This window comes from Balaenoptera borealis (genome assembly GCF_965194805.1).
Source record: "Balaenoptera borealis genome assembly, chromosome: 2".
NCBI lineage: Eukaryota > Metazoa > Chordata > Mammalia > Artiodactyla > Balaenopteridae > Balaenoptera > Balaenoptera borealis.
This window is the reverse complement of record NC_138867.1, coordinates 40,063,162-40,207,340: the sequence shown is the minus strand read 5'-3', so window position 1 is coordinate 40,207,340 and position 144,179 is coordinate 40,063,162. Positions and strand designations below refer to the sequence as shown.

At 36.7% G+C, this 144,179-nt stretch overlaps 1 protein-coding gene, 1 long non-coding RNA gene and 1 pseudogene across 4 annotated transcripts; all 3 read left to right on the top strand.

Annotated features, from left to right (window-relative positions):
* The first annotated feature begins 33,709 nt into the window (after nucleotides 1-33,709).
* Nucleotides 33,710-39,728, top strand: LOC309624464. The gene is made up of 2 exons (XR_014241948.1): nucleotides 33,710-38,740; nucleotides 39,066-39,728. It is a non-coding gene; the product is annotated as an uncharacterized lncRNA (long non-coding RNA).
* Nucleotides 39,729-40,586: 858 nt separating this feature from the next.
* On the top strand, nucleotides 40,587-89,846 carry EMB (embigin). 2 transcript variants are annotated; one of them, XM_082382456.1, is made up of 9 exons: nucleotides 40,587-44,288; nucleotides 55,181-55,270; nucleotides 67,921-68,107; nucleotides 68,339-68,427; nucleotides 83,352-83,479; nucleotides 85,594-85,873; nucleotides 86,667-86,700; nucleotides 89,013-89,067; nucleotides 89,654-89,846. In XM_082382456.1, exons 1-9 carry the CDS (start codon nucleotides 44,249-44,251, stop codon nucleotides 89,669-89,671), a joined length of 921 nt encoding a protein of 306 aa, XP_082238582.1. In that variant the 5' UTR covers nucleotides 40,587-44,248; the 3' UTR covers nucleotides 89,672-89,846. The 2 variants fall into 2 exon arrangements, with proteins under 2 accessions (XP_082238582.1, XP_082238581.1); XM_082382455.1 differs by lacking the exon at nucleotides 40,587-44,288 and adding an exon at nucleotides 44,300-44,572.
* Nucleotides 89,847-96,108: 6,262 nt separating this feature from the next.
* Nucleotides 96,109-109,892, top strand: LOC309624345 (peroxiredoxin-4 pseudogene; annotated as a pseudogene). The gene has a single exon. The product of its transcript is annotated as a peroxiredoxin-4 pseudogene (transcript).
* The last annotated feature ends 34,287 nt before the right edge of the window (nucleotides 109,893-144,179 follow it).

Sequence of the window (144,179 nt, the reverse complement as noted above, 5' to 3'; positions counted from 1 at the left end):
CCGCGATGAGGAGTGGCCCCCGCTCGCCCCAACTGGAGAAGGCCCTTGCACAGAAACGAAGACCCAACGCAGCCAAAAAGAAATAAATAAATAAATAAATAAATAAATTTATTAAAAAAAAAAAAAGTGAATAAGAAGACAAACATCAATAAAAATGAACAAAAGATGTAAACAGACACTTTCCAAGAAGATAGGACATGGTAATAAGCACAGGAAAAGATGCTCAACATCATTGCTCAGCAGAGAAACGCAAATTAAAACTACCAGGAGATAACACTCCCCAATAAAATGGCTACAATTATAAAGATTAATAAGTGTTGGGAAAGATACAGAACAACTGGAACTCTTGCACATTGCTTGTGGTCCAACTGCTTTAGAAAATAATTAGGTAGTTTCTTCTAAAGTTAAACATGCACTTACCATATGATACAGAAATTCCACTACTAAATATTTACCCAAAATAAATGAAAATACATATCTACAGAAAAATTTGCACACAGATGCTCATAGCAGCTGGATTGGTAGTAGGCAAAAATTAGAAACAATGAAAAGGTCCAATCACATGTGGTGTATCAATATAATGGCATATTCCCTTGCTACAAAAAGAAACAAACTACCAGTAAACATAGCTATATGGATGAACCTCAAAAACATTATGCTGAGAGAAAGAACCTAGACATACATATAAACACAAATGTGTGTGCGTGATCAGTCTATTTATACGAAATTCTAGAATGAACAAAATTACTCTATGGTGACAAAGTGAAAGCCGATGAGACCAGTGGTTGCCCGGGGCTAAGAGTGGGAAAGTGTTGCCGAAAAAGGTCAGGAGAGAACTATTTGGGGTGATGCAAATATCCTAAATCTTGATTGTGATGATGGTAATATGGGTATAGATATTTGTCAGAACTCATTGAACTATATACTTTAAATGGGTACATTTTATTGTATATACATTATACCTCAATAAAGTTCATGAGAAAGAAAAAAAAGTGAATTAATTTTTGTTAATGTTCATTGTTATTGTTCATCAGATCTATTTTCCACAGTAAACTAATCATATGTTTCCTGTATTTCTTTAAAACATACTTTTTTATTTTTTATTTATTTATATTTATTTTTTTAGGGTGTTAGAAATATTTTAACATCTTTATTGGCATATAATTGCTTTACAGTGGTGTGTTATTTTCTGCTTTATAACAAAGTGAATCAGTCATACATACACATATGTCCCCATATCTCTTCCCTCTTGCATCTCCCTCCCTCCCACCCTCCCTATCCCACCCCTCTAGGTGGTCACAAAGCACCGAGCTAATCTCCCTGTTCTATACGGCTGCTTCCCACTAGCTATCTATTTTACGTTTGGTAGTGTATATATGTCCATGCCACTCTCTCACTTTGTCCCAGCTTACCCTTTCCCCTCCCTGTATCCTCAAGTCCATTCTCTAGTAGGTCTGTGTCTTTATTCCCATCTTGCCACTAGGTTCTTCATGACCTTTTTTTTTTTTTTTTTTTTTTAGATTCCATATATATGTGTTAGCATAGTGTATTTGTTTTTCTCTTTCTGACTTACTTCACTCTGTATGACAGACTCTAGGTCTATCCACCTCACTACAAATAGCTCAATTCTGTTTCTTTTTATGGCTGAGTAATATTCCACTGTATATATCTGCCACGTCTTCTTTATCCATTCATCTGTTGATGGACACTTAGGTTGCTTCCATGTCCTGGCTATTGTAAATAGAGCTGCAGTGAACATTTTGGTACATGACTCTTTTTGAATTCTGGTTTTCTCAGGGTATATGCACAGTAGTGGGATTGCTGGGTTGTATGGTAGTTCTATTTTTAGTTTTTTAAGGAACCTCCATACTGTTCTCCATAGTGGCTGTATCAATTTACATTCCCACCAACAGTGCAAGAGGGTTCCCTTTTCTCCACACCCTCGCCAGCATTTATTGTTTGTAGATTTTTTGATGATGGCCATTCTGACCAGTGTGAGATGATATCTCATTGTAGTTTTGATTTGCATTTCTCTAATGATTAATGATGTTGAGCATTCTTTCATGTGTTTGTTGACAATCTGTATACCTTCTTTGGAGAAATGTCTATTTAGGTCTTCTGCCCATTTTTGGATTGGGTTGTTTGTTTTTTTGATATTGAGCTGCATGAGCTGCTTGTAAATTTTGGAGATTAATCCTTTGTCAGTTGCTTCATTTGCAAATATTTTCTCCCATTCTGAGGGTTGTCTTTTCATCTTGTTTATGGTTTCCTTGGCTGTGCAAAAGATTTTAAGTTTCATTAGGTCCCATTTATTTTTGTTTTTATTTCCATTTCTCTAGTAGGTGGGTCAAAAAGGATCTTGCTGTGATTTATGTCACAGAGTGTTCTGCCTATGTTTTCCTCTAAGAGTTTGGTAGTGTCTGGCCTTACATTTAGGTCTTTAATCCATTTTGAGTTTATTTTAGTGTATGGTGTTAGGGAGTGTTCTAATTTCATTCTTTTACATGTAGCTGTCCAGCTTTCCCAGCACCACTTATTGAAGAGGCTTTCTTTTCTCCACTGTATATTCTTGCCTCCTTTATCAAAGATAAGGTGACCATATGTGCATGGGTTTATCTCTGGGCTTTCTATCCTGTTCCATTGATCTATATTTCTGTTTTTGTGCCAGTACCATATTGTCTTGATTACTGTAGTTTTGTAGTATAGTCTGAAGTCAGGGAGCCTGATTCCTCCAGCTCCATTTTTCTTTCTCAAGATTGCTTTGGCTATTCGGGGTCTTTTGTGTTTCCATACAAATTGTGAAATTTTTTGTTCTAGTTCTGTGAAACATGCCAGTGGTAGTTTGATAGGGATTGCACTGAATCTGTAGATTGCTTTGTGTAGTAGAGTCATTTTCACAATGTTGATTCTTCCAATCCAAGAACATGGTATATGTCTCCATCTATTTTTATCATCTTTAATTTCTTTTATCAGTGTCTTATAATTTTCTGCATACAGGTCTTTTGTCTCCTTAGGTAGGTTTATTCCTAGATATTTTATTCTTTTTGTTGCAATGGTAAATGGGAGTGTTTTCTTAATTTCACTTTCAGATTTTTCATCATTAGTGTATAGAAATGCAAGAGATTTCTGTGCATTAATTTTGTATCCTGCTACTTTACCAAATTCATTGATTAGCTCTAGTAGTAAAACATATTTTTTTATTATTTTATTATCCTTTACCAGTCCTGACTGAAGTTTAAAAAATGATTAGTATTTTACATCACATGGTACAGAGCTATAAGAAAAATAGGAAGTAGATTAATTTCCTGGTATTAAGGAGAACTTTGTCTTTTGTTTTTTGTTTTTTTTTTAAACTTGGTGTATTGTTGTTAAAGGCTGATAACTATGGATATTCAAGTGGAATTTTACAGAAAGATTTTTAATTATTATCATAGTATTTTAGATTTCTTACAGATTTAAGATTATATATGCCCCAAAGTTTGATATCTTAAAGCTCCCTGAAAAATAGAGACTACGTCCTAAGACTTTATGGGGAGGGTCAATGCCAGAGCAACAAGAGTGAGGGAAAAAGAGGTGAGTCAAGGAAGGAGGAAAGGTGGTTCACTGCCCAACAGCCACAGCTTCAGAAGGAAGCACAACATATTTCTCATAATCAGTACGGAAGTCTTTGAGGAAGGTTTTATGGAACCCTTGCTACTCAACAGTCTGAAAGAGAAGGAAAGGAGAGGAATTTATCTGCTGGCTCTTTCATTTTCCTGACTCTAATTGGCCTACGTTTGTCCATGGGGTGTTAAACCCCACACTTCTGTGTTGTGTTATCAGGTGCTGGCGGAGTCTTGTCCCAGGTCCCACTGCACAGTACTTTATCTGAGTCTGGCCATGATGGGAAGAACCAGAGCTACTGTGAGTCCTATCAAGTTGGGCCTGGGTGCGTGGGCCACTGCAGTTCCCCTTGTGGATGGTGTGTGAAGGCTGTGCTGGGCCAGCTGGCAGCTGGGAGGGCGGAAATACCGGCAGTGTGACAGATGAAGCACTGCTGGTGACAGCAGGGACATTCCAGTGAGCACCCTGTTGAAGCCTAGCAGGCAGATGTGAACGTGGGAACCTGGGCAGGCATGTGAAGTGGGTTCTATACTTGGGGTCAGAAGACTCTAGAAGCCAACTGACCATTTGTAACTGTAGGATAACTTGTCCTTTAAGTTTGGGGGAAATTTGGTGGTGGTGGTGAGGAAAGAAAGGAAAATTTTCCCTCTTGGACTGCTTTGGCAAGGGAGTTTACTACTTCAAACTAATAATGATATTTGGCAACTAACTGTGCTTTTAACCTAAAAAAAAATCAATATTTCTTATGAAGGTACAGATTAAATGTCTTTTGATGGTATTACTATATTTTATTTCCACCATGAGCCCATCTGCACTACTTTATTAAACTACAGTTATACATTTCAGAATATTCATTCATCTATAAGGTTCTGGTTTGGTCACATCTGCAACTTAACCCTTAATTAAAAATGAAACCAAACAAAATAAAAAGAATCACCATAATATCATCATTTTTATGTAGGCAAGATGTCAATTAATACACATTTTAATTCAAATAAAGCTGAACACCACCTTATGCAATAAATGTTCACCTTAAAATTTGAATTAAGATTTAATTTTTATAAATTACATATTTTAAATGTTAGGCTAAATCTATTTGAAAGTAAACAAATCCTATTTAATTTATAATTCTTGGCATATAAATTTTTTCATATAGAGTCATAAATATTTTATTTCTTTAAAATACAGTTGTGCTAGAATTGGATAAAGCCAATTTCGTTATACAAGAAAAACTGCATGGCCTTTGTTAAGTAGAAAAGTTCAGGCATTAGTAAATCATCCTATTTCTCCTCATTTTGGGGAAAGTACATCTGCATGTACTTCCTTTGTTCTGTTAGGTTGCAAGTAATCTAAGTTTTCTTTTTTTCCCCCCACCAAGAATGAACTAGAGGAACATCTTTTTTCATTTTTTGTAGTGCTAGGAAACTTTTTTGTATCTCAGGGGGAAATTCACTCATAAGTCATGGGTTGCCTAAGGAAAACTAATTCTACTAAATATAACAAATAAATATAATCAGTATGGATTATGTAATTATACATAGAATGCCAGATAATTTATACAAGTGAGAAAAAAAGGAAACAGAAAAATAATATCAGAGAAGTAAGGTCACAAAACTGGTCAGTGACCAAAGAAGGTCTAGAATTTTGAGAGCACAGAATCCTAACCACTAGACCACTGGGGACAGAATTTTGAAAAACTACGGCTAACTACGTTTTTGTTTTCCTAAAACCCATACTATTGCAAGACAATTTTTGTCTAGATCTGACCTTAAAATTCAATGGAAGGAGAAGAAATAGTCTCCTTAGCCTCATTCAGAGTTATCTCAACAGTGTTTATATCCAATATATAATTTCAATTCTGAGGTTGGCAAAGCAGGGGTTTCTAGGTCAGAGAATCAATCTCTTTGAGTCTCTTTAATCAATATTTTAGTTAGGTTCAGAGAAACTAAATATTCCTGTTTGATTACAGTTTGTGTTCTGTGCCTTGGATCAATTTCCATAATTAAAAATTATATCATAGACACTTTTCTCTGCGTACACATACATGAGCACACATACTTGTGCGCACACATGGAGCAGCATACACATTCACATGACATCACAAATCTTGATTATGAAAAATATAGTACATCTTCCTGGGATGAAATGTGGATGATGAAAACAGAGATTGAACTTGTGTCACCGTTATACTTATTCCAGGTAAGATGGCACGGGTCTCTCATTCCTAATTATTATTTCTGATTTTTTGTACATGTATAACTCTGCAAGTTATGATTTGAAATGGGATAGAAGTCCTTAATAACATTCATGACATATTATTAATTAAATATTGAAGAAATTAATTTCCACACTTAAAAATAGGAAAGACTAATGAGGATTTTTATGCACAAGATAATATTCTGTTGACTAATGCTTAAATCACAAAAATATTTGTGAAGCTACAAATGTTTAGTTGATGAATTTAAATTTTTAATTACTAAAATGTATTATGGAATATTTTATACATTCCAAAAGAACAAAATGTTAACAACAATCTATATGCTAATCGCCAGCTTAGAAAGAAAACATTCCGATATAGTTAAAGCTGATTATGAATCTCTTTTTAATAGCAACACATTTCCTTCAACTTCTGAGGTTACTTCTTTCATGAAATTGCTGTTTATTACCACCATGCATGGCAGATTATATATATATATATATATATATATATATATATATAATATGTATATATAAAGGGTTTAAAATTTTTATTTAAAAAGCATCATACTATATATATTTTCCGGCAATTTTTTTCAACATTAAATTTGTAAGGTTCGCCCATATGGATTTGGATAGCTTGGATTTATTCGTCCTCTCTGCTATGTAACATTTCATTTTATGGGTCTATCACAATTTATCTATTTTCCAATTAATGGACATTTCAGAATTTTTTTCTATTTTTTTTTCTATTATAAAAGTACTGTAATCAGTTATTTATTTATTTTTTTTAAACACTATTTTATTTATTTTATTTATTTATGGCTGTGCTGGGTCTTCGTTTCTGTGTGAGGGCTTTCTCTAGTTGTGGCAAGTGGGGGCCACTCTTCATCGCGGTGCGCAGGGCCTCTCATTATCGCGGCCTCTCTTGTTGCGGAGCACAGGCTCCAGACGCGCAGGCTCAGTAATTGTGGCTCACGGGCCTAGTTGCTCCGCGGCATGTGGGATCTTCCCAGACCAGGGTTCGAACCCGTGTCCCCTGCATTGGCAGGCATATTCTCAACCACTGCGCCACCAGGGAAGCCCTGTAATCAGTTATTTTAATTACTATCATAGGTGGATGACTGATCCTGTGACTTGAAAATTCAGGTGGCTTGTTGAAAAAAAGAGTTCTCCTTGCAGATGTTTTACCATGATCTGTCATATTTTAAACGTTTCAGTAGATTTCTTTCCTTTCAGTTTTATACATTCAAAATACGATTACTGTGTATAGATATTGCCTTGTATTCAATTTACACAGAGGAAAGAAATGGAATATTTTAAAACCAAATTAGAGAACAATTTTCTGGGAGCGGGGGAGAAGGAATTGTTTGGTTGGTTGGTTTAAAACAAACTGTGCCTAGAAAGTGCTTAATACATTTTGTTGAATAAATGAATAATAAATTTAGAAATATTGTTAATATTTTATAGCTTGGGAGTCCAATTTAAAATAGCCTCTGGTTTATTGTTTCCCAATTCCCCATTATAATATGTATAAAGACAAACACAAAGCCCACATTGCCATCAAACACCTAGGATGGCAGTAACCCTACTGCTAGAATCTGAGAGGAATATTTACTATCCATAGGTTGATACAACCAGTTAGAAAAATGCAGTGGACAACTTCCCTGGGAGAGTGCATCTCAGATGGTACAATACTGCCTTCTGAAGGTAGGTTGAGAGCAGTGTGCTGGAGCCGGCTCATAGTGGTTTGAGATAGTCAAGTGCTAAATTATCAGAAATTTTGCAAGCTGGTTGTTACACTGGAGCTTGAAATCAGCCATGGTGGGAATATTTACATCATAGAACTCATCAAAGGCTACAAATCAGCCTTTATCCCCCAAGCTGGTTATGAAACATTTATCAACTCATCACTCCTCCTACTGTACTCCCTTCCCTCTCATTACCCCAATCAGAATTCTAGATGGCTGTTATGCTACTATAGAGGTACTGCTTTGAAGGCAGCAGGGATATTTAAAAGTGCTTCATTTGCGTGTTTTGTTTTGTTTTTCGTGCAGTTGGACACTGTAAATTTCAGAAAACAAAGTGAGGAGAAGTAGGCAAGGGAATAGAATTTACAGAGGCAACAGGGTGCCAAGGGGATATGGGCATGGTAAAATCCCTACAATTAAAGTATAGCATTGCAGGTCAGACATGGTTTGGGGAGGGGAGTAGTGGACAAAGCAGACCCATCCAAAAACTAAGTTTCATTCCCAAATTATGCAGCCACTTATCGGGGAAGTGATGGGATGGATGTTGGACACTAAGCACACTGTTTACTTCAGCTTGGCTTCGCCTACTGAAATGGACTCATTCTATCTGGTCAACCTTATTCCTCATGGTATTGTAATATGCACAAAAACTAGGCTATTTTTACTAAATTTTTATCCTTCAAACAGTTTCCCCTAAATGGATCCTCCTTTCCCCCTGTCTAGACTGTCTGACCTCTCCCTCCCATAGACCTTCAGATTCAGGGTCTATGCATTAGTTGCGTCACCTGTCAACACAGCCATGTTTAAACCTCTGTGTGTTTAAAAAAGTTTTTTAGGCTGATATGTATTGTTTTTATACTCCCTTTTAGATTACCTTTCTGTAGCTCAAATTCTTGAGTCTCTCTAATCTTCCTATTGTGTCTGCTTAGTCTCTTTCATGGCAATTTCTGTGATTTCCATATGTGTTGTTAGTTTTTAATTGTCAGTTTATTCTAGCGGGGCTTTTGTCTTCCCTTTCTTGTGAGACTATATATGTGGCACAGCTTTAAGGAACAGCTTTGCATTAGCTGTACCAGGTGGCCTAATGGTAATCACTGTCTCAGGAACAATATGATGCATTAACAATATGTGTTAATTTTACCCTCAAGCCCACCATAGCCATAGGACTAGAATTTCACTTTATTTGGGGATATATATATATATATATTTTTTTTCCACATACAGTGGAGGAAAAGACAGGACAAGCTTTCTTATTATCTCCCCATGATATTGGGCAATTTAAAAAATTAAATCATCCACCAAACTTGTAGACATGTGAGGGTCCCAGCTCTGTTCAAATTTCTCAGTTCCAATTCCCTGTCCTGTGTAGGCTGGAGAGCACGCCCCTTGTTCCCCGTCTCACATGGGATGGACAGCTTGAGTCCCTAAAGTTCTGGGAGAAAAAGCACATCACAGGACAGTCTCAGGTTCCACTCACATGCTTATCATCTGGTTTTCGGTTTCCAGTTTATTTCTGGTATCGACCAATTTGCGTCTTTGCTGAAAACTTAGTTATGCATTTAAAATAAGTTTTGTTATATTTCACCTGCCATGTCTAGGTATTTACAGTGGTGGTAGGGTTTCTTAGTCAATTTTCCTGCTAGAAATAGGAGTTGCATTTTACAGAATTTTATAGTCAGGAAAAATTCTTTGAAAAGTGAACTTATCCTTTAGTAGGAATAACAATTGCTAGTAAGCACATTTTGGTAGAATTAGATGCTGCTTTCTATACTGCTAAAGTATAATATTTTTTTTTAATGGGCACTACATAAAATTTGCCACTACAAATACATGTGGGGGCTTTGAATTGGTAGAATTCTTCCTAAATTTAATAAATAAATAAAAAGCTCCCTCCAAATGTAAAATATTACAAAGAATATCAAGAAAATTGGGAAAATAAGGCATATCAGAAGAATATAGCTTTGTGGAATATGTGGGGAAGATACGAAACAAATTTTTCTCAACAAATGGGAGTTTATTCATACCCTAACTAAAAACTGAGCTGTAAAGGTAGTCGTAAAATTCAGACTGCAACAATGCTGATGTAATAATCACATTTCAATTTATTTCACAAGCATTTGCGATGCATGTAAAACGTGCTGTGCTCAGACCTGGGCAACCCAAAGACTGTAATTATTCTCAAGCATCTTACTGCCTAGTGTGAGAACAGCATGTAAAAAAAATTAAAACCCAGAATAATGGTGTGGTACTAACAGCACGTACAAGAGACAGAAGTAGTACAGGGAAGGAAGACTGAGGAGATAGCACCCTAGCAAGAATTTGAAAGATAAATAGAATTTGACGTGTAAACTAATAAGGGAAGGACATTCCAGGCACAAGGAAAATGTCTCACACGCTGATGTGCGGCTTAATGGAAATGATGCTTAGTTGGGATCATCTATGTTGAACAAGAGTATATTAATATTGATTCACAGAATTGGAGCCAGAGGACCTTGGAATATCTGAGTCCCCCCCTTGTGAGTTTGATTCAGTTACTAATCAAGAAGAAACACATTTGAGAACTGATGCGGATTTCCCACACACGAGAAGAACAACCAATTGGAAAATAGAATATAAATCCTAGAATTTGCTAGAATATCGCGCAGTCACGTGAGAAATGTGAGTTAACTTGGATGGGAGCCTGTTTTGTACCAATGCAGGTGCATGCTGTGTGTCAATGATGGTTGTGTGATCAGCACTCAGTCATAGGCTCCCTTTTGCTCTACACATTTTGTATGTGATGTGGTGGTTTTGAGCAGAAGCAGGAGTCGCCCTACTTAGGTTCAAATCCAAACTCCACAACTTGCAAGTTCCATGACTTTGGAGAAAGTACTTAACTTTTAAATGCCTCAGTTTACTCATTTGCGCGATCAGAATAATCTAGTAACTACCTAGGGTCCTTGTAAGGCTTCAGTGTGCTAATGTGGGCACAAGTATTTTAAAAAGCGACTGGAATTTAGGAGATATTAGCTATTTCTATGATTGCTATGTAGATTGTCTGCATTGGTTTTGTCCCTCATTCCTGCTATAAAATATTTGTTCAGAGTTCTCTTGTGGGAAAAAAAAATCCCACATATCCACAAATCAATATTATATGTATTATCTATGGGGTTATGTTCAAAGGGACCTTAATCTTATCTACAATATTTTAAAATTTTTACACAGAGAAAAAATGTATTACTTACATGTGATACAAATTTACGATCATTCCTACTCTCTGATTGTAATTTTAGTTTAATGCTGACTGAGATACAAGTTTTATCTTACCAAGGATATTTATTTTATCTTTTGAGCTTTTTTCAGATACAAATACAGATATAATCCGTATCTCCCTTCTCCCACCACGGGTGCATTTACCATTCATTCATTCGTCATTCATTCATTCATTCCTTTAATCTTCAGTTACTGAGTTCTGACTATGTACAGACATTGCTTCTAATTATTTAGATATGAATTATAGTTTGATGTGCACAATTAGCAGATGGGTAAAAGAGAACAAGAATATGGTGTATACACATTTGAAGCATCTCAGCAGCAAATCAGTATTTTGGGAAAAATTATAAGACTTGTAAGAAACACAAAATAATGATTATCATATACGCATAAAGAATAGTTAAAATGCTGATGATAGCACCACCTGGGCAATTTTAAATATAGCTTGCAATGGAGGAGGGGATGCTTTTCACATGTTGATATGTGATTTTTTTAAAGGAAAATAAACGTAAATACAGCCAATCAACTATGAAGCACAAATAGGATATTAGTTCCGTAATATATTGGGAAAAGATTTAAAATTTTTTTCTGCAACTTTGTAGGTGGAATAAATGATCCATAGGTGACTAAACTATGCACAAAGCAATGAGGAAGAAAATAAAACTTATATTAAGGTTTGTTTGTGGTTGTATTGTTTATGTTTTCTGCCACTAGGAAATAAAAAAGATACTCTGAGGCTGAACTACATTTTTTTTTGCTGATTTTTTTTAATTGAGGCAACATTGGCAACATTCGCTGATAACATTATATAAGTTTCATGTGCACAAATTATATTCCGATTTCTGTATACATTACAGCGTGCTCACCAGCAAAAGTTTAGTTTCCATCCATCACCGTACAGTTGACCCCCTTTATCCATTTTGCTCTCTCCCCACCCCCCTTCCCCTCTAATAACCACTAATCTTGAACTTAATTTTTGTAAGAAAATACTTGACTTAACCCAACAAAATGTTCTTTCCTTTTTTCCTTCCTTTCTTTCTTGCTTTCTCTTTTAAAAAGAAATCTAAACATCATACTTTTAGAAAGAATCTCCATTTCTGTACTCTGGTGGAAAATACATAAGGTTTGGCATTTTGGCCAGTTTCATTCTGAAGTATCTTGATTTTTATAAAAGTCTCATGATATATTTCCATGCCGCTTTAAAAAAAAATTTCCCCCTCCACTGAGTTTGAGAATCTTTATTAATATGCAGGGCCCTTGACACCACACTTCCCAACAGTCAAGTTGTTTCTCACACTCACCCGGCTTGTTTGTCCTTCCCCATTGCCGTTTCAGATGTGTTCCCTCCTGCAGGACAGCTCTATATTAAGCTTTATTAAGCACATTCCCTCCTAAACCCCACCTGGTATCTGCCATGACTACTCTAAGTCACCCCAGTGCTTGTACCATCTATTTAGATAAACTGTTAATTTGTACTTACTTGTTCCTCATATGTAGTGTGTTGGGCTAAAACAACAATAGCTAAATTCTTCTTACACCCACCTTATAAATCTTTTTTAAAACTCTTAAAGAGTAGAAACTATATTTATTTTGTGTTTTCTTTTCCATTCCCTGAATCTTTATGTAAGATAAAGAACAAGTATTTTATTTCTTCTCTAAATTTTAATAGATAAAGTGTCCAAAACCAAACAAAACAGAGAATTGGTCAGTATAAACTCTGCCTGTAAAAGCCAATTTTTCTTTGATTATTACTCTAAGGATGATGACAGAGTCTTTTAAATGACTGGATTTGCTCTGAATCTACAAGAACTATGTTTATTTTATTTGCTTGGGGAATTTCTTACCCTAGGAGAAATGTATTTGTGTATCAAACCAGAAACGAAACAGAGGAGGTCAAATGAATTAAATTCAAAGTTTGTTTTGAATGTGTACCTTAAAAATAAGTAGAAGTTTAATGATTTATTTTGTTTTCATTTTTAAATTCTCAGAATAGCCTTCTCTCTCAATCCTTTCTAGCTAAGGGCCTATTTTCCAATTTTCTGTGTATCTAGCAAAAGAGAAAAAAAAATCATATTATATATATGAACATTGTAAAGGTGTTTGTGAGATATATTTAGCAGTATTATAATGAAGGTCATTATCATGAGAACAGAGAGAACTGAAAAAAAAGTACTGTCAACATAGTAGAAGTACTTTCAACAATTACCTTTTTTCAAGTTGTTTGATCTGTTGAGTGTTCCACGAGATGATTTTAAATCTAGGAGAAAAACCTTCTTGTGAGAGTTTTTTCCCCTTAAATGTGGGGGACACCACAAGATAATGTAAGTCAAAAATGATAGTGAACATTTGGATAGCTTTAAAACTAAGCTGAATTTAAACTTAGAAATAGATAAAATATATCTTCCTAAATTTTTAAAGTGGGGATCTACCTTCTCTTTATCTCTATGTCTTTACTGTATATCTTACTACGTACATTTTCATAGATCACACATGTAAGTGTTTGTCATTTCTTCCTTTCAGAATGACTCCACTCATGTCAATTTTCCTTCATTCCTTTATTCTGTGATAACACTTAATGCCTGGATAAGCATAAAGCATTATTGCTGCCTCCTGACTTCCCAGGTGTCACTCTTGATCTCATAAACCAAGATCAAGCCTTCTAAAACACTGTTTTTATAGTAACATCCCTTGCTCAAGAATCATAAATTGTCCTCTGCTGCCGCTTCAATGGGAAAAGAGCACTGACGTAGGAATCAGATGGTAGCTCCAACATCCGTACAATAATAAGCCTTCTCTACTATAAAAATAAATAATGATAATATTTACCTCACAAAGTTGTTAAAAGTGGTTTTGTTTAAAGAACCAAAAAAGATAAGTATCTCAAAGCAGTTTTAAAATTGTAAAGCACTATACAGATAGAATAGTATATTATGTAAGTTCCAAGGTTTCTCATAAATGGACTACCACCTACCTGTCTAACCTTATTTCCCATCACTGATGTATAGGCATAGTCTGCTCTAAGTAAATTAAACTCTCTGTCCTAACATGTCATATCGATCCCTATCTTTATGCCTGCTTGTTCGTTCTATCTGCTCACTTCTCCCCCTTTAACCCTATCTGACTGCCCAGGAAAACTCTTCATTCTATCCTGACCTCCTGCTGCATGTATCTTCATGTCCTACTGCATGGATTAGATTTACAGTCAGATGACCAGACCCTGAAGGCAGTTTGTGAACACACAGTAGGTATGCAGTAAATAGTTGTCAATGGGTTGGTTTTTGTGACAACTCTCTCTCCTTCCTCTGAATGCTATGGCATTATTTGTTAGCTTGAGAAGACAAAGGAAACTAATTAAAGTCACTTATGATAGTTAATTTTATGTGGTAATTTGACTGGACCACAGGTATTTGGTGAAATATTATTTTGAATATTCTTGTGACAGTGTTTGGATGAGATTCATATTTGGATCAGTAGACTGAATAAAGCAGATTGCCCTCCCTAATGTGGACGGGCCTCATCCAATCAGTTGAAAGTCTAAATAGAACAAAGAGGCTGAGTAAGAGGAAACTCCTTTTGCCTGACTGGCTTTAAACTGAGATATCAGTTTTTCCTGTCTTCAAACTTGAACTGAAAGATAAACTCTTCCTGGGTCTGAAGCCCACTGGCCTAAGGACTGGAATTATGCTTTAGCTCTCCTGAGTCTCTAACTTGCTTACTCACCCTGCAGATCTTGCGCCTTTTCAGTCTCCATGACGGCATGAGCAAATTCCTTATAATAATAAATTCGTATATATATATATATATATATATATATATATATATATATATATGGGTCCCTTAGGATGCCTCTTGTCAGTGTCTTTTTCAAATACAAACTACTTACTCTTAAATCTCCATGCAAACAAAACAAGACAAAACAAAACAACAAACAACAACAAACCAAAACCAACCAAACAAAAAAGAATGAAAGAAAAATCAAATGGTTAAAAGACCTATAATTAAGCTATACTCTAGGGAGGATACATACAAGAACTTAAAAAAAAAAAACAAACCAGAAAATTAGCTCTAAGCATGAATAACAATATTCTATCTAATTTAAATTTGAGAGAAAGAAGTACTTTAGGACACTCATTCACAAAGCCCAAGGAATAAACATTTAGTTACGGTGGGCATATTAAGATATGAGTATGTACTAGCCTACTCTCTCTGAAGATACTTTGGGAGTATGTGCATAATGTATACATTCAACTTGTTTTTAAAAAATGAAATATCACTCACTAGAAATCTTAAAATACGATTATTTCCATCCCACTAACTTGAACAGTTTAATATACATTCCCATCTTGATCTCAAGTGTTGTTTTTCTAGTGGCATTCTTGTACTTTGATTGTAATAAAATTTGAAGCAGAGGTTTACTTTTTAAAGGGAACAGTAGATTATAGTATCATTATTACTATTTTACTTCATCTCTCTATTGCACCGAGCCCTTGATTTATATAGCTTCCAATGTGCTTTGCACTGTATTTTGCAGTTTTGCCTTAGGTCATTGGACTGAACACAGGCTCCATAAAGTCAGGGTCCTTTCTGGTTTTGCTTGCCTTATATTTTCAGCACTTAAAATAGTGCCCGGCCTATCGTAAAACATCAAAAAATTTTACGGGTGAATACATGGCAAAATAGTGTGCCAAAAGAATTCAGCAGAGTCTGTTCAGGCAGATTTCCATTAGAAGATAAGATCTGAGTAAAATCTTGATTTGTAAAATTTTGCTACACTACCTAAACTTTCCAGGTAATATTAAGAATAAGATAAAGATAAAGGTTTCTAAATACACCTAAAGCAATACATATATGTATATTTTTAATACATATATTTTTATCAGAAGAAAATTAATGGAATCAGTTACCTAAGTGAAACAGTTTTTTTTATAATATAGAATCTCATTAAGAACAGAACAACTCCTGTTAACTGTTAAATATAAAACATGTCATATTTAGCACTGATAATTTAAGAGAATTTCCAATAATTCCATTGTCATTTTTAAAAGAGAACTTATGCCCTTTTGTGGTAAAAACAACAACAATAAAAAGTTTCTGAAACTGTGTGATTCCGGAGCAGAAAGGAAGAAAGCAAACAAACTTTAGAAGTTCCTCATTGCCTATGTTTGATATAAATTTTCAGGGTTCATAGCATTTCTAACCTGGGTGGAAAATAATGAAGATTTTTCCTACTTCAAAATTATCAAACAAGTAAAATATGTAAAAATGTAAATGACTGAAAAATTCAATTAAAGTATAGAGAAGAAGTACAGGACTTTAAAAAAATTAAAGTAAAATCTGCATGAGTATGTCTGGTGGTTAGATTTTTAAGGTATGGTATTTCTTAATGGTTGTCTTGCTAAATCTTTTTTAATGTAGCTCCTGAAGAATAATGGAAAAATTCCAATTGTCCACTTCTTACCTATTTACATATTTTAACTTCTTGATTATCCAGTATCTTGGATGTTTCTATCTGCTTTCTTATTTCATAGAGTGAAATTCTCTTATTTTTGTTGTTTGCTTTTATTTTTTTCTAGACTCCCTCCCTCCCTTTCATTGTGTCTTGTACAAAAGAAATGTATATAGTTGTAATAATTATGTTGTATATTTTGATTTATACATTACCTTCTATCCTCTGGTACATTCATTGACTAAACCCTTGCATATAGTAAGATCTTAGCGTGGTGCTTTTTTATTCAACTAAAATAAAGATCTCCGTTTCCTCACTTGTAAGGTAAGGTGGAGTGGATCTTTAATCACAGAATACAGCTGCCCCATTCTTCCAACAAATCAGCTTTCCATATTTAACAAGCATGGAAGCACCGGTCACTGAACTACCCAGGCCCCAAATGGGAATTTCTACTTTGGTTTCTTCCCTTCTGTTTCCTATACCCTACAGCCAAGTAATCCCCAATCCCTATATATTCTGTTTCCTAAATAATTCTTGAATAAATCCATTTCTTTCCATTTCCTATCTTGTTTATTCCAATCCATTTTCCAACAAAAAAGCCATGTTAACCATAACTTGAAACTCCTGCATATTTCCCCTTCCTGTGTGATAAGGTATAAGCTCTAACATACCCTGAGAGGACATTTTAGACTCTGGCTCCAGTCTTCCTCCTTCATCTTGGATTTCCCCATCACTCTCTTCCCTGCCCCACAGCTCTACTCTCCAGCTATGTTGAATTTCTTTCAGCTCCTTGAACCTGCTCATTCACTTGTGCTGGCGGATTCTTTTTCTTACTTCCTGGCATTTGCTCTTCTCTGTGTCTGGAGCACTCTTTTCTCAATTCTTCCTAACTCCTGCTTATCCTTCAGGACTCATCTTAGATGTTATTCCCATGGGCAAATCTTAACTGACTCTCCAAGACAAGTTCTCTGAAGAACTCTGTTCTTGACCCCTTCATGGTCCTTACACACTATTTTTAAGTGGGTAGTCCACCATACTGCCATTTTTTTTAGAAGGAAATTTTTGTTCACTATTTTGTCTCCAATACCTAGCGTAGTACATTACTATGATAAGCACTAATAAAACATGTTTCAATCAGTGAGTTCATATATTTCCCTTTAGTTTTATTATTTTTACTAGATTGGGCACCTGCTTTTTGTGGGTATGGGACACTTCTTATTTTTTTCTGTTTCTTCCACTTCCTCTGTCAAAGATAAACGAAGCCAGACAGTAAAGTGGTAAGGACAGACTTTAATCAGTCATATACTATTGCACAGAGAAAAGAGTCTGATGTGAACTGAACTCAACTTCGATTTATACAGAAGTGACTGGTTTTAAAAGGAGCGCTTTACACAGCGTTTTAAAAGGAGAAGGAGTGAATAGGGAAGGAAGTGAATGAGGGCTCAGTAGAGTCAAGGAAGTGAAAAATTACAAAAAGCAGGTAGAAGGGTTGGTCCATGTGAAAGCCATCTGGGTTTGCTAATTGGCATTTATTACTTATTGAAGTTAATTAAGCTCCTATCCTCCAACAACGCTGGGAGACAGGGGCTCCCTCTTCAGGTGTTGGCTGGAACACAGTAAATTTTGGGGGCAGCTGTGAGTTTTCTCTGGTCTTGAGCTGTTAGAGAATATGCTACTGTTTAAGCCTTTAAAGGCCAAGGTTTAGCTTTAGTAGAGAGAAGGGCTTGGAGGAGCTTGGCTAGAGTTTGGTCAAGGAGACAACCTTTGTCTCTTGTTTGACTAATTTTTAAAATCTCCTTTTAATTTTATTTTGCTTTTGCTAACTCTTTCATCCAATGGAATTAAAATAAATTAAGTGTATTAAATAAATTTTAATATTTAATATAAATTTAACACAGCTATATTAGCTTACACTGATTATGCATGTAGAATTTGGAATTGAGAGAAAGTTGAAAAGAACTGGTACCAAAAATTGATTTCTAATACTGGTGCTGTTGCCCCAAAATACCGGCTTATGTATCTGGTTTATGTCTATTCCTGAAAAGCTCTTTCTGGCCATTCCTAAAGTGACGCTCATATTTCTTTTCTGAAGTGAGTAGTCAGTCTTTCCATTTTTTTCTGCTCTTATCTTTCTTACTCTACGTTAAGGATTACAATCTTACATCTTGCATTTCTGACATCTACATGTCTTCATTATTTCACTAACTCAGAAAGGGCAGGTAATAAAACTTTCTTTATAGTAAGCGTTTTTTCACTCCAAGCTCAAAGAAGGAAGTTTTAGGGAGCATGAAATAAATGTTACCAGTCAAACCGAACAGACTCATTAAGCCAGGAACTTCTTTCCTTCTCTTATATTTACTGTCCTATCCCGATCAAGGACAAAATAATCTATGAATAAATTAAGTAGCTCAAGATTGTTTTTGAATATTTGATCCACTCACTAAATCATGTAGTTTATTACTAGTATAGTTCTTCTTCAATTCTCCTTTCTGACTCCATTTTTTGGTTTATAAATAAAAATACAAGGGCGTTCAAATAACTCAATTAATTTCTTACAGTTTAATATAGCCCTCTTTATGATATGTCTATTTGCTAAAGCTGTATGGTCCAAGATGATATTTTAAAACTCTATATAAAGAGCTATGTTGTAAAATCACCTAAGATCTGTTCTTAAGAATGCCAGTTGGGGGGAGGTTATACCTGTGAGGGGCGTATGGGGAATGTCTGTAACTTTCTCTAAATCTTGCTGTGAACCTAAAACCACCTTAAAAAATTGTCTGTAAAAAAGAAAAAGAAAAGTGCCAGTTAGGTCTTTGCTATTATTTATATTCTGATAGTGCGGAAAGGGAAATAGGAAGGCAACTGGTCAGTTGTTGTTTATACCAATTGACAATAATCTCCTTCACCATAAAACAGTTAAGAATAATCTGTTTTAAAGAGTAGAATAGTGGTTGCAAGGGGCTGGGAAATGGGGGAGATGGGGAGATGTTGATCAAAGGGTAGAAGCTTCCAGTTACAGGATGAGTAAGTTCTAGGCATCTCATGTACAGCATAGTGACTATAGTCAACAATACTTTATTATATACTTGAAGGTTGCCAAGAGAGTAGATCTTAAATGTTCTCACCACACACACACAAATGGGAATTATGTGATGTGATGGAGATGTTAACTAACCTTATTATGGCAATCATTTCTTAATAAATATGTGTATCAAATCGCCCCATGTACACTTTACACTTACATGAAGTTATATCTCAATTATATCTCAATAAAGCTGGAAAAAAAGAATAATCTGCTTCATCTCTAAATTCAGAGTGAGTATAAGTAAAGGTTTTAATAAGGAAAGGAAGAAAAGGGAAGGAAGTTGACAGATTTTTTCAAGGCAACCAATAACTTCAAGTAAGTATTTTATCATTATTTGATTTAGCTTATGGATGCTACCATTTTATCTCTGGGACACTGTTACCTTTGTAGATAAATGCTTACTTTTCAGGAAACAGGGAAATAATACGTTTAATGTAAAAATGCCTTGTTACTCTTACAGGGCTTAAAATGGGGTGAGAGCTTATAGGGGAATGTCAGGTAAAGGAATAGTTTTGTTTTGTTTTGTTTTGTTTTGTTTGGCTGCACCATGCGGGTTTGTGGGATCTTAGTTCCTTGACTGGGGATTGAATGCAGGTCCTCGGCAGTGAGAACACAGAGTCTTAACCACTAAACTGCCAGGGAATTCCCAAAGGAAGAGTTCTTGTTTCTAGAGAAAGGTATTACTTTTAGACAAAGCTTTCCTAGAGAAATGAATCCAAAACGCATTGAAGAGAAAATTTATTTTGCAATACAATCCCCAAACTATTCCTTACCAAATCCATAAAAGATGGTTGCAAATTGCATGCAGTCATACATATATAAGATTGCACTTGAAATAATTTGGGTTTAATAAGATCAGGGAAACAAAGTAGGTTTATATTCAAGAAAAAGAATTTCATATAAAATCAAAGAACTCATATTTAAAATTACCACTAGAGGGCAGAAAACAGGGGGAAAAGGATAAATAACTGGGTTTCTAGAATCAAAATTTTTAAGCTCCTGGAATCTCTGAAAACAACTGTAATAATAACAACGGTTAACATTTATGAGGTGCCTACCATGTAATAGGCCCAATTTTAAGATATATATGTGAAATATGAATATATATATGAAATCAACTCATTTAATTTCACAACAACCCTATGAGATAGGTATCTGGTAGATGGGGGAAACTGAGGTTAAATTGAGTAGTGCAAGGTCATGTAGTAACTCAAAGGTATCACTGGATTCAAATCCAGGCAGTTTTACTTCCAAGACTGTACACATACTCACTACCTTTCCTCATGGGTCTCTTTTTGTGTGTGTGTACTTTATTACAGTCATCCTCTGAACTGTGAGAGCAAGTAGTTTTTTTCTAGCATGATAAGTTTCCTAACTTGCTTCTACTGCGTTATCTGGCAAGCCAGGAATTTTGTGGCTGGCCTCAAATATACACTTTAGAAGTCTAAAAATGTGTTTTATTAATGCTGCGAACTGCCAACACTATTAAGTTTTCTGGATAATCTGAACTAATAAGCAGGGCCTGTGATGGTAACATTGTCAGGGGGAGGCTGACCCCAGAATGGAAGAGTACCTGTATTAACCAAACACAGCAGAGTGATACAGGACAGTGCTGGAGCTCTCCTGGTAGACACTGAATGATACCAGGTATAGAAAGACCAGAGACCCCAGCTTGTCCTTAAGCCATATTGGTGCTGTGTGGAGAAGGGTGCAAATTAAAATAGAATGGTTGAGCCTTGATTGTTAAACCACAAGCTCTCTGTACTCATCCCATTTCTAAACTCACCAGCCAATTGCAAGTTAGGGCCTAAATTTCAAACCTGCCCTGAGAACATATGACTTGTCAAGGTAGCTGATTCTCCAATACCAATGCACAGGAAAAATTAGGAAATTGTCATACCGGTGTTATAAAAGAAAGGCAATAAACTAAAACCTAAAGTCAGTGGGATTAAGGGACCAGGCAAAATAAGGGTCTAAAATATGCATGGTCAATATTTTCAAGGAGATGCTATCCTATTTTCAATCAAAATTCAATCAGGCAGGTTTGGAGGAACTTAGCAATTATATTCAAAAATAAACATGGAAGAATAAAGGCCCATGAATAATTTAGTCATTTTTATCTAAAGAAAAGCAAAGAATGGGAACACATCCTGCTAGATACAAGACATAGTACAAAGCCATAATAATGATATGATAATAATAATAAAACCAGTGCGGAATTCATCACAGATAGAAAGACCACAGAACACAATGGCAAGCTCAGGAATATATATACACACATAAAGCACATATATGAATTTTCTATATGATAATGTTGAACTATGAGTGCAAAAATGATAGATTGTTTGGTAGATGGCATTAGGAAACGGATATAATTCAAGAAAATTAAGTTGGAGCCATATCTTATACCATAAATAAGCTACCCCAGGTGTGTTTAAACATTATAATGAAAAGTAAAATTTAAAAAGTAAGAAAAAATTCAGAAGAATATATATGTTGCCTTGGGGCAGTGGAAAATCATATTAATTAAAACTCTAGGGACTTCGCTGGTGGTCCAGTGGCTAAGGCTCCACGCTCCCAATGCAGGGGGCCTGGGTTCTATCCATGGTCAGGGAACTAGATCCCACATGCCTCAACTAAGAGTTCGCATGCTGCAATTAAAGTTCCCACATGCTGCAACTAAAAGATCCCTCATGCTGCAACAAAGATCCTGCATGCCGCAATGAAGATCCTGCGTGCTGCAACTAAGACCTGGTGAAGCCAAATAAATAAATAAATATTAAAAAAATAAATAAAAACAACTCAAGGAGGACAAACCACAAAGGAAAGAAAGAGAGTTTGAGAGAGAGAGAGAGAGAATATGGATTTGATTACATTAAATTAAAGAGCTATTTCAATGAGGAAAAAACAGAGACAAAGTTAATAAATGGTTAATAAACTAGAAGAAGAGTTGCAATGTGTGAAATAATCTAGGGATTGGCATCTAGAATATGCAAGAAATTCTTGAAAATCAACATGAAAAAGACAGGTATTCCAGTTTTTTAAAAATGGGCAAAGGAGAATAATAGACAATTTCCATCCAGAAAAAACTACACAGCTAAGAATTCTGTGGAGAGTTGCTCAACTTTCCCTGTAAACAAAGATGGGTAAAGTAAATCAACAACGAGATATGACTTCACCCATTAGTTTGGCAAAATGTTGAGAGCTGGATATCACCAAGTATTGGTAAAGCAATGGAAAAGGGAGTGTAAACTTGTGTAGCCATTGCAGAGACCAAACAGCGTGGAATTAAAACTGTATAATTTATGCCCTCGTAATCCTACTCCTGGGAGTTTCCCAGAGAACCTTCTACCCAGATCCATAAGGAGACATGTATGAAAACATGTGTTCATTACAACATTGTTTTGAAAGCAAGAAGTATGTTACAACCTTGCTGTTCTTACCAGGAGAATAAATTTAAAAAAATGATCAAAGCATACTAGGAAAAACAGTGTGGCAGAGAGAAGCACTGAGCTAGATGTATTTGAAGAGCATGGATAGATTTTTAAATAATGTTAACAGAAAAAAGTAAAAAACAGCCAGACCGGAACTCCCCTGGTGGTCCAGTGGTTGAGAATCTGTCTTGCAATGCAGGGCACGCCAGTTTGATCCCTGGTCAGGGAAATAAGATCCCACATGCTGTGAGGCAACTAAGCCTACGCGCCGTAACTAGAGAGAGGCCCAAGCACCATAATGAAGCGAAGAGCCCACACGCCGCAATGAAAGATCCTGCGTGCCACAACTAAGACCTGATGCAACCAAAAAATAAAATAAATAAATAAATATTTAAAAAAACCAACAGCCAGACCAATAGAATACAATCATTTAGTTAATAAATTCAAAACACCACACTCCCCAAATACAATACAGTTTTCAGAGTATAGGGGAGAAAAAACTATTTCCCCTCTACCCATCTTAGGTTCATTGGCTGGGCCCTATAAATTAGACTAACAAAATACAGATTAGCAAGAGAAAAGCAGAAGTTTATTAATGTATGCATTGTGCATACATATGGGAGCACTCAGTGATGAGTATCTTGGAGGAGGTGGTTAAAACTTGGGTTTATATAGCATCTTAACAAAAGAACGATACATTTTTAGAGAAATGACAAGAAAAAAGCAAAGGACTTTGAGCTTCTAGGGGCACGAATTGTGGGAAGGCAAATATTTTGGGACAAATAATGGTAGATAATGCCTCTTATGGCAAGGTTTGCTAAGTAGATTCTTCTGGTGCTGTCTTTAGGCTGATAAGGGTTTAGAGTTGTCTCCTGTGAGTAACTGCTTTTCTTCCTGGTACAGAGGGAGGGGGAGATGCGTTTATAAGTTTATGTCCCACTTTTAGGCAAATAAAGGGAAAGTAGAGAGCTTTTCTTATATTTGCTTCTTCTCAGTTACCTTTAGTTCAAAATAATCCTTATGCAAAGTGGCGCATTTTGGAGTGGCATATTCTGCTGCCCTTCAAGGGTAATTTAAGACCAGATATCCAGCAAAGTGCTTAGGTGGTGAGGTGGGAAAGGTGATGAAGGCAGGACCCAGAGCTAATAGGAAAAAGTGAATACAGACCAAGAGAAGGCCTTTTCTGTGCTGATAATACTTTTCAGAGTAAAATTAACTCAATTCCCTGCAACTGAGTTTTTTAAAAGTAAGAAAAATACAGCAGTTTGAAAGAGGGATATGGAAATCTCTAGAAAAAGAATTTCATTTTTATATGTAAGTAAATTCACATTGCTACGTTTATAAATCATAGAATATTACCAATACATTTTGAAACACTGTTACTGTTGAGGAAGTACTTTGAACAGGAAATTTTCTCATGTCTTTTAATAAAAATATTTATATTTGAGGTACTGGGCAGAAGGGGCCTTAGATTATGAGCCAAGAGCAAGATGGTCTGTATGCCTGTGAGAAGCCAGAGAGCACAGAAGACACCGTGGAAATGTTCTTTTCTGTAGTACAATTTCAAAGTCAGTAGATGATATCTGACTTACAAAAATTAATAAGAGGAAATCAAGGGTAGGAAAAAAGGGAAGGAACCAATTCATAAAAAAAAGACAAACATTTCAAATTCCTTGAGTTTTAAGAGAATAAATTGGTATTCTCACTGCATCAATAGTTCACTGTGATGCAAACATTGGCATTATATATATATATATATTTACATATATATAGAAATATTTATTTCTAAATAGGTGGCAATAAACATATATATATATACACACATACACACACATTTTATATATACATGCAAGGTACCTATATGCAAACCCATAAACATTCCTAAGTGACCACTATTTTGTATCCTCAGTATTTTTATCTGTGAAGTAGAATTAGTCACATTCAAATGAATGGTGACTTCTAAGCCACTGAAAGTAAATAAAAAATGAAGTCATGTTTTGGTCTATTATCTCATAGGGAACTAATAGACATTACTACCAGGGAAAATGGAAACCTTTACTTCCCTTCCACCTAGTTTTATAATTCAATAGACAATTTCAAGCTGCCCAAGAAAGTATAAAATATTTTTCATCATTGTACTATTTTTATGATTTTATTAAACTATAATTTCTCTAAGATCTGAGATTTTTAAGAATCTTTTATGGAGGTTGCTTATGTTTTTAAAGTTTCCTGTTATCCTACTTTTACAACCTTGTAATAACATAGGCTTATGAAGAGATCGTGTGCTTACTATACTGTGATACAATGGAATTATGGAATACATTTATAGTCCATTTCACTTTTTTAAAATCACTTTACATACATGTCAATATATACTGAGCATGGGAAATTAGAAGCATATGTGCACACACACACGCACACAATATTCCCTGCCTTTGTAGAACTTGCAGTCCAGATGGGGTTTTGACTTTAAATTGAACCAAAAATCTCAAAAAATCTACCTTCCTGTGACATTTTAACTGCTCAACCTCAGCAGCAAACCAATTAAACTTATTACCTCTTCTACATGAGAGCTCTTTAAAAATTTCAAGAATCACCAGAACCTTCCTTATACAATTATTATGAGTGCATCCTCAGATCACATTTCATTTCCACCAAGACCCTCTTAAAATGCAATACCCAGAATTGAATGTAGATACTGTCTACCCAAACAGTTAAATTATTAAGTATGAGAAAACAGATGGTATGCAGTATTTTAAAGCAGTTGGTATGTCAACAGCACGTCATTATTGTTCAGGTTTTGTAATGTGTCAATTTGGCTATGCAGAACTACATTTTCCATAATTCTCTTTCTTGTGTGCTAGGGTGAACCACAAGGGAGATACTTGGGAGACTGGAGGCGAAAGGGGAAGCAACAGCTCTTTTGTAGCTCACACATGTTTTTGATCTGCTGACTCACCTCCTTGGGGTGAAGTAGCAGCTGGGTGGGCCTGCAACTGCTCTAGCTTGCCCTGAATCGGAGGTCAGCTTCATTTACACCTGGGTCAGGTGTGTGTGTTAGCTCTGTGACAAAGGACCCGGGAAATTCGGCAGGACACCCTTGTCACCAAGGTCCCAGGCAACAAAAACTGACGTGACTTTCAGTCTGCCCTCTTGTGGTTCCATTCGTGCTTATGGGTTCCCACTTTCCCTTGATCTCCTCCACTTTACGTCCGTCTTCCCTTCCTGCCTACCAGCCTAGTGGACTTCATGCTCCAGCATTAGAATCAGCGACAACCACCTAAGACTGCTTAACCAGCTCCCACGTTTGCCCAACTCCCTGTAACAAGTTGTATATATTTATCTCCTAGTAGTTCTGCTTCTCTAGCTGAACAAATACAATTACTAAGTTTTTATTATTTTCTAATTTAATTTTGAAATAATTCACACACACAGATATATCCCACGTATGAAGCGAAACACTACTGATCCATCTGATGCTGGTGCCCTCATGCTTCCATTACTATTACACTTGCATGGCCTCACGGATGCCTCTTCTCTCTGAGTAACCACTGATCTGAACTTTATGCTTATCATTCCTTGCTTTTCTTAAAGTTTTCATGTATATAATATTTAATTTTGAATATTTTTTGAACTTTAAATCAATGGCTTAATTTTAGGCAGCCATATGACGGTGAGGACTTAAAAATTATTTACTTAAATCTGTACATCTTTTGTTAAAAAATATTTTCTGTATAGGTGTCTTCCACCCCATACTATATTTTTCCCTTATTAAATGTGATAACATTGATTTTGGACCCTCAACCTAGACTGTTGACATTAGCTTGGATCTTGGTTCAACTCTCTAGCATATCAGATTTCCCACCTGAAGCTTTGCTTTCCCTCAAGTCTTGCTAAGAATATTTTCTATGTTTTCATTCAAATGATAAAAATATTAAGAGGAGAGGTTGAAGGACATTGTACAGACATGTGCTACTATTAGCTTCACCTTCGCTTGCGCTTCTAATTCAATTTATATATTGCTTTGCTGCGTTACCAAAGTGTTCTCAGGCATCATCCTTATCACACATTGCTGTAATTGTTTATTTACTTATCACTCTCAACAGCCATACAGTAATATCCTTGGTGAAGGGATGAAGACTAATTCAATTTATATTTTCTGTGCAATCACAATTCTTGCATTAAAGAGGCATTCAGTAATTATTTACTGAATGTACAAGCTTCATTTAGAAGGATAAATAGGAATTCAAGAGATGAATAAGGTGGGAAAGGGTGTTTTAGGCAGTGGAAGCAATGAACAGGCAGGGCACATTGGGCAAAATTGAGGACAAGCTCAGTACTATTAAATTTCCTTTAAGGAATTAATATTATAGAAACGTAGGTAGGCAAATGAACCAACCATCAGATTAGGCCTACAGCTGAAGCATCGCCAGAAATTTCAAAAAATACTACAGGAAAATGATAGTAGGGACCACTGACTTTTGAAAGAAATGTTCATATTTTAAAAGGCATAAAATGGGGGCTGTCTTTCTGGTCTTACATCTGTTTTTGAACAGTTTGGTGTGATTTTAAATGGGCTGGATAAACCATCATATTTTTCACTTAAAAAAGAAACTCAGAGCTTGGATATTTGAATATTTGCTTTTGTTTTCTTTTTTTTTAAACAGTTAACTTTATTTATTTATTTATTTATTTATGGTTGTGTTGGGTCTTCGTTTCTGTGCGAGGGCTTTCTCTAGTTGTGGCAAGCGGGGGCCACTCTTCATCGCGGTGCGCGGGCATCTCACTGTCGCGGCCTCTCTTGTTGCGGAGCACAGGCTCCAGACGCGCAGGCTCAGTAATTGTGGCTCACGGGCCTAGTTGCTCCGCGGCACGTGTGATCCTCCCAGACCAGGGCTCGAACCCGTGTCCCCTGCATTGGCAGGCAGATTCTCAACCACTGCACCACCAGGGAAGCCCTTGCTTTTGTTTTCTTAAGCAAGGATTTCTTGATACTGACTTCTTCTTCGTTATTTCTTTGTTTCTCTCTTCCATCTTACATCAGTGATTTTTGTCCTTGTAGTATGGTTGAAGGGAGAAAGAGGGAGGGGAGGAAAGAGAAAGTTGGAGGAAGGAAGGGAGAGAGGGAAGGAGGGTAGGAAAAGGGTTATAGGTTTTTCTTCCCAAAGATTCTAATTCAGTAGATCTGAATTGGGTTGTACTGTGAAACTGTAGTTTCAGACATTTCCAGAATTGATGGTGATGTGCAACTCAGGTTGAGAACCATCATCTAAGGGGTATGACAATGAACTGATAGAAAAATGAGCACAACCACAAAAAAATCATCTATAATATGAGTCTAGTGTAAGATACTGATCCACCATTAGAATATTAGTGACACCTATAGTCAGGATTGCATCAACAAATAGCTGCCCTGGTTCTAGGTCACATTCTACTGCTCTCTCCCTGGATCACCTGTAAATCAAACACCAGTAAATTTTCTGACTTGATCCACATGCAAAAAACTGTCCGTTTCCTTAAAAAGATGTTGATATCTTATTTTCAGAATTTCTCAATACTTCATCTGCAATTAGGATAATTTTGAGGCATCAAGAGTTTTTCAATTATATTTCTATTGATCTATTTCTCTTCTGTATTAATTAGATTATAGGCTTATAAATTCGATAATACATATGAGAGAAATATAGCAATAAGGATTGCGTGTAAGAAAATACAAATTATAGAGACTGGGTGGGTATGGAGCGTTTACAGCAAGAAGGATCTCTCCAAAGGAAAAAAGGTGGCTCAAAATTGGACGCTCATCTCCATCAAGCTCATTCTCACATCAAGAATTACCTGGAATATTATTCCAAATTATTCCATAACAAATTTTGGGAGATAGGAAAAGCCCAAGAAAAACAACTACACAGAATCAGAAGCCATAATAAATTTCAAAGTCAAGCTGTCATGAATATAATATAGAAGTATTAAGGGAGAACATTATCTATTCAGAGTACAGATTTTTAAACCAAATTAACTACAATTGATTACAATGTTAAAACTGAACTTTGCTGCAGTAGTTATATTTTGAGACACCTTGATTTTCAGAGGTTTAAAGTTATTTTCTAGTAAAATATCTTTAAAAATCAACCAGTATCAGAGCTTCAGTGATGTGTAGTTTCCAAACTACAGTGCATTTCTGGTTTGTCTTTTTTTTACTACATAGTTTAATTTGAGAAAGATAGGGATTGAAGTAAGCTTAGGTTTGATCCTAGACTGAGAAAGTTGGAGTTTATATGGAACAGCCACTGCTATTTGACAGGATTATGTTGCTATTTTAATACCACTAATAAGTTCATATACAAAAAATTTCTGATTATTTATAAGTTGTATATATAGTTTCATATTTCAAAGGGTAATAAACATTAAATTTTGCTTTTTCATGGAATATTTAGACGTCAGTCAAATATTCTGACTTTAATCACATATTTTGGGGATACAGATTTATTAAACTGAAAAATTTTGTTATATAATGAATTTGATATAATATATATGAATGTATATATATATATATAAATCTATATAGTGGGGTGTGTGTGTGATTTGAACTGAATTTATGTATTTTAAGGCCATCTTGTTTGCTTCCATTCCCTGAGAGCACTACTTTTGTTATTTGAGAGTTTCTGAATATTCTTTTCTGCAGATAAAATAGAATTAAGGAAAATAATCTAGACAAAATATTTAACAAGTGTTTTAGATGATTAATTATAATAATTCAGGGCAATAAAGGATATTAAATAGATAACTATTTCTAGTCACGCTAAAAGTCTAATGGTATGTCTAATGGTATAAAATTTTTATAATATATGTATAATGTTGATGAAATTCCTCATTAGATGAGAATATAGAGAAAAATACCATTTTATAGTCCAAGTCCATTTATATGCAATGCAGAATGTAGCAGTAGAGCTATCTGATGAATATATGTAATATTTAAAGGTAAATATTATAATTTTCATAAAATATTTTTGCATTTACTCTCCTTGAAATTGGTAGTAGATATATAAGGTACAGATCCTACTTAACAGACAGTAATCAGTACCTCCATATACTACATACACGCATGCAAGCACACACACACACACACACACACACACACACACACACACACACACACCAATACATATTTAGGACCAGTCTCTATTTGGAACTTTGGGAAATATAAATTTTAGAGAAAAATTTGGCTATTGCTGTCAAATAAACAATAACTCCGAATGTAGGGATGCTAACCCAGTCAAGTACTAACTCTTAACGGAAATGTATGTAAAGTTGGTGGAATGGCTGAAGTTGTGGAAGAAAGCAAATTCACCCAAGGAGTTTCTTTAGTAACAGACTGACAAGAGTCCATCTTCTCTTCTGCCTTTCTCTTGATGTTACTTACCTGTCTCCCCATCTATAAACTTGAGTTGATTAGAGAAGTGAAACTGAAAGACAGATGTCTAGAATTTCAGTTCCTTGAGGAGCAATGATATCTGATCTCAAACTACTCCACTTCAAAGATAAATGGCTTTGTTAAAATAGGAAACATAGGTAGTATAAGGCCACTGATGGGTACGATCAGTTGTTTGAAAATACTCTAGAAATTGCAAAATACTGTAGCTTTTAAGATGAGATAGGGGAAAATTAAAAAAAAAAAGAACTTTGCTATGTATTTATAGTTATTTCTGATAATATTTTAAAGTAAAAATGATTATTTAACTTTAAATATAAAACACTTTCTTCATGGTTTCTGAAGTTTAATTGTATTATATTGATATAATCGTTTTTACTGAGGTATAGCTGATGTATAACAGACTCATCTATTCAGGAAAATAATTAAATATTGAAATGTAAGGTACATTTATTATTTGTATATTATAATCCTTTTAAGACTAATCTACCAAGTAATCTTCATTAATAAATGCTGATGTGTGGAAGAATGGATCACCTTTGAAATCAATACATGTAAACTATGAGCCCTCATCATACACTGAAAATGACATAGAAGGAAACAGGGCAAACCTTAGTTCCTTCATGTGTCAGTCCTTCCTTACTCATCAGTAAGTTGAAGGTAGAGAGTAGGTATAATATGCATGTGTCAAAAAGCAAAATAAAAACAGCTGAGTTACTTCTGAGCAGCATTTTCATTCACTTGGTAACAACCAAATATATACTTATATATAAGCTATGAAATATGAATTGTGTAATTTCAGAGGTCCTACAAATGAGTTAAATGCTCTTATATTTACATCTAATCTGGTATTGCATAATCTAACGACGAACGGTAAAATTCTTTCTAATAATTAAAAAAAATTTTTTTTCTTTACTTAGAACACCATCACATAGGAAATAAAAAAGACATGATTAGTCAAGGGAGAGACCACAGAAGAAAGTTAAAAACTTTATAGTTTAGTACTGGTAATGGAACTTCTTCCTGCTTTTTGAACAAGAGGCCCACATTTGCATTTTGCATTGGGTTCTGCAAATTACGGAGCTATTCATTGTCCAGTTTAACGAGGCCCTGGAGAGGATATCACAGTGGCACAGAGGTCAGTGATTCCGTCTCGCAGGTGCTGCAGCAGATTCTTTGACCATCCTTCCTGGCTCCACTATTGTGGCAAACCTCTCCAGATTCTCTTTGCAAGCTTTCTGGGGCCAACTCACTCAGACTCACACCACTGCCCTGGCCTGCCCTGTTAACTTGCTTTGCCAACCATGGGGCCAGCATTTCTAAAATGTTTTTTTCACAGCATTGCCAAGACAATAGAGCTCTTTTCCTTTGCCTAAGGAGCCTGGCTGAGCCACAAACAGACGGAGAATGTAATTCATCCCCTCAAAGGTCTGAAAGATACAAAGAACCTGCAGTACTTGCTCGGCACCTGGCTCCTCCATTGGACCCCGTGATCTGAATGAACCTGCTGGTTACTTTTCCGGCTGTCTCTGTGCCAATGACTTTGCTGATCGCTCTATCTGTCCTTTTTATTTCTAATCCATGCAGAAGCTCATTATAGAAGCCATGAAGTGAGATCTATGGTGTTTGGAGTCTAGAAAAGAAGGCTGAGAAATTGCAGTAGACTCTACTTTCTTACACAGACTTTTAAGACTAAGCCTAATCCATCTATATATTGTCTCAAATGCATCCCATCCCACTTTTTTTCAAGTGGAGGCTTTATCTTTTGTACTGATTTATTAGTATTCTTTTAATATTAAGGGTATTAATGCTTTGTAGATGATACACTGTACATATTTTCTCCCAATCTGTGTTTCATTTTTCATCATGTAAATGTTTTCTTTTAAATTTCATATAGTTAAAAATTTGTGACTTATTTTGATCTTATTGAATATTTTGGAATTCCTATAGTATTCTGCTGTTAAATATATATTTTTGTTGTTGCTAGACACCCATAATTATACAAAGAAAGTTTCCTTCTATTCCTTGCTTACTGAAAGTTTTTGGGTTGTTATTATTTTAATAGCAAAATGGATGTTGACTTCTTATCAAATACCTTTTGAGCATGTATAGAGATAACTGTATAATTTTCTCCATTAATATAAAATAATAAATTACATGAGTAGTTCCCTAAGGTTGAATTATTCTTTCAAAATATACCCCATTTGACCTTGTGGTGTTATTGCTAAACTGCTATTATGGTATTATTGGTGGTATTGATAAATATTCAGTGTTTACATTATTAGGCCTATATATTTCACAGCTGATAATTTTAGCGTATTAGGAATATTTTTGTTTATCCCCCTCTTTTTGTTTTTCTCGTGTGTGTGTGTGTGTGTGTGTGTGTGAGTGTGTGTGTGTGTGAGTGTGTGTGTGTGTGTGTATCTGTTGCTATTTCCCTCCACCACTTATCAGTAGTAGCCTCTAAATACAATTTCCAACAAGGTCAATCACATCAGGTGAACTCAGACATTTGAATTATTTTCCTGGAAACAACCCTCCTGGAGACCCTCTTTTTCCTGTCTGAGCTGGTTGTACTCTGGGTTTGAAGCACAACGGTCATAGTAGGACTCCCCTTTTCCCTCATACTTTGAATTCTTTGTCTTTTTCTGGCTTGGATCTATTGTTTATGGCTCCCATCTTCCTCTTACTTGATGTCTTGCAGAGGCAGGGGGATGAGAGCCCTCATCTACTCTAATCTGAGCTCATGGTGCTCTGTGCCGGTGCTCATTTATCATCCTGGGATCTCCCTTCAGTGTCATCCTGATGATTTCTGTTCCTGTATCTCCCCCTTTAATTTGATCTACTCTCTTGATTTTGAGGAGTACCTTCTTCAGTAGCTTGCTGAGAAAAAGTATGCATGGGAGATAAATTTTTTGAGACAGTTCATACTTTAACATGTGTGTATTTCATTCTCATATTTAATTGACTTTTCAACAGGGTACAGAATTCTAGGTTGTAAATGCTTTCCTTCAGAATTTTGGAGGTATTTCTCTTCTGTTAAGACCATCAAAACCATTCTATTTTCTGACCAGTTCCATATCCCTTCCCCCTTCTATGGAACCTATAGAATTTTCTCCTTTTCCACAGTGTTTTGAAATTTTACCATGATGTGCCTTGGTGTGGGTCTATTTTCATTCATTTGACAAGGAACGTGGTGGAATCCTTCAGCCTGCATTTCCTTCAGTTTTAATTTTTGAATTGTTTCATTGTTGACTTCCTCCCTTCTGTTTGCTCTGTTCTATCTTTCTGTTATTTGGATGTTGAGCCTCCTGAACTAATCATTTAATATTATCTTTCTTCTCTTCTTACAGCTCTCTTTGCCCTTCTGCTCCACTTCCTGTGGGATTTTTCTTAACTTTATTTTCCAAAACTTCTTTCATTTAGTCTATCACGTTTTAAAATCTGATCACCTTTTTCTTTCTTAAATGTTCATTTACATAATAACTTGTTCTTTTCTTCATAGATGTAAAATTGTCTCTTAATATGAGGGTTTTTATGATAGTTTTCTATTGAAATTTTTTCTCTGTGTATATTTTTTACTTATAAATGATGTTTCTTCTGTTTTGGTTTCTCTTTCCATATTAAATCTTTTCCTTGGGTGTTTGGAAATCTTTAGTTGTTTATTTTGTTTAAGACTGTGGGATTAGAATTTTATTTTAATCATTTTGAGTGTATTGGACTTTTTTGACTTTAAACTTCACTTGAAGATTATCTTAAATAATATGTTTTGAGGGATCCTTGGGCTGGTCATATACATTTGAAAATATTCTTTCAATCTCCTATCTGGAGAGTAAAGGTAATGGCCCATTAGTAAAGGCTTCTCAGTGTTCAGCATACACTACGTGTGTGGGCACTGACCCTCCTATCTTCAGTAAAGTACTATGTAGCCAATTATATGGGGGCAGAACCAAATTGTACAGTCACACTGAGCCCTGAGAAGAGCCCCGCACTTGATTTGTCCATTGTAATTATCTTGGAATTAGTAATTTTTCAATAATGAACCCAGCAAGTTATGTAACCAGTCCTGGGTATCCACACCCTCAAGTCTGCAGATCTAAGGCCAAAGACCGTCGGCTTTATCTTCTCCAGTTCTCTTTAAGGGTGGAAGAAGGGCATTTGCCCAGCAACGTATAATTCAAGTGGGCATCTAGGGATCTAACTGTTTCTAAATTGGACTTCACAGAATTCTCTAGCACTGCCTTTCACCCTCCTTCCCCCTCCCTCAAAAAGTAGCTGTGCCTAAATCTAGCTTTCCGGGCACCAAGGTCACAGACTGCTAGTAGCTGATTTTTCTCTGCCACTCCTATATGTGGCTAGCTACCCAAATCCAGAATGCCTGTTGATAAGTAATCTTTTATTCCTCCACCAAAAAGATTGCTCTTTATTAACAGTGGGGTAGGGTCCTTCCCGTGAATGCTAACCCTCCCTCTGTGTCCAGTAGAGCACCCTGGCCCTAGAATACTTCTCTGTGTGATAAGGGGACATATTGGAGGACCTGTGCATTTCTTTCTGGTGATCTCGCACTTCATGCTTTGCCAATAAAATCTGTTTCTTAACCCATTAGAGTGACTTGGTAGCGGCTTCAACAAAACACAGCTCCAAACGGATGCATTCGACACTGTGGGGGAGCAAAATTTGCCACCCCAAAATGTGTCTCTTTGGAATAAGGATTAATTTAGGCTGCTTATTTTTAAGAAACAGAGGACTCAGAAGTCTTTCTTTTTACCTCCCCCTTAACTGCAGAATGTATATAAAGGGCCTGTTCCCAGAACAGTGCTATCGCTAGAGATATCTGCAAAGAATATCGGCTAGGTGTGGTGGGCAGACTCAGCAAGGCCTGCAGATCAGAGTCCGCTCTGTTTCCCATTGTGTCTGTTTGGCTCAGAAACCATTTATTTACCAAACATTTGCTTTTTCATCTCCATGTCAGTTGCCTTCCTCCCCTTTGAAGTCCCAAACCAGTACCCCCAACACCTCTTTTGTCTTTAGCTAAGGATGGTATTAAAGATGAGGGTTTTGGCCATTTTGGCTAAGTTAGTTTAACCAAACTAAACTAGGAGAGACCTAGTTTTTCTGGGTCTCTCCCACATATAGATGTTCTTAAAATTTTGTTTGATTTTCTCCTGTTAATCTATCTATCTCATGTCAATTTCATTCTTAGACCAGCCAGAAAAACCTAGAGAGGTAGAGAAAAATGTTTTTTTCCTCCCTGACACCACAAAACTAGAAAAAAATATAACTTTTGTGAAATCTACAATAATAATAGTCACAACAACAAACATTCACATATTTTGTTTTATCATTTGCAATACTGCCAAAACTGTTATTTTCACCTTTACGACACTGGCAGATAACGTATTATTTTCCTATGTTATGGGAAAAGAAACTGAGGCTTGGAGTGGTTAAGTGATATTCCCAAATTTACAAAAAGATTAAGTGGTATTGCTCAGTCTCAAAACTGCTGCCTCCAAATATTTTCTTAATCAGTGTGAACATGCAAGGCTGTCTCATCCACAGGCTGAGTTTTCTCTTTTTTTATATGGCATCTCCATTTTTGCTAATTTTTTCATTGAGGAAAGCTAATCTTCCTGTCTTTCCCTCTTAGTCAAGAGCTCCTTAAATAATACCTAAGTTTATTAACTAAACACTTTCCTTAGCAACCATTAATCTTCCAGAATGACTACAAAGCTGCTTTGTATCAGAACGCAAATCAGGGTTACAAATGATAGATCGATTGATTGATTTCTTATGCCACATCTTCAAAAAGACATTTATAGAGCACCTAACAGGTTGTAAAAACTAAGAATATGTTTTCTTGGCAACAGTTTAATGAAAAAAAAGAGGACATCACTACAAATGGCCAAATATCTAGTTGTTGAGATCAATCAGTTTTATTTAACTTGCCAATCTTATTTTTAAAAAATTTTAACAAAACAGTTTAAATGTCATGGGAAATAATATATTGGCTCTATTTTGAGATAAAACTCTCTGCATGAAGTCAAACATTTGGATAAAAATTGAGAATTTGAAAGCAGTTATAATGGAAAATGTCCTTCCTCGCCATCCCCTCCTTCACCCCTCACTCCTATTGTAAAGGTTGAAATAAAATCTTATGGATCAGGCTTGACATCTTTGATTTTGCTTTCTGTAAACTGCTTTATCTCTAAAATGTGAACATGAATGGGATCTCTTGAGAATCAGTCCAGCTATGAAATCTTCACTTCCATCAGTCTAAATAATCAGATAACTGGGTATATTCAGGTTATTTAATTTTCCTTTCTCATTCATATGTTCGGTTAGCCCTCTTCCCCATAGTTTTAATTAGACATTGTCACTTCCTTGAGCTAGCATGAAATACGAGAAACAGTTAGGAATATTAAACAAATAATAAATGAATAATTCATTTAAATGAGTGCATTACTTTATTGGCCCAAACACAGAAGCAAAATGAAATTCTAAAATAAAAGATGACTGGATATGACAGGAAGATGAGTCATAACTGTTGTTTTTAAATGCATCAAAAAATCAAACATAAAAAGAGAAAGCAAAAAATACTAGAAGAAATCATAGATACTTTTGTATTTTTCTTAAAATAATGAAGGCTTTTTCTAGCTATGACAAAAGCAGAAGTCATTTTTCTTTTTTTCTAAAGACTGGTTAATCTGACTGCATAATACATAATTTTTGGTGATAATGTCAGAAGACAAAAGGCATACTGGCAAAAGTTACCACCAAAAGTGAAATAGACAGTGACAAGTGACCCAAGGAGGCTTGGTTTCTCCTGATGCCTCTTACCTTGACCTGTAGATGGCCACCTTCTCTCTGTGTCCTCACATGACCTTTTCTCTGTATGCACATCCTTGGTGTCTCTTCTATAATCTTGGATTATGTCCAAGATTAGTCATATTAGATTCTGAGCCCACCCATATGACCTCATTTAACCTTAATCACCCCTTTAAAGGCCTATCTCCAAGTACAGTCACATTCTAGGGTACTGGGGGGTTAGCACTTCAACATATGAATTTTGGGGGAACACAATTCAGACCATAACACTTTGTGCCAAGTGATCATAGGGTATCAGGCTTTGGTCTTCCACTCTTCACCTTTATGTTGGGATGCCCAGAATCTCCTCAGTCACAGTGCTGAGTGAGTCCCACAGCAAAAGGTCTGTATACCTTTAAGTCATTTCTAGACTAGGTGGCTAGCAATAACTTGTCTCTATACCAAAGGGACTGCAAAAAGCAAAATTATATTAGAATAAATCTCTACCAAGTATATCCTTAATTCAACTTCCTTTCAGCAGGACCCCCAAAACAGTCACAACATGCCATCTGAAATGTGGGAAAGTATGACGCAAGAGAAGTTGGAGTAGAAATAAATGGTCATATTAAGTGGTTCCAGTTAAAATAGCTTACTTCAGCAAATTTTACAAAAATTCATATGGAAAATGAACATATTACTAGTTCCTGTCCCAGAGCCTTAGAATGCATCTGTACAAGTCATGGATCTGACTTCCCCTTCTAACAAGACTTGCCTATTTCTGGGGTTGGATGGAGTGTCTACATTTGATATGAGTAGAAGGTATATTCAGTTGAAGGAGTATTTGCTTTTGTTTCAGAGAATAAGTATGAAGAAGCGTTGCCTGTCAACAGTGAATAGGACTGGAGAGAATATTTGACATATTCAGGACTTCTTATATTTTGAAAACGCTTCTGTATTTGGGGAAATTTTCACATTATGAATCCTTCCTCCGCCCACTGAGATCAGAACTCAAATACTAGCCTCTCTTGCAGCTAGCACTCAGGCATGTGCCCTAGCCCTTCACACACCCAGGTGAGTGAGACCAATTCAGGGATGAGCCTGGCGGCACTCTTGTTTATGCAGGGTAGCTCTCCTATTTGGCTGGTGTAGGTGGCAGCAGGAATTGCAAGAGCAAGTTCCTGACACACAGGCAGCATCAGTGATGGAGGCAGTAGTGGATGTGAGGTGCTGAGTCCCTGGCATTTCATGTTTGATGGAGGAGGCATCAGTGGTATCCATATCAGACCAGTATACTGCATGGTTCTTGGTGTTCCTGGAAGTTTATCCTTGAGTTTGTTTCTTCAACAATCCCAAGTAGGACCTAATAAACTTTAAGAGGTTATTTTTCTGGTTAAACTAGCCAGACTGGATTTTGTTGTTTACAATGTTTGTACATCACATTTTAACATATAAAAAATACTCATCCCGACTTACAACTTCTTATAAAGAAGTACAAATTAATTGTAAATACATGCTGTTTTTCAATTGTCAGATTGGCAAAGATCAAGGATTTGATTTCTTGGCATTAATATAGGGAAACAGGCCCTTTCATTGTTGGTGAGAATGTAAACTAATAATTTTGAAGAAAAACAATGGTACAGTATCTATCAAAGTTTAAAACACAAATATCTTTTGATGAGGAAATATTATTTCCATGATTATATTCTACATGTATACCCTTGTATGAACCACTAAAGAAATGTACAATGATATTAATTTTTTTTTTAACGCATTGTTTACTTTGTTTATTTATTTATTTATTTATTTGGCTGTGTTGGGTCTTCGTCTCTGTGCGAGGGCTTCCTCCAGTTGTGGCAAGCGGGGGCCACTCCTCATCGCGGTGCGCGGGCCTCTCACCATCGCGGCCTCTCTTGTTGCGGAACACAGGCTCCAGACGCGCAGGCTCAGCAATTGTGGCTCACGGGCCTAGCCGCTCCGTGGCATGTGGGATCTTCCCAGACCAGGGCTCGAACCCGTGTGCCTTGCATTGGCAGGCAGACTCTCAACCACTGCGCCACCAGGGAAGCCCTAATGATATTAATTTTTAAGCTACTTGTAAATGGAAGTATTTAAAACAATATAAATGCATTCAAGTGAGACCTGGTAAATACATAGTTGGACATTCACAGAAAGGAATGATATTTAGCTGTTGAAAGGGGAAAGCTCTATACAGAGGAAATAGATATATTGTCAAAGTAGAAAAGTTAGGCACGGAATGCCGCCATCCATGTGAAAAGGCATAGGCGTACAGAAACGTTTTGCATAGATTTGGAATATCCCTGAAGAAGGCAGCACAGATAACTATCATCTCTGGGGAGGGAGTCTGGGTGAGGGACATGCCAAGAGATGGTTACTTTTCAGAGAATATCTGTAGATTGAGTTTCATTCTTTAATTCATCTCTGTGACAACTGTGTGCTGCTTACTCTGGCACACGGGACATGAAGGTAAACCAGACACTGTTTCAGCATTTAGGGAGCTAAATGACATAACTACACAGATGATTATAGCATAATGCATTAAGAGCTGGGATAGGTGTGTACACAAGATGCTGTGGAAGCCAGAGAAGAAGCTCTTGAAGTGGCACAAAGAGAACTTTCTGGAGAAAAGGGCACGCAGAAATTGAAGTGAGAATTGGCAGTGGAGCTATAGGCAAAGCTATTCCAAGCATTAAAAAAAAAAAGAAAATAATCAGAGGTAAAGTCAGTGAGGCACACAAAACAGTCAACTTTGGGGGAATTCTAAGTATTTCAGGATGAGTATAGTTTGGGTGGGGGAAGATGTCGAAAAGTAGATTAAAGAATTATTTAAGGTCCTTAGATATTGGATATTATCCTCACAGAAAAGGTGAGTAACTAAAGCTAGGAGGTGGAAGGAGTATCCTGTGTGGAGACAGAATGGGAGTTCCAAGGCAAAGTGCAAGGCTTTTAATTTAAACTAAGGAAGTACTGGAACAGATAGGAATGTATTCAACTGCTATGAACCAAAAAGAGTGCTGTAACCAGTAGTTATTATTTGATACAGGTCTGGAGGGAGGCATCTCAGGGCTGGTGCAGTAACTCAGAGATGTACCAAGGACCCAGGTTTCTTTCTTCTCTGCTATACTTGGAAAAGTTGCCTGGTCACCACATCATTGCAAAGTTGCCACCACTGATACTGGTATCATGGTTATATTCGAGGCAGGAAGAAAGAGGCAAAGGGATGGGGCAAAAAGCCTTCTCTACTTAAAGCTTTTCTCTCTTTGATGAGGGAAGCCATTCACAGCAGACTTGCTCTTGTATTTCATCAGCTATGCTCCCCTTAGACACACCATTGTTAAGGGGAATGAGATTTTACTCATGGTTTTAGACCAATTATGATTTATCTCCTAGCATGTAGTAGAGGACTTCCACCCCTGAGATCAAAGGATCTCCATACATTGTTTAAATAATTTAGCAATTATTAAATATATATACATATGTGTATATATACATGCATATCTATACATGTAATACCCATGTATATATACACACATGTCACATGTGTGTGCATATATATATATATATATATATATATATATATATATATATCTACATATTCTTTTTCTTCCTTCCAGAGGAGGAGAGCAAATGACTGTCAGATGGTCAGAGGTCCCAATTTAGAAATGGTATAAACTTCTGAGTAGCTTGGGAACTTTTTCATCTAATTCTTAATATCCAGAGACAATTAAAGTGGTTTCTTTTTCCTTCCATATCCATTCCTGACCTTGTTCAAGTATAGGATCATTTTTTTACAATGTAACTAGAATCACATCTGATGGGCTGCCCTGTATTAGTTTATTACCACCAACTTAGTGATTTAACACAAATTTATGATCTCATAATTTCCATGGGTCAGAAGAGACAGGCACAGTTAATTGCATCCTCTGCTCAGGGTCTCACCAGGCTGCAAAGTGTTGAGGTGACTGGGGCTGTGATGTCATCTGAGGCTGGGGCTTCTTCCAAGCTCACTGGTTGTTGGCAGAACTCAGTTCCCTGGGGTTGTAGGACTGACATGCTCAGCTCCTGGAGGATGCCCCTCTCCATGGGCAGTTAGTTCACAATGTGGCTGTTTGCTTTTTCCAGACAAGCATGAGGGTATCTGCCTCACTAGGAATGTCTCCCTCCAGCCTGCTGAAATAGAGTCTTATCAAATGTAACCTAATCAAAATAGTGACTACCCCAAAATATTCACAAACCTGCCCACATTCCAGGATCACCCCATGTGACCAGGTGTCAAGAATCTTGGGGGCCACTGCAGAATTTTGCCTACCATTATCTCATGACTTGGATTTGTATTCTACTAATGGGCAGTAGCAAATTCCCACCTTTATTTTTAGTACTTTAAATATTACTGTCTGATATAATGCTTTTTTCTAATAAAATTTTAAAATTAAGTCTTATTTTCAGTAGGAACTAACCCACTCCACATTCCCATTCTCATTTTCACAGTTTCCCAGGATCTTGTCATACACTTTTCACTCAACAACAGCTTAAGGAAAAAAAAAAAAAAGAAAGATTTTATAGCATTATTTTACTATAGAAAAAGGGAAAACAGAGTTTTAGGAAAAACAGAAGAAGAAAAGAGATGTTTTGCCTATACTGAAAAGAGTTGTAATGTAGTCGGGAAAGAAGATATAATCACATAAGTTGAATACCAATAAAATATTTAAATGGGGGTTGAAACCAACAATGAAGGTCAAGTCACAAGGCTGTAAATTGTTAATTGTCAAATTAATCCTAGGGAGATTCAGAGGAGAGTGGTTGGGTAATTTATTGTGGTGACACAGCTACCCTTAACTTTAATGTCTTAAAACAATAGTGTTCTTATATCTCACAATTGTGTGGGCCAGGAGTACAGGCAGGGCTCAGCTGGGCAATTCTTCTGCTTCAAGGAGCATCACGTGGCACTCAATGGGCCTTGTCTGAGGCTCCAAGAAGGGTCCCTCACAAAACTAGCACACCTTACTGCCCCTCAGCCCCTCTTTCTACATGGCACCTCATCCTTCTAGGCCCCCCATGTAGTCTGGGCTTCTCACAGCACGGTGATCTCAAGGTAGTCATACTTCTTTCCTGGCAGCTGTCTTGTAAGAACAAGAAGGAAGGAAACGGACGCTCTTGTGGTCTGGATCTGGAAATTCACGCAGTGTTACTTCAGCGATATTCAATATGTCAACAGGAGTCACCCAGCTCAAGGGGAGGACATACAGGACCCTCTTTCTTCTTCAACATACCTCATGATGAGGACAGTGTCAAAGCAGATGTGGCCATATTTAATTCACCACGGAGGGAAAGGTCGATCTGGACCAGAAAGATCAGAAAATGCCATACATGGAAGGTAGTATATAAGTTGGTTTTAAAGGATATGGATCATTTGAAAAAAATGGACTGGGGATAAGGCTAAAAAATATTAAATATATAAATATAAACCAGTACTAATGGGGAAAACTTTCAAAATGCTTAGCAAAACAAGAATTACATTTCTTCCTCAATTTATTTCGCTCTAACAGCAAAAGAGAAGTGGAAACTAGCCTCAACCTGGCAAGTCACTGTTTCCTGTTCATAAACACGTTGAGCTGACTGGGAAGATAATTTTTCCTTAAATGAGGTCAGCTTATTTGAAGAAAGGTGAATTTGAGCTTAAGGATTTTATTGGAGTAACTGGGGAAGGTCAGTCAGAGTTCAGTCTGTTTTGAGAAGTGCTTAACTGGTAAAACTCTCCGAAGGCATAGGGAGATGCTTGTAGTTAGTCTTGAGACAGGATGCAGGGCAGCAAGACAGGGGTGTGACTTAGCGACCAGTGATCAGGCAGTTCGGGTTTAGCAAGTCCGCTCAAGGTCCTAAGAGTGTCGTGATGTAAAATGTTTAGTCCTTCAGGGTCTCTCAGAAGGCTTTGTTCAGAAAGGTTTAATCATTATAGCCGTAATTTTCTGACTGAGACGAGGCTTTCCTTAGATTTGTTCATAGATAAATAGCTCTCTAGATGTGTGTGTGTGTGTGTGTGTGTGTGTGTGTGTGTGTGCGCGCGCACGCGCGCGCTCCTTGCAGTACAAGAAATGAACACAGTGCCTGGCACTTGGTGGAAATTTAATATTGCTTAACGAACTGTATTATTCATGTTCTCTCGATACGAATTTAAATAATCTACATTTTCCCTCAAAGTTTTGCCTATGTAATATTAAACTGGAAACAGAGGAATGTTTTTAAAATACACACCAATTAAAAATTAATCATTCCTGTATGAGGTGAGCATAGCTCTTGTCTTGCACTTCAATTTTCAAAATTCGTATCTAACATTTTCTTTCAATCCTTTTTTTGACACATATAGTTTGAATTTATGACTATCAAACCTGACATTGCAAAGACAAAGGCAGAGGGAACAAACTCATGAGAAATACTTTTAAAATATATCTTTTAACGTGTTATAACAGCCTGGAGAATTATCACATCTTACTACTCCTTTATGTGGTAATTAGATTCCTCCTATCCTCTCCGATAAAGCAGTAGCTTTTAGCTGTTTTATTTTATTTGGTCGGTCGGGAGCACTGAAAAATTCCAAGCTACAGTAAGTAAGGGATAACATTATCTTAAACGGTGTTGGAGTTTGACAAAGGTCTGCAGGCTTGTGCATTTTACACAGTTATCTACTTCCCATAGTTTTGTTTCTTGAGCTCTACGTGGCTTCTCCGAAACTGCTAGGTTAAGCAAACAAAAGAAAAAGGAAAACAGACTGCGGGACTCTTGAGACTCTGAAACCTTAATCTAGAGCGAACCGGTTAAGCCTTCAGAGACTGGAGAGGAGGCTGTGTGCGATTGGTAGGCAGAGCAAAGCCAGATTACTCCAGGATGCAGGGCAGCTGGATACCGCGTTCCACCAGCGCACACATAAGCCTTCTTAACCCAGAATGGCGGGGGGAGCTGAAACGCGTTCCCAGCCTCTGTCCCACTAAAGTAAATAAGTGAACCTTGCTTCAGATGAACTGCAAAGGATAGTCTGCAGATATATCTATAGATATATAGATATTAGGAGTTTCGACCTCTCTCGCAGGAGATGGGCTAGGCGCCACCTGCCAGCGTCTTTAGCAATCTCCCTCCCTGACCTGCTGGGGCGGAGAGGAGGCGGGGGAGGATGCGGCGCGGGGGTGGCCACCGCACATCCGGGCGCTCCTGCGCCGGCCGCGGGCTGCATAATTGATGGAGGGCCGGGCGCAGTTCTGGGTGTCCTGCTGGCACGGTGAGAGTGTCTCAGGGGAGGAGGGCAGGGCGGCCGGCCCCTCCCACTCCGCCTTTTCTCGAGTGTCCTGCCCCCGGGCCTGGCAGCGGGCGCCAGGCCACCGGCGAGTGTGCGCAGCGACTCCGGGCACCGACGGCGGTGGGTGCGCGAGGACCGCGGCGGACCTGCTGGCGCCATGCGCTCCCTCCCCAGTCTGCGGGGGCCCCGGGCGCCGCCCCTGCCGCTGCTCCTCCTGTGCCTCCTCGCCCCTGTGCGCCGGAGCTCGGAGGACGGCCGTACCCCAGGTGTGATGGTTGCAGGGCCAAGGAGAGGGCGGAGAGCGCGCGGGGATCCTGGGGCAGAGGCGCGGGGATACTGGCGACCGCGGGTGGGGAACGGCGTCCGCCTCCGCCCCCGCCCCCGCCCCCGCCCGTTTGCCACGCTAGGGTTATCTAAACTGGCCGAGAGGCCGGTGCGGTTCGGGTTCCTCCGCTGGAACGAACAGCGCCCTACGAGACGGGGTCGTGGGTAGTAGGGCAGTGTCTGGGTGTTCCTAGGAAAAGGGCGTAAGGGTGCGGGCAGGAACAAGGCAGCGACTTGGCCTCTGCTAAAGTGGCAGGATCTCTGAAAGCCACATTTCCCAAGGCCCTTCACTTAAATCGATAGTGAGGCTTAAATATCCCCTCCTCCCTTCCTGGCAGGTGGGTTGGCTTTGATGATGTTTTTTAGAGCTGAGCTGAAATAACAACAACAACAAAACAAACAAAGCCCCACGACTTAAGGATAATGTGTGTATCTTCTTTTCTACCTTGGTCTTTGAAAACAAAGACCATGGGTTTTCTTTGTATTTGTGGTTGTATTATTAAGACACTGAAAGAGGGATTTTGGTGCAAAGCATCACGGAAACCAACACCAGATTTGCCATTTTAGCTTCACCTGTTTATAATTACTTTTTATGGTGAAAGTATTCCATCTAACGTACTTTCTAATGCAAGTTCCTGTGTTATAAATTTCAAAGTATTAGCGGCTAATTAGGATAACAGACCACCTCCAAGTTTGCAAATATTGCCCATCAGTAACTAAAATCAGGATATTATTCTACACAAGGTTTCGAACCTTTAATAGGAATTCATTTTTTATGCGCTTATAGCATGTAGATTTTTTTGTAACATACTTTGAAGATGGAAAGATAATCAAATAATAAGATTACTCATTTTTTAATAAATGTCCTTTTATAGGCCTAGCTGTTAACAACTTGGACAAAACATTTTGGGTTGCCTCAGTTTCTAAATTTCCTCACCCCGCTTTGCAGCCACCTTTCTCTTTTTCATTCACACCACTTATAAAGAATGGTCAAGGACATTTTCTACACCCTGCGTATCCCTGATTCACCTATCATTCACCTGAGAGTACTGCACTTCTGAGGACCAACGCATTCTAGGTGTGTCCTAGAACTTTGGTTCTCGACTTGGCTGTATGTTGGAATAACCAGCGAGCACTAAAAATGCTGATACGTGGATCCTGCCCTCAAAAATTCTGATTCAGTTGGCCTGGGATTCAGCCTACATGTGAGGAGTTTTAAAAGCTCCCGTGTGATTTTAATCATATGATCCTAAGCAGGTTGAAAACCACTGCTTTGAAATGATATGGCCTAGAGAGTGCACTGTTGGATAGGTATCCCATTGGTATGAGGGAGTCAGGTTTAAATTGACACTTAGAGCAGACTTCCAAAGAGAAAAGTAGGAAACAAATGAAGGTGGAGTAAATTAACAAAGTTTTAAATAAATAGAATGATGTATATATGTACGGCAGATGTCTGTGTGTGTATGTAGCACAAGTCCTGTCCTTTAAGCTCCACTTAAGCTAAAATTATGGAAGAATGTGACATATAAAAGGCATGAAGTTAACATTTCATTTCAAGGCAGAATTAAAAATTGTGAGGCAGCCTCATCTCACTTTATAGATACTGTATCGATCTCGGTGAGGTTCAGTTTCCTCCTTGCTAAAGACCATTGTGAAGTTTACTGGCTATTTTTTACCTAGATGCTTTTGAACTACTTGGAAGTAGGTGTTCTATAAACCTAAGATTTGGGGCCAAATTTTAAAAATAAAAATGTTTATCATTTTTTATCATAAAATGTATCATATTTACTATGTAACAACTGTGTGCCAGGCATTGCACCATATAGTTTATAGCTCTATGGGTTAGTTTTTATTATCCCTGACTTTCAGATGAGGAAATTGGAATTCAGAAAGGCTAGATAGTTGCCTAAGTACACATAATTAAGCAGCAGAGCAGGAAATTTAGCACTGTTCAGTCCGATTCCAAATACTGTGTTCTTAAACTCAGTTGTCTCTCTGAGATGAGTGGGTATGTCTATGAAAGTTTGGAATCATTGACAGAGAGCAGAGTGTGTGGATACAAATGCTAGATTTGGGCTGTAGGGCTTGCTGACTCAGTTTGAGTCCTGGAATAAAGTTGGCACAAGGACTCACCTTAACTCTTTTGGGCTGTTTTAATTAAATAAGAAATGTAAAATATCTTTATGAAGGAGAAACATTACATAAATGGGAATATTTTAAAATCATTATTATTACTCTTATGGGGGAACAAATCGAAGGAAAGGGTCATGCTTATCTTTTGAAAAATGTTTGCAGGGGAGTCATTTGAAATGATCATTTTTAACTTCTAGAGGATGTTGCTTATATGCTTCCTTGATCAATGCCGCCTTCCTTTCTAGAGACACACAGAGCAACTGCCCGGTAGTAAATATTTGTTGGAACAAATATTCGAGCACCTACACATGCCTTACATTGTTAGTCTATATCTAAGCAGAAAACTTTAGCAGTTTTTACCTTTCATGGCATTTAAACTTTAAAGGAACGGATTGGATATAAGCCTGTCTTTAATAGGGTTGTATCTGAGGCATCAAAATTTTGACCCTAAATTACCATCACATTTGAAATTACATTATATACACATTTGTTAAGAATTAGTTCAACTGGCTCTTCCTCGTCCTGGTCTTTTATCCCCACCTCTCATCCCCATCTCCTTCCCTCCCTTCTGGGAATGAGTCCTGTAGTCATTAGGTGGGGAAATGCGGAAGCGTCTCCCCTGTTGAAGGGACCCAAACGGTTTCAGATCAGGGAATTGAAGCTGAGCTCAGTCAGGATGGCATCCAGGTAGGAGAGCAGCCCCGTGCAGAGTGTTAGAGCCGAAGCACATGAGGTGGGCGTTCCTGCAGAAGGGTGGTCTGGCGAGAGGCCTCAGAGCTGAGCACTGACAAGGGCTTCTCCGCAGCTATGGCATGCAGGTCTGATCCTGATCACAGGATGGAGGTAAAGCACGCAGGAGCAGACAGTACAGGATGCTGGAGCCTAAGTGCGTGAGGAAGACACCTCTTTGGAGCCAATGGGAGATTAGTTATATATGGGGGGATTGATCAAATAAGTAAAGCTGGTGAGGATAACAGAATCTACGTCTTTCTCTAGAGAAGAAGGAAATAAACGGGGAAAACTAAAATGAACCTTGTGGTGTTGGACTGCAGTTGGCAGCATTAGTGTGAATTAATGACTTTAAATATCTGTCTCTATCCATGTCTTATGTCTATATATATCTATATAAATAGATGCATAAATATAAACGTGTATGTGTAAATATATGTATAATGCATATATGTGTCATATATATTTACAGGTGATCCCTGAACACAAAGGTTAATCTATGTATAATTTATAGTCAGCCTTCTGCATCAGTGCATCTGAGGATTGAACCAACCATGGACCATGTAGTCACGTAGTATTTACTCTTGAAAAAAATATGCATATAAGTGGACCCTTGAAGTTCAAACCCTCATTGTTCAAGGGCCAACTGTATATATGTATGTATATTATACCCATTATATATATGTGTGTGTGTGTGTATGAATATGTACACATGTATTCTTAGGTCTGCCCACTGCGATGGAGCAGTGATTTCCCAGCAGTGATGAACATACTTAGCACCCAAATCTTGATTCTAAATACATTTTTTTTTTTTTTTTTTACTAATAATAACTTGGACTTTTTGTAGAAATGGCTGATATCAGGACTGGAGTGGGGAAAGGATAGGATAAGCCTGGAACATCTTATGCCAGAAAGCAATGAAGTGTTCAAAGAATGATGGGTGATGTCAAAAGGATACAGAAGCCAAAGTGAAGGGGGTACGACTGGACAAACAGAGCATGAAAGTAAATAATAATACTAATGGACTAGTATCCATATGCACTGAATAATGTCCATTGAATTATATAGGTATTCATGAGTACGTACTGAACTTAATTAATTAAATGAGTCAATTGAAAGTTTGATGAGGCACAAAATATTATATAGTTTCAAAGTAACTTCCCACAAAATTGGCATTAATGAAAAGGGAGAAAGAATAACTTTTAAGTGGAGAAGCCTGGCAGACACCACTTTAATCAGATGATCAGAGTGTAAATCAGTAAAGAAAGAAAGAAAATTGTGTGTCATCTGACAGGGGGCAGTGAGAAGAACACAACATCTCCTCTGTGACTTTCCTGCCAAAGATGTCTACTCTGAATCTAATCATATTACAACTTAACTATCCTGGAACTTTCATAAGCATCAAGGTCATAAAAGTCAGGAGAGACTAAAGCTGTTTAGAGTGAAGAGAATAGAGGGACATGGCTCATGGCAGCTCATATGATCCTGAGCTGAAACCTTTGGCTAAAAAAGTACATTATAAAGACTTTTGTTGAAACTTAGATAAGATGTGGGATGAGATGATAGTGCATAAATGCTAATTTCCTGATTTTAACAGCAGTATTGGGGTGAAGTGGGCTATGTCCTTTGTAGGAAATGTTGTAATGTTGCTGAGGTCGAATGGGTTATCAGGTGACCAACTTGTTCCCCAGTGTTTCAGGGGAAACATTCTTTACTCTGTATGTAAAACTTTTCTGTTAGTTTGAGATTGCTTGAAAAGCAAAAAGAATTTCAACTCTGAGAAAGCTTGAATTAACAGACAAACCACAAGGATAGCTGAGAAATAGTCATCAGTTTATGTAATTAGGTACGATTTTCCAAAGGAGTATTTGCCCTCAAACAGAGACAGATTATAAGTGTTGAGGCTGTCTGTCCTAGATTGTAATCTTTTCAAGTTACTTTTGTATAGTTGGCCTCACATATTTCACAATATTAGGTGAACCTCGGAAATAAACAACTTAGGACACACACATTGACATAGAAGGAAAAAACCTCACAATGGTTTACTAAAAATAAACTCTCTACTCCTAATAAAACATAGTCACTATTCATGCACAACAAAATATCTCAAATAATATATTGTTAGTATAGAAATAATAGATGTTATCTTTAAAAATGCTGTTTCTCTTTTAATTGAAAATAATATTTTTCTGGTATTTTTAAAGTTATTGTGGTCATATCATTACTAGTGTATCCCTACTCTCAAGATAGAATCTTTTTTACTATTGCCTTATAATTATATAGTTCTGAGATCCTGAAAGGGAATTTAGATGTCTCATCTGATTGATCTTGAAGCCCAGAGTGCTTTTGTGATGTAGCTAAGAGCCTGGAGCTAGCTAACAGCTGTAACTGGTTTCCTAGTTTGCATTTTAAAACTCCATCCAGCACTTGGTACCTCTTTGGAAAAGGTCCTCAAGATAGGAAGGGCTGCAAGAAATGTTCATGCTTTAAAATATCTGCACCTAAACCATGTAAAACAGCACCTCAGGGCTAGAGGGCTATTTGAAGATTTTAAAAAATCATCACTTTGAGGAATGAGGGTTGAAGATGTACCTGTTTTGAAATCAGGATTTCTCAACTTTGGCATTATTGACATTTTGGGCTGGATAATTCTCTGCTATGGGGGGCTGTCCTGTAGAATGCTTAGCAGCCTCACTGGCCTCTACCTTTGTAGTGGGTGAGTTGTGTCACCCCCCAAAAGATGTTCAAGTCCTGACCCTTGGTATCTGTGAAAGTGACCTTATTTGAGAGTAGGGTCTTTGCAGATGTAATCAAGGTAAAATGAGGTCATGTTACATGAGGTCATGTTACATTAGGATAGACCCTTAACCCAATGACTGTGTCTTTATGAAAGAAGTGAGAGGGAGATTTGGATCTAGAGACACAGACACACAGGGGGAAGATGGATGTGTAAAAATGGAGCCAGAGATTGGAGTGATGCATCTACAAACCAGGGAATGCCAAGGATTGCTGGCAACCACCAGAAGCTAGGAAGAGGCAGGAACAATTCTTACTTAGCACCTTTAGAGGGAGCAAGGCCCTGAACCTTGATTTCAGGCTTCTAGCCTCTAGAACTCTGAGAGAATAAACTTCTGTTGTTTTAAGTCACCGTATTTGTGGTAATTTGGTATGGCAACACTACGAAACTAATATAACCTACCAGGTACAAGTAGTAACCTCCAAGTTGTGATAACCTGAATGTCTGCAGACATTGTTAAATATCCCCTGGGCAGGGTGTGGGGAAGAAGAGAATCACCTCTAGTTGAGAACCATTAAACAAAATCTAAGTCCTATCAAAGAATAACCTAGTGGGTGAAACATTTAAAAAACCCACAGTCTCTAGAAAGAGCAGAAATCCTAGTTTTATTTGGCATAAGTTTCACTGTTAAAATATCTTAATGACCCAGGTGGAGGTAGTTTGAAACATTAGTTTCCACACTGCCCTTCAAAATATATTTTATTGCAAAAATCATATTTTAAAGATAAGGTCAATTTATTTGCATTTCTATGTGACCAAGTTTTAAAAATAGTTTTACAAGGCTGTGTAAAAGTACACATTGCTTTTGTCATTAGGCTTTTTAATTGTTCTTTAATTTTTTTTTAAACTAATCTAAAAATGACCTTCTTGTCCAATAGTTCCCATGTATATAAAAAAATATGAGTTCCCTATCTAGACTGTTACCTGTCCCTGACTTAGAAAGTCTGACTTATAAATGTTCCCATCAGGAATTTATTTTCTTTCCAAAGCTTCTTTCCTCTTCTTTTCCTGACAAACTGTCTCTGGGGTATAGCGTCTAGCAATCAAGGTAGCCGTATTCCCCTTCTCTTCTTTTACTACTGCCGCTGGGGACAGGGGACAGGTATCCTATATTCCTAGAGCCCAGCGGTAGAACTCTAAATGTATTGTTTACAAGCAGTATTGGTAATTAGATATTTTAATGCTATAGTTCAGCTATATTATGGCTTAAATGGCTTTTACAATTTGGTATGGGATCTCATGGTTATGTATATTGATAGTGTTGCTTCCACGGGGAAATATATTATGAGTTTGAAACCTCTGTTTTATAAATAGTATATGTTATCCATTCCTAGGTTGTGTTTCTGTAATTGGGTTGCACATTTATATTGCTATTTATCAGAACGCTAAAACTAAGACTTATTAAAATAATTTTAATTATACATGTTGATAGCAATCAATACATTATGTGGATGAGAGAGAGAAAGACAGGGAATGGTATTTATCCTAATAGCTGTTTCTTATACCTTTCTTTAAATGATGTCCAGACCCTTCCAAGATTTTAAAATATAAGAGATTTGCGGGGGGGATGTTAGAGAAAATGCTTATTCTTAAATAGAGGTATAGTTGAACTGATTTTCTGACTTAAGTAAAAGCAAATCTTAAAACCCAATGCAGTTTTTTAGTGTTTATCTTTTTTTCTTCCCAATTTACTTCAATTAAATAGGGCCCCATTTAAACATGTGAAAATGTTACCTTAATATGAAATAGAAATTATAGCATGTTTATTTCATTTAAAATGTTAATAGCATAAATTATAAACCCTTCTAGCAATGTCTATTTTAAAATGTAATATGTTCAAGATATCTAAGTGGAGATCAATTTGCAATTTCCCATGAAACAATACAGGTGAAAACTAGAATGTTACACAGTTCTTTGATGCAACACCCTCATGCCCCATCGCCCAAGTAGAGGGAGAAAAATCTTTTAATCTCTGTGACAACTACTAAAAGCTACTCTTTTATGTTGGCATTTTGGCCACTACCTGTAAAAGAATGCCGAGTGGAAAATTTCCAGCAATGATTAATAGAGGAGTGAGTATGATAACTGAAGGAATGCGTGTTATGATCTTGGCACCATCACTCAATATTATCCAGCTTTTCTGATCCTCCCTTCTCTATGAAATGAAACCCCAAGTAACAAGTCAGTGGCAGAACTTGGACCAGGATACAAATCCCTGACTCTCCATTCTGTACTTCTTTTTGTGACTCAGCCTAATCCTTTCAGGGAAGTATTCAAACCACATCTGCCTGAATCTCCTGCCAATGTCCTTTAAACACTAACATCAGCTGCATCAGCCTCCTGCCAGCTGTCCTCCTACTGAAAGCAATAAGGTTTACATTCTCACTTTTTTGATTAAAAAATATCTTGGCTAAACGATGAACTTCTCACTTTAATATTCTAACACCTTCTGCAGACTGCCCTGCTCTTGTACTCAAGACTCTTAAAGGAACTTTTCCCAAGTCAAAAATCACAACAGTTATACATGCCCTTTTGTACTTGGGGCTTCTTCAGTGGAGTCCGGAGCCTGATCATGAATGCTTTAAAGGCAATAGGAAGTTAGGATACAGGTGGTGGCTGGTTTATAGATGTCTGTTTGTATTTTTAATATATGAGTTGGCAATTGGAAGTGGTCACAACAGTTAGTATATTCTGGAACTACCCAAATTTTCCTACTCTTGAAGCTTGATTTTTCCTTTTCCTCCTATTCCTTCAACTTCCATAAGCTTAATTTTGCCCAAGTCAAGCCTAGACCCCTTTTCTCTCCTTATTCTAATGTAGGTCCTAGGCGGACCCATCCATCCACATCCTGTTGATGCAAAATGGGAAGATAACCCCAGCCTCAGAGCTCATCTCCTTGGCATTATCTCCAGCTCTATTCTACCTCCAGAGTCCTTCAAAGATGTAGATCACACTTCATACTCTGTAGCTCAAATACCAACTTGTATACACCACATAGGCTAGTTACAGTCAATACTATAAATGGGTGCTACTCTGAAATTTTAATGACTCTCAATCACAAATTGTGGGCCTAAACCAACATTATTATGATCCATGTAGCCCTCCAGGAACCAAGTTTACTCAGCTTCATATTCCTTATTGGCATCAAGCATGTATACTGTATATGTTCACTTATTTAAGTGAAATGACAATGACAGCATTTTTTCAGCTTATGTCATCCTTACTGTTGCTGATACTGTGAATATGAATAATGATAATGATAATGATAATAATAAATGTCAGACCATCTCAAAAGGGTTATGAGCTTGTTTCAGGGATAAAAAGTGTGGTGAAGATCTTCATGATGGCATTCTGCTCTGCAGTAGGCTAGGCCAAGAAGAAAGGTCTCCTGAGCAAAGGAAGCAAAGATATCAAAGCTTCTGTTTGCAAGCTTCACAGAGCAGATGACAGAACAGTCCTTTCTTTCCCACCTGCTGTTCCCAGGTGCTGTTCCCTCCAGGCTTCCTGTCCAGAAGGGAACAGCATCTGCCTTGATCTTCCTGAGATATTTTCTCTTTAATGCAACCTGTAAGTGAGCTATGCCCAGTAATAGAAAAAAAGAATTTTCATATTGATAGGTGACTTTTTGGCAATGTGTGTGTGTGCTTGAGAGAGAGTGACAGAGAGAGAGAATAGGAATGAATGAATATTAGGTGTGGGTGGAGGAGAAGTTTTGTATTCCTGACAGCCTAGTGAGAAACTCAGGGCATATTTTCCTAAATAATCACCGTCAGAGGGTAGTATGATTTAGGTATGTTATTTGTGAAAGGATTATTTTATGGGAAAGTGCATCCCACCTTCCAAGACTGTATTAGAAGTGATCAAAGCTCTGGAACATGGCTAATTGGAGAGCTAGGTTCTGTGAGGTAGATTTTTTTATTAGGCAATATTGAAAAGCTGTGTGTAAGCTGAAGCAACAAAAATGATCTTTGATAACATTTTTCATACGTTTAAGAAATGTAAAGAACTAGAAATCTAATCTTGCACTAGGAATAACTTTCTGAGCAGAGTGTTAAAAATGTGGTGTAAAAAAGGCCCAGGTTTAATTTAAAGTGAATGAAGGGTCTTAGGAATGCAGCCAAGTTTACAATAATGAGCCTTTCTCCTCTGACTTGTTTGGTAAGGTTGGGGTAGTTTTCATGGGAGGTAAGGTCTGTGTCCTAAAGTCAAAGAAACAGTAGCTAGTGTTAAAAAAAAAAAAAAAAAAAAAATCTTTGAGGAGAGTGGGACAGGTGGAAACGGAAACATTGTTTGTTCGATGAAGGTTTTTGAAAGAAGAGATAAGTGACAGAGAAAAACGGAAAGTTGGTTTGGTAGAGGACACACTGGACCGTCACCGTAGCTGGAAAACAGAGCAGCATAGACTCTCCCTGTCCATCCATTTATGTTCTCTGTCCTCTAGCGCCCGGTGCACTCTCTCTTATTCCTTTTTTACGCCCTTTATTTTGGTCTCTCTGTCCCTTTTTGTGCTCTCATCTTCTCTCTGCCTTTCTATGTCCTTTTTTTTTCCTGGCACTCTAATCTAATTTCTCCATATCTTCATTTATGTTTTATAAAGAAACTACAAATTTTAGGATAAGGAAAGGTTTTTTTTTAAAGCCATTTGATGTAATCAATAGGGATTTTTCAGTAAGAAAAGAACGTAGAAAAATTGGAAATTTTGTTATATTTAATAGCTCAGTGTGTTTCTGAATGTCTGTGGAGCATGTAAGACCTAGTGAATCAGAGCTTCCTGAAAACATTATTTTTCATTAATAGTATACAATATACCATTTTAGCTGTTGTGAACTAGCTTTTAGACAGTCACTTAACCTTGATAATAATATGTAATCACATGTTCTTATTCTTACAGCTGCACCTTTCACAAGTCTACCTGTCCGGGAAGAAATGATGGCAAAATACTCTAACCTTTCCTTGGAGAGTCATAACATATCACTGACTGGTAAGTGTATTGTGTTTCAAATAATATAATGCCAGATAATTTTTCATTTTTAATTAAGCTACTGTATGAATTATGAAGTACTAAAGTCTGCTGCCAGTCTGGCGGGAGAGACACACCAGTACCTTTTACAGTCATAACACAGTGTGACGGGGTCCCGTGTGACCAGGCCGGCGTGCCCTGTGTGAGGGAGGAGGCAGCCTTTCCGGGCATGGGGGTTAAATGCTCTCTAGAAGGAGGGCGCCTGGGACAAGAGGAGGGCTCATTTTGACGTGCAGATGCTCTTCGGTTTTCATCACACCTTGCTGGTACATCTGTTCAAATCACTGTTCACTGAGAGGAGAATTCATGTATCTGCTGGAAGGCCTTTAGGCAAAAAAATTAAATATGTTATCTATGACTGCTATGGAAAATCAAGCGAAGAATCCTGACATAAAACTCAAGTCTGCTTTCTCTTTTCACAGTTTTGGATTCCAGTATTTTAAAAGTAATCTCAGAGTTCTTTAAGTGAGCAAGAGCAGTTATCTGTTTTAACAACAATATTAAAAGTATAATTAGAATTTTAATCCTATTTATTAAGTCACTAATAAGTTTCATCCAATTATATGTCCAGGCTTTAACTGTCCTCTAGTCTTAAGAACGGTTTCTCTATTTCTGTTTAATATGAATTAAAGGTGTGCCCCTCCCCCCAATCTGATACCAGTGGAATATTTGCAGTGAGTTTTCTGGTAGGAGAACATTTTTTTTTTTTTTTTAATTTTATTTATTTATTTATTTTTGTCTGTGTTGGGTCTTCGTTTCTGTGCTAGGGCTTTCTCTAGTTGCGGCGAGCGGGGGCCACTCTTCATTGCAGTGCGCGGGCCTCTCACTGTCGCGGCCTCTCTTGTTGTGGAGCACAGGCTCCAGACGCGCAGGCTCAGTAGTTGTAGCTCACGGGCCTAGTTGCTCCGCGGCATGTGGGATCCTCCCAGACCAGGGCTCGAACCCGTGTCCCCTGCATTGGCCAGCAGACTCTCAACCACTGCGCCACAAGGGAAGCCCGGGGGGGGGAGAAAATCTTTATGACTTGTGCAACCCCTGTTTGTTCCCAGATGTCCCCATCCTAGTATTTGGAGCTTATTCCTACTTGTAAAAAGTAATTACAACACTCCTGTGTTGCTACTTCTTCTTTTACTTTTTCCACATTCTAGTCGTTGGTTTCCTTTGTTAGGATGGAATGTTTCTTTAAGAGAGATTTATGTGAAAACAAAAGTTTGCAAATTCTTTGATTGGCCTGGTAGTGCTGGTAGCAGCACACCCCTCACTTATCCTGGGTAGCTGGAGCCCGGGAAAAAAAGGGTCAGGTGCCCAAAGGGAGAGCAAAAATTGGACTTTTTAGTTGATGTCTGGTTGGTTATTTACTTAACCCGTTTGGAGGCTTTCACTCCTAACCACTCTTTTTTTCTGGTACCAGTATTCCTACAGTATTCATGAAAGCAGGTGTTCACAACTGTCCGTCACTCACCTTCAGCTCTGGCCTGATCAAACTTTAGTCAGGCTTTTCTCTTCCTCCCAGACCCCTGAACTTGGCATGCCCCAAGTCTGAGCAAGCAGTAAATGCATGACCACAGCCCAATCGTGCTGTCTGCTTCTACCCACTGGTTGCCTCATTTCTTCCCAAAAGTTCCTGCTAGCCTGCTTACCCCTCCCTATAAAAGTCTTTTTCTGTTTGACAGTGAGATACTTGAAGATCCAAAGTTTGGAGCATTTTTCCCTATTGCAATAAACTTTTGGAATAAAGTCTCTCCTTATTTAAGTCTAGGTTTGTTTTTATTTGACAAAAGAAAAGATTTGACATTAATTTCAAAACACAGGATCTCTGAACTGTGACCCTTGTTGTTCTGTTTGCCTTCCCATCAAGAAGTTTGGTCTTAGGAACTGCCTTTATTGAAATATAGAATTTAAATCTGAAGACGTACTTATGCTTATTAGGAACCATAGGCTTTCTTCTTATTGTTAACACCAGGATTTTTAATCTACTTCATAAATAGAATGTTTTCATATTCTGTCATATCATTGTTTATTTGAATTGTGCTTAACATTTCTGTGTTGTTACTTATTTTCTCTTTCCCTCTGGCCATTTTAGAAGTTGATCTCTCTGTTGGGATAAAAATTTTTTTGTAGAGAGATACAAATGTAGTACATTAGTTGCAGATTTTGGATCAGCATGACAACTTTTGGCCCAGTTCATAGCACATTTACTCAAAGATGCTTGAGACTGGGAAACAGGTCCTGTGCCTTGGAAAGTGAAAAACATGACCTTTGATTCATGGAAACCTAATTGTTTACTTGTTTTATGTTTTTAAAATACTGCTAATCATTTACGTAACAGACATATGGTATTGACTATGTACCATGTATGTATTTCTACATATAACTTAGTTTAAACCTCGTAAGAACCCTAAGCAATGGGTACTATTACTATTTGCAATTTGCAGATGAGGAAAAAAGAGGCACAAAGAGATCAAGTGAACTGACCATGGTCACAGGTGGTAAGTTGGGAGTTTGATTTTGAACCCAGACTGTCTGGCACCAGGCGCCACGCTATTAACCATCATACTATGCAGTCTTTCTTAATGCCCAGTTACTCGTTTCTTTCCGCAGTGTTATTAATACAATTATACCTATTTTAAGGAAACTTAGATTCGCTATGAGACTCTGGAAAAAAGTTTCAAAAACAATGAAAGCAAAGGTATTTTGATTGCCCTTTGCTAAATAGGTTTGTCTTGGAAATTGCATTTGCTGAGATAATGGATATCTTTGTAAAAGTATAATTGACTTCACTAAGCATGAAGTGTTTTTTTTCCAGTTGTCTGATGTCACTGTGTTTCAAAAATTGATCTTTTAATAATGGACTATTTTAACATGACTGTGCTAGGTTTCCCAATGTCAATATTCAGAAGTCATTGTATTATAGCAATTAGAGTATTTCTTTATTGTTTTATTTTTTTCTGTCTCTGTGCATATTACAGTGTTTGGTGCCTCCATTAGTGTGTTATAGTTTAACCCAAGAGGTTAAAATCAAAGCGTCAGGTGGCAGTTTCTTGACTACCCTGGTAATGTTGGCATAGGCTCTCCCCACTGGCACATTTTATTTATCATTTTGAGATGTGAGCAGCTGGCCTGGCAAGGACCTCGTGAGACAGGGAGGTAGACAAAGCAGGCATTGGAGCTACAGATACGTATATTAAGGCATGGAGTAAAATTTGGGAAGATTAGTCAAGGTCAGGAAAGGCAGCCATGTCGCTTAGACCAGCTAGACAAGAAGTTGTGTTAGGACCATTCAGATTCCTGGTTCAAGTGCCTGGTCAATCAGATTGAAAAAAGAAAAGAAGAGAGAGTCCCTTACATTTGGCTGCTCAGACACTTTGTTGCCGGGAAGATCCCAGAATGACTCCAATGAGGTGCACATGTTTAGGATGTTTCTCAGAAGCAGACCGCCAGTTATCAAATCTTATGTAGACTGTAGATGTACAGAGGAAAAAAAATGTGAATCCTAATATACACAGAGAGTGAAAGAGAAGGTAGAAGAGGGATCGCCCATAGTAACACAATTGGTAGTGGCTGTTAGCAACTTTTGTTTTACACTAGGGTTTCTCATTAGCATAAATATTGACATTTTGGGTTGGATAACTCTTTGTTGCTGGAGTTGGGGGGAGCGTGTTCAGGGCATTGTAGGATGTTTAGCAGCATCCTTGGCCTCTACCCACTAGATCTGAGTTTGTTTAAATTTTTTCTATTGTAAACCATGAGCCATGAACACTTCTACATATCTCTTTCTGGGCATGGTTGTGTGTGTTCCTCTAGGATAATTGCCACAAGTAGAATTGCTGAGTTAGAAACTATGCACATTTTAATTTTAATACATACTTGCAAACTGCCCTCCAAAGTATCCTGACAATTTACCCCTTCCCCCTATCTGCATATTTGAGTATAATTTTCTCTAGATACTGACCAACCTTGACAGTATTAAACTCTTCGCTTTTCTGAGTGTGAAAAACTGTACTATTATTGTTTTAATTTGCATCCTGGAATTAGGCATACTTATATCTGTGTATGTTTATCTGTTAATACCCTTTATGCATTTTCCTATTGGGCTTATAAATTCTTCAGTTTATGTAAATGAGACAGCTATACATTTTGAGTACTAATCTGTACTTTTTATAAAAGTTGCAAATGTTCTTTCTTGTCTTTAAATTTTTACATGGTGTTTTTTATTGTGTAGAAATTTCATTTACACATTTCTCCTAATATTTTCATAGGAGTTCTTAATAGGAGTTTTTAACCTTCAGTTTTCAAACCATTTAAAATATGGTTTTACGTATTGTGTGTGATAGAGCACTAACTTTATTACTATTTTATATAGATAGCTAATGTCCCAACATCCTTTACTGAACAGTTCTTTTTCCTACTGCTGTGAAATAGCACACTAATCATATTCCAAATTTCCATATGCTATTCTGTCTCTACTGTTTCACTGTTTTTCAAACTCTTTATAGTGCTACACAAAGTAAGGAACAACTTACTTTGTAAACTGATGCACTACCATGCACGCACGCACACGTCAAGCAACACCCACACCTAACAGATGTGTTACACTTTGATAATTTCTCTTTTCTTACAACCCATTAAAAAACAAATCTGGTGGTAACTACTAAACTGATTTCCTGATGCACTAATAGTTTCCAACTTGCTTCTGAAAAATTCTTATTTATTCCATTAATTTTCTAGGTGTTTTCTAGCAGCACTAGCAAATTAATATTAATTTTTGAAACATTATACTTTTGTTCTTTTTTTAAAAAATAACTTTCCCTACTTCCTGGACTTTTACTCTTTCATGTGGGTTTTTTGTTTGTAATCAAGTTCCATAAAAAATACTCTTTGGAGTTTGACTGATTTTTCACTGAATCTGTAGATTAATTTGGGGGAGAATTAGTATTTTTATGATACTCTGTTGTCACCTGTGATGATTTAGATCTCATTTGACTTAGGGTATCTATTATAGTTAAATTTTTCCATACATATATATAATTTTTAATAAACATTGTATATAATTAAGATGTACAACATAACTATATGGATATATATATTACTACAGTCAAGCAAACTAATTAACATATCATCTTCTCACAGTTATCATTTTTTGTATGTGAAGAATGCACTTGAAATCTACTGTCTTAGCATATTTCCAGTGTTCAATACAGTATTAACATAACATACAGCAGGTGTTAATCATATTTATCATATTGTACATTACATCCCTAGTACTTATTTATCTTATAACTGGAAGTTTGTACCCTTTGGCCACCATCCAGTTTCCCTTCCCCTCCACGCCTGCCTCTGGTAACCACAGATCTGATCTCTTTTTCTATGAGTTTGTTTGTTTGTTTGTTTTTGAAGTATAATTGATTCCACAACACTATGTTAGTTCCTGGAGCACATTATAGTGATTAGATATTGCTATATATTTCAAAATGATCATCACTATAAGTATAGTTAAGTCTATACCATCTGTCACCAGACAAATATGTTACATTATTATTGGCTATATTCCCAACACTGTACGTTTCATATTTGTGACTTATTCATTTTATAACTATAAGTTTATACCTCCTAATCTCCCTCACCTATTTCTCTCAACCCTATACCCACCTCCCCTCTGGCAGCCACCTGTTTGTTCTCTGTATCTGTGACTCTGTTTCTGTTTGGTTATGTTTGTTCATTTGTTTTTTAGATTCCACATATAAGTGAAATCATACAGTAATTATCTTTCTCTGTCTGACTTATTTCAGTTTGCATAATACCCTCTAGGTCATTCATGTTGTTGCAAATGGCAAGATTTCATTCTTTTTTTATGGCTGAGTAATATTCCACTGTGTGTGTGTGTGTGTGTGTGTGTGTGTGTGTGTGTGTGTGTGTGTGTGTGTGTGTGTATACACCACATCTTCTTTATCCATTCATCTATTAATGGGCACTTAGGTTACTTCCATATCTTGGCAATTGTAAATAATGCTGCAGTGGACATAGGGGTGCATATATCTTTTTGAATTAGTGTTTTTGTTTTCTTTGGAGAGATACCCAGGAGTGGAATTGCTGGATCGTATGGTAATTCTATATATAATTTTTTGAGAAACTTCCATAGTGTTTTCTGTAAGGGGTGCACCAATTCACATTCCCACCAATAGTGCACAAGGGTTCCCTTTTCTCCACATCCTCACCAGTACTTGCTATTTGTTGTCTTTTTGGCAATAGCCATTCTGACAGGTGTGAGGTGGTATCTCATTGTGCTTTTGATTTGCATTTCCCTGATGATTAGTGATGTTGAGCATCTTTTCACATGCTTGTTGGCCATCTGTATGTCTCTTTGGAAAAATGTTTGTCAGGTCCTTTGCCCATTTTTTAATCAGGTTGTTTGTGGTTTGTTTTTTTTTTTTTATAATGAGATTTGTAACATCTCTATTATTTATTTTATTTTATTTTTGGCTGTGTTGGGTCTTCGTTTCTGTGCGAGGGCTTTCTCTAGTTGTGGCAAGCGGGGGCCACTCTTCATCGCGGTGTGCGGGCCTCTCACTGTCACGGCCTCTCTTGTTGCGGAGCACAGCCTCCAGACACGCAGGCTCAGTAGTTGTGGCTCACAGGCCTAGTTGCTCCGCGGCATGTGGGATCTTCCCAGACCAGGGCTCGAACCCGTGTCCCCTGCATTAGCAGGCAGATTCTCAACTACTGCGCCACCAGGGAAGCCCTGTTTGTGTTTTTGATGTTAAGAAAGGTCCATATACTTTTTTTTTTAAAACATCTTTATTGGAGTATAATTGCTTTACAATGGTGTGTTAGTTTCTGCTTTATAACAAAGTGAATCAGTTATACATATACATATATCCCCATATCTCTTCCCTCTTGCATCTCCCTCCCTCCCACCCTCCCTATCCCACCCCTCTAGGTGGTCACAAAGCACCGAGCTGATCTCCCTGTGCTATGCGGCTGCTTCCCACTAGCTATCTATCTTACATTTGGTAGTGTATATATGTCCATGCCACTCTCTCACTTTGTCCCAGCTTACCCTTAAATTTTTAAGAGAGTATTTAGACAGAGGTAAATTACTGTATGATTTAAAGAACATTCTTTTTAAAAGTATAGTTCAGAAACCGAGCAAATGGGTATGGTATTGTAAATGTAGATGTCATGGAAGTTTTTATAACACTCTAAAACAGCAGAAATGCATTGCAGTTGTGGAGTTTTGGGGAAGTTGAAACATTGTCCATTGAGTTAAATGGACACATTAGTTTTCTGGCTAACCAAAAAATATTTTAGTGTTAGGGATAAAACTTTCTACGTATTTTTGATGCTTGTGGTTTCCTGACAGGAAGGAAATCAGGCTGCAGAAGCACCAGCAAAGTATAAAAAACAGTGAGATAACAATTAGGGCTTGGAGGATGGCTTGGCAAGAAGAAAGGTTACATTGCAGTTCTAATAGAAGCATTTAGTTGAAAGTATGAATGTTTAAAATATGTTGATCAAGGAAAAAATATTTTTTATTTTTCATTTATTTTGTATCTATATGAAGTGATGGATGGTCCCTAAACTTACTGTGGTAATCATTTCATAAGGTATGTAAATCACAACATTATTCTGTACACCTTAAACTTATATAGTGCTGTATATCAATTATATCTCAATTAAACTGGAAGAGAAAAAATTTTTTAAATTAAAAAAACGTTGATCACATCATCTATCATCACACTGATAAATTATAAATTTGTTTCATCTTCTTTTAATGGTTTCTTTCATTTAAATTCTTGGTTCAGTAGTTTGAAAGCGATGAAGAAGTTAATTTCACTGTCATGAGCGTTTCATATCTTTGAGAGTTGGTTGTGAGAATCTGGACTCAGTCACACCTAAATTTGAGATTCTCTGCTGTTATTATCTTGATGCATGATTTTGGGCAAGATAGTCGACCTCTCTTTGCCTCAATTTTCTCATCTATGAAATAGTGATGAGAATAATGGTACTTACCCTGTAGAACTGCTGTGAAGATTAAATGATATAATCAATGTATAACTTTTAGCAACATAACATGATAACTTTTGTTATACTCCCCAGTGAGATAAATGGTGAGAGGGAGGAAGTGTATAATTATTCAGCAATTACTATATTACTAATACTTTTCTTATGATAGTTCATTTAATCCTTTCTACTATCTTATGAAATATGTATTGTCCCATTTTATAAATGGGGAAACTGAGGTGTCCAATATAAATATACTTTGTTTTGCCCTGTAAGTAACCTGAGGCACAGAGCCCCTGACATTGGGCTGCTCTCTTGTGAAATGGGGGAATAATTCATATTCTAACTTAGGAGGCTCCAGTGAACCACATCACCAAGAAGAGCATGGTGCCCTGTAATCACCTTCTGGAATGTAAATATCTCTATACTGTTTCCTGTGATAACGCAGCTACATCTCCCTGCCAGTTCTCCCCAGGAAAGTTTGTCATCAGCCTCACCCGGTGCCAAAGAAATAATGCAAGAGTCAAATAGCCTTTTCTGGGTGCTCCGACCGCCGGAGCCTCTTACAGCTCCATGCCCTGGAGCGAGGCCTGGGCCTCCTCGTTCTGAGCAGGGGAACCCTGCACGAGTTAGACTTGGGTTGAGCAGCATCCAGCAGCAATCAGCTCAGCTCAGACCTAGGGAGGAGACTCACAGACGTCTACAAAGATTTTATTCCTAAAGCAGAGTTTTGCCAGATGTGCAAGAGTCTTTTGTAGAGTTGAGTGATGGTCCATCTACCACGTGTCCTAGGCATTGTGACCTCCTGAGGCCTCTTCTTTCTTTATAAGCTAAGCTTTCCTTTCATACACGAGGCAGGGAGATAAACCAAACCAGTTCAGTCTTCAAAGGAGCCATGCAGTACCAAGAATGCCTGTAACTACTATGAGCAGAGACTGCAAAAATGCAGACCCCTCCACATGCGTGGAGTCGTGCAGTGTTTGTCCTTCTCTGGCTGCCTTATTTCATTGGGCCTGGTGTCCTTGGGGTTCATCCATGTTGTGGCATATTGACAAATGAATTTCCCCTTTTTAAAGGATGAGGGATGTTCCATTGTTTGTATATACCACATTGTTTTTGTCCGTTCATCCATTGACGTTTGGGTTGTTTCCACATCTTGGCCATTGTGACATGAAGTATCTAAAACAGTCAAATTCACAGAAGCAAAGAATAGAGTGGTGGTTGCCAGGGGTTGGGGAGGAGTGGGAAATGGGGAGGTATTAGTCAAATGTCTAAGTTTCAGTTAAGCAAGGTGAATAAGTTCTAGAGATCTACTGTACAACATTGTGCCTACAGATAAGAGGGTAGGTCTCGTGTTACTACCACGAATTAAAAAAAAAAAAGTATACTTTTTTTTGGCAAATGAAAGGTATCTAATCAGAGTAGAATAATAATCTGAGTTTTACTTTAGAAGGACAACTTTGGTGGTGTTAAATAAAAACATGTAGAGGAGGAGAAACTGTAGCCAAGAGAAGTTAGGAAGTCATTTTTCTCATCCTGGTGAAAGGTAATGAAGGTGTAGGGGAGGAAAAAGTTTTCCTTGACCCTCTTAGAGTCCCTAACTGGCTCTGAAAGTTAAACTGACAAACATAGTTTAACAGGATTAAAGCATACAAATTAATTTAAGTTTTATGTGACACAGCATCCTTCATAAGGAGAGGAAGACCCAAAGAAACAGTTAAATCTGAGTATTTTTATGCTAGGCTTGATGAAGAGTGGAGAGTCGTGGGAGAATATGATAGATCAGCGTATGAGATAAGTGTAATAAACTGGGGGAAATGTAGCAAGTCCTATTTGTTAGAATTCTTCTATGTGTCCCTTTGTCTTTGGAGATAAGGATGCTCCTTTCCCCCAGGTATAGGGAAGGCACCTCTCTCATGAAGGTTTTATGACCTGTTTCAGGGGAGAAGCGCAGGGGGAATGTCAGAGTGACCTTTCTGCTTCTGCTCTTTTCACAAACTCCTTCAGCTTAAGACATTTAGTATACCAAGGTGCCATATTCTGGGGGTAGTGTGTTCTCAACCCCATCAAAGCCCTACAGTAAGAAGAGTTGGAGACAACTGAGCAAATCTGATTGACGTTTCAGAGGTAAGAATCGACTGAATTCTACTGGATGTGATTTAGTCTTAGGGGTCAGGAGAAGAGAAGGCTAATGCGCCTCCCTCGGATATTCTGCGTTTGAAGAACCTTTGGGATATCTAGGTTTAGATGCTCAGTAGGCAACTGGAGCTGTGGGCCTGGGGATCAAGAAGGAAGTCTTGAATGGAGCCAAGAGTTTTACAAATAAAGGATATTAGAAATAACAGTTGAATCCAACATGGGAGTGTCAAACAGAAAAGTAAAGAGACCAGAGAGCAAAGTCCCAAGGGAGACCAACATTTAGGCGTAGTTGGAAGAATTGGTGTGGCTAGCGGAATGTTAGGATCATGAAATAGGAGCGAAGTAAAGGGAACTGCTAGGAGTAGGTAGTCTCTGGCAACATCTGATATTTCAGAGACATCAAACAAAACGTGAGCTCTGAAAAGAGGTCATCAGGTTAAATAGGCCATTTTTAACCCAAGAGAAAGCACTTTCTGTAATGTGGTAAGATACTAGAATATGCTGTACTGAAATGAGAACGTGGGTGAGGACAGAGACTGTGTGTAGAAAACTCTTAAGAAATTGGCTAACGAAGTAAGTTTCTTTGACAGACAGCAGACAGGACTGTTTTAAGGCTATCATAGAGCTAAAGATGAAGTGAGGAAAATTTATAGAAAACAGAAGCTCAGAACCAAATACAGCAGATCTTGAAACATTTTCTCCTATTACTAGTACCTAGTATAATTTCTGCACTTACATATGCTGAAATGTATAAATCCCTTCAGTTTTACTGACTCAATTTTTTTTCCCTGTATAATTGAATTTTGTTAAGGTCTTCCCATAGCTAGGGTTTTTGTTTTGTTTTGTTTTCCTTTTTGGGCATAAAATTCAATTCAGCAATTTTGGAATTACACGAGCAGTTATTTCAAGCATGTGCTCACAAAGCACTTCACACTAGTTGTACTCCACTGTTGGCAAAACTCTGCACGTAGTCATTGCTTAAGGAAGCATTTTTGTGAAGTTTTAAATGTAATTAAAAGTGATGTTATGCTATTTTAAGTTCTGGTTTTTTTCCTTCTACATTTTGGCTCTGCATTCTACTTTTAATGATACTATACTATAGAGCGTGAGCTGGAGAAATGTGTTTATATAATGCAGTGCCCTCTCCCAAACACAGCCCTTTCCTTCCCATTAAAAGTAAGCATCACTGTTCTGATTTTTGTATAGTCACTTCCTTGCTTTTTAAAATTGTTTTATTACATAGGTGTATATTCCTAGGGCGCAGTGGTTAAGAATCCGCCTGCCAATGCAGGGGACACGGGTTCGAGCCCTGGTCTGGGAAGATCTCACATGCCGCGGAGCAACTAAGCCCGTGTGCCACAACTACCGAGCCTGTGCTCTAGAGCCCGCGAGCCACAACTACCGAGCCCACGTGCCACAACTACTGAAGCCTGAGTGCCTAGAGCCCATGCTCTGCCCCCTTCCACTTTACTTTTTTTTTTTTTGGACAAGATTACTTCTTAGGTAGTGGGGTGTTCCTCTTCAGGAGACCCACAATTCTGTTTTTGATTGCAGTAGTTGATGCAAAATGACTGGATTCATGATTCACCAGGGTTTCCTGCATCATTGTACTGTATGTCTATGATTTCTTCATTTATTTGCTGGAATTCTATAAAGAGAAAGTTATCTTCCTTTATTATTTAGTTACCAGTGGTACATTTAGTATAGGAAGAGCAGTGTGCTTACTTGTTATTTTATTTACCACTGTTCAAAATTTTAAAAAGCTGGCTCTAAGTTGGATATATATATCAATATCTATATCTACATATTTATATATAGATATATCACCTAATGGCTTTGTACTGATATTTAAAATGCAGTGAAAATTCAGAACTGCAAGATGTTTATTTAAATTCTTCTGTCTCACGACTGTATCTTTATCCCATCCCTACAAATTCTTAAGGAGTAAGAAGACTGGGAATGATAGAATTAGTATATCACACAAACCTACATTACACACAAAACTTTCTTGTAGTAACTACCAATAACATGATTACTGAAAGGAGCTGAAACAGTCACTCCTTTCTCTCCTGACTAGTTTCTGTTAGTTTCTACGGTTGTACTGTTTCTACACTGTCAGAGCACATGGCACTTCTTTAAACAGTACTCTTCCCCCTATATCCTTGTCAGCTAGTGAGTTGAAGCAGATTAAGATCACAGCGTTAGGCTTCTGTGATTCCATTACTGTTGTAACAAAACTTTTCTTCAGCTGTGCCTATGAAAGAAAATAATAAAGGGAACTAAATATATGTTACAGGGGAATAATTCTTCAAAGGAATATTACATTAGGAAACTGCTGATATAGCACTGTTGTTACATTAGGAAACTGCTGATATAGCCCTATTGTTGATTATTTTTTATATCCTGGATTTCCCCTAAATGTAACTTTTACAACATCTTTTTGTTTGTTTGTTTTCTTTTGTGGTTAATAGAACATTCCAATATGCCAGTCGAAAAAAATATCACTTTAGAAAGACCTTCTAATATAGAACTCACATGCCAATTCACGACATCTGGAGATTTGAATTCAGTAAATGTGACTTGGAGAAAAGGTGATGAACTACTTGAGAATAATTATCTCATCAATGCAACAGGAAGCATCCTGTATACCCAATACATGTGAGTAAACAAAATTTTAACCTGTATGGCTAGATGAAATTAAATTCCAAATATTTTCCTGACTGAGCATTCTTTCCTTTGCTGTCACTTGAATGTTATGCTAATGTTCTAATTTGCACATTTACAAAATTTTTTCATCTCTAAATTTTGATTAACGGCTGAGTCTTTCATTTTCATTAAGGAGAGTTTTTTGAGAACTAAGCCTGTATTAATAACTTACATTATCTTTAGGTTCACCATCGTTAATAGCGAACAAATGGGAAGTTATTCTTGTTTCTTTGAGGAGAAAAAGGAACAAAGGGGCACATTTAATTTCAAAGGTCAGTACTAATAATTTGTAGAGTAATAACTTTAGCATTATATTCTTAGAATTCTAAATCCTCAAATTTGTTGGGAAGAAAATATCTAGTTTTTGTGCTGAAATAAATCTTTACCATTATGTAAAGGTCTTGGATTTTATGCCATCGTCTAAAATCCTGTTGTGTTCACAAAATAATTGTTGTGGTAAAAAATAAACAAATAAATCCTCAAATTTTAAAATTATTATTACAGTACTAAAAATACAGCTGAAAAAAGGCATCATGTGCTTTCTATTGAATCATAAGTGGTGACCTTGAAAATGGAGCTTCACTGTGTCTTCCCAGTGCTCCCTCCCCCAGTTTAAAACACAGGTTTTAGTTTGAAAGACCAGGCTGCCAGGTTATTTGTACCTCTCTTGTAGCAGTTTCTTGAATTTATTTATTTAGCCCTCCAAACTCAGACCTTTTATAATACTCCTCTAGGTGTCTGAGTTATTGCACTCCTAGACTGTGAGAATATGCTTTGGTGTTCTGTATCAGTGGCTCCAGGACTTGGGATTTAAGGAACCCATAAAATTTAAAAATAATTTGGAGATGCACAAAGGTTGCCTGCTTTTGATTTCATCAAGTAAGGACAAACCCCAGAATGTAATCCACAGTTCTCCCCCATAGGAAAAAATAAACTCAAAGTATTTTACTCTTACCATCATTAAACCAAAACTTTAAAGGTCTCAATCTCATAATAAAGACGTTGTTCAAGTTGGGTAATTATCTTCATAAAAAACCCATATTCTCTGATAGATAAGTGAATGTCACTGTCCCTGCTGGTATTTGGGAAATGCAGTCTGTTGCCATATTAACTATCTTGGGCTTTGCTTCACATTAATTTCCCAGCACACATGAGAAATTGTTTACTTTTTCCTAAAAATTGTGAAATCCAGCTAGCTGCTATGACAAAATACGAATTCTATCCCCACAGTCCCATCAATAGCAGAATGGCCTGATTTATCATTGCCGTGGTTTAAGATGGTCCCCTCCTTAATCCCTCCCTATAGTCCCTCTGCACTCAGACTCATTTCCTTCATGTGGTTTTATAAATATTCCTACTGGGTAAATATAATAAATCCTTGTATTTATGCACTTTGGTCTCTGCAGAGGCAGAAACTATTATCATCTTTTGATTATTTTGATCATGTACATTCTCTTTTAACCTTCTTTCCTCCATTTGCCAAATTTAACCTAGTGAAGGATAGATATATCATATTCATTTCCTTCCCTTATTCCTTTTCTTACCTTCCCTTTTCTTTTTCTTTCCTCAGTCTTTTTCTCTTGCCCCTGCCTTGCCATCCTAATGAACTAACAGATACTAAACACATGGACACACATACACACACACAAACACAATCCTAGTACACATTTTATGTGTCTCTTTTAAATGTGTAAAGAAGGCCTACAGGTCTTGAGGAAATACTCATCAAATCTTGAGGCTCAAAGTGCCTCCAAGAGATTCAACTTTAAAAATTGCTTTTTCCCCTCTTCTAAATAGCATTGTTTTCTAGAAATATGTACTAGTCATGCCTGTTCAAAGTTTAAATATCGAATATATTACACTTTTTCTTATTAGCACTGTTATGATAAATTACTTAAATTATTACTTGGAAGTGATCATTCTAGTCTAGTCTCTAATGTGAAGATTAACAGAAGCATTTTAGTTTTCAGTGTACTAATAAATTTAATGCCAAGTAGTCTTAAAGAAGGCCTCTTGATCTGTATCTATTTTGAGTAACTAGGTTGATGCTGGTTGGTGTCAGAAGCACCTACACAAGGTCTAGGTTTGAAATCAAGTGCTTGAGGAATGCAAAGAGCCACTGAATATTTACTTTTTTGCTTTTTATAGTTTTCTTAAAGCAGTTTAGTTCAGTTTATTTGTTTTAAATGCCCACTTAACAATGTAACTTTTAAGTATGTACTATATCTTAAAGATTTTTATACAATTAATAAGTTGGGCCCTCCCAGATTTTCTTTGGTAAAATAATAATTCTCTTTAATTTATCTAAGTTGAATATTGCTTGGAGGAATCATTTCATTTGAGTACAGTTTAAAGGCATCTGCAGAACAATTCATATTTATTATTTAATTAGATCTTGTAAGGCTTCTAGAATGGTGTATTTTTTTTTTTTTAACAAATATCCTATTTTACTCTTTCTCCACATGGATTGCTTATGGCTTTTCCTAAGAAGAGGATTATCTTTTCAATTGAGTGTGGATGAAAAGCCTGTTTTATCCTCCCTTTAAAATTGAGCCAAAAAAAAAATTCTGCTATTGATCACATGAGTCAACTAAAGTGCATGAGCCTGAGTCCTCAGAACAATTTATCAGCAAAGTCCCTCCTTCTGCCTTTATGGGAACTGGTTGATTTATTACTACAAGATTATAAAAGGGCCTCAACATCACTGATTAGTACAGTGTGGAAAAACCTGCTGACTTTGTGTGTTTGGCTGTTGATGACAGTACAGGGGAGAAAGCAAAAGTCACACTGGAAGCTTGCAACTGCTAATGTCACTGACGGCCTTTCACCAAGAAAGATGGGTGATGGTCTGCAATGTTTTTTAGTAGTAGGTCAAATATTTTGAGGTAGATGCTGAAAATTTCTATAATAACCATCAATGTTAAAATCTCTTAGTAAAAAGATGCAGAAACTTAGTTGGTTAAGCATAAGTAATAGGACATAGAACTTCTTGGAAGACATGGTGAGATTCTGATAGTACCAAGTGCTATGAAACCTGCCTTGGCCCAGCCATCTGTCCTCACTGGGAAGCATCCAAGGAGTCAAATGGAAGAGCAGAGTAATAGAATCAGTTTGAACTTAAGCTTCACACCCCAGTGCTAAAACCTAGTTAGCTGTCTTTGACTATATGGAAGAATCTTTTTCCTAATTTGATAACACCTAAACATCCTTGAGCCAAAAATGACACAGGCTAATGTTTTCTAGTCCATAAATATGCAAATATAAATCTCTAAGATTTACAACTCCATAGGGTTTCACTTTCACTGAGTAGTTCCTAGACACGCATCTTCCTAGACACTAGTCTGAATCAGCAATTTCACCATCTTTAAACTTGAATTCTTTCAACCCCAAGATTCTGTGTGTCCTACTTTATCCAAAGTTCCAAAAGGTCAAAAGGACACATTAGAATGCTCTATCACTGTCCTCCTATTCATAAATATTTCTAAACATAAGCAGAAGCCCAGAACCAACTGTTACCTCTGGAGAAGTTTGAACAAATTAATGTTCCACTGTTATCAGCCATATAAAGCATAATAGAGCAGTGTTTAATGTCATCTTGGCCATTAGTTTAGGGCATAGTCAAGGAAACAGAAGAGATGAAAAGAAAATAGAATGTGGGTTTTGTTTCCCTGTGGCATCCCTCAGTCACTGTCAGTTATCTGCAGTTTGTACCCAAATCTTAACAGTTAACTGGGATGGTTTAATAGCATACCCCCATGTGTTCCTCACCCAAACCTCAAAATACCCAAGATTTTCTTGAAAAGCACCCTTCAGCTACCTGTTATGCTTCCCAAGCCTGTGCCTCTTAGAGGCTTACTGCAGACCAATGTATCTTCTGGCATGTTTTCCCCCTCAAATGTTACCTTTCTTCTACTTTTGATTCTTAGCTTGTGGGTGGATTTCAATATTTTGATCATATTTCAACACACATTTCCCTGCTGAAGCATGATTTCCAGAAAAAAGCATGCTGAAATTGAGAAACAGCACAGATATCTGGGAGATCCATAAGCTGGGAAAGCAGAAACTGTGCCCTTAACTAGTGCTCAACAAAACCAGTTTTGCGGTCTGCCTTCAAAGCAGTGTTTGTTTTAAGGGGAGCCTAGCCTGGCTCTAGAAGTACTGCACCAGAGCCACACTATCAAAAAGCAGTGCCAAATATGTACATGTTGTACCTCTCTATGTGGAACTCAAGAAGGGTGGCTCTGCTCCATTGGAGGTTTGGAAGGAACCTTGTGGCTTCAGAAAAGAATCCCTATTTTAGCCAAGCTCAAATCTCTACTTAATCTGCAGGCCTTTAGTTGAGGCCTCTCCTAAAGTAGGGTTGATCTTTCCAAGTGGGACTTTATCCCTCAAGTGCTTGTGTGTTCTCATACTTCATTTAGTAATAAAACCACACCAGATGCTGGGAATATTGGAATGAAGTATGATTAGAAAGTGCTATTAAGCCAATAGTGTTTTGTCAGCAGACCCAAGAACAACTCCATTCTCACCTGGTCCAGTCATTCCTCTTCACAACAAATCTCAAATGTGGAAATATACACAAAACAGAGACACCAAAGAAAAGTAACATCTTATTATTGGCCAGCCTTGGCCACAAACCTCGCTGAAATCCTTAGATGGCTTCTTTTTTCTCAGTTAGGTCTTACTAACCTTAAACCAAAGCAGAGTCATCTATTCTTTCACAGTCCAAGCTCAATTTGGTACGTACTACTCTAGATAGGAGGATATACCCTCTGGAACCAGAAGACACATGGTGAGCATGAGGCTGAGTTATTTACATCTCCAAATTCCCAGCCCTAGAAAACAAGACCCAATCTGTGCCCTGGAATATGACCAATCCAGGACTAACTTCCTCTCTGGGACTGGAAAACTGGACGGTTGAATGAGAGGAGGGAATTTAAAACTGAGATCACCAAGGACTTCTGTCCAGACCACTGCCCAGACTTCTGCTGCCTTCGCTTCCAGTGTCTAGTGAGAAAACTAGCTTTACCATAAGAGAAATGAAACAAAATATGATGTTCCGTGGCTCAGCCTAATTTAGGCCTTTAACATTTTGACATTTAAACTTATTGTCTTGTTTTTCAGGAACTTAAAATATAGTTGTTATGTTAATATCTCAGTACGTATGGTCAACCTTTTCTCTTAGATCCTAGAGTTGCTTCCACTTTTCTTATATTGGTTCCTCCATTAGAGTGCTGTCTGGGTCTACAAATGGCCCTGAAGGGGTAGCCGCAGACTGAGGAAATTGAACCGAACTAATTTTTTTTTATTTTTTATTTATTTTTTTTATTTTTGGCTGCATTGGGTCTTCATTGTTGCGCTCGGGCTTTCTCTAGTTGTGGCGAGCGGGCGCTACTCTTGGTTGCCGTGCAAGGGCTTCTCATTGCGGTGGCTTCTCTTGTTGCAGAGCACGGGCTCTAAGCGTGTGGGCTTCAGTAGTTGTGGCCCATGGGCTTAGTTGCTCCGCAGCATGTGGGATCTTCCCGGACCAGGGCTCAAACCTGTGTCCCCTGCGTTAGCAGGCAGGTTCTTAACCACTGTGCCACCAGGGAAGCCCTGAACCGAACTAATTTTTATTATAAAAAACTTTTATTATAAAAACATGTGTATATTATTTTAAAATTTAGCTCATGGTGTGTCAAAGTATTACTTGCTTTATTCTTGCCTTTTCTTATTAAATCCAGTACGTGGTGAATGGGCTATTTCCTTTTTATTCTTAGGTTTTATAATAAAATGTAAAGTTACTATTGCATTTGTTCTTTCTGCTCCATATACTACATAGGTCTGGAAACAATAATTTCTTTTTAACCTTTAACCGATTTCATTTCTTTTTATGGTAAGGAGCGGTAATTAGGTCCCCTGATTGAAATTGTTCTAATTTATACTTAAATTGTAATCCTTATACAAACTCTTTTTTTTTTGCTCACAACTCACACACACACACTGTATTATATTTTTACAAAAGATAAATAAACTGACACCAAGCATTGTAAATGGATGACCTCAACAAAAGCAACAATGATTTCAATTACCACACACGAAACACACTCATACTGTCATAATATTGACATTCAGTCCAGTAATCCTCCACTGTAACAGCTCCTTTACTTTGCAGTGAAAATTGATTTGTATATTTTTTGCCTCTGAGTACTTGTGGGATTTTTTCTTTTTTTTTTATTCAAACAGAAAGTCACAAAAATTATAATCATCCTCATCAGTTCACTCAGTCCCATGTAATTAATTTTTTTTTTCATCTTGATCTTTTATTAGCACTTTTATGAATTCATCAGTTTTCCATTAGAGTTCTGAAAATGCTTATTCATTCAGTTCAGCAGTATAGTCAGTTACCAGAAACCTGTACTTGTCAGAGTCTTTTCCATGAATTCCTTGAATATGAAACCCTTTTATAGGAACATTTTTGAAAAGCATCAGAGTACACCCAGAACTGTCTGTAAATGACAAAAGACTTAAAAATGACCACGGTTAAAGATTTGATGAAAGTTCATAATAATTCAATTGACAAGGAAATTTAGTTATTTCTGAGATATACATTTTAAAGTAATAACTAGAATTATGACTTATAACATTATACCAGAACATATAAGATTTTTATAAATTTCATGTAATGTCTGAAACATTTATATTAACATATTTCCATACAAATAACCGAAAGAAAGTTTAATATTAGTTGTTTTTTTGTTTTTTGTTTGTTTTTTTATACTGCAGGTTCTTATTAGTCATCAATTTTATACACATCAGTGTATACACTCAATCCCAATCGCCCAATTCAACACACCACCATCCCCACCTCACCGCGGTTTTCCCCCCTTGGTGTCCATACGTCTGTTCTCTACATCTGTGTCTCAACTTCTGCCTGGCAAACTGGTTCATCTGTACATTTTTCTAGGTTCCACATATATGCGTTAATATACGATATTTGTTTTTCTCTTTCTGACTTACTTCACTCTGTATGACAGCCTCTAGATCCATCCACTTCTCAACAAATGACTCAATTTCGTTCCTTTTTATGGCTGAGTAATATTCCATTGTATATATGTACCACAACTTCTTTATCCATTCGTCTGTCGATGGGCATTTCAGTTGCTTCCATGACCTGGCTATTGTAAATAGTGCTGCAATGAACATTGGGGTGCATGTGTCTTTTTGAATTATGGTTTTCTCTGGGTATATGCCCAGTAGTGGGATTCCTGGACCATATGGTAATTCTATTTTTAGTTTTTTAAGGAACCTCCATACTGTTCTCCATAGTGGCTGTATCAATTTACATTCCCACCAACAGTGCAAGAGGGTTCCCTTTTCTCCACACCCTCTCCAGCATTTGTTGCTTGTAGATTTTCTGATGATGCCCATTCTAACTGGTGTGAGGTGATACCTCATAGTAGATTTGATTTGCATTTCTCTAATAATTAGTGATGTTGAGCAGCTTTTCATGTGATTCTTGGCCATCTGTATGTTTTTGGAGAAATGTCTATTTAGGTCTTCTGCCCATTTTTGGATTGGGTTGTTTGTTTCTTTAATATTGAGCTGCATGAGCTGTTTATATATTTTGGAGATTAATCCTTTGTCCATTGATTCCTTTGCAAATATTTTCTCCCATTCTGAGGGTTGTCTTTTCGTCTTGTTTATGGTTTCCTTTGCTGTGCAAAAGCTTTGAAGTTTCGTTAGGTCCCATTTGTTTATTTTCGTTTTTATTTCCATTACTCTAGGAAGTGGATCAAAAAAGATCTTGCTGTGATTTATGTCAAAGAGTGTTCTTCCTATGTTTTCCTCTAAGAGTTTTATAGTGTCTGGTCTTACATTTAGGTCTTGAATCCATTTTGAGTTTATTTTTGTGTATGGTGTTAGGGAGTGTTCTAATTTCATTCTTTTACATGTAGCTGTCCAGTTTTCCCAGCACCACTCATTGAAGAGACTGTCTTTTCTCCATTGTATATCTTTGCCTCCTTTGTCATAGATTAGTTGACCATAGGTGCGTGGGTTTATCTCTGGGCTTTCTGTCTTGTTCCATTGAACTATGTTTCTGTTTTTGTGCCAGCATCATATTGTCTTGATTACTGTAGCTTTGTAGTATAGTCTTAAGTCAGGGACTCTGATTCCTCCAGCTCCGTTTTTTCCTTCAAGACTGCTTTGGCTATTCGAGGTCTTTTGTGTCTCCATACAAATTTTAAGATGATTTGTTCTAGTTCTGTAAAAAATGCCATTGGTAATTTTATAGGGATTGCATTGAATCTGTAGATTGCTTTGGGTAGTATAGTCATTTTCACAATAATGATTCTTCCAATCCAAGAACATGGTATATCTCTCCATCTGTTGGTGTCATCTTTAATTTCTTTCATCAGTGTCTTATAGTTTTCTGCATACAGGTCTTTTGTCTCCCTCAGTAGGTCTATTCCTAGGTATTTTATTCTTTTTGTTGCAGTGGTAAATGGGAGTGTTTCCATAATTTCCCTTTCACATTCTTCATCATTAGTGTATAGGAATGCAAGAGATTTCTGTGCATTAATTTTGTATCCTGCAACTTTACCAAATTCATTGATTAGCTCTAGTAGTTTTCTGGTGGCATTTTTAGGATTCTCTATGTATAATATCATGTCATCTGCAAACAGTGACAGTTTTACTTCTTCTTTTCCAATTTGTATTCCTTTTATTTCTTTTTCTTCTCTAATTGCCATGTCTAGGACTTCCAAAACTATGTTGAATAATAGTGGTGAGAGTGGATATGCTTGCCTCGTTCCTGATCTTAGAGGAAATGCTTTCAGTTTTTCACCATTGAGAATGATGTTTGCTGTGGGTTTGTCATATATGGCCTTTATTATGTTGAGGTAGGTTCCCTCTATGCCCACTTTCTGGAGAGTTTTTATCAGAAATGGGTGTTCAATTTTGTCAAAAGCTTTTTCTGCATCTATTGAGATGATCATATGGTTTTTATTCTTCAATTTGTTAACATGGTGTATCACATTGATTGATTTGCGTATATTGAAGAATCCTTGCATCCCTGGGATAAATCCCACTTGATCGTGGTGTATGATCCTTTTAATGTGTTGTTGGATTCTGTTTGCTAGTATTTCGTTGAGGATTTTTGCATCTATATTCATCAGTGATATTGGTCTGTAATTTTCTTTTTTTGTAGTGTCTTTGTCTGGTTTTGGTATCAGGGTGATGGTGGCCTCATAGAATGAGTTTGGGAGTGTTCCTTCCTCTGCAATTTTTTGGAAGAGTTTGAGAAGTATAGGTGTTAGCTCTTCTCTAAATGTTTGATAGAATTCACCTGTGAAGCCATCTGGTCCTGGACTTTTGTTTCTTGGAAGATTTTTAATCACAGTTTCAATTTCATTACTTGTGATTGGTCTGTTCATATTTTCTGTTTCTTCCTGGTTCAGTCTTGGAAGGTTATACCTTTCTAAGAATTTGTCCATTTCTTCCAGGTTGTCCATTTTTTTGGCATAAAGTTGCTTGTAGTAGTCTCTTAGGATGCTTTGTATTTCTGTGGTGTCTGTTGTAACTTCTCCTTTTTCACTTCTAATTTTATTGATTTGAGTCCTCTGCCTCTTTGTCTTGATGAGTCTGGCTAATGGTTTATCAATTTTGTTTATCTTCTCAAAGAACCAGTTTTTAGTTTTATTGATCTTTGCTATTGTTTTCTTTGTTTCTCTTTCATTTATTTCTGCTCTGGTCTTTATGATTTCTTTCCTTCTGCAAACTTTGCGTTTTGTTTGTTCTTCTTTCTCTAGTTCCTTTAGGTGTAAGGTTAGATTGTTTACTTGAGATTTTTCTTGTTTCTTGAGGTAGGCTTGTATAGCTATAAACTTCCCTCTTAGAACTGCTTTTGCTGCATCCCATAGGTTTTGGATCGTCGTGTTTTCATTGTCATTTGTCTCTAGGTATTTTTTTATTTCCTCTTTGATTTTTTCAGGGATCTCTTGGTTATTTAGTAACGTATTGTTTAGCCTCCACCTGTTTGTGTTTTTTAAGTTTTTTTCCCTGTAATTCATTTCTAATCTCATAGTGTTGTGGTCAGAAAAGATGCTTGATATGATTTCAATTTTCTTAAATTTACTGAGGCTTGATTTGTGACCCAAGATGTGATCTATCCTGGAGAATGTTCCATGTGCACTTGAGAAGAAAGTGTAATCTGCTGTTTTTGGATGGAATGTCCTATAAATATCAATTAAATCTGTGTGGCCTATTGTGTCATTTAAAGCTTTTGTTTCCTTATTTATTTTCATTTTGGATGATCTGTCCATTGGTGTAAGTGAGGTGTTAAAGTCCCCCACTATTATTGTGTTACTGTCGATTTCCTCTTTTATAGCTGTTAGCAGTTGCCTTATGTATTGAGGTGCTCCTATGTTGGGCGCATATATATTTATAATTGTTATATCTTCTTCTTGGATTGATCCCTTGATCATTATGTAGTGTCCTTCCTTGTCTCTTGTAACATTCTTTATTTTAAAGTCTATTTTATCTGATATGAGTATTGCTACTCCAGCTTTCTTTTGATTTCCATTTGCATGGAATATCTTTTTCCATCCCCTCACTTTCAGTCTGTTTGTGTCCCTAGGTCTGAAGTGGGTCTCTTGTAGCCAGCATATATATGGGTCTTGTTTTTGTATCCATTCAGCAAGCCTGTGTCTTTTGGTTGGAGCATTTAATCCATTCACGTTTAAGGTAATTATCGATATGTATGTTCCTATGACCATTTTCTTAATTGTTTTGGTTTGTTTTCGTAGGTTCTTTTCTTCTCGTGTTTCCCACTTAGAGAAGTTCCTTTAGCATTTGTTGTAGAGCTGGTTTGGTGGTGCTGAATTCTCTTAGCTTTTGCTTGCCTGTAAAGCTTTTGATTTCTCCATCAAATCTGAATGAGATCCTTGCTGGGTAGAGTAATCTTAGTTGTAGGTTCTTCCCTTTCATCATTTTAAGTATATCATGCCACTCCCTTCTGGCTTGTAGAGTTTCTGCTGAGAAATCAGCTGTTAACCTTATGGGAGTTCCCTTGTATGTTATTTTTCATTTTTCCCTTGCAGCTTTCAATAATTTTTCTTTGTCTTTAATTTTTGCCAGTTTGATTACTATGTGTCTTGGCGTGTTTCTCCTTGGGTTTATCCTGTATGGGACTCTCTGCGCTTCCTGGACTTGGGTGGCTATTTCCTTTCCCATGTTAGGGAAGTTTTCGACTATATTCTCTTCAAATATTTCCTCTGGTCCTTTCTCTCTCTCTCTTCTCCTTCTGGGACCCCTATAATGTGAATGTTGTTGCATTTAATGTTGTCCCAGAGGTCTCTTAGGCTGTCTTCATTTCTTTTCATTCTTTTTTCTTTAGTCTGTTCTGCAGCAGTGAATTCCACCATTCTGTCTTCCAGGTCACTTATCCGTTCTTCTGCCTCAGTTATTCTGCTATTGATTCCTTCTAGTGTAGTTTTCATTTCAGTTATTATATTGTTCACCTGTGTTTTTCTGTTCTTTAATTCTTCTAGGTCTTTGTTAAACATTTCTTGCATCTTCTTGATCTTTGCCTCCATTCTTTTTCCGAGGTGTCCTGGATCATCTTCACTATCATTATTCTGAATTCTTTTTCTGGAAGGTTGCCTATCTCCACTTCATTTAGTTGTTTTTCTGGGGTTTTATCTTGTCCCTTCATCTGGTACATAGTTCTCTGCCTTTTCATCTTGTCTATCTTTCTGTGAATGTGGTTTTTGTTCCACAGGCTGCAGGATTGTAGTTCTTCTTGCTTCTGCTGTCTGCCCTCTGGTGGATGAGCCTATCTAAGTGGCTTGATGGGTGGGACTGGTGGTGGGTAGAGCTGACTGTTGCTCTAGTGGGCAGAGCTCAGTAAAACTTTAATCCACTTGACTATTGATGGGTGGGGGCTGGGTTCCCTCCCTGTTGGTTGCTTGGCCTGAGGCAACCCAACACTGGAGCCTACCTGGGCTCTTTGGTGGGGCTAATGACAGACTCTGGGAGGGCTCATGCCAAGGAGTACTTCCCAGAACTTATGCTGCCAGTGTCCTTGTCCCCACGGTGAGCCATAGCCCACCCCCCACCTCTGCAGGAGACCCTCCAACACTAGCAGGTAGGTCTGGTTCAGTCTCCCCTGGGGTCACTGCTCCTTCCCCTGGGTCCCAGTGCGCACACTACTTTGTGTGTGCCCTCCAAGAGTGGAGTCTCTGTTTCCCCCAGTCCTGTCGAAGTCATGCAATCAATTCCCACTAGGCTTCGAAGTCTGATTCTCTAGGAATTCCTCCTCCCGTTGCTGGACCCCCAGGTTGGGAAGCCTGACGTGGGGCTCAGAACCTTCACTCCAGTGGGTGGACGTCCGTGGTATAAGTGTTCTCCAGTCTGTGAGTCACCCACCCACCAGTTATGGGATTTGATTTTACTGTGATTGCGCCCCTCCTACCATCTCATTGTGGCTTCTCCTTTGTCTTTGGATGTGGGGTATCTTTTTTGGTGAGTTCCAGTGTCTTCCTGTCGATGACTGTCGAGCAGCTAGTTGTAATTCTGGTGTTCTCGCAAGAGGGAGTGAGAGCACGTCCTTCTACTCTGCCATATTGGTTCCTCTCCACAAACTCTTATTCATCTGCTTTAGCCAAGGACTTGCATAAGTGTTTCAAGCAGCAGAATTTGTTTTACAGCTTCACTGAAAAGTTTTTTAATATATGTTATTAAAGGATGGATTGGTGCCACCTCCAGCATCTCAAAGCTACTGTTTCTTCATTCTTCTGGGCCTTGTCTCCTGTGAATTCATCTTTTATTTTTCATCATTTTAATCTCTTTTAATGGCCTTTCTCAGATGGGCTGGGTGTTCTGTAAATGGCTCAGTTTGGACCCTTTTCCACATTTGGGGGTGTTTTTTATACATTCCTATGGTTGTGAGATGAATTTAGGTGAATTGCCAGTTCTTTTATTCTGTGTCTTATTTCTTTTCTGCTCCACATGGCCAACTGGCCTAGAAATCATTCTTGCACATGACAATAATCCATGCCATTAAGCTGGCTAATGTAGGAAGGCCGTGGGCATTACAAATTGTACGAAAACTCAATTAAGAAAAGCAACACCAGTACATGATGACAACAAAAGTTTGAATTTTGTGGTGTTTACTCTACACCAAGCCCTTTATATATTGTGTTCCTGTACTTAATTCTTTACAGTAACATTGTAGAAGGGTATGACTAACCTATGTCCTCAACACTAGTAACACTGAAGCTATAATTCTAATTCAAATATTTCCTGGACCCAAATCTTATATGTTTGTCACATCATTGTCTCATTGTGCTAACTACTTCAAACGCTATTGACCTTTGAAATGGACACATATTAACCACATTTCCCTTAGTGTCCCTCAGCCTAATGGTGACCAATAAGGAGTGTGGGACGCTAGTAGCCATTCAAAAGGAGTGTTCAGAATATCCTCTGGCAAGGTCAGCTCACCAATTTCTTCTGGCTGGGATGACTTCAGTCATGCCAGTCACATGTGTTCACTTCTCTCCTACCTCAGGAGTACCCTAGTGGTACCTTACTAGGTGCTCGTAAACTATTAGTGGGATGATTATAAATTCTGATGGGCAGTTCACATCTTTGGGTAATGTAAAATTGTAGATCATTCAATTTTATCAAAACATATTTCCTTGGTTATGAAAAGTATGAGAACCGTTGACTTATAGATTGCTCTGTCATCTTATGATTTACACTTTCAGTGGTGATATACCTTCCTTATTTGCATCTCTTTATTATTAGCAGTGCCTCATTCAACACTCTGCTGGTCAGCATTGCTGATGAAGGAGGGGGTGATATGTGCAATTGTATTTAGGGCCACATTAAACCATAAGGAAAACTGAAGACTTCCGACACTCATCACTGTAACATTAATCACCTAAAGACAGAACCTGTGAAGAAATCCAACCCTATTTTTACCCCTATACAAGTGATTATAGAAGTCAGAATTTCTTTTCCAGTTATTACCAATTATTTCTCCCTTCCTCATCTTTACAATTCATACATCCAGCAAATGCCCAATATTCTTCTGGTAGTAGAAAGCCAAGAGCGTTTAGAAAATGTATTTAATCTGGAAACCTAATTTTAGCAATTAAAATTGATCTTTCCATTTTCCACCCTGACCCTCCCCAAAATAAAATCTAAAAACAGGATAACAAGTGAATAGCAAACAGTATCTATAAAATTTGTCAACACAGTATTAAAAATTTAGACATTGTCTCTCTGCTGGCAAACCAAAAAAACAAAAAGGAAAAACAAAACACAAAACCTGCTAAAATTAGTAAAAGAAAAAAAAAATCAACAAAAGTCATCTTTGTTGATAAGTCTGTCTCCCATAAAAGTGTACATTTTATAATACATCCTTTGAGGTCAATCAGAAGGAACTGATTTCACCATGGAAGCTGCTAGTTGGCTTTTTATTGCTTTGCTTATGTTCTTATGCTTTAATTTTCTTTACCAAGTTATTCATAGCCTTAAAACTTAATTTTTCTAAATTCAGTGCTCATTTTTATTTTTACTAATGGCATCTGCTTCAAACTTTAAGAAATTTATCACAATGAATATTAGTTTTTGTTTTTTTCCTACAAAACCACATGAAAGTGTTTTTTATCTCATTTTCTTTCCTATTCTTTTCTCTTTCTCTTAAATTTCCTTTGCTCCTTTCTCATCTTCCCATCTTCTCCAACTCTTTTCATAAATCTGTGTCAAATAAAAATTTTAAATCCTGAAAATTTTGTCTCCTCACTAGAGTGCCATTTAAGGGTAAACTTTGAAAAAATATTTGCTGTGACGTAACTTAGTAGGTGGGAAGAAAGAATAGTCTTGAAAACATGAAGTTTCTTTCTTATCCAAAGCATGTAACAGTCTATTACAATACTTGTAATTGTTATTGGCTCAATAATAGAAGACCTTCCTTCTGTTTCTATATTACTGACAATTATATTGAACCATCTACCTACTACAACTATACGTCCTAACTAACTATAGTTAACTATACTGTAAATTAGTTCATTTTATATAGAACTAAAACTACAGAAATAAAATCATATATTAGTGAAAACATGAAAAGAGAAATTATATTCAACTTGAATACATTCCCCCTATTCAAACTCTTTCAGTAACATACATTTCTCTTCATTTTTCTTAGTCCCTGAACTTCATGAAAAAAAGAAACCGTTGATCACTTATGTAGGGGATTCAGTTGTCTTGATGTGTAAATGTCAAGGCTGTTTTCCTTTAAATTGGACCTGGTACAGTAGTAATGGGAGTGTACAGGTAAGATCATATTTCTTTGACTTGAAGAAAACAAAATAAAAACTTTTATTTAATAATAAGATTATAATACACTCACAGTTCTTAGGAATGTTTATACTTCTGTTGTTCCTTAATATGTGTTCATGAAGAAAGAACAGTGATGAATGGAGCTGTCATTTGGTGTTTTTAGCATATTACATTATACATCTGAAGATACTCTTAATGTTTCATTAGGTGGTACTTTGTTTTTTAGATTTAGCAATTTATTAAAATTCTATGAAAGGAAGTTACAATTCATTTTTAGTTGACAAGTTTAGATATAACCCCAACAAAAAAGATTCTTTTTTTTCTTATCATTTCATGAGAGTAACTAGAAAAAAGAAAGGGAGTTTTCTTTTCCTGCTTCTGTCTCTGGAAACATTTGTGATAGAATGCAATACACTGGCAGCATCTGAGAAAAGAATGAAAATTTGGTAACTTAAACTCAGGTTTTAGGTTCTTTTAGTGTCACTGACCTCTTTTGGACTTCCAGAGACCTAAGGGAAGCCAAATACTTGAAATTCCTGGTAAAGAATTAATGGCTTTTCAAAGAGCTGATATTAAGAAAAACATGAGTACTTAAGAAATCATTTCTGGTTTTCTTCCTCCCAAATAGCCTCTAATAGCAGGGAAATTTAGGACATTGTCCTTTAGGGGACACCCTTTTATTGCCCTGGTGCTAATGAGCATTGAATGAAGTCTTGTAAAGGCAATTCTAGAAGGAACGGTATGAAACAGTGTAGATCTTAGTGAAATATTAAATTCCTTCTTAGACAATATTGATGCTATTGTAGACTGTTGACGATGACAGAGGGAAGGACTTAAAAGGGTGAGTTACTGATTCTGTGATTGGTTTGAGTTTTCAAAGAGATAGCTCCAAATCACTTAAACTATTAATATTTGTACTTATCTTGTTATTGATGATTAGGAAAGGCAATCATTTTGTGTATGGAAATATTTTTAAAGAGCATGTAAATTTGTAAAAACAAGTAACAGACAGTTTTTGAATTACATAGCCTAATTTATTTATGCATATGTGATACTAGACAAAAAAAGCTTGTCTAATTATATTAAACTTTTAGAATATAGTCTGTACTTCTCTCCATTTGCTATACTAAGTTTCTCTCAATTTGGCCCTAAGCATGGGTTATATTAGGATATAAGAAAAGTGCAGGGAAGAGGGTGCAAGTCAAAACTTTAGGTCAAGTGTTTTTTCAAAAAGTAGGCGAACCATCTGCATCAGACTCACCTGGGGCACCTATTAAACATGCAGTACTTTGATTTATCAGCTCTGAGTTAGTCATGAGCCAGTGAACTTCCTTTACAGGAATGATCAGATATAATAGCTTCATTAATTTAATAGTTGATTTAATGAATGTATGCCTGCACTTGTGAAGGAGGAAGTATTTTGAACTAGTCAGGGATTATAACATGAAACCCGGATGGCTGGAATTTTTCTGTATTTCTAATTCTCATAGAATATTTACCCACGATGACTTGCACACTGTAGTTTCAAATATTCAGTGCTAAGTAGTTAAAGCAAAGTGTACTTTTCCTTTGTTTGCTACCTTTGAAAGATCAAACTATGGTAAGACTTGAGCTCTGTATGTATAACTTCTCACATACTTTAATGTGCCCCCTTTAAAATATTTATTTATTTATTTTTGGCTGCATTGGATCTTCGTTGCTGCGCGCGTGGTTTCTCTAGTTGCGGCAAGCGGGGTCTACTCTGCGTTGCGGTGCGTGGGCTTCGCATTGCGGTGGCTCCTCTTGTGGAGCACGGGCTCTAGGTGCACGGGCTTCAGTAGTCGTGGCACGCAGGCTCAGTAGGTGTGGCTAGCGGGCCCTAGAGCACAGGCTCAGTAGTTGTGGCATACAGGCTTAGTTGCCCTGGCCCAGGGCTCGAACCCCTGTCCCCTGCATTGGCAGGCGGATTCTTAACCACTGTGCCACCAGGGAAGTCCCTAATATGCCCTTTTTCTGGTAAGCAGTTTTCTTGGTACTATCTTGTAGCTTTCACTCAAAACTAGATCATTCAGGACATGTATCTTTTATGCAATATGATAGGAATGGATTTTAATGTCTCCTTCTATTAGGTTCCTGTTGGTGTTCCAATGAACAATAAGTATGTGATCAATGGAAAAAATGCTAATGAAACAAGGCTCAAGATAATGCAACTTTCAGAGGAAGATCAGGGATCTTACTGGTGCCATGCAATATTCCAATTAGGGGAGAGTGAAGAACACATTGAAATTGTCGTGCTGAGTTATTGGGTGCCCCTCAAAGCATTTCTTGCAATAGCTGCTGAGGTTGTTCTTTTAGTGGCTATTATTCTGCTTTGTGAAATGTACACCCAAAAGAAAAAGAAGCACTCAGGTAGGATTTCTATTTTTTAGATAATTCTCATGTTATGACTTAATCCATTAATGGTGGCTTTAGAGAAAAATCTAACTTTTGTTTTTTGTAGTGGTATTTATGTTAATAACAGCGGTGACAGTGAGCTATGAGCTTATACTGATGGTCTTCCTGTGTCAACTTCCTAAAAAATTTTAATGTTAAAATATACCTTTTTTCCCTTTTATTTGGTGTTACTGGGACCAGCACACCAATTAAGTGATATGTGCATTGGTACTGGAATATTAGAAAATTCTGCATTAGCTTAATATAAAAGATCTCAAAGACAAACAATTATTCTTTCATTTAGATAACTCATTTTTAAAAATGTTTTATCAAACATTCTGAAATTCTCATAAAAGACATTGCCTGCCAGCTTTCTGTTTTCATAGCCTGTGCCTGATGGATAACAGACTGAGAAACCAATGGTCCCCTAAGAAAATTTATCTTACATTCTGTATTTTTTCCTGATTTTGTACTAAATTTTTCATAACTTAAATAATTACAAATCAGTCAGTTCTGTTTTTGATGATCCCAGGCACCAGACTATGCCTGATCAAAACTGCAGGCGATTTCGCAAGTCGGGAGAGCAGGGAAGGAGTGGACATGATGGAGGGGCAGCTGTCTGATGGGGCCCATCTCTCTCATTCCACAGCGGGAAAACAGCACAGGCAGTCAGGGGATGTTGAATTCAGGGGAAAGTAGAATTGAGCATATATGCTTTGTAAGAGTAATAAACCAATCTTAACAGTTAAATTCTTCTTTTGTTACACAGATGATGGGAAGGAATTTGAACAAATTGAACAGCTGTAAGTATTATTTTTTATAGATTAATTTTCACTTGCGTAAAATACAGATAAATATGAAATTAAATAAGATGTTTGCAGTTAGAGGAAAAAAGTACAAGAGTATATAACGTGTGTGTTATTTTCTGTACATGTCCATGTTGTGGTGAAAAATGGCATTTGGCATTTACCTGCATGCAACAGAATCCCCCTCCACCACTTACTTTCACCTCTCTGTGCTTCAGTTTTCTCTTCAACAAAATGGGTTTAATGATATTACTTACCACATAAGGTTTGTGGATTAAATGACTTTCTATGTGTAAAAATCCTTAGCATAGGCTTTGATGCACAGGAGGCACTCAAGAACCATAAGGAAGTATTATTTGTGTAAAGCAATGATTCTCAACCCTGGCTATATTTTTGATCACTTAGGATGCTCCTTAAAATTACAGTTACTCAGACCTAACTGGATATCTCGGATCAGAACCTCTGGAATTGGTGCCTGGGCATCTGTATTTCTTTAAAGTGCCTATCACTGATTCTGATTCTCAGAATTTAGTGTTGAAAATCACTGGGCTAGAATTGTGTGTCATTATGTTTGAAGGAACACAAATTGTGCCATATTTCTGTTACAGTCTCCTTTGTTTAGAGTTGAGCTGAGCATGAGGAGAACTAGGAAGAAAATTACCAGGGATATCATTTGGTTTGGTGAACGTGGGAGTTACTGGATCCACCAAGCCAGAGAACTGACAGTGGAGCCCAGTGAGAGAGGTGCTTAAAGTCCAAGTAACACAGCCAAGGACTGGGGACCAAGAAAATGAGACCAGATTAAAGGAGCCGAAAGAAACCTAGGAAATGGGAGGGCTGAGCAGCTATTACCAACCCAAGATGACACCTGAAGTTTATCTTTTTCAGTCAACAGGGGCTCTGAGGTGTGAGTGCTATAGCCACGGTTAAAAAGCAGGAGTGGGGCGGACAGCTGTCATGCAGATATTAGTAGACGTTATTCAAATAGTTATTTTTTACTCAGTTCACACATGGCAGGTAACTTAAATCAACAGGATATGAACTTCTAAATTAAGAGCATAAAATAATTATATCAGGAGTTCCATAACCCCAGATAGGAAAAAAGTGTTGTCTTAGAATCAGAGACTCTCATGGTTGGAAGCAATTTGAACCTCTTTCCGGAGAACTTGGACATCTTGTTTGTATTGATTTGAACATTTTATCTTTCTGGTTCCCATGTATTGATTACCTTTCTTATACTCAGAGTCATATAAAAAACATGACCGTCATGCAGATATTTGAAACAATTACTCCCTTGCCTGGATTCTTTTGTTCTCCCAGCTCAGCCTCCCCAGTGTTTCTATCCAGTCCCTTGCAGTCACATTTCTCATCTTTAGGTTATTTCAGTATTTTTAGATTTAAATCAAGTATCAAGGGCACTTGTACTCATTTAGAGCAACTTTTTACCAATGATGTTTTTAGAATTTTTAGTTTAGGAGATAAATTTTTCTTTACAGAGAATATTGTTTATCAATACATTTTATATTTGATGCTTATATATGTGTTTAGATACCAGTGATTCATAGAATTTCTTGGTGAAAATGACTTTTAAAAATAGTACAGTACTAAATAAACATATAACATCAAAACAAGCTAGTCATTTCAAACAGCATTTATCTGATCCACCCAGATATTTAACCCACACAATTTCACACAATATTGAACCTACCTGCCCCATCCCCCAAATTTTGAGATAGCTGATTAGGTGGTTGAATTTATTATCTGGTGGTACTAGTTTAATGAGCTCAAGCCTGCCAATAACATCTAGAAGGGTATTTATTATACACCCTTGTAACCTAGTTTAGTCTTCCTTAAGAATCTGGAGCCCACATTGTGGTCTTACTCTGATACACATTGGGTAGATAAAGAAACATGTTTAACCTCTAATTCAATGTAATAAACATGTTGAATTATAGCACCTGTACTGCACATACTGGCTGAGCTCCTGATTGGCTATTATCTTGCACGTGTCAAAGCAACATATAAGTTAGGCTATATACCCAAGCCTCCACTCATGCCTGGGGAGAAGCAATTCTCCCTCTGCATGAAAGAAACAGGCCTTTGTCACTGTCATCTGTGGCAACAGTTCCACTCCAAGCAATGGCATACAAATAAAATCAACACTATGAGTAAAACATTTTTAGGAAGAATAAATTCTGTCTGTACTGACCTTTTAAATTTTAACCTGATGGCCATGATATAGATGGTGTACTGACTTAGTTTTATGCAATGTAAACATCTAGTAATTTTCTTTCTTGTTTTCTCTACAGGAAATCAGATGATAGCAATGGTATAGAAAATAATGCCCCCAGGCACAGAAAAAATGTAAGTTGCTTCCAAATGATATTCCAAATAAAAGCTAAAATTCAATATGCATAGGCTATTAATCCATCTACATTTTTTAGTTTTAAAAAGACCTAGTCATTCACTATGTGCTTGGATATGCTTTTTTAAACAATATTATAGGAGAATATACATAGTTACACAAAAATAATCATCTTTTTTCCACCAGAGAACATGTAACAACCAATCTAAAAGTGAATCTATTACACTGCAGATATATATTTTTTCTTTTGTCACCACAGGCTAGTTTCTTTTACAACTTTTTATGTGGTCTTATTTTTTTTCTCTCTCAGATTTTCTGGATTCTCTTATTTTATTCTCACATATTCCCATATACTTGGTGCTATGAATGAATCAATATTAGCTTATTTTCTTCACTGATTAGAATCAAAATTTTCATATTTCATAAACATTTTTTTCCTTGAGTATTTAGAATAGGAACTGTTGGTTTTGGCAGTAGTTTGGATCACCTCTTCCCAGACATTTTTGCTTTGCTAAAGTGATAATAAGTTATTATAGAATAACCAGGTTATGCTAATTATGTTTCATTATGCTTTATGTAACTCAGGAATCTGTGGGCCAGTGAATGAGAAACATCATGTCAAGAGTCACAGGAAGATGTCAGAGAGTTTGGATCTCAGCTTTGTTTCTGCTTCCTGTTAAGAACACGTGAATTTTTATTTTTAAAAGGATGAAAAGTTTATGCAAGATGCTCAGCAGTAGCTTTGTAAATAATATATGCTATTTCAGATCTAAAGATATATTTTCATTCTATTATTATTTTACATTAAAGCAAGGTAAATTGTATTAAGTATGTTCTATGAGCTGTAACCCAGGACAATTAATTTCATTCTAGTCCTCAAGGGACACACAGAACAGACACCAGCAAAACCAAATGGTACACAGAGTGAATGTCACTCAAGACCTGTTTATAACCAAAGAATTCATTAAAGACAAACCCTTTTCCATTTGTCTTAAAAAGGTTTTTTCCCCAATCATGTTTACTAGGTGTAGAAGTATTTGTAATAATTTTCATGTAAAGTTCATCCTTCAGTCATGTTGAAAAAAAGTGTCCTCAAGGGGAAATTAGTACTTTCTACCTTTGTTAATGATGGTTACTCTACAATCTCCATAAGAAAAACATACTTTTCCTACAAAAATATTGGTTTAAGGCAAGAAAATAAAACTATACACTTGCCCCAAATCTCCATCACCACAAAAGCAGATTTCCCAATCTCATTCCACTCATCGCCACTGTTTTCCCACACCAGGCTAAAGTGATTTTTAGTCTTTCTGGAGAACATTTTTGTAAAGCTGTGGGTTTTGGATTTCTTAAGTGACAGCTGGTGTTGATGTTGTAGGGTACAGGTTCACACAGACGGGATGTAGCACTGCTACTGGCATGCTTCCGAGCTTCATGGTTTCCTGGTATCCATGGCTGGCTAAATATCTAAAAATGCATTATTAGTGGTTTATAATACTAATGCCTTTGTCTGAAATCAAGAAGTACTAAAGTAGTTCTGTGTTGCTGCCAGTAACTTAGACTTTTCTTTAAAAATAGAATACTTTGTTTCTATTGCATATATAACTCGACTATTTTATAAAAATCACTATAAGTCCAATGAAATCTGAACAGACATGGAAAGTTGTTAATGGTTTTGAATGTACCATTAACATCATATGGCAGGACACTAGGTGAGGTTGAAGACAGTGATGTGAAACCTGGTGGGGGTCCTTGGTGCTGATGAGTCCACTGTCCCCCTGCTCACAGCGCAGCAGCGTTCAGAACAATCACAGGCAAAGAGGGAAGGGTTTGGGATGGGGGCAAAGAACCCATGATCTTGGTGACTAGGGGATTAAAGCTTGAAAAGAGGAGTTCAATTGTTTGAAAAAAATACTTTTTAGACATTTACATGATGTTCTGGCTGAGAAAATTATAATAAAATTCAGGTAGTGAAAAATTATACTTTATATGGCATTTTAACTAATGTTAAAAATATTACTAGTATAAATAATACACATAAAGTGGCACTTGGAAGCTACTCATTTTGTTGCAGCAGTGTTTTGTGTAAAGCATGTTAACTATTGACACAAGTTTTGCTGAACAGACTACATCATTTAAGTAATAGCAGGTTTCACTTTATTGTTTTAGAGCAATAAGCCAGGCATTTGTTTTGGTTTAATTAATTATTAATTTGATAAAATGATCTTGGGTGGTATCTATATGATGGCAGACAACCAAGCAGTTCACTTAATTAATCTAAACAGTTTGAATTCAGTGAAAAATTATTCAGACCTGCTATTTGACTAAGTCCAATTCAAAACAATGTATCTGTGACTGGACATATACAAATCCCCAATTTATAGCTCATATGCAGTATGCATTCTTCTCTTTTGCCACCACAAAATGGTTCTCAAGCAAGAAAAATTGCTTTCCCAATGTAAAATAATCTGAAATATTTATGTAGTAAATTGAATTTTTAACTGTTAATGCTTGCTATTTTTCCTAGCAAAGACAATTCAATTCAGTAACTTTAAGCAGAAAAGGTACTCAGAAAATTAAAGTTGAATTTTGCCTTTTCAGAGTCTCTCCGGAGAACTTCCAGAAAGTTATTCTACCACTGTTAGGTTAAAAATGGAATGCTTCCATTAACTAACCTCACGGAGATGAATGGATTAACTAAAAATGACCAACTGTAAATTGAAATGACCAACTGAAAATACTAAGCAAGCAGAAAAGCTGAAGTAGGAAAACTACTCCACGTTTATATATTAGACACCTTGGGAAATTCTATCAGTCTTTCTAGCTAACAGAGTTTTGCAGCATAATAAGTAGATTTAATGATGTCTTAAAATTCCCAGATATTTTCATATTCAGTTTATGCTCTAATGTAAATCTTCTCTTTGCAGTCTTTCCCTTTTTTCTCAGCCTCTAGTTACCCAGGCCAAAACCTAGAGCTCATTGTGCTCTTTTCTTCTCTATTAACTAATGTTTATAAGTCATGAATCTCTATTCCTTTGGCCTTTTTAATAGCTCATTAATCCTCCCACTGCTTCCCCTACCCCACGCTCGCCAGCTGCAACAGCTAAGGTCTTGATTTTCCTACCTCAGTCTCATCTTCGGTTAATCATTTTTTGCATTGCTGCTGGGCCATATTTCTGAAACACAAATCTCACTATGTAGCTTAATGTGGCAGCTTCCATGACAAAGCTCTACAGGCTCACCTTTGCCATATCTTAATATTGCAGTTTTCCAAATTGCAATCCTTTCCCACTGTCTTGATTTAGCCTTGACATAGAGAGAGTCTGTCCAGAATGCTGCCCCCTGTGCTCCTCCCTTTTGATGAACTCAAGTTTAGCTTTCAAGACTTTAATCTGATGTTACTTCCTGGCAGATCCCTCACACCCAGCTGAGTATGTGCCATCTTATGAGCTCAAATAACTCCATGTTTCTTTGTGCTTACTACCCTGTATTATAAATATGTACTTATATGCCTCCTTCCTGGATTCTGCTTTTATTTCTGTATCCCATACCTCCCACAGAGAGGGTACATTGGAGATGCCATGAAGTGTGTGGTGCATGGATAAATGTACAGGTAAACATCAAATTTCATAAATTTACACTTATTTTTAGAAGAACAATCTAAATTGTGACATCAGAATTGAAACAGATTAATCTCCAAGATTTACAAGCAGCTCATGCATCTCAATAACAAAAAAAACATACAACCCAATCCAAAAATGGGCAGAAGACCTGCCAACAAACACATGAAAGGATGCTCAGCATCACTAATCATTAGAGAAATGCAAATCAAAACTACAATGAGATATCATCTCACACTGGTCAGAATGGCCATCATCAAAAAATCTAGGAACAATAAATGCTGGAGAGGGTGTGGTGAAAAGGGAACCCTCTTGCACTGTTGGTGGGAATGTAAATTGATACAGCCACTATGGGGAACAGTATGGAGGCTCCTTAAAAAACTAAAAATAGAACTACCATATGACCCAGCAATCCCACTACTGGGCATAGACCCTGAGAAAACCATAATTCAAAAAGAGTCATGTACCAAAATGTTCATTGCAGCTCTATTTACAATAGCCAGGACATGGAAGAAACCTAAGTGTCCATCATCGGATGAATGGATAAAGATGATGTGGCACATATATACAATGGAATATTACTCAGCCATAAAAAGAAACGAAATTGAGTTATTTGTAGTGAGGTGGATGGACCTAGAGTCTGTCATACAGACAGAAGTAAGTCAGAAAGAGAAAAACAAATACCATATGCTAACACACATATATGGAATCTAAGGGGGAAAAAAAAAAAGGTCATGAAGAACCTAGTGGCAAGATGGGAATAAAGACACAGACCTACTAGAGAATGGACTTGAGGATATGGGGAGGGGGAAGGGTAAGATGTGACAAAGTGAGAGAGTGGCATGGACATATATACACTACCAAACGTAAAATAGATAGCTAGTGGGAAGCAACCGCATAGCACAGGGAGATCAGCTCTGTGCTTTGTGACCACCTAGAGGGGTGGGATAGGGAGGGTGGGACGGAGGGAGATGCAAGAGGGAAGAGATATGGGAACATATGTATATGTATAACTGAATCACTTTGTTATAAAGCAGAAACTAACACACCATTGTAAAGCAATTACACTCCAATAAAGATGTTTAAAAAAAAAAAGAATTGAAACAAAATATTTTAACAGAGATAAACAAGCCTTTAAAACTTCACTGTTTGCTTCTACTTCTTTGAAAAACAGTAGTAATAGAATAAAAAGTCCTGTCAGATTTTAATAATGTGTAATAATCTAATGAGCAAAGGGAGTTCTGATTCCTAAACTATTATACAGGGTATGTTGCTTTCAACTTATCTAAATTCCTATTGGGACTTCCCTGGCGGTCCAGTGGTTAAGACTTCGCCTTCCAATGCAGGGGGTGCGGGTTTGATCCCTGGTCAGGAAGCTAAGATCCCATATGCCTCCCAGCCAAAAAACCAAAACATAAAACAGAAGCAATATTGTAACAAATTCAATAAAGACTTTAAAAATGGTCCACATCAAAAAAACTTCAAAAAAAATGTTCCTATTGTCCTTTATTTTTCATAGGCAGTGCAAATGTTAACCTTATCTTTATCCTTTATTTTAATAAGATAGTGTATTGACTTTATATACATAAAGAATTTTAGTAATTGTAGTTCTTTGCATGGTACTGTAGATATTAGTGTCCACTTCCCTAACTTTCTCTTTCCTCCTCCCTGCCAATACCTCAAGATTACCTCAGAATATCTCAGAATCCAATTCAAAATTTGTATTAAATATATTTTTTAGAAAGCTTTCGTTGGTTAGTTTTGGTCACTGAAAGTTTGTAATTAATTAAATTCATCAAAAGAAAAAAATGTCAGTTCTGCTCACTTATTCCCTGGGTTTTCATCTTTGAGGCATTTAAATAGATTTATGCAAATTATTTACTCAATATCTACTTCTTTATAGAAAATGAATCTTCTCTAACTGAACAAGTTATGCAGTGAATTAGGGACTTGCTTCCTGTTAGCATGTTTAGGTGGCAGCAAGTTCAAGTGTGTGTTCCAGTATTAATTAAAAAGCACACTGACCTATTATAGCTTTCTCTGAATTTATATTTATTGAATGACTGAAAAATAGATGAACGACTCAATTATTTTGGAATCTTAAATTATACATATTTATGTAATATCTACTTTGATTTTGATTAATTAACTGTGAACTTATCTTCTCTAGCATAGATAAAAAGAAAACTGGAACTATCTATATGCATTTCTTTCACGTGATATTTAGGAATGTATTTGCAGTATACCTGAAAGGTCAGTTACATGCTCAGTTTATCAGCTGAGTTCTTTATTGAGGGTATATCATATTATTAAATAGTAATAAACACATTTGTTGAGTGCTTAGCATGTGACAGGTACTGTGCTAAATACTTTGAAATGTGTTATCTCATTTAATTTACACATCATCTTATGCTACAGAAACTATTAACTACTTTTTTATAGATGAGGAAACTAAAGCTTGAGAGATTAGGTATTTGGATCTGGGATTGAAATCCAAGGAGTCCTCCTCAAGAGTCTAGGTTTAACTACGTTGAACAGCTTTGGCCTGCTACTTAGGTGCTTCTTAGAAAAATGAGGCTATTATCTATTAACTGTCTTTTTTAAAAAAAAATTTCACTCCTTTCGATGGTCAGTTAAATCATAAGTTCCATAATTTTATTCTTAAGGCTTATAGAACCTATTCTGTGGCATACTTGTGTCCCTGCAGTGGTCCTGGGGAATCAATATACTTCTGTTTGTTTTGAGAGTCTTCATTGTTTTCTCAATAACTAGTGTGACCATAAAATTTATCATCCAAACACTGAGAATGAAATAAAGTGCTATTTGTAATTTTACCAGGACAAACAGAAAACAGACTGTCAAGTCACATTTTTAGCCTGTAGGTAGGAGCTAAGTACTTTATGGATGATCTAGCCTAGGCACAGCAGTAATATCTGCAATTTTGAGTAATAAACACTTTGAAATTTACCTCCAAGGAACGACCTATCTTTAGCAAATGCCAGGTGAGTCTCACTATAGAGATGTGCCTATAATGAGACAATTTAGTAAGCTTAAAGATTTATTACTTTTCAAAAGTAGTATGATTAAAGTGTATCAGCATTTGAAAATGTGATTCACAAGTTGTAAGAGAAGCTGGGAAAGAAAGTCCTGTTTTTGATAGCCTGTGAAATGAACTAGACAATTCTTTGGACTTGCTTACCTTCATGATTAATGTGTCATAATGATAATATCTATGTAATTCTCAATAAGTCAGGAATGCCTGATTATGCCCTTATAATAAAATTTACTTATGAAATCAGTGAACACCACTCATGACTAACATTGTCAAAATTACTTTTAATCACATGATTAACCTGTAACATTTATATTTCATTATTTCTCATGTCCCAAATGGGAGAATGCTAGTGAAACTTGTTTAGGGTATTGGTTAAAGTCTATATATTATTTTGGTGTGTTATCTATTAAGAACTTTTGCTTATAAAAATTGATTTTGCTATTTAATTTGTAATTTACTTCAGAAAATAATTAGCACAAATTCTTATTTTTCTAAAGTTTATTTGATAAACAAATGAAAATATTAGACTTATTACATATATAATTAACTATAATGCTATGTAATCGTTTAAAAATATCACAAAATATGATGACATGAACTGCTTTTGTGTCTCTTAAGATAGAAATTTGACCATAAACTTTACTTTTTTTTTTTTTTTTTAAGTCAAGGACCATGGATTTATTAGGACATATTTCCTAGTAGTTGTAATTTTTTTTAGCATGTGTGTCTAAATTCTCATTAATGCCTTTCTGTATTATGTAACCAGTACAGAAAATGTTTGTACTAGAATGTTTAAAAATGTTTTTGTTGCATTAACTCAAAGGATATGCCTAATATGTATTTAAATTCAATAAAATGTACTCTGAATTAAAAATAAGTATTATAAAATGTATTTTAAATTTTTAATTTTTAATAATCACTTAAATGTGAATTTAAAGGTACTAGATAATAGAAAACACTGACTTTTTTATTTTTTATTTTTGATTATACACACAGGAAATTCAAGTTTTGAAAACAATTCATGCTTCTCAAGTCCAGCAAAAAAAACTGCCTACAGCTGGGATTCTGTATTTTGACACATCAAATAGGAAGTTAGAAAGGAATTTTCAAAACATACCAAGATATGTTTAGAAAATTTAAAAGACAACTGTGGCCTTGACAAAAATGGACATTTAAAATGAAATTAATGTATAGAACATATTTGCTTGTTGTCCTGGGTGATATTTTTTCCCCAGCATTGCAGTGTCATTTTCAATTGGTTTAGCAAAAAGTTACAAAATATTTCAAAATTTGTATTCTATACAAATGTCTACTGCCACAAAAGAGAATCAATATTCCAAACAGAGCGTTTTAATGATCCTGCCAGTCAGTCAAGGTAAAAAGAAAAACACATTAGGGAGAATAGCATATTTCACTATGTATTATACTTGACTCTTACTTTAATTGAAATAATTAAATATATATATTAAAATGATGAATGGCTAATAAAGAAGTGTTTGTGTTGTAAAGCATACGAGGCCAATTTAAAAGGAGTAATTGTATTTGGGCAGTGACTAGATTAAAAAAAAAAGAAATGATTGGGGAGATCCATGTCTGGAAAGATGTAGTTGACATATTTTCCTCTATTCCTCCATCCAAGTATAGCTAACAATCTTGTGCCTTATTAAATAAGTAAATATTTAATATTTACAGTAAAATATTCTGAAAAGTGAGGACAAGAATGCAGATCAACTAGGAACTTTGGGAAACAAGTTATGACACACCAATGAGATTCCTGATTCTAGGTGCTAGAGAAACCAACAGCCTGGAAAGACCAATGGGTTCAGGTACAGAAAGCTCTCCTCTCTTTGGCCAAAGAACCAGGAAAGGAAAAATCTAGCAAGGCAGAAAGACATTTAGATAATAACTATTCTTCTCCAGCCAAACACCACCACTGTGGCTCCCCCATGCACAACCAGCAGCAAAAGTTGAGTGGGGAGCTGAGACTTTTAACCCACCTGGTGGTAATGAGGCACCTCTCCCACTCCTAGTGGAAGGCTGAATTCCCACTTCCATCCTAGAGGGACAAGGTACCCCTCCTTCCCTGGATGTCAATGTGGAGGCAAAAGAACTTGGATTTCCAAGTCTACCTGACAATAACCAGGTGAAGTACCCCTTTTCCCACCAAAGTGTCTCACAATACCTAAAGTATCCAGGTTTCGATAGAAACCTCACTCGTTTTACCATAAATCATGAAAATGTTTCTCTGAATAAGAAAAAACAATCAACAGATGCCAATGCCATGATGAAAACAGAATTATCTGATGATGATTTTAAAACAGCCATCATCAAAATGCTTCAGTGAGCATTTATGAACAAATGGGAAAAAAAGCAAATAAATAGAAAGTATCAGAAAATAAATAGAAGATGTAAGGAAGACCCAAATAGAAATTTTAGAACTGAAAAATACAATAACTGAAATTTTTTAAAAAACTCAGTAGATAAGCTCAACAGCAGGATGGAGTATGATAGAAGAATAAATCAGTCATACTGAAGACAACAATAGAAATTGCCCAATCTACAACATAGATCATCTAGACTAAAAAACATGACAGAGCCTTAGGGACCTGTGGGATAACAACAAAAGATAAATATTTGTGTTACTGGAGTCCCAGAAGGAGAAGGGAAATGGCAGCACTGAAGAAGTACTCTGAGAAATAAATAATGGCTGAAACTTTCCCCAAATTTGGCAAGTGACATAAACCTACAGATTCAAGAAGCTGTGCAAATAACAAACCATAAACCCAAAGAAATCTATGCCAAGACCCACTGTAATCCATGTTGTGAAAACTAAAAATAAATAACCTTGAAAGCAATACAGAAACACCTTATCTGTTGGGACAAAAACAAACTGAATGACAGTGGATTTCTTATCAAAAACCATGAAGGACAGAAAGAAGAGTCACAGCATTTTTCAAATGCTCAAAGTACTGTAAATCCAAAGTTCTATATCTGGTGAAATGATCCTTCAATAATGAAGCAGAAATCAAGACATTCTCAATGAGGGACAACTAAAAAACTTTGTCACCATCAGACCTACCCTAAAAGAATGGCTAAAGAAAGTTCTCTGCAGGGGTTGAGCAGGTGGGGCTCACACCTACGTGGCCGGGTGGGGAGCCCGGGGGACGGGGGAATGAGGAGGCAAGGCAGGTCTTGCAACGCCGCGCTTCGGCTCGCATGGGCATTGGGTGCATGGTTGTAGCTGCCTGGTGGCGGGAGAAGTGGCGCTCGAGCCAAAGGACATGCAACTGCCCTCGCGTGGTCATGGAGGCGCCGCAGTGGCTACTGGCAACCACTTCGGCCCCTAGCTGGAGCCGAAAGCTACTGCTGCTGCGGCTGCTGCTGTTCCTGCTGCCGGCCAAAGCTCTGTGGGGCTTGGAGGTGGAGGAGAGGCCCCCAACCCACGAAGAGGAGTGCCACTTCTATGCATGTACACAAGTGTACCTGGTGGGGAGGCGTCCCAGGTTTCGGTTGCCAACCACTCCCTGCACCTCAGCAAAGCCAAGATTTCCAAGCCAGCACCTTATTGGGAAGGAACAGCTGTGATAAATGGAGAATTTAAGCAGCTGGAAGTTAACTGATTATTGTGGGAAATACCTGGTTTTTTTCTTCTACCCACTTGATATCACTTTTGTGTGTCCAACTGAAATCAGTTATTCTTTGGTAATAGAACTGAGGAATTCAGATCCATAAACACTTAAGTGGTAGCATGCTCTGTCGATTCACAGTTTACCCATTTGGCCTGGATTAATACCCCTCGAAGACAAGGAGGACTTGGGCCAATAAGGATTCCACTTCTTTCAGATTTGAACCATCAGATCTCAAAGGACTATAGCGTGTATCTGGAAGACTCGGGCCACACTCTTAGAGGTCTCTTCATTACTGATGACAAAGGAATCCTAAGACAGATTACTCTGAATGACCTTCCTGGGAGTAGATTTGTGGATGAGACACTGCGTTTGGTTCAAGCATTCCTGTACACCGATAAACATGGAGAAGTCTGCCCTGGTGGTTGGAAACCTGGTGGTGAAACAGTAATCCCAGATCCAGCTAGAAAACTGAAGTATTTTGATAAACTGAACTAAAAATTACTCCCTCAGGTCTTGATGCTTGAAACTTCTCAATAAAGTTCACTGTTTTATTATCAAAAAAAAAAAAGTTCTCTGAAGAGAAAGCAATTATAAAAGAAGAAATTTTGGAACATCATGAAGAGAGAAATAACAATGGAAAAGAATAAAAATATCAATGAATACAATAGACTTTCTTCTCTTGATTTTCTCTATTATTTTTGACTGTTAAAGCAAAAATTACAAAATTGTCTGATCTGGTTGTCAATATAATGTAAATGTAAAGGAAATATTTAATATACTTACATAATAAATGGGAGTGTAAAGGGACATAAAAGAAGATAAAGTTTCTACACTCAAACTGGTAAAATGTCTACATCAGTAAATTGTAATAAGTTATGCATTATGATACCTAGAGAAACCACTAACAAAGATATACAAAGCTATTATAGATAAATCAAAATGGAATGTAAAAAAATGTTCTAGTAACCCACAGGAATGAAAGAAAAAGAAAAAAGAATGATAAAACAGTAAAGTAAAAGGATGGAAATATATGCCATGTAAACTTTAATCAAAAGGAAATAGGAGGGACTTCCCTGGTGGCGCAATGGTTAAGAATCCGCCTGCCAATGCAGGGGACACGGGTTCGAGCCCTGGTCCGGGAAGATCCCACATGCTGCGGAGCAACTAAGCCCGTGCGCCACAACTACTGAGCCTGCGCTCTAAAGCCTGCGAGCTACAACTGCTGAAGCCCGTGTGCCTAGAGCCCGTGCTCTGCAACAAGAGAAGCCACTGCAATGAGAAACCTGCGCACTGCAACGAAGAGTAGCCCCCACTCGCCGCAACTAGAGAAAGCCTGAGCACAGCAACAAAGACCCAACGCAGCCAAAAATAAATAAATGAATAAATAAATTAATTAATTAAAAAAAAAAAAGAAATAGGAGTGGAGACTATTACTATCCAATGAAGTGGTTGTCAGAGCAAAGATAATTACCATTAACAGAAAGGGACAATTCATAATGGTAAAAGAATCAACCCAACAAGCAAATGTAGACCAAACAACAGAGTTGCAAAATATGTGAAGCAAAACTAATAAAACTGAAAGAAGAAACAGACAAACCCACAATTATAGTTGGAGACTGCAACATCCTTCTCTCAACTGATAGAACAACTAGACAGAAAAAATGGCAAGTATATAAAATAACAACACTGTTACCAAATACAAGTTCTTGTGCCCCACACACAGTGAGGACAAACAAACTGAAACATGAAACGTCAGAGTTTGGAGCAGAGAAATGTTTATTACAGAGCCATACAAGGAGACAGGTGGCTTGTGTCCAAAAAGCCCCGAACTCCTTGAATGGTTGCAGCAAAGCACTTTTAAAGGCAAGGTTGGGGGAGGGGGGGAGAGTGGTTAGTTGCTACAAACTTCTTGGTGTTGAAACCCTTTGTTCTTGCAGCTGTCCACGAAGGTCAGGTCAAGATGTTCCTGTAAAGCTCCAACACATGCTATACTCTGTTTTGCAACTTTTTATCTCTATATGAATGGACTCTTACAGGTCAGAACCCTGAGAACAGGGCTCCTGTATATTTCAGGCTATAGGCAACGTTCTTTTACAAAAGCTGCAGAGCCAGCATGACTAACACAGGCAACAAAGCGCAAGGTTAAAGTAAAAGGAACAGATCCAATATGGAGTCAGATTTGTTCTTCCCTATTACAACACCATCAACAAATAGTATCTAATTTACATATATGGAACACTAACTCAAAACAGCAGAACATGTGCCCATGGAACACATACCAAGATAGATCGTATCTTGGATCATAACCCAAACATCAACAAATTAAAAAAAAAACTAATAGTATTTTTTCATCCAAATGGAATCAAACTAGAAATCAGTAACAGAAAGCAAACAGGAAATCTCTAAACTTGGAAGTTAAACAATACACTTGTAAATAACCTATGAGTCAAAGAGGAAATCTCAAGGGAAATTTTAAAAATACATTGAACAGAAAGAAAATGAAAATACAACATCAAATTTATGGGATACAGCTATTGCAATGCTGGCAGGGACATTTATAACATTATATTCTTATGTTAGAAAAGAGGAAAAGTCTCAAATCAATCTAAGCTCTCACCCCAAGAAACTAGAAAAAGAAAAAATAAATCCAAAGTAAGCAGAAGGAAAAGAATAATATATATAAGAACATAAATCAATGAAATGGAAAATACAAATAATAGACAAAATCAATGAAACAAAAATCTGGTTCTTTGAAAAGGTCAATAAAATTGACAAACCTCCAGCAAGACTGACAAAGCAAAAAGAAGACAGAAATTACCAATATCAGGAAGGAAACAAGGCAATATCATTAGAGAACCTGCAGACATTAAAAAGATAATAAAGATATACATGAACAACTCTGTCCACATAAATTTTGACAATTTAGATGGAACAAATTACTACACAATTACTGCACAAACTACCACAAATCACACAATGTACAAAAGTTAATAGAATAGGTCTACAATTATTAGGGAAATTAAATTGATAATTTAAAAACTATCAAAAAGGAAATCTCCAGGCCCAGACGATTTCACTGGAGAATACTACCAAACATTTAAAGAGAAAATAACACCAATTCTTCATAATTTGTTTCAGAAAATAAAAGAGGAACAAACATTTCCCAATAATTTTTATGAAATCAGTGTTACACTTACACTAAAACCAAAGATAGTACAAAAGAAAACTACAGACCAATACCCCTTGTGAATATAGAGCAAAAATCCTTAAAAATACATTAGCAAATGGAATTTAGCAATATATAAAAAGAGTTATATACCATGACCGAGTGGAATTTATTCCAGGGATGTAAACTGGGTCAATATTTTAAAATCAATCATTGTAATCCACCATATTATCAGTGTAAAGGAGATAAATCACAATTATCAAAAATTGGTGCAAAGTAAGCGTTTGACAAAATTCAACACCCAATCATGATAAAAACTCAGAAAACGAGGAACAGAGGGGAACATCCTCAACTTGATGAAGAACATCTACACAATCCAATAACTAACATCATACTTAATGGTGAAAGTGGAATGCTTTCTTTTTAAATTTGGGAACAAGGCAGTGGTGTCTCCTATCCCCACTGCTAGTCTACATATTACAGGAAGTTCCAGGAAGCTCAATAAGGTAAGAAAAAGAAATAAAAGACACACAGATTGGAAAGGAAGATATAAATCTGTACATATTTGCAGATGACATGATGGTCTACATAAAAAATCCTAAGAAATATACCAAAAACTCCTAGAACTGATATTTAACAGTTTACAGTTCAGTAATGTCTTAAGATCCAAGTAAAACATACAAAGATCAATTGTATTTCTATATAAAAGCAATGACCCCTCAGAAACTGAAGTTAAGAATATGATACCATGTATAATCTCTAGAAATCAAAAAAATTAAACACAGGTATAAATCTAACAAGACATGCACAGGACTCCTATGCTGAAATCCAAAAAACAGAAAGAAACCAAAGATCTAAATGAATAGACATTTGGTGTTCATAAATTGGAAGACTCAACAAAGTAGAGATGTCAATTTTCCCCAGAGTGATATACAGATTTAATTATCATAATCCAGTAAGGTTTTTTCCTGAAGATAATTATTAAATAATAAATAAATAAATAAATAAATAAATAAATAAATAAATAAATAAATAAAGCAAAATTATTCTAAAATTTATTTGGAAAGGAAAAAAGAAATAGAATAGTTGAAACAATTTTGAAAAATCAGAATAAAAGAGGAATCACTTCATTCAATGTCAAGATTTATTATACAACTGTTACACAATACTGTGTAGTACTGACAGAAGGACAGACATACAGAACAATGGAACAGAATAAAGAATTCAGAAATACTCCTACACAAGTACTGCCAAAGAGTCTTTTCAACAAATGCTGCTGGAGGAATTGGTTATCCAAAAAGATGACCCTCATCTTAAACCTCACGTTTTGCAAAAAATATCTCAAAATGGATCACAAATTTCATTACAAGGCTTAAAGCTAAATCTTCCACATCCATGTTCATACAGCACTATTCACAATAGCCAAGAGGTGGAAGCAAAGCAAACATCTGTTAAGAGATGAATGGATAAACAAAATGTAGTAGAGTCATACAACAGAATTTATTCAGCTTTAAAAGAGAAAGAAATCCTGTTACCTGCTACAACATAGATGAACCTTGAGGAATTATGCTAAGTGAAATAAACCAATCACAAAAAAGACAAACACTGTATGATTTCACTTCTGTGAGGTATCTAAAGTTGCCAAATCCACAGAAACAAAGGAGAGTGGTGGTTACCAGGGGCTGGGGAGGAGGGGAATAAAGGAGTTATTTAGAGGGTATGGAGTTTTAGTCCTGCAAGATGAAAAAGTTCAGAAGATCTGTTTAACAACAATGTGAATATACCTAATACTACTAAGCTGTACACTTAAAAATGGTTAAGGTGGTGAATTTACGTACTTTTTTTAAACCACAAGAAAAAAAAGAATGACAGGGTAAAAAAATAACCTATATATCCTTCGGTAGAAAAATAGGAGAAAATCTTCAGAAACTAGGGCTTGGTAAAGAGTATATAGGAATGACATCAAAAGAATAATCCATAAAAGAAAAAACTCGTAAATTACAAACCAACAAAATTATAAACCTTTACTCTGCAAAAGACATTCTTAAAAGGATGAAAAGATAAACTACACACTGGGTGAAAATATTTGCAAGTCACATATCTGACAAAGGACTCATATTTAGAATATATAAAGAACTCTCAAAACTCCACACTAAAAACAAAACAATCGAACTAGAAAATGAGCAAAAGGCATGAAGAAACATTTCACTGAAGAGGATATATAGATGGCAAATAAGTACATACAAAGGTGTTCAACATCACTAGTTATTATGGAAATACAAATTAAGATCACAATGAGCTATCACTACATACACATGAGAACAGCTAAAATAATATCAAAAACACCAAATGCTGACAAGGAGGCACAGAATGAAATCTCTCATATATTGTTTGTGGAAATGTATAGACACTCTGAAAGATGGTGTAAGAGTTTCTTAAAAATAATAAATATGACCCAGCAATCACATTCCTAGGCATTTATCTCAGAGAAATGAAAACTTAGGTTCACACAAAAAACCTGTACATGATTGTACACAGCAGCTTTAATTATAGTAGCCTCAAACTGGAAGCAGCCAAATTGTTTTACGATGGTAACTATTTAAGCAAACTGTGCTACATCCATACCATGGAATATTTCTCAGCAATTAAAAGGAACAAACATGCAACAATTTAGATGGATTTCAAGGATGTTACGCTGAGTGAAAAAGCCCATCTCAAAAGGTATGATTCCATTTCTATGATATTCTCATAATGAGATTATAAAGATGGAGAACAAATTAGTTTTTGCTATGACTATAAAGAGGTAGCACTGGATATGACTATAAAGAGATAGCATTAAGAAGATCTTTGCAATGAGGTGTTAGTTTTGTATCTTAGTTGTTACATGAACCTATACCAAGTCAATTTCCTGCTCTTGATATTGTGCTATAATTATTTAATTTGTAACCATTGGGAGAAATGGGATTAGGATAAATGGAACCTCTCTGTACTATCTTTGCAATTTCCTATGAATCTATAATTTTTTCAAAATAAAATGTTTAAAAAATGTTTAAATCAACTGAGTAGTCTAAGCATTAAGTGACTAGAATTAGAAAAGAATATGGTAGAGACTTTTTCCTTTTTTATTTTAAGTTCACTTAGAAAATCAACCTAAAAGGTCAGCTAAAATCATTGACAAAAAAGCAAAGTATAGGATTAGTTACAAGCCCCTAGGCTCACATTATAATACCTTATCATTTAGTACTTGCCAAAAAGAAGAGAAAATCTATTTTTATTCTTATTTAAATGACAATAAATGTTTATAAGTTCCTCCCCATCATTGAATTGACAATATTTATGTACAAAGTTGAGAAAGATCATATGAGCATAAGAATCTTTATTCTGTGCTACTGTAGTGCAGATAAAAAAATGCTGCCTGCCATTCTAGTAGACAATGAATGTTGCTGTCCATCAAGCTATCAAGCCATCAAGTCATCAGCCACTGTGGCTGCCCCGAAGGGTGCTCCCTGAGGGGAATTCAGGATGGAGAAAAACAGGATATTGGACCTAGATAGTTAAGATGCATATCTAAGGAATAATTTCAACAGCCCAGACTCTTACATCTTCCCATACATAGGAAAGCACTAAAATCATTAACTTGAGAGGTCTGTTTTTTTTGTGATCAGCAGCCATCTTTTGATGTTTGACTACATGTTTTTGTTGTTTTCAGAAAAGACGCCTATATATCCTGGCTCCTCCCGTACTTCTTCGGAATAGTTCCTCACAGCTACCTGAGAGGCTGTCTCCCAGCCTATAATTCTCCGTAAGGTCCTTGAATAAACATAACTCACAACTTTTAGGTTGTGCGTTTTTCTTCAGTTGACAGTAGTTATAAAAGACATGGAAATTATTTATATTAAATCTTTCATCTTTCCTAACCATAGCTACAAGAGCCACGTTAGCTTTCTGCTGACAAAAAAAAAAAAAATTGTTTTATTTTGGAAATAAATCCATAATCAAGGTTGAATCAAAACCTTGCCCATTTATAAAAATATATCTGTACACACAAAATACCAGAGTATATATATATCCCCATTCATGTCACCTCCCTATCCTAACTATATTTACTCATATATTTGTTTCTTTGAATAGGGGTTTTGGAGCCATTATAATTGTTACCATGTGGAACAGGAGATAAGAGTGATCAATCAGTGTCAGCGTTCACAGTGATTGCAGTGGCAGGAGACAATACAAGTTCACAAGTGAGAGAGACATCTGTTGATGATACTCTTCTAGGTCAGTTAGCTCAGAAAGCATTAAAATTCTGTGTGTTACGAAATATTCTATGTTTTAAAAACTTCTCCTGAAATTCTGAAAACAATGATCAAATTATAGTCTAATTTTGCTCTCAGTGATGCCCTGAAGGTTCCTTAGTTGGTGCAAACAAAAATCTTTAGTTAAATTAAAAAAAAAAAAGTTAGTTTAAAGCACTATAAAAAATAAGTATATTTTACCTAAAGAGAAATCAAAGTTTTGCATTTTATTTAATGTTATAAAAGTATACGAAGAAATGGCAGAAACAATACAAATTTATATGGGGAAAACCACAATTAAGAAAATTAATCCTCAGTCATGGATATTAGATTTGTTTTCACACCTATTAAGTGGTGCCTTGCTATTTTCAATGGTATTGTTTGAGTTTAACAATTAATGGTGAAATTACAGTTTGAGTTCATGCTGCAAAAATGTGTCCATTAAAGTCAGTTGTAGAAAGAAATGATTATGTTCCCTTTTGAAATGGCAGTAAACATCATATCATTTTGGGCTCTTAATCTGGCTTTAAACCATGTGAAATTTATCTGTCATTCTTACTTTTCTGTTTTAATCACAGAAGTTTGCCAAAGTTCTAATTCTTTTGTATCTGTGTCCCTACCATTGTGGACACAGACTAAATGGGACCCAATTACTGTAATAATATGTTTCAGAAAAGCAATCAGTATCCATAGGATTGAGCTTAGGCTGGAAACTTCTCAGCCCAAATGAGAGTTTGGGCTGAGAAGAGAATGAGCCCAAAAGACAGGAGCTGAAAGCCCTTGCACTGGGCTGACTTGAGAAAGAATGTTGCCAAATGAGTGGACTATGACACAGCTGAATTTTGCAAAATCCTGGGAGCTGTGGCAAATGAGCTTTGAACCACTGAGATCATAAATAAAAACATGTTCATTTTTCATCAGTTTTCCTTTTACACCACACATAATAGAATGTGGTAGAGTTATACCTAAGTTATACCTGGCAAAATTGTTGCTAACCAGTATCTAGTGAGGGAGAAAGCCAGGCATCAGCCAGCACTTTGCTTTAGACTTAGAAACCCCAAGAACTTACCTTTGGGGAAGGAAGTTAAGGTATTTAAGAGAGATCATAATTTGAAGCTAGCTTGTTTTCTTGGAATTAGGTCACAGTTGGGCTGACAGGAAAGCATCTGTTTATTCACATGTTTCTTCCCAGGCTCTTTCCCACCACAAATCCTAGTTTTGGGTGTCTTGAAAGACAGAATAGGAATTGCAAGAATGTGGGAATTAAATTCTTGAATTTAAATTGTACAGAGCATTCTTTTCACTTCATTTCATATCCTCTTCTGTGACAATACCAAGAGCATTTTTGCAATAAGTGTTACTGAAATTTTCCTTGCTCATTTTTTAGTGTGCGTTTGTAAAAAGCCCTTAGCACCACTTAAGATTCAATTAACATTGTTATGACAAATATTTTATATACGTTATTTCATTCAAATCATGGGAATGACTGTAAATGCTCTTAGAAAGGCGGTTTATGCCTTCCACAAGCAACTGTAGAGGATTTACTTTGCTCAGCAGTGTGCTAGCCACTGGGAATACACGGATGAAAGAAGCAGGTCCTAAAGAATTTACAGGCTAGTGCTGGGGAAAAAAATAAACAGCAATTTTCAGTACAGTGTGAAAAATGCTTTCTTCTTTGCAGAATACTTTCTGGACTAGAAACAGAAAATACAAAAGAGATCTTCGTTAAAATGGAATGACCTTCCCACGGGCTTTAGTGCAGAAAAGAACATCTTCTCAAAAATTCTCAATTTTAACAATTCCTGACAGTTTTCCAGAGTTTGGGCTGTTAAATGTCAGGTCCCTCTGGTTTGTCCCTCCAACTTCCTTCTTAGCCTATGATGCTGCTCCCTCAGCTATACTGCCTGGGTTAATTGTCACTATTTTGGACACCGCCCCGGTGCCCTGAATTTTGGAAGAGGCCTCTGCTTTCTTTCTGCTTCATTCTTAGATGTGGAATAGTTCCTTTCTCTTTATTCATCATGACATAGAGAATATTTATCCAGATGTTACTGAAGGCTTGACCATACTGGATGAGAAGTACAGCACAGAAAATAATTTATAATTACTCCAAGGTTGCAGCCCTATACTACAGAGTCCTTACCCAACTTCATTGTTTGAATCCAGCCTGCCTCCACCAATAGGAGAACTCCCAGTGTCTCTCTCTCAGAGCCCAGGCCACATGTCCAAAATACTCAGAAAAGGTGAAAGCTTTTCAAACTTCTCTGCCTGTGGAGCACCACTGGAGGCTCACTTTCTTCCCCAGAATTGACATCTTTCCAGTGTGACTGACTGCAGGATAATTCATTGAGGGAAAATTCCACTCTTACCCATAAAACAATCACAGCCAAACAATCCTACAGTCGTGTGAGATCAGTATATTTCCTGAATTCTGAATTGTATAATGTGGGATTATACCTTGGCCAAAACAGTCAAGTTCAGGATGGGATACACAGAATTCACTGCATTTCCATTTCGGTCTCTTCCCATCAAATTAAAAAAAAGACTAAATTTAGGGTCTAATCTCACCAAGATTCTTCCTCTTTCCTGAGTGTAAAAATGAAACCAACAACACAATAATTCACCAAACAGCACTTTGAAGGCTCTAAGAGAACTTTGACAAACTCACCATCAAAAAAATGACCAGTGTTGACTTCCCTGGTGCCGCAGTGGTTTAGAATCCGCCTGCCAATGCAGGGGACACAGATTCGAGCCCTGGTCCGGGAAGATCCCACATGCCGTGGCGCAACTAAGCCCGTGCGCCACAACTACTGTGCCTGAGCTCTAGAGCCCGCGAGCCACAACTACTGAGCCCATGTGCCACAACTACTGAGCCCATGTGCCACAACTACTGAAACCTGCATGCCTAGAGCCTGTGCTCCGCAGCAAGAGAAGCCAGGACAATGAGAAGCCCTTGCACAATGAAGAGTAGCCCCTGCTCGCCGCAACTAGAGAAAGCCCGCGTGCAGCAACGAACACCCAACGCAGCCAAAACCAAATAAATTTATTAAAAAAAAAAAAAAGACCAGTGTCATATCAGTTTACCAGCCTAACTATCCTGGGTATAACAGGATGATAAGACGAGTAAACAGGTATGTACATGTATAATCAATTATTCATATGTTCATACATTCAAGAAATACATACTGTGCAATAGTGCCTGGAATGGTTCTTGGTCTGGGAGACAGAGTAGCAAACAAAATGAAGTGCCTACCTCATGGAACTTAGCTTTTAGTGGGGAGAATAAACTAAAAGGCAAATAAAAAAAATATTAACTGGGATTAATAAATGCTATACAGAAAATAATAAAGCAGATGAAGAAAGACTAACTTGTGCTTTTATTTAAGATATACTGGTTAGAAGTCTTTTCTGGAGGAAGTCCAAGCAGAGACCAGACACTCACAGGACTCTTATGCTCCGGGAGAGCACGACAGACTGAGGGACGGAAAGCACACAGACCCTAAGGTAATAATGTGCTTTATGTGTCCAAGGAGTAGCAAGCAGTTCAGTACAGCTAGAATAGACTGAATGTAGATGAAGTGTAGGAAATAAGGGATAAAATTAGCCAAGGAGCATGTAGGCCATGGAGAGGATTTTAATATTATTCTCAACCATGTGAAAAGTTAGAATTAGGTACAGCTGCAAATGATAAAAAATTTATATTTAGACTAGCTTAAAAAAGATAGAAGATTACTTCTCTTTCATATAAAAACATCAAGATATAGGCATCAAAAATTTCAAAAAATTGGCAGGGACATAGCTCCTTCTATCTTGCTCTTCAATCATTCTCAGAATGTGGTTTTTAGCCTCAGGAACTGAGATAGCTGAAGGAGCTCCAGCTATCAACTCTGCATTTCAATCATCAGAAAGCACAAGGGAGCACCCTAGTATAAATGCTTCTATTTATAAAGTTATATCCCCAAAAGTGTTCCAGACATTTTTTAAAATTGAAATAGAGTTGATTTACAATGTTGTTTTAGTTTCTGGTGTACAGCAAAGTGATTAAGTTATACATATATATACATATTCTTTTCCATGATGGTTTATTACAGGTTATTCAATATAGTTCCCTAGGCTATACAGTAAGTCCTGTGGTTTATATATTTTATATATAATAGTTCGTATCTGCTAATTCCAAACTCCTAATTTATCCCTTCCCCACCTGCTTTCCCCTTTGGTAACCATAAGTTTGTTTTCTATGTCTGTGAGTCTGTTTCTATTTCACAAATACGTTCATTTGTGTCATATTTTAGATTCCACATATAAGTGATACCCTATGGTATTTGTCTTCCTCTTTCTGACTTACTTCACTTAGTATGCTAATCTCTAGGTCCATCCATGTTGCTGTAAATGGCATTATTTCATTCTTTTTTAAGGCCAAGTAGTATTCATTGTATATATGTACCACATCTTCTTTATCCATTCATCTGTAGATGGACATTTTAGGTTGCTTCTATGTCTTGGCTATTGTAAATAGTACTGCTATGAACATTGGGGTGCATGTATCTTTTTATCCAGATATATGCCCAGGAGTGGGATTGCTGGATCATATGGCAACACTATTTTTAGTTTTTTAAGGAACTTCCATACTGTTTTCCACAGTGGCTGCACCAATTTACATTCCCACCAACAGTGTAGGAGAGTGCTTTCTCCACAACCTCTCCAGCATTTGTTATTTGTAGACTTTTTAATGATGGCCATTCTGACCAGTGTGAGGTGGGTACCTCACTGTAGCTTTGATCTGCATTTCTCTAATAATTAACGATGGCCATCTGTACGTCTTCCTTAGAGAAATGTCTAGTTAGGTCTTCTGCCCATTTTTTGATTGGGTTGTTTGTGTTTTTTCTGTTGTTGAGTTGTATGAAATGTTTGTATATTTTGGAAATTAAGCCTTTGTCAGTTGCATGGTTTGCAAATATTTTCTCCCAGTGTGTAGGCTGTCTTTTTGTTTTGTTTATGGCTTCCTTTGCTGTGCAAAATCTTATAAGTTTGATTAGGTCCCATTTGTTTATTTTTACTTTTATTTCTATTGCCTTGGGAGACTGACCTAAGAAAACACTGGTATGATTTATATCAGAGAATGTTTTGCCTATGTTTTCTTCTAGGAGTGTTATGGTGTCAAGACATGATTACATCCCATTGAATAGAACTCTGTCTTATGGTCACACACTTTCCTCTCCTGGAAAGTCCCCACACTCATTGCCATGATTAAGGCCCTAAGCAGCCAGACTTCCCATTTTCTCTGCGAAAACATGTATCTCTGACTTGTGAGTTTTTTAAAAATCACCTAATAGTCCAAAAAGGAAAACAATTATAGCCTCTAATCTCACTTTACACATAATACTAGTGGAATTAAAAGCAATTAAAAACAGTAAAAACCAGAGACATACAAGGATAGGTAACGAAGCAGTATGGAAAGTCATAGGATTAAAAAATAATCTCCTTCCTCCATTTTCCCTCATTCCACCTCTCAAAGGTAATTATCATTAAAGATTTTTTCTGAGTTCTTCCAGTTTTTTCAAAAAGAAGGAAAAAGAAAATGGATGTGTGTCTCCTTGTATATATTCTTTTTGTTGTTGTTGTTTTATACAAAAGGGAGATCATATAATACACCATGTTTTGCACCTTGAAATTTACATTTGAATATGTACTTTGAAGAGCTTTAACTATTAGCATTCACTTTTATTTTCTATTTTGGTAAGTATCCCCAAACTCATTTATCCCTTGTAGACAGAACAAGTTTTGCTTTTTTTGCATATGGTGTTTTGTTGTTACTGTTTACTTTTGCAAATACAAAAATGCTGAAATGACATCCTTGAACATATGTTTTGATACAGTTTGTGGATCCATCTGTAAAACAAAATCCTGACACTGGGATTTCTAGGTGAAAATTCTAAATGTAATTAAATCATCTTTAATAAATATATAAGGTTAAACATTGCACTGTTATATACTCAACAAGGAATGGGGTATTCTTTCTCCATACTCCTACTGGCACTAAAAATCCTTTTATTTGAGAAATACCTTTAAATATCTCATATTTAAAGGTAAACATTGAGGAAATATAGTGCTGGTATAATTGTTCCTCTTTTTGTGAAATAAAGCACATGAATAGTGATATGAATAAATAAATAAATATGAATTAAGAAGTAAGCACATTATATTTATTATATTATTATATATTTATTATTTTTAGGATATTATTTATTCCTTATATGATATTTAGAAAGTTGAAATTTATAAAGATGTATCATTGAGTTCAAGAAACTGGAGTAGCATTAAAGAAAGATTTCAGCTGATTACTGAGCAAAGTTATCATTATGTGATTATTAAACTTACCAATAGTAACTCCTAAGAATTCCTTCCTAAAATTAGATAGCTCAAATACCAGAGAAAGTATATCAGTGTCCTGCAGATGTTATTTTTACAATTGCTTACAGTTGTTTGCTGGAGTCAAATGGCCAGGGATTTGAAACATAACTCATGACCTCCATCTGTCTTCCTGTTTGTCTCTATTGTTAGGTAATAATCCTGTTGGGTATTTTAGATTTCTCTCAGGAAGATCACATTTACATTAACCACAGGCTAACAATGAGAGGTTACAGCCATGGAACGAATCAGGTGTAGGGATAGGACTTGTGTTAGACTGTTTTCCACCTGTGTTTCTCTCCTGTGTGTCTCCTTTACTCACATAGAACACCTTACTTCTGACACTTCTGGTCACCAAATGTGTGGGGTTTTTTTTTTTCCCCACACTAAGCAATTTTCTGTGACACCAGCTGGGTGTCCTACAGCTTTCTAATACTATCAACCTGTATATAGTCTCAGATCCCACAGGTTAAGGGGTCAGTCCTGCAAGATAGCTCCCACCCTACTTCATATGCTAATTGCATGTAGTAGGTCCCTAGGTTACCCATAACTTCTGTCCAACTTGGCTACAAATCAAAGGTTCCCATGACCCCTCCCCCTAGGTTCGATTAATTTGCTAGAGAAGCTCACAGAACTCAGGGAAATACTTACATTTACCAGTTTATTAAAGAATATGATAAAGGATACAGATGAAGAGATATGTAGGGTGAGGTCTGGGAGGGCTGTGTGTGTAGGAGCTTCTGTCCCCATGGAGTTGGGAGGTGTTATCCTCCTGGCAGGTGGAAGTGTTCATCCACTTGGAAGCTCCCATGCTATTGGGATTTTACGGAGGCTTCCACATGTAGGCATGATCAATTATAAACTGCATTTTCAGCTCCTCTCCCGTCTCTGGAGAAGTGGGGGTTGGGGGAGGCTGAAAATTCCAAGCTTCTAATCATGGCTTGCTCTTGTGGTGACCAGCCCCCATCCAGGAGTCCCCCCCAAGGTCACCTCATTAGAACGAAAGATGTTCCTGGTGTTCTTATCACTTAGGGAATTACAAGGGTTTTAGGAGCACTGTGCAAGGAACTGGGGGCACAGACCAATATGTCTATTTTTGTAACTGAGCAGGACCCTATGGGGCTTTCCTGGAACAGACCCCACCCCCATGTCTTCTGCTTTAGTTCCTCTCTGACTACCTAGATAACAGTATCTGATGCACATTTCCTGAGTTGTTTCACAGATGCTAAAATGCCCACCAAATGGAAGAAGTTAACTACTTGATGACCATGAGCACATAGCCCCCAGACCTACTAGAGCCTGAGAATTAATAACGTTAACCCCTGTGACACTGCCCTATTACCTCACCATCAACCAAGCAGAGAATTGTTAATGAGCTGATCGATCACAAACCCTGTGACTCCCCTCCCTCACCTTGCCTTTAAAAATGCCTCTCTGAAACCCATCCGGGAGTTTGGGCTTTTTGAGCATTAGCTGCCCCGGAATCCTTGTCTGGCACCTTACAATAAACACTGCCCTCTCCTTCACCACAACCTGGGGTGAGTAGATTGACTTTACTGCTTGCGGGCTAGCGGATCCAAGTTTGGTTCGGTAACATTTTCTGTTATCTCACAGGTCTAGAGCTGTTTTCACAAAGAACCTCTCTCTGGCAGCACTTCTGTAGCCTTCCATTTGAAAGACAGTCTTGTCTCTTCAAAAATTAAGGCTTTTTGGCACTGGTGCCATTTTAGCATTTGGCACGAAATGCATTTATATGTGTATTATGATGAATGTAATGATACAATAAGAATTTATATTTAAAGGAGATCATAAAAGCTTGTCACATGTAAGTGGCCTCTTGTCTGAATTAGAAAGTTTAGATATTCTCTTAACTAAAGGTGGTAAGAACCAGATAGTTTCTTACTGTTCCTTCCCTTTCTATGATTTTTATGATACAATTAGTTTGACTGGCAATGGTTGCTCTTATTTTCTAAATTAACTCCTGACACCTCATGGAGCCAGGGTTAAGAATTCACTTAAAATGTTGGAAAATTCCATATTTGCAACTTTAAAGAGACACAACAAAAGGCTTCTTTTTTCCAATCACATTTGAAAGGAATGAGTGTTGGTTAGGATGGTTTTCCTGTGGTTCAGGGAAAATGTTATGTTCATTCCTGAACTTCTGGCCCTCCTCTCTTCCCCCAGCTGGAACACTTTTTTCCAGCTCCTTATTCTAAGGGTATTCACACTTAAAAACTCAACTATACTCTCCTCCTGCAAGTGTTCCCTAAAAACTTCAGAATTTGTTGCCAGATTCTTCTCTGAATTTCTATGTGAATGTTCTTTACTTTTGAAAACACTTCATTTCAACTGATTCCACAATTGAATATGAGATAGGCACAGCATATAGAGATCTGCTTATTTTATAGATAGTGTAACAGAGAACAAACCTGACTCCATACTGAATCTATTCCTTTAGCTCTAAACTTTGTGCTCTGTTGCCTGTGCTTAGTCATGCTGGCTCTGCACCTTCATAAAAGAATGTTGCCTAGAGCATGAAATACACATGATAGCCCATTCTCAAGGCCCTGCCTACCAGGCTTGATTTTTAAAGGTAGAATGAACAGTTGCAGAAAAGAAAATAACAATTGCCTTGTTGAAGTTTTATAGGAACATCGTAACTATGACAGCTGCAAGAACAAGGGATTCCAAAACCAAAAAGTTTGCAACAACCAGCCACAACCCCTCCCCTTTTAGTATGAAAGCAGCCTGAATTCTAAGGCGGTACAATGGTTCTCTGGGACACTAGTTCACCATCTTCTCAGTCTGCTGCCCTTCCAGATAAAGTCGCTATTCCTTGCCCCAACACCTCGTCTCTCAACTGACTGGCCTGTCACGCTGTGAGCAGTATGGGCTTGGACTCAGTAACAACAGTAATAATGAGGCTTGTGGATTAAATAACTTTTGCAAAATTGGCCAACTGATAAGAGACAGAGCTGAAACTAACGCACAAGTCTACTTTCCACTTCAGGGCTCCTTTGCCTCAACAAGCTGACTATTTAAAGACAGTACGAGTTATCCTGCAATTGTTTATTGAGTGAAAACTATGTGCTTGATAATCTATTTGGTATTGAAGGCAGACATAAAAGATGTAAAACATATACTGAGCTTCTCATGTACGCATAATCTAGTTGGATTGAAAGAAACATATAGATAATTGAGGGATAATGTAAACTAAAGGAATACTGAGAGGGGGAAGACAATGTGATTCAGAAAGGCCAAAGGTCATTTGTGAGTTAAGACCTAAAAGGTGGGTAGGGAGTGAATTATTAGAGTGGAAGGCAAAGAGAAGATACTTGAGATGAGAAGTGCTCTTTGAGGAATATCTTACTTGGAGTTGTGGGCAATAAAAATTAGAGAACTGGAACTGAATGTAGTAGACATTTGTTCATTTCTTCCCTGACATTTATTCCTCCTTTCTGCTGCTGAATGTACTCTTGCCTGTTTTTAACTATGAGGTAGGATTAACTTCACCCAAATTGCTTAAGCTAGGGACTTCCCGGTGGTCCAGAGGGTAAGACTCCATGCTCCCAATGCAGGGGGCCTGGGTTTGACCCCTGATCAAGGAACTAGATCCAGCATGCATGCTGCAACTAAGAGTCCACACACCACAATTAAGAAGCCCACATGCTGCAAGTAAGACCCTGCACAGCCAAAATAAATAAATAAATAAAAACAAAAAAAAATTGCTTAAGCTAATAAATTTGTACCACTTCCTATCCTCAGTGATTAGTACAGTGTTGGGCAAATTAAAGTCAGTGATATCACTTATGGTGGTATCTAAAAAATACAACAAACTAATGAATACAGCAAAAAAGAAACAGATTCACAGATACAGAGAACAAACTAGTGGTTATCAGTGGGGAGAGGGGAGGTGGGGAGGGACAATATAAGGGTAGGGGATTAAGAGGTACAAACTAGTATGTATAAAATAAGCTACTAAGACATACTGCACAACACAGTGAATATAGCCAATATTTTATAGTAAGTATAAATGGAGCATAACCTTTAAAAATTGTGAATAATTATATTGTACACTTGTAACATATAATCTTATACATCAACTATAACTCAATTTTAAAAAGTATAATAAAAATACTCAGTTACACACAGAAAATAAAGTCAGTGAGATGTGAAGAGATGTTTATGGGACTATGGGAAATATCTCTTTCTTTTACAGGAAGTGAGGTCTGCAACTTTGATAACCATTTCCCATCATAAGGGAAGGGCCCAGATATTCCAGAGACAACTAGGTCAAGTCTGAGGATCAACACAGTACCTCAGAAGAGGAAAGAAAAGGGAAAAAAATGTTATTGGTAATAAAGTTTGAGCAGGATCAAGCCTTGCCTGAAGAGGTCCTTGCTCTTTTCTACAAAACAACAGATCTCACTTTTAGTTTAAATTATGAGGGAGGGAGGGATGGAGGGAGTGATGGAAGGGGATGGGGAGACAGGGAGAATGAATTGGATATGTAAGTTTGAAAATCAAATGTGTGGTAGGTTTAATTAAAGTCATAAATAGGATCTGTTCATGAATACCAAAACTGAGCTTTGTAGAATCTCTCCTCTTAGGAGGCAAGAGGTATAAGAGGAGCAACTAAAGGAGTTATGGTGGTAGCAGAAAATATTGTTCAATATAATAAAAGTTAAGAGGTGATAAAAATCCCTCTTAGTTCGATGTCTATGCCAAGTCTCCAGTTTTTGAGTACTGCAATAGCTGGGATGAAGTGTTTCTGGAGCCTATAGATTTGAGATCTACTGCCACTCCAGTCAAATGAGATAAGTCCTCTGGTCATTGTCTTAAGACCTTCCTTTGAACACTGTGGTTTGTGGACCAGCACAGGCATCTCAGACATGCAGAATCTTGGTTCCTATTCGAGACCTGCTGATTTAGAGTTTGCATGTTAATGAGCTGCCCAGGTGAATGAATGTGTGGAGCCTAAATTTGCTCTGCTTCTCACCTTATATCCACGAGTGATAGTATCTCCCCAATGGCTATCCTTTGCTACCAGATTGTCCCTAAAATCTCTTTTCTCTTCTTTTTTTTTTTTCTTTTTTTTGGTTCGAGATTGTTTTTATTTTCAGAGCCTGCAACAGTTTGTTAGCAATGCTAGCTAAGCTGGTACAAACCAAAGGCCATCCCACTTCCCTTTTCCATCATTCAACCAACAGAATCCCTACAAACAAGATCAGAGACCAACTGAGATGTGTATCGATGTGTGTGGGGGAAGAGGCCTTCTCCCTCTCCCCTCCTCCTCACATTAATTTCCCTATTTTGAAAAGCAAACCTCCCTCTACCTCTTTATCCTAAGTAAAAACCCTACTCTTTCCTCCAGAGCAATCAACTATTCCTATATACCACGTTGCATTTATGTGGAATGGTAAAATAAATTTATTTATTTATTTATTTTCATTCATTCATTCGTGCTTCAGGCCCTCTGGATTTGATGAAGAATCAAAATAGGATACAGCTCATTACCAGTGGGTGGGAATGCCCAGAGCAACCACATGTGCCCTATGTCTTGCTTTGATAACTACATTCTGACGTTACCATCCTCTTTCCCTTCCTCCATCTCTCCTCTTCCGTGTTTCTGTTTGAAGAATATGGTGATGAAGGTGGGCAATTAAATATAAGTAGAGAAAAGGAGAAAAGGAAACAGAAAACATAGTCATTGTCCACATACCTCTATGTTTCCAGAATTGGTCCTGTTACATTTAACCAAATCAGATCTCTGGGGATAAGAGACAAGAGATAAGCCTACAGAATGACAGAATACCTACATTTTCTTCCAGAGTCATTCTCTCCCCACACAACCTGAGTTCTTAAATGGCCACTTTGAATTCTGTCATTTTGGTGATTTTCTCCCTCTACCTATGGGAAATTCAAGTGTCACCCTCACATGACGAGCTTGAAATGATTCACACATCCCTGGGGTATTTGGTTAGGAGACCCAGGGAGTATCACAGAGACAGACTCCCAGACAACTGTGAGCATACTGTGACTAAGTGATCGCTTAGTCATTTCTTGAAAAAAAATGAGAAAAATAAAATCAATATAGTGAGCTGTTGAGAAAACTACAGCTACTAAACATAAAGTATTATCCTTCATTCTGATATTATGACTTCCCTATATTTTGCCATTACAATATCTTTTATTTTATGAAATGATGGCTAGAAAAGGTAGTTTTAGGTAGCTTTAAACAAATTGTCCTTGGCTAAATACGAAGTTGTCAACCCTGGGTCTAAATATCTATATATAAATTGAGATATGGGGTCTTCAGGATGTGGTGGGTCCTTGTTTGGAGAACTGTTTTCTTCCTGTCAAGTCCTGTATAACCCAATAACCTTCCCACCTCAAGGATATAAATCCAACAGCAAACATTTGGAGGCAATGACAGGGCAGAGCGCAGCAGAGAAGGAAGGCATTCATGAGGTGATGGGTAGTAGGTATTTCAGATGACAAGAAAATCTCCCAAATTATATATTTTGTAGATCTGACATGACATGTGGATAACTAAGTTATAGACATGCTGGTATTAGGACAGTATGCCCTAGTAGAGATCTATTCTTCAAAAAAGCAATAAGATCTAATAACAGGATCAGCAAATGCAATAGCTCTGGGACAAGGAAAAAAGACTTGTAAAGTCTCTTTGTTACAACTCCCTAAGTGTGTGTGTGTGTGTGTGTGTGTGTGTGTGTGTGTGTGTTTTCATGCGTTGGTAAGGAATGGAAATTAACTTTACAACATTTAGGATGACTTAGGAGGCAATCTGGGACCTCATAATGCCTTGAGGCATACCTCATTATGGACATTTATTATCATGGTACTAACTTTGCCTAGCTGCAAAACACTATCCTTTCCTATACAACTCTGAGTTTGGATAGGTGTTTATTATAGTGGATTCCCAGAACACTAGATTTGGAAAGGACTTGAACTTATAATTCACTGTCCTCATTTTAAGGATAAGAAAATTGATAGAAAGTTTAAGAAATTTTCCTTGGTCACAGGTATAGAAAGTGGCAAAACTGGGACTTGAATTTAGGTCTTCTGACTCTAGTATAAAATTTTTTTTATTATAATTGCAACTGTTCTAATATTTTCCAAAATGAACATGTTCTTCAATGCCAAAAGAACATTTCAGTCAAAATTATTAACATTCAATATAAAATTAATGCTCTATAAATTAAATTACTAGTAAATTTGGATTTTACTAGATTTGTCAACTGAAGCATCACATTAACATGTGGGCCTCTTTAAGTACATAATGCAGAATTTATCATTCATTTATTCAATAAATATGTATTAATAAGGCCTTATTAATTGCCAGGAAGACAAAGATAAAATCAGGCATATCGTAGTAAAAAAATGGATCCCAACCAAAAAGAATTATTATTTCAAATATCATTTTCAAAGTATAACTTTAATTTAGTCTTCATTTGTTCAATAATTAATTCTTTCAACAAATATTTTCTGAAAATAGACTATTCTAGGTATTGTTCTAGGCATTGTTCTAGGTTCTAAGTATAAAACAGTAAACAAAATAGACCAAGTTTCTTGCTCTCCTACGGCTTACATTCCAGTTGGGGAGGCAGAAGAGAAAAATAAAAATGTATTAATTGTATGGAAAGTTAGAAAGTGATGAGCGTTATGGAAAATTATACTGCTGATAAGAAGGGTAGTATGGAGTTCTAGGAGATTTGTAATTTTAAATGGGATGGTCACATAGGCATCAATGAGAGAGTGCTACTTGAGTAAAAATTTGAGGGAGGTGAAGAGCTATATATAGATTTTTCCAGGCATAGAAAACAGTCAGTACAACGTTCTGAGGTGGGAATATACTTGAAATACTTAGAAAACAGCATACAAGCCAGTGTGGTTACATCATAGTGAGCAGGAAGAGCAGACAGATGAGAGCCAAGAGGTTACATGATAAAATTGTTAAAAATCACTGATAAAGAGATAAATATTAAAAGTCCTCCTGTTCTCCCAGGTCGACTGGGGAACAAGTTACATATGAAGAAATAAAAATAAAGATGACAGCATATTTCTCTTAGGAAACAACAGAAGTGGGAATATCAAATACTTAAGGAAGAAAAAAATGCTTACAGAAAACAGAAAAGGAGGGGTTGTTTCCAACCCATTTTATGAGGCCATCACCCTAATATCCAAACTAGACAAGGATATCACAATAAAACAACCCAACAAACTACATGAGTATGCATGAATATGCATGTAAAAATTCTTAACAAAATTTTAACAAATCAAATCCAACAATATATTAAAAGAATAACATATCATGCTCAAATGGGATTTACCCCCAAAATGCAAAGTTTACTTAACATTAAAAAATTAATCAATTTAATTTACCTTAGTAACAAACTAAAAGAGAAAAAATATATGAGCTTTTCAATAGATGCAGGCAAAAGCATTTCAAAGAAGTCCAATAATCATTCCTAATTAAAACCGTCTTGAAACTAAGAATAGAAAGGGATTTTCTTAACTTGATAAATGGCATCAATTAAAACTACAACTAACATCATAATTAATAGTGAGAAACTGAATACTTTCCCTCTAAGATCAGGAACAAGGATTTATACTCTCAGCACTTCTCTTCAACATCTAGCCAGTGCAATAAAAGAAATAAAAGGTGCTCAGACTGAAAAGGAAAAAGTAAAACTCTTTCTTTGTGGGCAATATGATAGTCAACATAGAAAATCCTATGGAATCAGCAAAACAACCAACCAAATATAAAAACCAAGAAAAATTAATTCGAGTTAAGTTTGCAGGATACAAGATTAACTTATAAAAATTAATTGAACTTCTCTTCACCATCAAAGACCACCATTAACACACATTGTAAGTATTATACACACAACATAGGAAACCATGGGGGGGGATCTCAATATAAGTGTATTGGAAAGAACTTATTACAGAACTTGAGTTTTAGTTAGGTGATTTGGGGAAGGGTCCAAATGAGCATAAATATAAAGTATATTACTATATAGTATATCACTATAAGGAAGAAATATACTCAATGTAGTCATATTAGCTTGGAGAGGAAGCTATTAGATATTTTGTTGTTTGCCTAATGACCTTGTTTTTTTCTCTGCTTAGACAAAACTATCTAGGGGTCTTGTTTTGTCACACAGCTTCATGGTTGAAGAGCGACCTTTGTGTTCTGTAAGATTCATTATGGCCAAAAAGACAAGAACATGAGTTCCAGGACAGCTTCTAAAAACACTGTGGTGTCAGTTTGGTTCTCTAATGTCAGGGACTGCTTTTTTCTTTCTACCATAGCTCCTCTAAGGTCAGGTTTCTGAGAGAGGAAGCAAGAGTGGAGGTAAGGGTTGGGGAAAACTGACACACTCTTTCAATGGGCTCCGTCTCCCATTGACTAACACAGGAGCTGCAATTTTAGCTACCTTGTATGTTGAGAATCTTCATAAAATTCCTTCAATTACTTAGAAAGTCTTGAACGCCACACTGTATGTGTGTGTCTCTATTAATATGTCATGAACAGAGGCAGGGATGTGTAATGTGTGGGTTGAATTGCCCTTGAATCTGATCTTCCAAAGAACAGGTGAATCTGGGAAAAATAACCAGATCTGCAGAAAGTCAGCCCTATTAGTATTCCTTTGACTACATTGTGCTACAATTGTTTTTTCTTTTTTTAATTAGTAGGAATTTATGCAGTAAATTCCAGATAATCCCACTTCAATGTGTAGTAATAGTACCTCATAGGTTGCTCATATAAATGATTCAGATCATGAAACATCTCCAACATAAAAATCATAATTTTGCTAACATGTAGAAATGGAATGGGTGAAATCAGAAAAATGGAATTCATACCTCCATTTTTAATTTACTTTCTATTAATGAAGCCTTCCTTGAATATTCCTTCTGGAAGCCATATTTTTCTTTGACCTCTATCATTCAATGATTCACTTCTGCTTTGCATTAGAAATGTTCATTTGCATATCATCTCCACAAAAAACGGTATTTTTCAGTGCAAGAAGTGAGACAACTGTGTCTTATTCCTTCTTACACTTAAGTCAGTATTTCACACAAATGTGGACCCAATGAATAGTTGTCCATTAGAAATATTTGGGATCACAAAATAAATATCATATGCAGTTAGCTTTAGAATTTGAATATATTTAATATTAGCTTTAAATGCCCAAAGAATATTCATCTTGGACACAACTTTCAATCTCTGATGTGTAAGCATGTCTCATTTTTTTAAATAAAGAAAAGTTTCTATGATAAATTATTAATTTCAGTATAATTTTGAGTCAAGCAAGATTGGAAACATCAAGCACTTAAATAAAAAAGTGGATGATTAAATAAGTCAGTATGTACTCAGAGCGTCATGAAAACTAAAGATGTTAATGATTATGTGGGGGAAAAAGGAAAAATTCTAAGTAGATAATAAGTGCAAAGGTCAAAATACTGACATACTGTCATTATAATTACAAAGCTGGTAAGCTGGTAGGTTTCAGCTTTAGAAACTGGTAATAAAAATTCCTGAATGGGAGTTTTATTTTCTATTTGCATGGTGGGGCAATATTTCTTCATTTTGAAAAATGTTTTAAAAATAATCAACTTGGTAATAATATGACTTTAAAAAAACTGTTAAGAATATTTATATTTGATCTTAGGTTAAAATATTATCATATGACAGTTTTAAAATAAAATTTAAGTAATACTGAGGTTCAAGTCTTCCTTAAAACTTTTATTTAAAATATTGACCCATCATTTCAAGAGTCGAAAAATATCAAATGATAAATAAAGAAAATTAGAATGTAAAATGCCTACCAAAAAATGACAAATGATCCTTACTTCGCAAAGGAACACTGAGACCGGATTCTCCTTGTTTTGTAAACTGAAATTAAAATTAAAATTTAAACTAGTAACAATTGTGCAACTTCACAGGTAGCCAGCAGGTGTCAGACTCATACTGCCTTATGTAATATTACAAATTCCTATCAGGAAAGCAGGTAGTTTTGAGATCTTCTTTGAGATATTCAACAAAGTAATTTGAATATAAGGGGGAAAACATACAATACTGTTCTAGAAGTTGGGAAAAGAACATTTAAAACATGCTTCTAGATAATAACTATGTACTGATTGTGAAATGGCAAGATCTGGAAAGTAATTTGGCATTATTTATTCATAGTTGAGATAAAAAATTCATAGTGTTTGAATTAAAAAATGAGGCAAATGTTTACGCATAAATATTAAAATGATTTTATAATGTTAGGTGGAAAATAGCAGTACAAAGTTATGATTGCATATCTAATAAAATGGGTATTATGATATATATTAAAGAATGATAATTTTTAAAAGTATATATATTAAAGGGCATCACATTATTAACAGTGATTATTTATGGATGGTGGTGTTGTATTTAAATGTCTTACTTCTCTCCACTTTTTTCTCAATACGAAATGGGGACCTTTTAAGGAATGTCGTTGTGATTGGTGCTGGAATTTGATTTGTGCATTCACTTACCCTGCTCTCCACAATGTTTTATTCAGCATTTGTTCTACTCTTGAGCAAAATGGTTCAGTTTCTTCATTTGTGATGTCACCTATTTTTATATATTATTTCTTGTTTCATTCATTAAGCATTTAAGTAGCACAGACCGTGACATTAATTCTCATAATGACCTTAGAAAGTAGGTGCTATTTTTATTAAATTAGAAGACTGAAGCACAGAGCAGATAAATGATTTGCTCAGCTCATAAGCAGAGGAGCTGGGATTTGAAATCAAGCAGTCAGATTCCATGTTCTAACTCCTCTGCTAAACCCAGAAATGCCATATGGATGGAGGATGACATTTTAAAGTGATAATTATTTTGAAAATTAGCTGGATACTAATCTCAGTCTATGGAAATTAAATGTAAAGAAATATAACTTAATGTTTCTGTGCTTAACACTATTTTAGATCTAGTGGGTACTTCTGCTGTTTGCATACCATTCTTGTGATCATGGGAATTGCCTGACTGCCTCCCTCCCTCACCAGCTCAGGGATTCTCTCTGAGGATTTGGTCTACAGCCCCGTCTGCCCATGCACAACAGATACCTACTTTTTCCCTGTGGTCTTGCTGCTTCTGGGGTGTTTTATTCACGACGCAGCATACTAACCCTCCTGTTCTCAGATGCCACCAATTTATCTGTGGTGTTGATACTTTCTCAGGACTCTCTGGGCTATTGAGCACCTGTTCCTTGTCTCCCAGACCCTCTGATTTCTCTCACCTAATGTATCCCTCTCCTGAGGAAATGGGCATTAAAAAACAAAACAAGACAAAACAAAAACTGAGTAGTTTGAACATGGCAAAAGGCAAAAAATGGAGGATATTGGAGAAAATATCAGGAAAAAATATTGATTAATATTTCACAAATATTTTCCAATACGTAAAGAAATAGTAAAAGAAGAAAATTAAATTTTAAAGGTCAAATGTATATCTATTACATCAGTGCAATATTTTACAGATCTCATATTGTGTTATTAACTCAGATGCAGCTTCCCACAACTTCTAAGATGTATGAGAGTAATTTTATTTGTGGATTGGTTAAGAGTAGCCACATGAAGACTATCGTTTTCAAATTTCTCTTTCCTTGTTTCATAAAAGAGAGAGAGAGAGACAGTCAGAGGCAGTGACAGAGATTGAAAGAGAGAGAGAGACTCATGATTACTCCAGGACAAATTAATCTTTTTCATGCTGCTGCTATTTCCCAGCTCTCCACTGTTTGGAGCCTTTGCTTTATACTTCAGTGGGTCTCTCTACTGAGTTTTGTTTTTTAATTTTTGTATATATATATATATATATATTTTTTTTTTTTTTTACAATATTTACATCTTCTTAGTAGTTTCTCAGATATGAAGTTTCCAGCTCCCATTAGCATGTGTCTTTTCAGTGGAATTACCATTTCACTGCACCCTGTCTGACTGAAAGGATGAACTCTGTCAGCTCCTGTGGATGACTTTGCCTCACTGTTTGATACTAAGTTGTGCAGCACACTAGCTAAACTATTTAAGAAGTTGCCATCTGTGAAATGTTAGGCATTCTGAAGCTGGGGCGTTGGTTTTCAATTATCTATTGAATTGCATTATGGTACTTTGCATGGAAACCAACACATGTATATACAGTCAAGGTTTTGTTGTTTATATTCATTTGCTTGCTTGTTTTTGATGTGAGCAGACCAGATATGGTCAATGAACGCTGGAATGAAAGGTAAATGTGTTGTTAAAATCTATGTGCAAGACTCCTATGCCCACCTATTTCTTGCTAGAGTAGGCTTTCATATCTGCTGAGATGAGGATGTACTATGCGTAGCATAGCATTCTGGAATATATTTCCCTATGTACGAAGAATGCTGATTTTGGAATTAACAAGGCAGATTATTTTTTATAGGAGAAACCATGGGTAAAAGTACTAACTATTCTTCATACCTTCCAGAAATGTTTGTCCATTAGAAGATAATTTACATATTCCCTAAAATAAAAATTCTGACAGGACTTCCCTGGTGGCGCAGTGGTTAAGAATCTGCCTGCCAATACAGGGGACATGGGTTTGAGCCCTGGTCGGGGAAGATTCCACATGCCGCGGAGCAACTAAGCCCGTGCGCCACAACTAATGAGCCAGCGCTCTAGAGCCCGCGAGCCACAACTACTGAGCCCACGTGCCACAACTGCTGAAGCCCACGTGCCTAGAGCTCATGCTCTGCAACAAGCCACTCCAGTGAGAAGCCCAAGCGCACTGCAATGAAGAGTAGCCCCTGCTCGACACAACTAGAGAAAAGCCTGCGTGCAGCAATGAAGACCCAATGCAGCCAAAAAAGAAAAAACAAATAAATAAATGTATAAAAAAAAAAAAAAATTCTGACAGAAAGTGTTGCAATTGCTGCCATCAATGACTCAAAGGCTCTTAGAATTTTTTACCTGAAAAATAAATTTATGAAAAGAGCTGGCCACTTATCAAAAATGTAATTTAAAAAGTATCTTAATTGTGAAATCATATAGAAAGGCTTCTAATTAAATATATTCAGTTCTGAACCCTATAAACTTCTAGGCTATTCAAGTAGCCATCAGCTGTCTAGAGATATTATTTTTAGTCTCCTGTGCACGCATGTAATCATGTAACCTTTATGTAAAAATTACATTAAATATTATACGTACACTTGAATGCATTTTCTATTCTCTTTCAAATTGCTGGAGTTTTTGGTAAGCTTTATTGCTTTTTGTAAAGATTAAATTTTCCTTTCTGAAATTTTGATCACAGACTTGAAATTTGAAGTCAACTCAAAAAGGATTTTGAATGACAATAATCATTTCAAGTATTTAAAATTTACCTAAATTTATAATAGCAATTACACTTTATGGTTTTTTTGGTTACAATATATTATGTCCAAATGCTTCTGATGACAAATAGTTCTACATGAAAAGAAAGTCTTAATAGTACTTAGTAGTAAAAAGCAAAACAAAACAAACAAAACCAAACACATATTGTACTAGGAGTTGGAAGGCAGCCAGAAGTGAAGGAAGGAAGAAAAAAAAGAAGAGAAAGGAAAGGAAATACTCATTGCATGAACATTGCCCAAACTTGGTAAGCCAATGTTTCAAGCTTCTCATGAAAACAGACAGAACAAATGGACCCTTAAGGTCTACAGCCCACATGAAAAAAGCTTAAGAATAGAATCACCTGTGAGATAAGTGTGTGAGACAACGGACCAGGATTATCTATTGTTAGCCAGGGAGGACAGATTCAATGAAGATTTTGATATAGCTCATTCTTCCTTTCTTCAGATAACACATGCCTGGACTCTTAAGTCTTTCTATGAAGGCTAGATTATTTGACTGTATTTATTAGTTGTTCTTTATACACACAAAGTTGTTTTTTTTACACAGAATTGGTTTTTATTTTCTTCCTTCTTTCCTTTCTTTCTGTTTCCTTTTCTTTCCCTTCCTTCCTTTTCCTTTTTTACCCCCCTTTTTTTTTGTAGGGGTAGAGCTTGTGGGATGGCAAAGAAGAAATAACATTTATTTTTTTGAGAAAGAACTTACCAAGCAGCCAATAGTCTCAAAACATAAAAAAAATCTGCTCCTTCTCCAGGAAGGCTATCTTATTGATTACACTTAATTCCCACTTTCACAAGGTTTTCTTCAATTACTGAATAAACATCAAATATCTTTGCATTACACATCATCAAAGGATGTCTGAATGGTCTTGAACTCCGTAAAATAAAAGTGATTTCTGTTACTCTAAGTGTCCCTTAAAACTTTAAAAATAATCCCATATTTTTAAAAATCTCTACTGAATTCACAGTATGATCAACCAAACAATTGACGGAGATCTCTTTTCTATAAGATCCAGAGGCAGCTCCTAACTGGATAGATAATAATTCAGTTTCTTTTCGTTTTTTTGTTTTGGCTGCATTGGGTCTTCGTTGCTGTGTGTGGGCTTTCTCTAGTTGTGGCGAGCAGGGGCTACTCTTTGTTGCAGAGCGCGGGCTTCTCATTGTGGTGGCTTCTCTCTTATTGCATAGCATGGGCTCTAGGCACACAGGCTTCAGTAGTTGTGGCACGCAGGCTCAGTAGTTGTGCCTCGTGGGCTCTAGAGCGCAGGCTCAGTAGTTGTGGCGCATGGTCTTAGTTGCTCCGCAGCATGTGGGATCTTCCCAGACCAGGGCTCGAACCTGTGTCCCCTGCATTGGCAGCCAGATTCTTAACCATTGCACCACAAGGGACTTCCCCAATTATTCAGTTTTGAGACTCTAAAGTAAATGATTTGACATTACAGTGTGAATTAAAAGAATCTGCTCTTCATTTGCATGTATCTGTAGTTGTCCAGCCCTGCCCCTATCTTCTTTAACTCTACACAAGAGCCTACTTCTGAAATGTTAAGGAGGCTTCTTTGTCACAAGAACAAGTTGTCAACTACTTAAGTCCATTTCCCCAAGGTCTGTGATCTTGAGCCTAATTTTACCTTTTCTCCTTTTTTGTATTCCCAAACCTTCTATAATGGAACCACCATGCTTCATATCAACATTATTCTCTATTGTTGTGGGTTGGATATTGACTTATGAAAGCAGTATCTGTTGAGACAGCTTTCATTTATATACAAAAATAATTCCTCCATAGGTTAGTTTCCAGAAATGGTAATACAGTTTTATTCCTTTCTCCACTCTTTCTTCCATTCCTTTGACTTTTCTTACATTTATAGCTTGGCCAGATGGAATAAGGGGTTCAGTCAACGGAACATGTTCTTAGATTGGAAAGACTTGCCCTAACTAAGCACTGATTTCTCCTTAGTTTGTGGCTCAGGCCCGGCCAGTACAAAGCACTTAATAAATGGTTGAATGAATGACTACATACAACTTCTGGATGAGGAGTTGGTTAATGAGGGAATTGAACTTGTAACTTTAGCTTCATCAGTATATCGTATGTCTCTATATCGAATGTGACTGTCTGGATCCTACGTATTTAATAAAGAAGTTTTAGCAGCAACAGTTTGGATTTCCCAAATATAACTTTTTTTTCTTTTTTTACCACTTAAATCAAAATGTAGAAATACTTTAAAATAAAAACTGAGCTCAGACAAGAGAAATAACCATGCTTGTCAAGCTGCTGAATCAAGTCTGTGCATGAAGTCTAACAAAGCAAGTGTTCTCCTGGGCCCTGAAATTGTTGAAGGACATGAATTGCAGCTTATGCATACAGCCTTCTGGGGAGAAAACCAGCCACAGACAGCGTCACACTATACAGGGACATCCCTTGTCACTGAGGGAGGCATCAGAGTGAGCTCAACTGCTAAAAACATCTGTTTATTTGCTCCTGATTTTAAGCCACAAGGTATTAGACTCTACTTGTCTGTACTGACTTGTCTTTACCTCCTTCCAAGACCCCCTTCCACAACAGCACCAACAGTAAAAAAAAAAAAAAAAAAAAAAAAAAAACCCAGTCTGAGATATAGAAGGTTCCCAGCACCTGAATTTATCATGCTATTTAGAAAAATCATTCTAAATACAGTATTGCTCTTCTTACTATAGATAAACCTCAACTTTCTTAATAACCCCTCCTTCCCAGGAAAGCAATAATGCTGAGAAATATGACATTTGGACAACAGTATCTTATTCACTATTTATTGCACCTAGAAAGAATAAATTACCACATGCATTTAACATTTTCTAAGCGTGAAGGTTTCTTCCAGTTCTAATGTTTTGTGATTCTAAGAATAGAAAGATATTCTTTAATAGTTGAAATAATGAATCATCAGTGTTTACTGAGCATTTTCTACGTGCCAGACACTGTTAAATAACATGCCTTATTTATTTCATTCTCAGAAAACATCTGTAAGGAAGGCAGTGCTATTATGCCCCGCTGACAGGCAGGAAAGTGAGGCTTTATGAAGTCGAGCCTTGCCCAAGTCCCCAGAGTGAAAAGTAGAACAGAGCTTTGAACCCAGGCAATTTAACTCAAAGGCCCAAGAATTGGGCACTCTATACTACCACCCAAAACATTGAATGATCTTGTTTGTTACTACAAGATTTTACCTGAAATAATTTTATTTATGAAGTGTGTAGATTTAATAAAAACTCTAAAGACAGTATTTCTAAGCTAAGTGGGATGCTTATAACTTCTTCATGGACTCTACTCTCTCTGTCAAACCTTGAAAACATGAGAAAAAATGGAAAGGAGAAAAAAAGGAACTAACAATAAATTTACCAACACAATCCACATAGGGTAAATAGTACACTTTAATTTAAAAACCACAGCAAACAAGCAAAAACCCAAACTCTCAGGAAAGAATGAAACACATTTCTGAGCAGAATACAAAAGCACAGCTTGGTACGGTTCCTCACACCAACCCCAAGCCCAGAACCCCTCTCAGTGAGGGGCGAATTTCCATTAATAACCCCAACTTGGAGGAAAACAGAATGTTGATCCTCACCCACTCCCCAGCCCACACCTTCTGAAGAAGCATAGTGGAGACCCGTACCAGTAGAAATGAAGGAAATAATAGGCCTTTGGAATTGAAGTTCCAGTGCTACATTCTGAATTGGGGAAATGATCCAAAGTCCAATGGTATTTCTCCCATAGGATTGGCCTACCCCTGCACTCTACCCCCATTCTAAACTCGGTAGAGTATAGAGCTGTCAGATAAAATACTTATAATAAACATTTCTTCATTGTTTATCTTAAATTAAAATTTAACTGAGTGTCTTATATTTTTATGTACTATGGGATGTGTAGTTAAACTTGAATTTCAGATAAACAATGAATATTATTTAGAACAAGCGTACCCAAGTATTGCATGGAACATACTTATACTAAAAAAATACATTGTTTATCTGAAGTTTAAATTTAACTGTGCATCTTGCATTTTTCTTTGCTAGATCTGGCAACTCAAGTGAGGTAGAATCCTTAGTATAGGACATATAACCAAATCTCAGGATTAAAAACAAACAAACATCAAAATAGAGGCCATGAATTCTAACAAAGACAAGGAGAAAATACGGGACTCAAACAGAACTCATACTGAAGAACATGCTAAAAATGGATATATAACAGAAAATAAAGCCTGAGATATATAATAATATAAGGCTGAGAAATAAGAAAGGGAATTAAAAAAAAACTATGATCCAAAAGGATAAGATATTAAGAATGGGTAAATCTGGGTGGTGAGTAATTGTTATCTTCTTCTAGGTACTGTTCTATATATTTTTAAAAAGTAAAGAAATTCTAAGCATTATATATAATCTTCAGTATCATTTAGAACTAAAAAGTTAGAAGAAATGGGAAGAAGGCTTATAAAATATTAAAAATTATTTTATTTCCCCCTGAGAAATGAATCTGCCTACTAATAAGGAGATGATAATATACATATTGGGCACAAAGGGAAAAACAAGGCAAGAAGAGGGAATAAAAAAGACAAAGGAATAAGAGAGATTTAAGAAAAATTATTCTGTCTAAAGCTAATTTTAGACATTTTATAAAAGCCAGCCTTGCATTATAAGATTACTTCATGGAACAATCCTCATTTAGTACGTTGTGTGAGGATTGGTTAAATTTCCATTTGATCGTCTTCTACTCTTGGAATTTGTTTGCTGATTACAGAAAATCAGGAAGAGTCACAATTTTCCTATTTCAATTTTCCACATTTGTTAACAACTGGTGACTGTTCTACTCAGAGTGAGAGACAACAGACTTGTGCCTGGGGACTGACAGTGAAGATTGATGATCTGGTATGTCTAGACACCCCTCTCTCTACTGTTAGGCTATTTTTCTTAACTACCTTCCTCAGATCTTCAACTAAGCTCAAATATTTCATTCTGCAGTATTGGTTATGTTATCCAAGCTATAATTAATCTAAAATGGCTAACTAGATTATTAAATTAAATCTAAACAGATAAACCAGGGAATTTTTTTTTTTTTGTATAGAGAAACTTTAGAGAGGTGTTTTGTTACTGCTGCTACAACTATGAAACCTCAAAAAATAATAGTAATAATAAAAAAAGTAATAATTAAAATGCTGATGAATAATAGTGATGAAATTATAATTGTTTACATGTGTGTCTACTTTTTATACAGCGGTATGATTCATGAGTATGTTTTCTTTTTAAGATTACCTAATTTACATGTATAAACAAATATTTTTAATAATAATAATTATTGTTTTGGCTATAAATCTTGGGAACCTTCCCCCCTTCCCCTCCCATTGCAAGCGAATAATAACCTCAGTACGGTAGATGTTCACTTATTCATTCCGGCCGCCTGTGTCACCTTCAAACAGGTTTCCGCGCCTTCCCGCCCTTACTCGCACCTGGTCAATCTCGCGAGACCAGGTCAAAGCGATTTCACCACAACCTTATCAACGAGAAGATCTCTCACCTGGCATCTCAAAACAAGAAGCTAAGTACCGACAGCACCAAGGAACACCTGGAGGACCAGGCGCTTGCGTGACTCTACCCAGACTTGTCATTCTGAAGTCAGGCTCAGGCCACCTAGCAAGCAAACACGCATCCTCGCGGAAACTTCCCCCGACCCGATGGGCTGAGTCACCTTGTGACTGTAATTTGTCCTCGGGGCTGGCAAAGAGTGAGAGATGGGACTATGTCCCACCAGAGGTACAAGAGCGGGAACCACTGAGGCGCGGTTTAGGGAGGGAACTGCATAGGTACCTACCGGAGTCTGTCGTTTTCCAGAAGTCCAGGGCGCCGGGCCGAAGCCACAGGATACCGGCACAGGCTCCTGGAGAGCAGGTCTGTCTGGCAAGGTCCAAGGCCGCAGCAAGCTGAACTCACGGTTCCATTATCTTCGAGGTCAGCCGTTCCTCCTGGCAGCTTTGAGGTGTCTAGAATTTGTCCCAGGAGACTGACTGCTCCTCAAGCCTTGACGCTGAAGAACAGCCTCAAGACATTGCTCTCCTGACTCAGCCCTTTGCCAGCACCCTGCTATGGAGAGCTGGCTCCTTCACCCAAGCCGTTTCATCAGGAGAAGTTCTTTTTTTTAAAACACCTTTAATGCGCTCGGGGTGGAGCCGAGGCCTAGTGGCGGTGGGCGGGTGGAGTGTTGGCCTCCCCGGGAAGGCAAACAGGAACCCATAGCAGGAGCCAGCAGGGTGTGCTAATGTGGCTTGGGCGTGTTAGCGGAGTCAGTGCAGGTCCCTTGGAAGGGCAGGGAGAGGACGAGCCCAGTTGCAGATTCGCTGAGCATCAGAGGAAGCTCCGCGAGAGGCAGAACCAATCCCCACGCCCGGCGGCCAACCGCTCTTCCGAGAGGAAGCGCGAGCTCTTGGGATCTCGCGAGACTACGGGGTCTGCCCGGGAGTCGTGGGATGACAGATACTTAGGTGCCCCAGGTGCCTGAGGCCTCTTATCTCACACTCTTCCTTAGGAAGTCTAGCTCATTACACCTATCAAGCAAATCCCAATTCTCCTTGATGCCCCGTCCGCCAAAATGCTGGGACTCTTTTGGAGTGGGGCAGGCAGGGGGCAGGCTCTGGTCCAAAGGCTGTGGAGCGGCGGAAACACCTGAGGCCAGAAGGGGAAGTAAACTGTGCATGCAAATCCTGTAAATCTAGAGCTTTCTAGGGCACTAAAGGCCCACAGCAGTGACTCGGGATTATGGTGTGGAACCCTGGGGCCCCAAACCCAAGTCTGCCGTCCAAAACCGCAGCAACACTAACCGCAGTTTCATTATCCTTAGGGCATTTGATCCTCTCGGCAAGGAGGTCCAAGCTGCAAGATGTCTAGAATTTGCCCTAGGAGACCAGCTACAGGTGAATTAAAAGAAAGTATACTTAAATTGTTTCTAATGATCATTATATCACTTCTACCAAAATAGCAGGTAGAGAGATACGGGTTGTGAGCTAGTATGTGTTTTGGAAATCCTCCCCTATTTATGATCCTACACAGCACCAGCTAATATTTTAAATATTATTTTTAAACAGCCATTATTTGTAGGCTATTATTTGTTTATTTTTCTTTATTTCAGTATTTTTGTCTAGATATTTGTCATACAAATGAAGTAAAAAAATTTCCTCTTTAGTAATGTCAGTGGAGGGCAAATACTGTACTTTGTGACTTATATGTCCTGTGATTGGTAAAGAATATTCTAGCACATAGAAAAGTAGAGTATATGGTCAAAATAGAACAGTATTCTGGGAAGTAGAAGCCGGTATTTAATTCTTAGAATGAGTTCGGTATGTGTACTGTGTAATAGTTGTATTTTCTGAACAAGCTTCCGTTTTGGGTAGAGAGATACCCAAATGTTATTGACCAAACTGGGGTCATCCACCCACCCATTGGTCAGAGGAGAATTGAACCCCTTGATTTACAGTCTTAACAAGGCTGTACTCAGTGGGGAAAAGTTCTTTCCTTAAAGAAAAACTGAGGTATTTTTACCAGAAGAAAGGATAGATCCTGGACAAACAGAATGATTTCCACTTAAGATAGGTGGTCGTTAGTGTCCAAATAGCCTTGGTGTCTTAACATTGTAAACTTGGTTTATTCTATTAACTGATACTTTATTGGCTCCCATTCATTCTTCATTTAGAAGTTGCTAGAAACTTCTCCAAATTCAAATCTTTCATCTTTGATGACAGTAATCAAAGTCAGTTTTTAAAATGTGACGTAGTGTATTGCATTTGTGCTGTACATTTTTCCTTTTGTTAAAAGAGAAACTGAAGCATGTTGGAATTTTCAAGAATTTGAGCAAATGTCAATTTGAATTGAGCAGCACCAAACCAAAAGTGGTTAGGAGCTTTTTGCTGACAGGACCCAGAGGAAAGGCTTTTATAGAGCACATGTGGTAGTGAAGCAAGAAAATTGTTTGATTGGCTGTAGCTTAAGTTGTTGCCTTATTTGGGAAAGCTCAGTTTCCTGTTTGTGATTGGTTGTTCATAAATTTCTTTTTCTCAGATACAAATGTGTTTACTGGAATTGACTCTGGCTTAGATTTTGGTTTCCTTACAGAGACTGCTAATGCATTAGAGCCACCTCAGTCTAATGGCCTCCTTGTTTAAGTAGGTTAATACTTCTTAATATCATTATCCAACTGAAGAAATGATGAGTTGGAGAACAGGTAGAAGGATCTTTAAATAATTATATTCAGGAATACATTAGAACTATGTGATACATTGGAAAGAGTAAGAGATGTTAGATTACTAAGAGTTCAGTAGGCTTGCATGCTACCTGAATTTTCATATACTATAAAGAAGAAGTCTCATTTAAATCTCTGGGTGAACTCATTCTTTCCTGTGTTTTTTACTCTACCTATATGATGATGAATCCTAAATCTGTATCTAGGGCAGACCTCTCCTTCTGAGCACTGAGTCTATTTGTCCTATTGCTTACTTGACAACACTGCCGAGACTTCTTTCTTCCTCAACTTTCTCTTTTTCTAAGGCTCTAAATCTTAGTTAATGGCTAAGCTACAAACCTTGGAGTTGTCTGTGAGTCTTCTCTCACCACAGATTTAAACAACATTTAATGTTTAAAAATTAATTGGCTATCCCTTCTAATTAACTTTGTTCTCTGCTCCCATTTTGATCCATGTTGCTAACACTGGCCACTAATTAAATACAGCATGTTGCCTTCCAATTGAATAATTCACAGAAGTGGAGAAGATTCACACAAAAAATTGATTTTAGTATGTGATAAATGCTGTTATGGTGGTATGGTAGGTAAATTGACTTACCTACTTCTAGATGGTGTGCAATAGTGGGAAAGGGACATTACAGAAAGACAGGCCTGGATTTGAATTCTGATTAGTTGTATGACTTTGAGCAGATTATACAATTTCTTTTAACCTCCTTTCCCTCATCTGTTAAAATGGAGATGAAAATATTTATCTTATGGGACTCAGGCAAGCATTACATGAGTTTATATATATGTATATCACATATATGTATATTGTATATGTGTATATTACATGAGATTTTGTATATATATATATATATGTTATACATTTGACATGCATTTATTAAGCAAGTGCTGTTTTTCAGGCACTGTTAAAGGTTTCATAGTGCCAGTACTTAAGGAATTTATAATCTAGGGGAAAATATGGAAAAATAAACAATAAAGTCTAACGTTTAGAGATGGCTTACTATGTGATCTGTGTATTTTTAAGTACCCCATGGATAGTAATCCATTTAATTAATAGGGTGATCCTTTGAGGTAGATGCTATTACTACATTGACATTACAGATAAAGACATTGAATTGAAGATATGATGACTAATTTGCTCAAGGTCATACACCTGGTAAATAGTGGAACCTGGGTTTGAACTCAGGGACTGGTAGATTTGGGGCTTTGGATATGCTTTCCAAAGGAGGTGGACCTTATATCTAGTTATGCCAACTAGTAGGTCTCTTGTGCCTCTTCCCTTTATCCTACAGCCTCCTGAACTAGGTTCCTATCTCTCCATACTTAACATTGCATTACTGACATATAAAGTGAGGATAGTCATTGTAAAAACACAATATTAATCTCTATTTCTCCACCATGATTGTTTCACAAGATGGAAGAAGCCTCGGTCTCCAAATGACTGTTATATGTAGAGCTGACCTGTATTGAATAGTGACATGAGTGAGGTGTGTGTGTGAGTTTGTATGTGTGTGCACGTTCAGGTGCACACGCTTAACAGTAGATAACATTGTTTATGATGAATAATACAGAGAGAAAAGTATTTTCTCTTAGACTGAATCACAGAATGTTCACCATTCATTTCAGGAATTTGGGAGTAAAAGAAGTAAAGGGAAGGCAGTAATAATGTCAAATTAATATTATGTTTTGAAAGGGCAACATTTGAGTAGTGGGAGTTAGGAGCAGAGGTTTACCAGAGAGGTTATATAAAACGTTGAATAAAATCCCAGCGAAGGCTGAGTATTGTAAGAGGGATTCTTTGTCTTGCAAATTAATATACACCCCCCTCTCCTTTGAGGCAGAAACCTTAAAGGTAAAGTTTAGAGAAAACAGATGTAGGTAAGAATGAAAAGTAATCAATTTATGGAAGTTTATATCTGATAGATGCTATTTTTTTGATGAAGCTGAATTTAAATTAATCTTCTAAGACTGAAAGGAAGTGCTGGGAATTTTACAATTTATCTTAAAATATAGTGAATTACACATTAAACTATTGGACTTATAAATCACAGAAACAGACAAGTAATTTTATAACTTTACAAAATATATTTTGTGAACAAAACCTAACCTATGGTATTGGGTTAAATTCCTGCAATGACATTACCTGGATAAATCTATTCGTTGAACATGTTTGTCAGTACAGTTATCTTTCTTCGGGTGTATGCATGCAGAGAATCATCCTCATTCTCTCCTTATAGAATGCCTCAACCAAATGCCAGAAATTGGGCTGGGAGCAGGAAGAATGAGATTTTGATTTTTTGGCTTCTTCTAGATGATGAGTGAAATTTCACAGTCACATCCATCTTACTTTTAATAGGTTGCCATCCTTAAAGAAACTTGTCATCTTCTGAAGAGGACTAAGAGAAAATAGAAATTGCTCAGAACAGCTTCCTATATTTCCCTAAGGGGAAAGTAACTAGACACTGTACCTGTCTTTTACAGCTGATACAGCATGTAGTTTAGCAGTTTATATTTCATTTATCTGTACACGGCTCAGTAGAGCTTAGATTTTTTTTTTTTTTTTTAATGTATTAGGTTAGCAAGATGACTTATAAAAGATCCAAAGAAAGAGTTTGAATTCCATTTGGATTTCCATCTGAGCTTTTTAAATGCTGATGCACTGGCAGGCACTTACATGAATACTTGATATTGTTCTTGACACCGTCTTAGACTAAAATACACCTTTCTTTGAGTTTTGCATACTCCATGGGAAACCACAAAATGTTAGGAGCTGCCAGATGCAAAAATCAGCAAGGCTATAAAAGGACAAACAACCCAAAGTACCAAATGTTTCTTTTCTCGTTGGAAATTTTGCACAGAGCATGAAAGATGAAAATGAGAGCAAGGGCTGCACGAGAAAAGAAATGCAGACTTTTAAAATAAAAAGGAAATGTGAATTTTGTGAGGCTGTGTTCTCACCTGTTTATTGCTTTTCTCAGATGCCCTTTACTTGACAATGCCCTGTTATCATGCAGTCTTTAAACAAATGATATTGGCACTCAGGCATTTTTAAAGAAAATACTCTTTCTTAAGGTGGTTGAAAACTACATGAAAGAAAATTTTAAAAAAGATTTGCACATACAGTGAAAACATTTTGGCTGTTAAACATTTCTGTCAGATATTTGTATCAACTTTGTTCAAAGCAGTAGTTGTTCTGCATATATATTCATGCACACTTTATGTTGTTTTTAAAGTCTTTGATGGGAAATAAATTTAACCTTATCCAAAATGCATTTTTTTATCATATAGGCTGGATATGTTAGAACACTGTGATGAAGATCTGAAATGATTGTTTTAATTAGAGAAAAGGAATGTACTTTAAAAGTAAAGTAGTCTTTAAAAAATTCCATATATCATGTGGAAATGACAAATGAGAAATTTTTAGTTTATACTCTAAATTAGCAGAAGCAGATAGTTTCTTGTACGTTTTGCTTACTTTTAGGGCAGTAGGCCTCTACTCCAACTCTTGGAGATTAATCATGATTTGTTGAATTAAGGTAATCCCTAAATTCTTCACTAGTGATTGGATACACAATCAGGGTACAGTGGTAGGTGAGTGATTCAGTTCTGGCCAATGAAATGTAAAGAGATGTCTGCTAAAGTGGGGAGTCTCTGGAAAGGCTTTGATTTCTTGATAGCAAGGGCAGGTATGACTTTCTTCTCAACCCCCTCTTCCAGCCTTGAGCAAAATCTTAATGCCTGAAGCTCAAGTGGCTATATTTTGGTCGAGAGGCAACATTAGCAGGAGGATAAAAAGTCAACAGGCTAAGGATAATGATCTGCAAATAGAAAGTGCCTGTGTCTTGACAGCATTCTCAAGCAGCTAATCACATAAGACACTGCTTATTTTGGGACTTCTTAGATATGAAAAATAAACCTTTTCTGGTTAAGTCAATATTAGTTTACCTTCCTATTTTTTGAGGCTGAGAGTATCCCTAACTAATACAAGTAGCTTCTGTTGATCCCACTATATTTTAATTTTATTTAATTTTTAAAATTAACATGCAGTAAAATTAACTTTTGGGAGATAGAGCTCTGTGAATTATATAAATTTGTGTAAACACTTCCACAACCAGGATACAGAATAGATCTGTGACTCCCAAAATCTCTCTCCTGCTATCCCTTTGTAGTAATACCCTGCCCCTACTTCTAAACTTTGGCACCCAATAATTTGTTCTCTGTCACTATAGATGTCTTTTTGAGAATATCATAAAAATGGAACTGTAAAGTACACAACCTTTTGAGACTGGCTTAATTTACTCACCATAATGTTTTTGAAATTCATTCAAAACGTTGTATGTATTGAGTTTGTTCTTTTTTACTGCTGAGTTCATTGCATAGATGTACCACAGTTTGTTTAATCATTTACCTATTAAAGGACACTGGGTTGTTCCCAGTTTTGGAGGATTATAAGTAGAGCTGTTGAAAACATTTGTGAAAATGTTTTTATGTAAATGTATGCTTTCATTACTCTAGGGTAAATACTTAGGAGTGGAAGTGCTAGGTTGTATGGTAAATGTATACATATTTTACTTTGTAAGAAACTGTCAAACTGTTTTCCAGAATGGCTATTTCACTTTGCATTCTCACGGCAATGCATGAGAGTTTCAGTTGTTCCACATCCAAACTAGTGCTCGACATTGTCAGAAATTTAAAATTTTAAATCATTTTAATATGTAATAGTCACCGTATATCTCTCTTCATTTATTTAGGCCATCTTTAATTTTTCATCAGTGTTTTTCAGTTTTCAGCATTCAGATGTTTTATTAGCTTCATACTTAATAATTTAATACTTTTGAAGATATTGTACATAATACTGTTTTTAAATTTTGGCTTATAATTGTTCCAATTTCTAATTGCTGATATATAGAAATACGATTGATGTGTGTTTTCCTTATATCATGTGATGTTACTTTACTTACTAATTAGTTCTAGGAGTTTTAAAAATAAATTTCTTATGATTTTTTTACATAGACAATCATGTTATCAGTGAGTAGGAAGAATCTTATTTCTTCCCTTCCAATCTGTATACCTTTAATTTCTATTTCTTGTCTTATTGCACTGGTTAGGACTTCTAGAAGGATGTTGAATAGGAGTGGTGAGAACCGACATCCTTGTCTTCTTCCCAATGTTAGGGGAAAATCATTCAGTTTTTCACCTTTAAGTAAGATACTTGCTGTAGGTTTTTTTGTGAATACTTTTAAAAATAAGACTGAAGAAATTCCTTTCTATTCTGAATTAGCTGAGAGTTTTTATCATGAATAAATTTTGAATTGTGTCGAATGCTTTTTCTGCATGAAGTGATATAATTTTTTCTCTACTATTAAAGTGGTGGATTATAGTGATTGATTTTCAGATATTGAACCAGGCTTTGCATTCTAAATATAATTCTCCACTTAGTTGTGGTTTACTATTCTTTTAATATATTGCTAGATTTAATTTGTGAATCTTTTGCTGAGGATTTTTTCTCTTCTTTACTCATGAGGAATACTGGTAGGTAGTTGTCTCTTCTTATCCTATCTTTGCCCAGTTGTAGTGTCAGATTAATGCTGGGCTTCATAAAATAAGTTGGGAAGTGTTCTCTACTCTTCTGTTTTCAGGAAGATATTTAACAGGATTAATGTTATTTCTTCCTTAACTGTTTGGTAGAAATCACCAGTAAAACAATTCAGACCTGCAAATTTCTTTTTAAGAAGATTTTAAACTGTTGATTCAATTTTTTTAGTAGTTATAAAACTGTTCAGATTATTTATTTACTTGTAGATTAGTTTTGGTAGTTTACTGTTTTCAAAGAATTGGTCCATTTTATCTAAGTTGTTGAATTTATGTGCATAGAGTTATTTATAATGTCCCATAATTGCCATTTTAATGTCTACATACTCTGTAGTGATATCCTTTCTCTTTTTCTCCACATTGGGAATTTTTGTCTTCTGTCTTTTTTTTTGTGAGTCTTGCTAGAACTTTATCAATTTTATTGATCAGTTTTTAGGTTCATTGATTTCCTCTATTGTTTTTGTTTTCTATTTCATTAATTTCTATTTCTATTTCTATTTTCTATTCTATTTTTTTAAGATAGTAGTTCCCAGCTTTTTCAAATATGAAGCATTTTTTAACCAATCCATTTTTTAATTTTTAAATTCTTGACATTACAGAACTATACTGACATTTATTAACATTCCACTCTTACATTCCTTATCCACAAACAGAAATAAAATTCATGAGCCAAAAACCAAAAACAAAGCTAAAAATAGGGAAAAGATTATAAAACTAAATATGGATCCCAGCAATAACAGCTGAACAGAGAATGTGATTTTTAAATTAGCAGGTGATAAAGTTGTGTAGAAACTGAACACTTGGAAATTATTTAGAACTTGGAATCACTGACCAGAAATTACACAATTGGATCATGGGAGAACAGCAGAAAGGGCTTATGAGTGAACCTAGACTGTTCTAGCTGCACCCATGCTCTTCTCAGAGGAAAGCCTGGCATTGATTAGATACTGGGCTAGACTAATACTGTCAGCAGAACCAGTGATAGTAACCTGCCTACCAGAAGAGCTTTCCACTGGATTGACAATTTTGATCTGGGCCCCAGGCATCTGGTGGATCTCATTAATGGTGGTGCCTTGGCACCTGATTATACAGCCAATTAAATTATTTGGAATGGTGAGTTCATGGATGGTTTGAGTAGATGCATGCATACTTGCCTAAGAGCCTTTCATCTCTGGAGAGCTTTTAATTTTATTTCTTACTTTCTTCGGCTTTATACAGCTCTTCTTTTTCTTTGGCTTTATACAGCTCTTCTACTTTCTTTGGCTTTATACAGCTCTTCTTTGTCTTGGAAGCTTAGGTTATTGATGTTTTTCTATTCTATTATAAACATTTAATACTATAAGTTTCCCTTTAAGTACTCCCTTACCTGCATCTGATAAGTTTTGATAATATGTAGATTCATTTCCATTTAGTTCAAATTATTTCCAAATTTTCCTTGAAGCTTACTCTTGGAACCATGAATTATTTAAAAATAGGTTGTTTAGTTGTCAAATGTTGGATATTTTAACATTGTATCTTTAAATTATTGATTTTCGTTTAATTCCATAATGGACAGAGAACACACTTTGCATGATTTCATTTCCTTTAAATCTGTTAAGATTTGCTTTATGGTTCAGGATATGTTATATTTTAGCAATTGTTCCATGTGCATTTGAAAAGAATGGGTATTATGCCTATATTGAAGGAATGTTTTGTAGATTTCAACTTACATCCTATGGGTTGATGATGTTATTCAGTACTATAATCTTGCCGATTTTCTGTTTGCTAGTTCTATTGATCAATAAGAAACTACCATTGAAGTCTTCAACTCTATCAGTGAGTTTGTCTAATTTCTCATTTTTTTTAATAAATAAATAAATTTATTTATTTATTTTTATCTTTGGCTGCATTGGGTCTCTGTTGCTGTGCGTGGGCTTTCTCTAGTTGTGGCGAGTGAGGGCTACTATTCGATGTGGTGTGCGGGCTTCTCATTGCAGTGGCTTCTCTTGTTGTGGAGCATGGGCTCTAGGCACGTGGGCTTCAGTAGTTGTGGCACACGGGTTCAGTAGTTGTGGGTTGTGGGCTCTAGAGCACAGGCTCAGTAGTTGTGGCACACAGGCTTCATTGCTTCATGGCATGTGGGATCCTCCTGGACCAGGGATCGAACCTGTGTCCCCTGCATTGGCAGGCAGATTCTTAACCACTGTGCCACCAGGGAAATCCTTCTAATTTCTCATTTTACTTTTGCTAGTTTTTCATGTAATTGAAGGTTTATGGTGAGCTGAATACACATTTAGGACTGTTAAGTTTTCTTGCTGAATTGATTCTTTTGTCATCATGTAATGTCCCTCTTTATTCCAAATGCTTTTCTTTGCTTTGAAGTCTACTTTGTTTGATATTAATATAATCACTCCATCTTTGTTTTGATTAATTTTTGCATGGTATATATTTTTCCATCCTATTACTTTTAATTCACCTATAACATTATATTTGAAGTGAGATACTTGCACAGAGCATAGAATTGAGTCATTTTATTTCAAATCCTTATTGACAATCAGTGTCTTTTATGTAGTGTTTAGAACATTTATATTTAATGTTACTATTTATACATTTGTAATTAGGGCTTCCATTTTATTATTTGTTTTCTGATAGTTTCTTTCATTTTTAGTTTCTCTATCTCCCCTTGCTTTTATTTGAACATTTTAAAAACTGTTTTATTTT

Excerpts from the sequence above, each read along its gene's own strand:
- EMB (XM_082382455.1), top strand. The coding sequence starts at position 44,464 with ATGCGCTCCCTCCCCAGTCTGCGGGGGCCCCGGGCGCCGCCCCTGCCG. Across the intron at positions 44,573-55,180 it reads GGAGGACGGCCGTACCCCAG|CTGCACCTTTCACAAGTCTA; the intron begins GTGTGATGGTTG and ends TTATTCTTACAG. Across the intron at positions 68,428-83,351 it reads GGGCACATTTAATTTCAAAG|TCCCTGAACTTCATGAAAAA; the intron begins GTCAGTACTAAT and ends CATTTTTCTTAG.